Source organism: Myxine glutinosa, chromosome 1 (genome assembly GCF_964187855.1).
Source record: "Myxine glutinosa chromosome 1, kmMyxGlut1.1, whole genome shotgun sequence".
Taxonomy (NCBI): domain Eukaryota; kingdom Metazoa; phylum Chordata; class Myxini; order Myxiniformes; family Myxinidae; genus Myxine; species Myxine glutinosa.
In genome coordinates this window covers 225,006,977-225,151,155 of record NC_136261.1, presented here as the reverse complement: position 1 = coordinate 225,151,155, position 144,179 = coordinate 225,006,977, and the positions used below count along the sequence as shown (strand labels likewise).

General features: G+C 43.0%; 2 protein-coding genes across 10 annotated transcripts; both read left to right on the top strand.

Annotated features, from left to right (window-relative positions):
* Positions 1–46,544: 46,544 nt before the first annotated feature.
* On the top strand, positions 46,545–142,026 carry LOC137418392 (fatty acid CoA ligase Acsl3). Of its 9 annotated transcripts, none has more exons than XM_068104458.2 (16): positions 46,589–46,896; positions 84,481–84,565; positions 92,973–93,533; positions 104,046–104,223; positions 104,484–104,593; positions 114,658–114,790; positions 116,559–116,709; positions 116,837–116,960; positions 119,333–119,404; positions 119,594–119,733; positions 119,861–120,033; positions 123,037–123,111; positions 134,111–134,302; positions 140,182–140,296; positions 140,598–140,755; positions 140,860–142,026. In XM_068104458.2, exons 3-16 carry the CDS (start codon positions 93,180–93,182, stop codon positions 141,015–141,017), a joined length of 2,133 nt encoding a protein of 710 aa, XP_067960559.1. In that variant the 5' UTR covers positions 46,589–46,896; positions 84,481–84,565; positions 92,973–93,179; the 3' UTR covers positions 141,018–142,026. The 9 variants fall into 9 exon arrangements, with proteins under 9 accessions (XP_067960553.1, XP_067960559.1, XP_078640481.1 ...); XM_078784355.1 differs by having other exon boundaries at positions 46,589–46,939; XM_068104455.2 differs by having other exon boundaries at positions 46,662–46,926.
* LOC144893620 (uncharacterized) lies at positions 128,884–130,501 on the top strand. The gene is made up of 2 exons (XM_078784388.1): positions 128,884–129,303; positions 129,442–130,501. Exons 1-2 carry the CDS (start codon positions 128,935–128,937, stop codon positions 130,288–130,290), a joined length of 1,218 nt encoding a protein of 405 aa, XP_078640514.1. The 5' UTR covers positions 128,884–128,934; the 3' UTR covers positions 130,291–130,501.
* Positions 142,027–144,179: the final 2,153 nt, after the last annotated feature.

Genomic DNA, 144,179 nt, shown 5'->3' with positions numbered 1-144,179 from the left:
AAACAGAGATATTCTGTGAGAAGGTGAAGATTATTGTTCCAAACAGATATGTTCTGCTGGAAGGTGAAGATTATTGTTCCAAACAGAGATATTCTGCTAGAAGGTGAAGATTATTGTTCCAAACAGAGATATTCTGCGAGAAGGTGAAGATTATTGTTCCAAACAGAGATATTATGCGAGAAGGTGAAGATTATTGTTCCAAACAGAGATATTCTACCAGAAGGTGAAGATTATTGTTCCAAACAGAGATATTCTGCGAGAAGGTGAAGATTATTGTTCCAAACAGAGATATTCTGCCAGAAGGTGAAGATTATTGTTCCAAACAGAGATATTCTGCGAGAAGGTGAAGATTATTGTTCCAAACAGAGATATTCTGCTGGAAGGTGAAGATTATTGTTCCAAACAGAGATATTCTGCCAGAAGGTGAAGATTATTGTTCCAAACAGAGATTATCTGCGAGAAGGTGAAGATTATTGTTCCAAACAGAGATATTCTGCGAGAAGGTAAGAATTATTGTTCCAACCAGAGATATTCTGCTAGAAGGTGAAGATTATTGTTCCAAACAGAGATATTCTGAGAGAAGGTGAAAATTATTGTTCCAAACAGAGATATTCTGCTGGAAGGTGAAGATTATTGTTCCAAACAGAGATATTCTGCGAGAAGGGGAATATTATTGTTCCAAATAGAGATATTCTGCTAGAAGGTGAAGATTATTGTTCCAAACAGAGATATTCTGCGAGAAGGTGAAGATTATTGTTCCAAACAGAGATATTCTGCGAGAAGGTGAAGATTATTGTTCCAAACAGAGATATTCTGCGAGAAGGTGAAGATTAATGTTCCAAACAGAGATATTCTGCGAGAAGGGGAAGATTCTTCTACCGACTCCTCTCCGGCCTTGCACCCCCAGCTCTCTCTGTGCTCTGTCCCCCAAATATTCCTACAGGTCGCACAAGATCTGCCAGCAACCCTCTGATGGTTAAACTGCCGAAATCTCGGCTCTCCGCTCACCTTCACTCTTTCATTCCTCTTTTCTCCCGCCTCTGGAACAAACTACCTCACTCCCTTCAATCCCACTCCTCCCTCCAGGTCTTTAAAACAGCTGTTCACCACCATCTCTTATCTTCCCCCATCCAAAACCTTGATCTTTTCTACCCCCGCTAATTCACCCCAGATCCACCTTGTTTGAAATTCCAACTTCTTTCCTGGAAGTCCTGGCAGTGTCCATATGTTTTATACCTCTCCCACTGCCCCCTTCCCACGCCCCCCTCCCCCCCCCAAAGCCCTCGCCCTCTCTCAGATCTCTCGATGTCTCCATGTCTCTCGGTCCCTGCTCTCAAATGTTGTGTTTGTGTCCTTCCCCCTCTCTCCCCATCTTGTCTACCGCTCCCTATGTTATATGTTTTATGTGTCGGTTTGTCTTTCTGTGTGATTTATGTTCGCGCTTTCACGAGCCTCGATCTTGTATACAAAAAAAAAAAAAAAGAAAAAAAAAAAAAAAAAAAAGATTATTGTTCCAAACAGATATATTCTGCTGGAAGGTGAAGATTATTGTTCCAAACAGAGATATTCTGCTAGAAGGTGAAGATTATTGTTCCAAACAGAGATATTCTGCTAGAAGGTGAAGATTATTGTTCCAAACAGAGATATTCTGCGAGAAGGTGAAGATTATTGTTCCAAACAGAGATATTATGCGAGAAGGTGAAGATTATTGTTCCAAACAGAGATATTCTACCAGAAGGTGAAGATTATTGTTCCAAACAGAGATATTCTGCGAGAAGGTGAAGATTATTGCTCCAAACAGAGATATTCTGCCAGAAGGGGAAGATTATTGTTCCAAACAGAGATATTCTGCGAGAAGGTGAAGATTATTGTTCCAAACAGAGATATTCTGCGAGAAGGTGAAGATTATTGTTCCAAATGGAGATATTCTGCTAGAAGGTGAAGATTATTGTTCCAAACAGAGATATTCTGTGAGAAGGTGAAGATTATTGTTCCAAACAGAGATATTCTGCTGGAAGGTGAAGATTATTGTTCCAAACAGAGATATTCTGCGAGAAGGGGAAGATTATTGTTCCAAATAGAGATATTCTGCTAGAAGGTGAAGATTATTCTTCCAAACAGAGATATTCTGCGAGAAGGTGAAGATTATTGTTCCAAACAGAGATATTCTGCTAGAAGGTGAAGATTATTGTTCCAAACAGAGATATTCTGCGAGAAGGTGAAGATTATTGTTCCAAACAGAGATATTCTGCGAGAAGGTGAAGATTATTGTTCCAAACAGAGATATTCTGCTAGAAGGTGAAAATTATGGTTCCAAACAGATATTCTATGAGAAGGTGAAGATTATTGTTCCAAACAGAGATATTCTGCGAGAAGGTGAAGATTATTGTTCCAAACAGAGATATTATGCGAGAAGATGAAGATTATTGTTCCAAACAGAGATATTCTGCAGAAGGTGAAGATTATTGTTCCAAACAGAGATATTATGCGAGAAGGTGAATATTATTGTTCCAAACAGAGATATCTGCGAGAAGGTGAAGATTATTGTTCCAAACAGAGATATTCTGCGAGAAGGTAAAGATTATTGTTCCAAACAGAGATATTCTGCTGGAAGGTGAAAATTATTGTTCCAAACAGATATTCTATGAGAAGGTGAAGATTATTGTTCCAAACAGAGATATTCTGCTAGAAGGTGAAGATTATTGTTCCAAACAGAGATATTCTGCGAGAAGGTGAAGATTATTGTTCCAAACAGATGTTATGCGAGAAGATGAAGATTATTGTTCCAAACAGAGATATTCTGCCAGAAGGTGAAGATTATTGTTCCAAACAGAGATATTATGCGAGAAGGTGAATATTATTGTTCCAAACAGAGATATTCTGCCAGAAGGTGAAGATTATTGTTCAAACAGAGATATTCTGCCAGAAGGTGAAGATTATTGTTCCAAACAGAGATATTATGCGAGAAGGTGAAGATTATTGTTCCAAACAGAGATATTCTGCCAGAAGGTGAAGATTATTGTTCCAAACAGAGATATTATGCGAGAAGGTGAAGATTATTGTTCCAAACAGAGATATTCTGCCAGAAGGTGAAGATTATTGTTCCAAGCAGAGATATTCTGCGAGAAGGTGAAGATTATTGTTCCAAACAGAGATATTCTGCGAGAAGGTGAAGATTATTGTTCCAAACAGAGATATTCTGCCAGAAGGTGAAGATTATTGTTCCAAACAGAGATGTTCTGCGAGAAGGTGAAGATTATTGTTCCAAACAGAGATATTCTGCGAGAAGGGGAAGATTATTGTTCCAAATAGAGATATTATGCGAGAAGGTGAAGATTATTGTTCCAAACAGAGATATTCTGCTAGAAGGTGAGGATAATTTTTCCAACAGAGATATTCTGCGAGAAGGTGAAGATTATTGTTCCAAACAGATATATTCTGCTGGAAGGTGAAGATTATTGTTCCAAACAGAGATATTTTGCGAGAAGGTGAAGATTATTGTTCCAAACAGAGATATTCTGCCAGAAGGTGAGAATTATTGTTCCAAACAGAGATATTCTGCTAGAAGGTGAAGATTATTGTTCCAAACAGAGACATTATGCGAGAAGGTGAAGATTATTGTTCCAAACAGAGATATTCTGCGAGAAGGTGAAGATTATTGTTCCAAACGGAGATATTCTGCGAGAAGGTGAAGATTATTGTTCCAAACAGAGATATTCTGCGAGAAGGGGAAGATTATTGTTCCAAATAGAGATATTCTGCGAGAAGGTGAAGATTGTTGTTCCAAACAGAGATATTCTGCTAGAAGATGAAGATTATTGTTCTAAACAAAGATATTCTGCTAGAAGGTGAAGATTATTGTTCCAAACAGAGATATTCTGTGAGAAGGTGAAGATTATTGTTCCAAACAGAGATATTCTGCCAGAAGGTGAGAATTATTGTTCCAAACAGAGATATTCTGCGAGAAGGTGAAGATTATTGTTCCAAACAGAGATATTCTGCCAGAAGGTGAAGATTATTGTTCCAAACAGAGATATTATGCGAGAAGGTGAAGATTATTGTTCCAAACAGAGATATTCTGCCAGAAGGTGAAGATTATTGTTCCAAACAGAGATATTCTGCCAGAAGGTGAATATTATTGTTCCAAACAGAGATATTTTGCGAGAAGGTGAAGATTATTGTTCCAAACAGAGATATTCTGCCAGAAGGTGAGAATTATTGTTCCAAACAGAGATATTCTGCTAGAAGGTGAAGATTATTGTTCCAAACAGAGACATTATGCGAGAAGGTGAAGATTATTGTTCCAAACAGAGATATTCTGCGAGAAGGTGAAGATTATTGTTCCAAACAGAGATATTCTGCGAGAAGGTGAAGATTATTGTTCCAAACGAGAGATATTCTGCGAGAAGGTGAAGATTATTGTTCCAAACAGAGATATTCTGTGAGAAGGTGAAGATTATTGTTCCAAACAGAGATATTCTGCGAGAAGGGAAGATTATTGTTCCAATAGAGATATTCTGCGAGAAGGTGAAGATTGTTGTTCCAAACAGAGATATTCTGCTAGAAGATGAAGATTATTGTTCCAAACAGAGATATTCTGCTAGAAGCTGAAGATTATTGTTCCAAACAGAGATATTCTGCGAGAAGGTGAAGATTATTGTTCCAAACAGATATATTCTGCTGGAAGGTGAAGATTATTGTTCCAAACAGAGATATTCTGCTAGAAGGTGAAGATTATTGTTCCTAACAGAGATATTCTGCTAGAAGGTGAAGATTATTGTTCCAAACAGAGATATTCTGCTAGAAGGTGAAGATTATTGTTCCAAACAGAGATATTCTGCGAGAAGGTGAAGATTATTGTTCCAAACAGAGATATTATGCGAGAAGGTGAAGATTATTGTTCCAAACAGAGATATTCTACCAGAAGGTGAAGATTATTGTTCCAAACAGAGATATTCTACCAGAAGGTGAAGATTATTGTTCCAAACAGAGATATTCTGCCAGAAGGTGAAGATTATTGTTCCAAACAGAGATATTCTGCCAGAAGGTGAAGATTATTGTTCCAAACAGAGATATTCTGCGAGAAGGTGAAGATTATTGTTCCAAACAGAGATATTCTGCTAGAAGGTGAAGATTATTGTTCCAAACAGAGATATTCTGCTAGAAGGTGAAGATTATTGTTCCAAACAGAGATATTCTATGAGAAGGTGAAGATTATTGTTCCAAACAGAGATATTCTGCTGTAAGGTGAAGATTATTGTTCCAAACAGAGATATTCCGCCAGAAGGTGAAGATTATTGTTCCAAACAGAGATATTATGCGAGAAGGTGAAGATTATTGTTCCAAACAGAGATATTCTGCCAGAAGGTGAAGATTATTGTTCCAAACAGAGATATTCTGCCAGAAGGTGAAGATTATTGTTCCAAACAGAGATATTCTGCCAGAAGGTGAAGATTATTGTTCCAAACAGAGATATTCTGCGAGAAGGGGAAGATTATTGTTCCAAATAGAGATATTATGCGAGAAGGTGAAGATTATTGTTCCAAACAGAGATATTCTGCTAGAAGGTGAAGATTATTGTTCCAAACAGAGATATTCTGTGAGAAGGTGAAGATTATTGTTCCAAACAGAGATATTCTGCGAGAAGGTGAAGATTATTGTTCCAAACAGAGATATTCTGCTGGAAGGTGGAGATTATTGTTCCAAACAGAGATATTCTGCGAGAAGGTGAAGATTATTGTTCCAAACAGAGATATTCTGCGAGAAGGTGAAGATTATTGTTCCAAACAGAGATATTCTGCGAGAAGGTGAAGATTATTGTTCCAAACAGAGATATTCTGCCAGAAGGTGAGAATTATTGTTCCAAACAGAGATATTCTGCCAGAAGGTGAGAATTATTGTTCCAAACAGAGATATTCTGCGAGAAGGTGAAGATTATTGTTCCAAACAGAGATATTCTGCCAGAAGGTGAAGATTATTGTTCCAAACAGAGATATTATGCGAGAACGTGAAGATTATTGTTCCAAACAGAGATATTCTGCCAGAAGGTGAAGATTATTGTTCCAAACAGAGATATTCTGCGAGAAGGTGAAGATTATTGTTCCAAACAGAGATATTCTGCGAGAAGGTGAAGATTATTGTTCCAAACAGAGATATTCTGCTGGAAGGTGAAAATTATTGTTCCAAACAGATATTCTATGAGAAGGTGAAGATTATTGTTCCAAACAGAGATATTCTGCTAGAAGGTGAAGATTATTGTTCCAAACAGAGATATTCTGCGAGAAGGTGAAGATTATTGTTCCAAACAGAGATATTATGCGAGAAGATGAAGATTATTGTTCCAAACAGAGATATTCTGCCAGAAGGTGAAGATTATTGTTCCAAACAGAGATATTCTGCGAGAAGGTGAAGATTATTGTTCCAAACAGAGATATTCTGCCAGAAGGTGAGAATTATTGTTCCAAACAGAGATATTCTGCGAGAAGGTGAAGATTATTGTTCCAAACAGAGATATTATGCGAGAAGGTGAAGATTATTGTTCCAAACAGAGATATTCTGCCAGAAGGTGAAGATTATTGTTCCAAACATAGATATTCTGCCAGAAGGTGAAGATTATTGTTCCAAACAGAGATATTCTGCGAGAAGCGGAAGATTATTGTTCCAAATAGAGATATTATGCGAGAAGGTGAAGATTATTGTTCCAAACAGAGATATTCTGCTAGAAGGTGAAGATTATTGTTCCAAACAGAGATATTCTGTGAGAAGGTGAAGATTATTGTTCCAAACAGAGATATTCTGCGAGAAGGTGAAGATTATTGTTCCAAACAGAGATATTCTGCTGGAAGGTGGAGATTATTGTTCCAAACAGAGATATTCTGCTAGAAGGTGAAGATTATTGTTCCAAACAGAGATATTCTGCGAGAAGGTGAAGATTATTGTTCCAAACAGAGATATTCTGCGAGAAGGTGAAGATTATTGTTCCAAACAGAGATATTCTGCCAGAAGGTGAGAATTATTGTTCCAAACAGAGATATTCTGCCAGAAGGTGAGAATTATTGTTCCAAACAGAGATATTCTGCGAGAAGGTGAAGATTATTGTTCCAAACAGAGATATTCTGCCAGAAGGTGAAGATTATTGTTCCAAACAGAGATATTATGCGAGAAGGTGAAGATTATTGTTCCAAACAGAGATATTCTGCCAGAAGGTGAAGATTATTGTTCCAAACAGAGATATTCTGCCAGAAGGTGAAGATTTATTGTTCCAAACAGAGATATTCTGCGAGAAGGTGAAGATTATTGTTCCAAACAGAGATATTCTGCCAGAAGGTGAGAATTATTGTTCCAAACAGAGATATTCTGCGAGAAGGTGAAGATTATTGTTCCAAACAGAGATATTATGCGAGAAGGTGAAGATTATTGTTCCAAACAGAGATATTCTGCGAGAAGGTGAAGATTATTGTTCCAAACAGAGATATTCTGCGAAAGGTGAAGATTATTGTTCCAAACAGAGATATTCTGCAAGAAGGTGAAGATTATTGTTCCAAATAGAGATATTCTGCGAGAAGGGGAAGATTATTGTTCCAAATAGAGATATTCTGCGAGAAGGTGAAGATTGTTGTTCCAAACAGAGATATTCTGCTAGAAGATGAAGATTATTGTTCCAAACAGAGATATTCTGCTAGAAGCTGAAGAATATTGTTCCAAACAGAGATATTCTGCGAGAAGGTGAAGATTATTGTTCCAAACAGATATATTCTGCTGGAAAGTGAAGATTATTGTTCCAAACAGAGATATTCTGCTAGAAGGTGAAGATTATTGTTCCAAACAGAGATATTCTGCTAGAAGGTGAAGATTATTGTTTCAAACAGAGATATTCTGCTAGAAGGTGAAGATTATTGTTCCAAACAGAGATATTCTGCTAGAAGGTGAAGATTATTGTTCCAAACAGAGATATTCTGCGAGAAGGTGAAGATTATTGTTCCAAACAGAGATATTATGCGAGAAGGTGAAGATTATTGTTCCAAACAGAGATATTCTACCAGAAGGTGAAGATTATTGTTCCAAACAGAGATATTCTGCGAGAAGGTGAAGATTATTGTTCCAAACAGAGATATTCTGCCAGAAGGTGAAGATTATTGTTCCAAACAGAGATTTTCTGCGAGAAGGTGAAGATTATTGTTCCAAACAGAGATATTCTGCGAGAAGGTGAAGAGTATTGTTCCAAATAGAGATATTCTGCTAGAAGGTGAAGATTATTGTTCCAAATAGAGATATTCTGCGAGAAGGTGAAGATTATTGTTCCGAACAGAGATATTCTGCCAGAAGGTGAAGATTATTGTTCCAAACAGAGATATTCTGCGAGAAGGAGAAGATTATTGTTCCAAACAGAGATATTCTGCGAGAAGGTGAAGATTATTGTTCCAAATAGAGATATTATGCGAGAAGGTGAAGATTATTGTTCCAAACAGAGATATTCTGTGAGAAGGGGAAGATTATTGTTCCAAACAGAGATATTCTGCGAGAAGGTGAAGATTATTGTTCCAAACAGAGATATTATGCGAGAAGGTGAAGATTATTGTTCCAAACAGAGATATTCTTCCAGAAGGTGAAGATTATTGTTCCAAACAGAGATATTCTACCAGAAGGTGAAGATTATTGTTCCAAACAGAGATATTCTGCCAGAAAGTGAAGATTATTGTTCCAAACAGAGATATTCTGCGAGAAGGTGAAGATTATTGTTCCAAACAGAGATATTCTGCGAGAAGGTGAAGATTATTGTTCCAAATGGAGATATTCTGCTAGAAGGTGAAGATTATTGTTCCAAACAGAGATATTCTATGAGAAGGTGAAGATTATTGTTCCAAACAGAGATATTCTGCTGGAAGGTGAAGATTATTGTTCCAAACAGAGATATTCTGCGAGAAGGGGAAGATTGTTGTTCCAAATAGAGATATTCTGCTAGAAGGTGAAGATTATTCTTCCAAACAGAGATATTCTGCGAGAAGGTGAAGATTATTCTTCCAAACAGAGATATTCTGCTAGAAGGTGAAGATTATTGTTCCAAACAGAGATATTCTGCGAGAAGGTGAAGATTATTGTTCCAAACAGAGATATTCTGCGAGAAGGTGAAGATTATTGTTCCAAACAGAGATATTCTGCTAGAAGGTGAAGATTATTGTTCCAAACAGATATTCTATGAGAAGGTGAAGATTATTGTTCCAAACAGAGATATTCTGCTAGAAGGTGAAGATTGTTGTTCCAAACAGAGATATTCTGCGAGAAGGGGAAGATTGTTGTTCCAAATGGAGATATTCTGCTAGAAGGTGAAGATTATTCTTCCAAACAGAGATATTCTGCGAGAAGGTGAAGATTATTCTTCCAAACAGAGATATTCTGCTAGAAGGTGAAGATTATTGTTCCAAACAGAGATATTCTGCGAGAAGGTGAAGATTATTGTTCCAAACAGAGATATTCTGCGAGAAGGTGAAGATTATTGTTCCAAACAGAGATATTCTGCTAGAAGGTGAAGATTATTGTTCCAAACAGATATTCTATGAGAAGGTGAAGATTATTGTTCCAAACAGAGATATTCTGCTAGAAGGTGAAGATTATTGTTCCAAACAGAGATATTCTGCGAGAAGGTGAAGATTATTGTTCCAAACAGAGATATTATGCGAGAAGATGAAGATTATTGTTCCAAACAGAGATATTATGCGAGAAGATGAAGATTATTGTTCCAAACAGAGATATTATGCGAGAAGGTGAATATTATTGTTCCAAACAGAGATATTCTGCCAGAAGGTGAAGATTATTGTTCCAAACAGAGATATTCCGCCAGAAGGTGAAGATTATTGTTCCAAACAGAGATATTATGCGAGAAGGTGAAGATTATTGTTCCAAACAGAGATATTCTGCCAGAAGGTGAAGATTATTGTTCCAAACAGAGATATTCTGCCAGAAGGTGAAGATTATTGTTCCAAACAGAGATATTCTGCGAGAAGGGGAAGATTATTGTTCCAAATAGAGATATTATGCGAGAAGGTGAAGATTATTGTTCCAAACAGAGATATTCTGCTAGAAGGTGAAGATTATTGTTCCAAAGAGAGATATTCTGTGAGAAGGTGAAGATTATTGTTCCAAACAGAGATATTCTGCGAGAAGGTGAAGATTATTGTTCCAAACAGAGATATTCTGCTGGAAGGTGGAGATTATTGTTCCAAACAGAGATATTCTGCTAGAAGGTGAAGATTATTGTTCCAAACAGAGATATTCTGCGAGAAGGTGAAGATTATTGTTCCAAACAGAGATATTCTGCGAGAAGGTGAAGATTATTGTTCCAAACAGAGATATTCTGCCAGAAGGTGAGAATTATTGTTCCAAACAGAGATATTCTGCCAGAAGGTGAGAATTATTGTTCCAAACAGAGATATTCTGCGAGAAGGTGAAGATTATTGTTCCAAACAGAGATATTCTGCCATAAGGTGAAGATTATTGTTCCAAACAGAGATATTATGCGAGAACGTGAAGATTATTGTTCCAAACAGAGATATTCTGCCAGAAGGTGAAGATTATTGTTCCAAACAGAGATATTCTGCGAGAAGCTGAAGATTATTGTTCCAAACAGAGATATTCTGCGAGAAGGTGAAGATTATTGTTCCAAACAGAGATATTCTGCTGGAAGGTGAAAATTATTGTTCCAAACAGATATTCTATGAGAAGGTGAAGATTATTGTTCCAAACAGAGATATTCTGCTAGAAGGTGAAGATTATTGTTCCAAACAGAGATATTCTGCGAGAAGGTGAAGATTATTGTTCCAAACAGAGATATTATGCGAGAAGATGAAGATTATTGTTCCAAACAGAGATATTCTGCCAGAAGGTGAAGATTATTGTTCCAAACAGAGATATTCTGCGAGAAGGTGAAGATTATTGTTCCAAACAGAGATATTATGCGAGAAGGTGAAGATTATTGTTCCAAACAGAGATATTCTGCTAGAAGGTGAAGATTATTGTTCCAAACAGAGATATTCTGTGAGAAGGTGAAGATTATTGTTCCAAACAGAGATATTCTGCGAGAAGGTGAAGATTATTGTTCCAAACAGAGATATTCTGCTGGAAGGTGGAGATTATTGTTCCAAACAGAGATATTCTGCTAGAAGGTGAAGATTATTGTTCCAAACAGAGATATTCTGCGAGAAGGTGAAGATTATTGTTCCAAACAGAGATATTCTGCGAGAAGTTGAAGATTATTGTTCCAAACAGAGATATTCTGCCAGAAGGTGAGAATTATTGTTCCAAACAGAGATATTCTGCCAGAAGGTGAGAATTATTGTTCCAAACAGAGATATTCTGCGAGAAGGTGAAGATTATTGTTCCAAACAGAGATATTCTGCCATAAGGTGAAGATTATTGTTCCAAACAGAGATATTATGCGAGAACGTGAAGATTATTGTTCCAAACAGAGATATTCTGCCAGAAGGTGAAGATTATTGTTCCAAACAGAGATATTCTGCGAGAAGCTGAAGATTATTGTTCCAAACAGAGATATTCTGCGAGAAGGTGAAGATTATTGTTCCAAACAGAGATATTCTGCTGGAAGGTGAAAATTATTGTTCCAAACAGATATTCTATGAGAAGGTGAAGATTATTGTTCCAAACAGAGATATTCTGCTAGAAGGTGAAGATTATTGTTCCAAACAGAGATATTCTGCGAGAAGGTGAAGATTATTGTTCCAAACAGAGATATTATGCGAGAAGATGAAGATTATTGTTCCAAACAGAGATATTCTGCCAGAAGGTGAAGATTATTGTTCCAAACAGAGATATTCTGCGAGAAGGTGAAGATTATTGTTCCAAACAGAGATATTCTGCCAGAAGGTGAGAATTATTGTTCCAAACAGAGATATTCTGCGAGAAGGTGAAGATTATTGTTCCAAACAGAGATATTATGCGAGAAGGTGAAGATTATTGTTCCAAACAGAGATATTCTGCTAGAAGGTGAAGATTATTGTTCCAAACAGAGATATTCTGCGAGAAGGTGAAGATTATTGTTCCAAACAGAGATATTATGCGAGAAGGTGAAGATTATTGTTCCAAACAGAGATATTCTACCAGAAGGTGAAGATTATTGTTCCAAACAGAGATATTCTGCGAGAAGGTGAAGATTATTGTTCCAAACAGAGATATTCTGCCAGAAGGTGAAGATTATTGTTCCAAACAGAGATTTTCTGCGAGAAGGTGAAGATTATTGTTCCAAACAGAGATATTCTGCGAGAAGGTGAAGAGTATTGTTCCAAATAGAGATATTCTGCTAGAAGGTGAAGATTATTGTTCCAAATAGAGATATTCTGCGAGAAGGTGAAGATTATTGTTCCGAACAGAGATATTCTGCCAGAAGGTGAAGATTATTGTTCCAAACAGAGATATTCTGCGAGAAGGTGAAGATTATTGTTCCAAACAGAGATATTCTGCGAGAAGGTGAAGATTATTGTTCCAAATAGAGATATTATGCGAGAAGGTGAAGATTATTGTTCCAAACAGAGATATTCTGTGAGAAGGGGAAGATTATTGTTCCAAACAGAGATATTCTGTGAGAAGGTGAAGATTATTGTTCCAAACAGAGATATTCTGCGAGAAGGTGAAGATTATTGTTCCAAACAGAGATATTCTGCGAGAAGGTGAAGATTATTGTTCCAAACAGAGATATTCTGCTGGAAGGTGAAGATTATTGTTCCAAATAGAGATATTTTCTAGAAGGTGAAGATTATTGTTCCAAACAGAGATATTCTGCGAGAAGGTGAAGATTATTGTTCCAAACAGAGATATTCTCCTAGAAGGTGAAGATTATTGTTCCAAACAGAGATATTCTGCGAGAAGGTGAAGATTATTGTTCCAAACAGAGATATTCTGCGAGAAGGTGAAGATTATTGTTGCAAACAGAGATATTCTGCCAGAAGGTGAAGATTATTGTTCCAAACAGAGATATTCTGCGAGAAGGTGAAGATTATTGTTCCAAACAGAGATATTCTGCCAGAAGGTGAAGATTATTGTTCCAAATAGAGATATTCTGCCAGAAGGTGAAGATTATTGTTCCAAACAGAGATATTCTGCCAGAAGGTGAAGATTATTGTTCCAATCAGAGATATTCTGCGAGAAGGTGAAGATTATTGTTCCAAACAGAGATATTCTGCGAGAAGGGGAAGATTATTGTTCCAAATAGAGATATTATGCGAGAAGGTGAAGATTATTGTTCCAAACAGAGATATTCTGCGAGAAGGTGAAGATTATTGTTCCAAATAGAGATATTCTGCTAGAAGGTGAAGATTATTGTTCCAAATAGAGATATTCTGCGAGAAGGTGAAGATTATTGTTCCAAACAGAGATATTCTGCCAGAAGGTGAAGATTATTGTTCCAAACAGAGATATTCTGCCAGAAGGTGAAGATTATTGTTCCAAACAGAGATATTCTGCCAGAAGGTGAAGATTTATTGTTCCAAACAGAGATATTCTGCGAGAAGGTGAAGATTATTGTTCCAAACAGAGATATTCTGCCAGAAGGTGAGAATTATTGTTCCAAACAGAGATATTCTGCGAGAAGGTGAAGATTATTGTTCCAAACAGAGATATTATGCGAGAAGGTGAAGATTATTGTTCCAAACAGAGATATTCTGCGAGAAGGTGAAGATTATTGTTCCAAACAGAGATATTCTGCGAAAGGTGAAGATTATTGTTCCAAACAGAGATATTCTGCAAGAAGGTGAAGATTATTGTTCCAAATAGAGATATTCTGCGAGAAGGGGAAGATTATTGTTCCAAATAGAGATATTCTGCGAGAAGGTGAAGATTGTTGTTCCAAACAGAGATATTCTGCTAGAAGATGAAGATTATTGTTCCAAACAGAGATATTCTGCTAGAAGCTGAAGAATATTGTTCCAAACAGAGATATTCTGCGAGAAGGTGAAGATTATTGTTCCAAACAGATATATTCTGCTGGAAAGTGAAGATTATTGTTCCAAACAGAGATATTCTGCTAGAAGGTGAAGATTATTGTTCCAAACAGAGATATTCTGCTAGAAGGTGAAGATTATTGTTTCAAACAGAGATATTCTGCTAGAAGGTGAAGATTATTGTTCCAAACAGAGATATTCTGCTAGAAGGTGAAGATTATTGTTCCAAACAGAGATATTCTGCGAGAAGGTGAAGATTATTGTTCCAAACAGAGATATTATGCGAGAAGGTGAAGATTATTGTTCCAAACAGAGATATTCTACCAGAAGGTGAAGATTATTGTTCCAAACAGAGATATTCTGCGAGAAGGTGAAGATTATTGTTCCAAACAGAGATATTCTGCCAGAAGGTGAAGATTATTGTTCCAAACAGAGATTTTCTGCGAGAAGGTGAAGATTATTGTTCCAAACAGAGATATTCTGCGAGAAGGTGAAGAGTATTGTTCCAAATAGAGATATTCTGCTAGAAGGTGAAGATTATTGTTCCAAATAGAGATATTCTGCGAGAAGGTGAAGATTATTGTTCCGAACAGAGATATTCTGCCAGAAGGTGAAGATTATTGTTCCAAACAGAGATATTCTGCGAGAAGGAGAAGATTATTGTTCCAAACAGAGATATTCTGCGAGAAGGTGAAGATTATTGTTCCAAATAGAGATATTATGCGAGAAGGTGAAGATTATTGTTCCAAACAGAGATATTCTGTGAGAAGGGGAAGATTATTGTTCCAAACAGAGATATTCTGCGAGAAGGTGAAGATTATTGTTCCAAACAGAGATATTATGCGAGAAGGTGAAGATTATTGTTCCAAACAGAGATATTCTTCCAGAAGGTGAAGATTATTGTTCCAAACAGAGATATTCTACCAGAAGGTGAAGATTATTGTTCCAAACAGAGATATTCTGCCAGAAAGTGAAGATTATTGTTCCAAACAGAGATATTCTGCGAGAAGGTGAAGATTATTGTTCCAAACAGAGATATTCTGCGAGAAGGTGAAGATTATTGTTCCAAATGGAGATATTCTGCTAGAAGGTGAAGATTATTGTTCCAAACAGAGATATTCTATGAGAAGGTGAAGATTATTGTTCCAAACAGAGATATTCTGCTGGAAGGTGAAGATTATTGTTCCAAACAGAGATATTCTGCGAGAAGGGGAAGATTGTTGTTCCAAATAGAGATATTCTGCTAGAAGGTGAAGATTATTCTTCCAAACAGAGATATTCTGCGAGAAGGTGAAGATTATTCTTCCAAACAGAGATATTCTGCTAGAAGGTGAAGATTATTGTTCCAAACAGAGATATTCTGCGAGAAGGTGAAGATTATTGTTCCAAACAGAGATATTCTGCGAGAAGGTGAAGATTATTGTTCCAAACAGAGATATTCTGCTAGAAGGTGAAGATTATTGTTCCAAACAGATATTCTATGAGAAGGTGAAGATTATTGTTCCAAACAGAGATATTCTGCTAGAAGGTGAAGATTGTTGTTCCAAACAGAGATATTCTGCGAGAAGGGGAAGATTGTTGTTCCAAATGGAGATATTCTGCTAGAAGGTGAAGATTATTCTTCCAAACAGAGATATTCTGCGAGAAGGTGAAGATTATTCTTCCAAACAGAGATATTCTGCTAGAAGGTGAAGATTATTGTTCCAAACAGAGATATTCTGCGAGAAGGTGAAGATTATTGTTCCAAACAGAGATATTCTGCGAGAAGGTGAAGATTATTGTTCCAAACAGAGATATTCTGCTAGAAGGTGAAGATTATTGTTCCAAACAGATATTCTATGAGAAGGTGAAGATTATTGTTCCAAACAGAGATATTCTGCTAGAAGGTGAAGATTATTGTTCCAAACAGAGATATTCTGCGAGAAGGTGAAGATTATTGTTCCAAACAGAGATATTATGCGAGAAGATGAAGATTATTGTTCCAAACAGAGATATTATGCGAGAAGATGAAGATTATTGTTCCAAACAGAGATATTATGCGAGAAGGTGAATATTATTGTTCCAAACAGAGATATTCTGCCAGAAGGTGAAGATTATTGTTCCAAACAGAGATATTCCGCCAGAAGGTGAAGATTATTGTTCCAAACAGAGATATTATGCGAGAAGGTGAAGATTATTGTTCCAAACAGAGATATTCTGCCAGAAGGTGAAGATTATTGTTCCAAACAGAGATATTCTGCCAGAAGGTGAAGATTATTGTTCCAAACAGAGATATTCTGCGAGAAGGGGAAGATTATTGTTCCAAATAGAGATATTATGCGAGAAGGTGAAGATTATTGTTCCAAACAGAGATATTCTGCTAGAAGGTGAAGATTATTGTTCCAAACAGAGATATTCTGTGAGAAGGTGAAGATTATTGTTCCAAACAGAGATATTCTGCGAGAAGGTGAAGATTATTGTTCCAAACAGAGATATTCTGCTGGAAGGTGGAGATTATTGTTCCAAACAGAGATATTCTGCTAGAAGGTGAAGATTATTGTTCCAAACAGAGATATTCTGCGAGAAGGTGAAGATTATTGTTCCAAACAGAGATATTCTGCGAGAAGGTGAAGATTATTGTTCCAAACAGAGATATTCTGCCAGAAGGTGAGAATTATTGTTCCAAACAGAGATATTCTGCCAGAAGGTGAGAATTATTGTTCCAAACAGAGATATTCTGCGAGAAGGTGAAGATTATTGTTCCAAACAGAGATATTCTGCCATAAGGTGAAGATTATTGTTCCAAACAGAGATATTATGCGAGAACGTGAAGATTATTGTTCCAAACAGAGATATTCTGCCAGAAGGTGAAGATTATTGTTCCAAACAGAGATATTCTGCGAGAAGCTGAAGATTATTGTTCCAAACAGAGATATTCTGCGAGAAGGTGAAGATTATTGTTCCAAACAGAGATATTCTGCTGGAAGGTGAAAATTATTGTTCCAAACAGATATTCTATGAGAAGGTGAAGATTATTGTTCCAAACAGAGATATTCTGCTAGAAGGTGAAGATTATTGTTCCAAACAGAGATATTCTGCGAGAAGGTGAAGATTATTGTTCCAAACAGAGATATTATGCGAGAAGATGAAGATTATTGTTCCAAACAGAGATATTCTGCCAGAAGGTGAAGATTATTGTTCCAAACAGAGATATTCTGCGAGAAGGTGAAGATTATTGTTCCAAACAGAGATATTCTGCCAGAAGGTGAGAATTATTGTTCCAAACAGAGATATTCTGCGAGAAGGTGAAGATTATTGTTCCAAACAGAGATATTATGCGAGAAGGTGAAGATTATTGTTCCAAACAGAGATATTCTGCCAGAAGGTGAAGATTATTGTTCCAAACATAGATATTCTGCCAGAAGGTGAGGATTATTGTTCCAAACAGAGATATTCTGCGAGAAGGGGAAGATTATTGTTCCAAATAGAGATATTATGCGAGAAGGTGAAGATTATTGTTCCAAACAGAGATATTCTGCTAGAAGGTGAAGATTATTGTTCCAAACAGAGATATTCTGTGAGAAGGTGAAGATTATTGTTCCAAACAGAGATATTCTGCGAGAAGGTGAAGATTATTGTTCCAAACAGAGATATTCTGCTGGAAGGTGGAGATTATTGTTCCAAACAGAGATATTCTGCTAGAAGGTGAAGATTATTGTTCCAAACAGAGATATTCTGCGAGAAGGTGAAGATTATTGTTCCAAACAGAGATATTCTGCGAGAAGGTGAAGATTATTGTTCCAAACAGAGATATTCTGCCAGAAGGTGAGAATTATTGTTCCAAACAGAGATATTCTGCCAGAAGGTGAGAATTATTGTTCCAAACAGAGATATTCTGCGAGAAGGTGAAGATTATTGTTCCAAACAGAGATATTCTGCCAGAAGGTGAAGATTATTGTTCCAAACAGAGATATTCTGCGAGAAGGTGAAGATTATTGTTCCAAACAGAGATATTCTGCGAGAAGGTGAGAATTATTGTTCCAAACAGAGATATTCTGCGAGAAGGTGAAGATTATTGTTCCAAACAGAGATATTATGCGAGAAGGTGAAGATTATTGTTCCAAATAGAGATATTCTGCGAGAAGGGGAAGATTATTGTTCCAAATAGAGATATTCTGCGAGAAGGTGAAGATTGTTGTTCCAAACAGAGATATTCTGCTAGAAGATGAAGATTATTGTTCCAAACAGAGATATTCTGCTAGAAGGTGAAGATTATTGTTCCAAACAGAGATATTCTGCTAGAAGGTGAAGATTATTGTTCCAAACAGAGATATTCTGCGAGAAGGTGAAGATTATTGTTCCAAACAGAGATATTATGCGAGAAGGTGAAGATTATTGTTCCAAACAGAGATATTCTACCAGAAGGTGAAGATTATTGTTCCAAACAGAGATATTCTGCGAGAAGGTGAAGATTATTGTTCCAAACAGAGATATTCTGCCAGAAGGTGAAGATTATTGTTCCAAACAGAGATTTTCTGCGAGAAGGTGAAGATTATTGTTCCAAACAGAGATATTCTGCGAGAAGGTGAAGAGTATTGTTCCAAATAGAGATATTCTGCTAGAAGGTGAAGATTATTGTTCCAAATAGAGATATTCTGCGAGAAGGTGAAGATTATTGTTCCGAACAGAGATATTCTGCCAGAAGGTGAAGATTATTGTTCCAAACAGAGATATTCTGCGAGAAGGTGAAGATTATTGTTCCAAACAGAGATATTCTGCGAGAAGGTGAAGATTATTGTTCCAAATAGAGATATTATGCGAGAAGGTGAAGATTATTGTTCCAAACAGAGATATTCTGTGAGAAGGGGAAGATTATTGTTCCAAACAGAGATATTCTGTGAGAGGTGAAGATTATTGTTCCAAACAGAGATATTCTGCGAGAAGGTGAAGATTATTGTTCCAAACAGAGATATTCTGCGAGAAGGTGAAGATTATTGTTCCAAACAGAGATATTCTGCTGGAAGGTGAAGATTATTGTTCCAAATAGAGATATTTTCTAGAAGGTGAAGATTATTGTTCCAAACAGAGATATTCTGCGAGAAGGTGAAGATTATTGTTCCAAACAGAGATATTCTCCTAGAAGGTGAAGATTATTGTTCCAAACAGAGATATTCTGCGAGAAGGTGAAGATTATTGTTCCAAACAGAGATATTCTGCGAGAAGGTGAAGATTATTGTTGCAAACAGAGATATTCTGCCAGAAGGTGAAGATTATTGTTCCAAACAGAGATATTCTGCGAGAAGGTGAAGATTATTGTTCCAAACAGAGATATTCTGCCAGAAGGTGAAGATTATTGTTCCAAATAGAGATATTCTGCCAGAAGGTGAAGATTATTGTTCCAAACAGAGATATTCTGCCAGAAGGTGAAGATTATTGTTCCAATCAGAGATATTCTGCGAGAAGGTGAAGATTATTGTTCCAAACAGAGATATTCTGCGAGAAGGGGAAGATTATTGTTCCAAATAGAGATATTATGCGAGAAGGTGAAGATTATTGTTCCAAACAGAGATATTCTGCGAGAAGGTGAAGATTATTGTTCCAAATAGAGATATTCTGCTAGAAGGTGAAGATTATTGTTCCAAATAGAGATATTCTGCGAGAAGGTGAAGATTATTGTTCCAAACAGAGATATTCTGCCAGAAGGTGAAGATTATTGTTCCAAACAGAGATATTCTGCGAGAAGGTGAAGATTATTGTTCCAAACAGAGATATTCTGCGAGAAGGTGAAGATTATTGTTCCAAATAGAGATATTATGCGAGAAGGTGAAGATTATTGTTCCAAACAGAGATATTCTGCGAGAAGGGGAAGATTATTGTTCCAAACAGAGATATTCTGTGAGAAGGTGAAGATTATTGTTCCAAACAGAGATATTCTGCGAGAAGGTGAAGATTATTGTTCCAAACAGAGATATTCTGCGAGAAGGTGAAGATTATTGTTCCAAATAGAGATATTCTGCTAGAAGGTGAAGATTATTGTTCCAAATAGAGATATTCTGCTAGAAGGTGAAGATTATTGTTCCAAACAGAGATATTCTGCGAGAAGGGGAAGATTATTGTTCCAAACAGAGATATTCTGCCAGAAGGTGAAGATTATTGTTCCAAACAGAGATATTCTGCCAGAAGGTGAAGATTATTGTTCCAAACAGAGATATTCTACGAGAAGGTGAAGATTATTGTTCCAAACAGAGATATTCTGCGAGAAGGGGAAGATTATTGTTCCAAATAGAGATATTATGCGAGAAGGTGAAGATTATTGTTCCAAACAGAGATATTCTGCGAGAAGGTGAAGATTATTGTTCCAAACAGAGATATTCTGTGAGAAGGTGAAGATTATTGTTCCAAACAGAGATATTCTGCGAGAAGGTGAAGATTATTGTTCCAAACAGAGATATTCTGCTGGAAGGTGAAGATTATTGTTCCAAACAGAGATATTCTGCTAGAAGGTGAAGATTATTGTTCCAAACAGAGATATTCTGCGAGAAGGTGAAGATTTATTGTTCCAAACAGAGATATTCTGCTGGAAGGTGAAGATTTTTCCCAAAGTCATCTTAATTGATAGTAGTTATTTCAGGAGTGCTCATCTTAAAGTAAAAGGTTTTTTTTTTTTTTTGTTTGTTTTTGTATACTGAATCGAGGCTCGTGAAAGAGCTAACATTTACTTCACAAACAAAGTGATTGGGAGTCTGCGCTGGTGTCCCACCAATGAATCACCCTTTGTTCCACCAATGAAGACCATTGCCATGACAACTCCCAACTGGAAAACATGGCTGCGTTTGGCTGAGTTGTGCTTCACTCGCACTCTTTGCACACTCGTTTGGTTAAACCCCACCCAATGAATCTGAGTGCTGCCCTCATTCACTGTAACAATAGCTTTTATGAATCAAACATCAAAAATAAAACCAGAATACGTGCAGGTCCATTATGAACATGCATGCTGTTATCGACTTATAGTGGAGAGTTTCCCGGGTTATAAACGTTATAATTGACATGATAATAATAATTATCAGTAATAAAATGAACAACACAAACAGCTGATCATTTCTTGGGAAATTTACTTGCGCTTGGAATTCGATAAATTAATCCGACACAAACACCGCATCTGGTACACCACGACTGTCATGTGGCCCTCCCTCATACATGGTGGACATTAATGAAATACATGTAACATTATTGTAAAGTAGTCCATGTATCACTAATTCCCCCACTCCGAAGATTCGATATCGTGACATCACCACCGGTGTGTACGTCATCGCCTGGGGCGGGACTCCGCATGGACTGACTTGAGGCAGTAAGAATGTGACTCACCATTGGACCACATTGATAGCAAGACGGAGTGCTGCTATTGGCCAGAGCCACGTGGGCGTCACCCGTTATTGGTCGCATGGAGTCACGTGTTAGTGAGGGTCAATGTGGGGAGCCAGTTAACGACTCTGAGGGGATTTGTTCTTTCTTTTGCCGGAATCTGAACCTTGGCATCGTTTCTCGCTTTTGACGGAGATAATTTTGTGTGTGGATGTGAACACACTCTGCACCCGCTGGTCCAAAGAAAATTGAAGATTGGTTCGTTTCCTTGTATTACAAATGTTTTTGATTTTGTGCTCGTGGAGCGAAAATCAGGGTTAGGCATGCGGGTGCGTACGTGTCTGCATTTTAAAAATTTATTTTCTCAGCAACCGTTGGTCCGATTGACATGAAATGTTATCATAAGAGTGCCTCAGCCTGTATATTTTTTATGGCGTAGCCCATCGGACAGAGCCGTCTAGAACAGTTTGTCCGTCTGTGTGTGTGTGTGTGTGTGTGTGTGTGTGTGTGTGTGTGTGTGTGTGTGTGTGTGTGTGTGTGTATATCTATGTATGTCCCCTCAAACGTATACTAATCAGAGCTGAGAATCTGGTCACATGACAGGGTGATGTGATTACGTCTGATGTCATTACGGCGTACAATGGCTGACACTCCACACACCGCCATTTTGATTTATATGCCGAACAGATCGTTGAACCTGTCATATATTACAATCGCCATGCTCTACCTTGACGTTTTTAATTCAGTGTGAAACGTAAACAAACCGATTGTTAAAACAACCATCAAATATCGAAAGCATCGGCGTTACGTCTCTTCCAACAATCTGAATACGGTACGTATAGACCTTAGGCGTTATGCCTCATCTTCAGACAAATTAAGGCCAGGTTTCTTACTACAGTAGTGTATCGTTTCAGTAGTATCGTTTTCATAATAATAATATAGTAAATATAACCATCATACTTTTATCCCAATGTCGTGAATTTAAGGTTTATGGATTGAAGCGGTGTATGGTTCATGATCAATGATGAGCGGTATTCGGAACTTATAATAATAACCGAGGAAGTAAGGAATTTGCCTCGGTATTTTTTTATGGTAATATCATTTTCGAAATAATGACAACGTAACTTTAATATTACAGTAAATCTAATCATAAAACGAATCCCTTCGTTGTGACTGCAACCTTACTGGAAGTTAAAATATCTGTTTTGTGTCCGTTACGTCATTACGTTGATGATGTCATTACGACGGCTGACTGCACCGACCGGCAATTGAATTTCCAAGTTTACCCGCTCACTACGGGAATGGCAGGAAGGGTCATTCTTCTTTGGGGTATATAGATTACAGTCGATATATGGAGGGGTCTCAAGAACATTGGGTGTGTTCATTGGGTTCATTTACCAAGTTTCTTGTGGAGAGATCGACAAGTGGTTTAACTTTAAGCATTCGAGCAAGCACTCCATTCAAAACCGTTAAGGAACAGCTGGCTTGGCAAGCGCTAGCTAGCTGCTTGGTAAATGAGCACACCTCCAAACTTTATGGGGTATATACATTACAGTAGATCTTCGGTCAGTTCTGTAAGTAAAACTTACCTCATGGATGTCTGGATTCCTCCAAATTTCGTTGTTTAATGTTATAAACAGCATTAGTGGCGGTTTGAAAAGCGAATAATATGTGTTTGTGGTTTATAATATTTTACAAGCCCGGCTACACCGCTGTTCGACTTTTGGTCTTGTTTATTCATAATTATGACGTCAAATGTCACGCGATACGGAAGCCATCTTGGAAAAACGTTACACCTCTATATCCCAAACTGCTTAATGGAAAAAATGAAACATGGCTCATTGTCAAATACTCCCCATGGGGAATGATATGTTAATGATGTCATCGGTGCCTTCATTATGACGTCATAATTCGACACGTATAACGCTTCATTCGATCAGTATGAAAAATGTTTTTTCGCTGCAACTGTTCGTCCGATGGACACAAAATTTTGACAATAGGAGCACCTCCAATTGTAGAATTTTATTAAAATAATAATTATGACGGCATATGTCACATGGTACAGGCGCCTTCTTGGAAAAACCGAAAAACGTTTTACCTCTATATCTCCAAAACCGCTCCATGGAAAAAATTGAAACAGGGCTCATTGTAAAGAACTCCATATGGGGAATAGGTGTTGTTAACGATGACGTCATTGGTGCCTTAATTATGACGTCATAATTTGACCAGGACAGCGCTGACAAGGACAGCCTCACGTGGTCTGGCAGCCATATTGGATCAAAGAAAAAACCCTTCAAAAACAAAAGAATTGGCTCACACCAAGTCGACTGCGCAGGGAAAGTATTCCATGAACACTTTCAGCGGTTTGTTTCATTTCAGAATACCATCTAGTTAACATATCATATTCCCCATGGGGAGTAGTTGACAATGAGCCAGGTCTCAATTTTTTTCCATGGAATGGTTTCAGAGATATAGAGGTGCAAAGTTTTTCCAATATGGCGCCTGTACCACGCGACCTATGACGTCATAATAATCATTAAAATATTCTACAGGAGGAGGCCCTCCTATGCCATGGTGAAAAGTTCATGTCAATCGGACCAACGGTTGCTGAGAAAATGATTTTTTTTAAATGCAGACACGGCACATGACACACGTACGGCACACGTACGCACCTGAATGCTTAACCCTGCTTTTTGCTTCACGAGCGCAGGGTATGAACCTTCTGGAGGAGCGTTCCCCTGACATATGCAGACCTTGATGGGGTTCGCACGGTGATACTTCATGCTGCATGATGTGTCCTCTTAATTTTTTTATTTTTGGGGAAATTTCTTACTCGAACCCATGAAATTTGTTACTCAAACCCATGAAATTTGTTACTCGAACCCATGAAACAATGAAATTTTCCCCGTGTGTACCCCGGTTTAGAATAGGTACACCGTATCCCTGCGCATCGTAAGAGGCGACTAAGGGTTGGCGTCAGGAAGGGCATCCGGCCATAAAAAAATTGCCTCAAACAGGGAACCATGATTGTCATGGGGCCGGCAAGGCTAACCCCTGCTCTAGCGGGGAAAAATGGCCTTAAAACGATCATTCATTCATTCATTCAATGAAATATGTTACTCGAACCCATGAAATATGTTACTCGAACCCATGAAATATGTTACTCGAACCCATGAAATATGTTACTCGAACCCATGAAATATGTTACTCGAACCAATGAAATTTATTACTCGAACCCATGAAATTTGTTACTCGAACCCATGAAATTTGTCACTCGAACCCATGAAATTTGTCACTCGAACCCATGAAATTTGTCACTCGAACCCATGACATTTGTTACTCGAACCCATGAAATTTGTTACTGGAACCCATGAAATTTGTTACTGGAACCCATGAAATTTGTTACTGGAACCCATGAAATATGTTACTCGAACCCATGAAATATGTGACTCGAACCCATGAAATATGTTACTCGAACCCATGAAATATATTACTCGAACCCATGGAATATGTTACTCATACCCATGAAATCCACAAGTACAATCTGAAGGTAATAGCACCCAACATACAGGTTATCTTACTATAATTCACCAAATGTCTGTCCGTCCGTCTGTTCCCAGGTACCGCAAAATGGCTGAATCGATCACAACAAAATTTTGGGTGGGTAATCTTGGGACCCCCTGGAGTAAAATAGGCTATATTGTTTTTCCAATTTTTTTTTCCAATTTTCCAGTTTTTCCAAATCGTTTAAAATCGTTGTATAAATCGTTTAAAATAAAAAATAGCCTTCAATTTCTGATATTTTGCCTTTTCATTTGGGCCTCCCAATTGAAGCCCCACCCATAGGGCGGGTACCGTTGCTAGTTTTCATAATGTAAGGTTATAGTAGTCTCTTTCCCTTGTGTTGTGGGTTAGAATGTGATACAATGCGTTGGTTAGGGTTAGAGAGGGTTTTCCCCCCTTTTATCCCCATTTCCTAGGAGGTAATTGTTACGTATATGCATCGTGTTTTACTTCAATAGCTCTGTGGGACATGTTCGCGTAGTCGTGTAGCACGCCGAGTAGTCGTGTAGCGCGCCAAAAAGTGCTTGAATCGCACGCCGAATCCCGACTGTTACTCGTCTTCCCCAACTCTAATCTTCCCTTTAGATATACGATGACACAACAATTAGCTTTTAGTAAACACATTTTTAGTTACGCTTTATTTTGGTTACATTATAATTTTCACGTTAAGTTTGCATGGTCCAACATCCAAAAACACCACAACGAGCTAACCACAATGTTGCTTCAACCACACATGAACTGTCCACCTTCCTCCTACCTCATCTATGCACACCACAGATGTGCGTCGCAGCTTGTAAGCACGTGGAAGGTAGTGCAAAGAGCAGCGCAATCACCTCCGTTCTCCGTACATCATGTACCTCCGAAGAAGCAGGCACTAATTGGCCATAAGCATCCTGTGGATACATAATCGCTCCTTTCACCCCATACAAGTAATTAAGTGCTCCCAGAATTCACTCCTGCACCTGTGAGCATGACGAGATGCTGACCCGTGTTAATCGAGGAGCTCCATTGCATGCCATGGTTTGGAGGCCAACTGGACAAAATTCAATGCAGAGGTCTGTTGAGGGCAGGGCTCAGCGAGGATACACCATGCAGCAGGCATAGTTATGCCAAGAGTATTATCGATCGACTTTTAGGCCTTGCCCTCGCTAAGGAATTATAAAAGCGCTCAGCACGTTGGTGTTGGTGTTGGTTTTGGCTTTGGTTTTGTGCTTGCTTTGTGGTGCTTCAAGAGAGAACGGTCGGGACGAGTGGTGCTGCTCATATTGGCAGGTCGAATGGGAAGCCATGCCATGGCCCCACTCTTCGGAGTGACAATTACTGATAACACACCTTTGCAGTTTCTCTCGCACCATACGCATTTACATGCATGACATGCATGACATGCATGACAGACTGCACCTCTATGACTCAACGCACCCCAGACACCACAGTATTTCTTTCCCTCTTGACCCCTCCCTTTTAGGGTTTGGGTTGCGGGAGCATGACGGCGCCTGTGCAATAAGATAGAGGCTGTTAACCCTCACACTTTCTGTTCTATCCTCCTCAGCGGATGGTCTGATTGAGTAGCCATATTGTATATAGCCGGTAAGTTCGGCATAGGATTAAGACTGCATCTCATCCATTTGCTTTTATTTACTGTAAATATCGCTGCACTCTTCATTACTCACGATTGCTTGTACATTTTGCATTGCATTCCCACTTTTTGATTTCCCCTGCTGTACATTAAAGCCCTTGATTTCCCTACCCCCTTGTTTGTATGATCCCGCTGTGATAATAAATTCCCTCTGGTGAGCTTCATTTTCAATCTGCCCATGTTCATCATTTCCCGATTGCTCCAGCTCTGTTCGCACATTAGGTTAGACTGGGAGGTTATAATTCCTCAATTGATTGGCTCATTCAGTCCGGCATGTATCAGCGGGGAGTTCGGTCGCCCTAATTAACATCCATTTATGATAAGATTGGTGCATAGTCGAGGGCGCATGCTCCGATTGGAAAACCACATGGTGCAGGTAAACAGTGGTCAGATGGAGGACCCTGGGACCACGTGGTAGACCAATTGGTGCTTGCGGTTGCCTAGCAACCCACTGTGGTACGAAGTTGTTTGTAATCGTTGGCCTCAGGCACAGTAAGTTTGAGGGAAACCGAGGACCCCCATAATAGTAGACCAGAAACCCATAGCTGTAACAATATTTTGGTAAAGATCCAGATCTGGATCCGGACACTAGAATTAAAAAAATTGATTCTTCACCATTGAGAGATGGGGCCAAAACAATATATAGCACGATATCTCAAAGAGTTGTGAACGGATTCAGATGAAACTTGGTGGACATGTTGGGTGTGTGACAAGGACAAATCGATTCGATTTTCGTGAAGATTCGAATCCTTATCTGTACATGAGAATTTTTTAAATTCTTCAGTGATTCTTCATCATTGAGAGATAGGACCATAAACGAAAGCCACAAAGCTCCATTTCACGTTGTATGACACTAGAATTGTCAGTGGCGAGAAGGTTAACAATTAAGTCTCCTACTATGATAGCTGGCTTTACTGGCCGGTGTGTATCCCGGTTTAGAATAGGTACACCGTATCCCTGCATGTCGTAAGAGGCGACTCAAAGGGTTGGCGTCAGGAAGGGCATCCGGCCATAAAAACATTGCCTCAAACAGGGAACCATGACAATTTGGAGAAAATTGTCATGGGGACCGCAAGGCTAACCCCCGCTCTTGCAGGGAAAATGGCCTTAAAATGCCTGTTGTTGTTGTTGTTGTTGTTGTTGTATGATAGCTGGCTTTCCTGTGGCAAAAATTGACCGCAACACACTAAAATGATGATTGGAACAGTGTCATGGGAGAGATCGGATGTCTGTATACTGTCATCAAGTGTGGTTGATTGGAAGGTTGGATATGAACTGTACTTCGAGGCACTGTACTTCGAGGTCAGAATATTGCAGAGATAGTTCACCCAGCTGGCATTTTACTGGTGAATTGATGTAAGTACATATTTAGCATACTAGCAACGGTACCCGCCCTACGGGTGGGGTTTCAATTGGAAGGCCCAAATGAAAAGGCAAAATATCAGAAATTGAAGGTTTAAAAAATTTTTTTAAACGATTCATATAAACATCCGTTAAATCATATCACACGCAAATCATCAAAATCGAAACAGTATTTGTAGAATTTCAATAAAAGCCACATCACTGTTCATATCGGTAAATATTATTCCATCGTGTTTGGAAAAACTGGAAAATTGGAAAATTGGGAAAACAATACAGCCTATTTTACTCCAGGGGGTCCCAGGATTACCCACCCAAAATTTCGTTGCGATCGGTTCAGCCGTTTTTCCGGTACCTGGGAACAGACGGACAGACAGACAGACAGACATTTGGTGAATTGTAGTAAGATAAGGAAAAGACGTTCGAGGCCTTCAGAATCCATGCCAATCCTTTCTTCACCACACTATGAATCTCCTCTCTTCCACTCGTCACTTCTGGTTGCAACCGGTCCCGGAAACCCGAGATCCAACATACAGTCGTGGCCAAAAATATTGGCACCCTTGCACTTTTTTCAAATAACTCACAATTTTCTCTAAAAATAAGTTGAAATTGACAAAGGTATTTGATCTCCACAATTCTTTATTTCACTGTTAATATTACAGAACCTTTGTTTTTTATTCAGAACTTAATATATCCTTTTAAATCAGAAAATAAAAAGAAATGGCATTGAAAAAATTAGTGACCCCGAGACTTCATATTTGGTAGCACAGCCTTTGGACAAAATAACTGCAGTCACTTCCTATAGCCAGGAATGAGCTTCCTGCACCACTCTACTGGCAGTTTGGCCCACTCTCCCTGTGCAAACACCTCCAGTTCTCCCAGATTTGAAGGGTGCCTTCTCCCAACTGCTGTTTTCAGATCTCCCCACAGGTGTTCAATGGGATTTAGATCTGGAATCATTGCTGGACACTTCTGAACAGTCCAGCGTTTTGTCTTGAACCATTCCTGGGTGCTTTTTGAAGCGTGTTTGGGGTCGTTGTTCTGATGCAAGATCCATGACCTTCGACAGAGACCCAGCTTTCTGACACTGGGTTGAACATTGCGCTCCAAAATGCCTTGGTAATCTCCTGATTTCATGATGTCATGCACACATTGAAGGCACCCAGTGCCAGAGGCACCTCAGCAACTCCAAAACATTACTGAACCCCCTCCATGTTTGACTGTGGGGAAGGTGTTCTTTTCTTTGAAGGCTTCATTTTGTTTTCTATAAACATAGAGATGATGTTTTTCACCAAAAAGCTCTAATTTGTCATTATGTTCACAGGACATTCTCCCAGAAGGATTGTGGCTTGTTCAGGTGTGTTTTGGAAAACTTCAGTCAGGCTTTCTCAGCAGTGGGTTCCTCCTGGGTCTCCTACCATAGAACCCCCTTTCATTGAGTTGGCAACGGATGGTGCGGGTTGGAACTGTCATACCTTGTGTTTGAAGGTCAGCTTGAATCTGTTTGGCAGTTGATACAGGTGCTTTCTCCACCATTCGAACAATCCTTCGCTGCAATCTTCGATCAAGTTTTCTCTTGCGGCCACATCCAGGGAGGTTGGCTATACTGCCAGGGGCCTTAAACTTCCTGATAATATTGCATATGGTGGGCACAAGAACATCAAGGTCTCTGGAGATGGACTTGTAGCCTTGAGATTGTCCATGCTTGGCTACAATATTGTGTCTGACATCCTCAGACAATTCTCTGGTTTTCTTTCTTTTCTCAACGCTCATTGTGGTACACACAGTGACACAAAACAGCAGAATGACTCCTTTTCTCTGTTCAAACTGGTTGAATGAGTGAATTTTATATTGCAGGCACCTGCAACTCACCAGAGGTGAGTTCAATTCCAAAGTAAAGGAGAATCACCTGCTTGAAATCTAATTATTTCTGACAACTTCTAAAAGGTGCCAATAATATTGTCTGGGAAATTTTAGGATTTCTGTGTGGAATAAGCTAAGATTTAGTAATTTTTCCAACTTTTTTGCTTTGTTCCACTGCAAACCAAAGAAATACATGTGCGGATATGAAAATATATTTTTGAATTTCAACAATTTTCTGGAAGAAATGGTACATAATTTGACATAAATGCAAGGGTGCCAATATTTTTGGCCACAACTGTATTTACATATTACCACAAGAAAGGCTAAATGATGCCGCTACACATACACCGAACACCTACATTAAGACCACCAGCTTCTCTGGACCAATCCCGTAGTTCCGTACAAGCTGGTAGTTACCGATAGTATATTTATCTGACGAGTGTCGACTGCCGAGATGAGAGCCAGGTTTCTGTGAGTCATGCGGCTGCACATTGGTGAAGAACTGGCAGCAGGGGCAGGTGTTCATGATGAGCCGGCACAGACGTGATGTGCACAGCTACAAGCAGAGATGTAGTGTTATCAGCTAGTGCCGCTTGGATCCTGCTGTGGTATGTATGCAGGGGCATGTCTTTTTTTTTTCTTTTTTTTTTGTATACTAAATCGAGGCTCGTGAAAGAGCTGACATTTACTTCACAAACAAATCAACCAGACAAACAAAATATATAAAAAGAGGGAGCGGAAGACAAGAGAAGGGGGAGCACACAAACACTTGAGAGCACACAACATTTAAGAGCAGGGAGATGTGTGGGAGGGAGAGGGCTTGGGGGGAGGAGGCGTGGGAACGGGGGGGGGGGGGGGGGAGAAGTATAAAACACAAGGACACCAAGGACTTCCAGGACAGAAGTTGGTATTTCACAAAAGTGGAATTGGGGTGAAATTAGCGGGGATAGAAAAGATCAAGGTTTTGGATGGGGGAAGATAAGAGATGCTGGTGAACAGCTGTTTTAAAGACCTGGAGGGTGGAGTGGGATTGAAGAGAGTGAGGGAATTTGTTCCAGAGGTGGGAGAAAAGAGGAATGAAGGAGTGAAGGTGAGCAGAGAGTCTTGATTTTGGCAGTTTAACCATAAGAGGGTTACAGGCAGATATTGTGTGACCTGTAGGAATATTTTCTTGACAGAGCCCAGAGAGAGCTGGGGGGGCAAGGCCAGAGAGGAGTCGGTAGAAGACGGAAAGACCACCAACCTGCCTGCGGTGAGTGAGTGAGAGGCCCTTGGAGTTAGCTTCATCGCGGGAGATTCCAATGATTCTGAATGCTTTGGTTTCAACAGCGTGAAGACGAGCTAGGTGTGAGGCAGGAGCACCAGCCCAGAGGGAAGAGCAGTATTCCATTGAGCTGCGGATGAAAGCCTTGTATGTGGTGAGGAGCTCAGGTGTGCCAAGGAAGGACTTCGCACGACGGAGGATGCCCAGTCGGCGACTGGCTTTGGAGGCCAGATTTGAAATGTGGTTTTCCCAGGAAAGATCATGGCAGATAGTGAGACCCAAAAGCTTGAGTGACAGCGAGACAGTGAGGCAGCGAGATGTAGATGGAGTCATCACTGTTTGGTGGACGGTACAACACACATATGAACAAAAGGTGGGAGCGAAGGGGAAGCCGTAGCCAAAGGTATTCCTGGGGGTGAGGTGGAGAGAGTGCAGTGCAGGGTGAGTGAGGAAGAGAGTTTTTTATAAAGATAGCAACCCCCCCCCCTCCCCCCCTCCAGGACGAGGCTCAGGTCTATCATACCGGAGGAGGGAGTAACCTGGGAGAGATACCAATGAATCAGAGACATCATGAAGGAGGAAAGTTTCTGTTAAGCAGATCACGTCTGGTTTATCAGAAGCAACCTATATGGAGAGATCAGTCAAGTTTGAGCGAAGGCCCCGGATGTTTGAGGTCCATACTGTTAAAGAAGATGAAGGGGGAGCATCGGATACAGAACAGGGGGGTGGGGGGGAGCGGTAGGGTAAGATGTGGAAGAGGAGGAAGAAGTAGGGAGAGCTGTTGAAGGTGTGTCAGAGATTTCAGAATAGCTTGGAGAAAAGGAAGAATGGGGCCGACAAAAGGTTTGATGGTGATTGGGTGAGGTGCAGTGAGGTGTTATTTGAGGAGGGGGAAGAGTGAGGCAGAAGGTTGAGGGAGATGAAGGTGAAAGTTGGAAGGGGGAAGAAGCGGGGAGGACGCTTTGAGGAGGAGGGGTGAGAGGGGAGTCTAGGAGGGGAGGAGTGAGGGGGGGTCTCGGAGGGGAGGGGTGTGGGGGGAGTTTAGGAGGGGAGGGGCAAGGGGGAATATTTGAAAGAGATGGGTGATGGGGAAGATTTGGAGGGGAGGGGCAAGGGGGTGTATTTGGAGGGGAGGGGTGATGGGCAAGTTTTGAAGGGGAGGGGGTGATGGGGACGTTTTTGAGGGAAGGGGTGATGGGGAAGTTTTGGAGGGAAGGGGTGATGGGGAAGATTTGGAGGGGAGGGGTGAGATTGGATTTTAGAAAGTGTACGCTTAATGGGAAACGAACATTTATTGCAAAATGAGTTTCTTGAGACCTTCGAGTCAAAAATACGTTTGAGGACGCTGAAGGATGGGTAGAGTTCTGGAGAGTTTAGGGAATGTATGAAAGAGGCACTGTAACTGTAAGAGATGGAATTTTTTTTTGGAATGAATAGATTTGGTGAGCAAGTCGAAAGCATCCTTTTATAGAAGAAGAAGAAAAAGGTGTTATAGTATATGACAGAATACAGTTCTTGAGGGGACAGTTGAAACATTTTTTAACGACGTGAACACGTGATCACGAACAACGTGGTCGAAGAACCAACGAACAAATAAGAACGAACAACGGATAAGAACAGAGAAGGGAATATTTTTTTTTTTTTTTTTTTGAGTTAAGATGAAAACAGAGACAGAGACCGAACATGAAACGTGAAAAATAGAGACCGAAAGTAATTGCGAGCGCAATCGAATAATCGCTGAGACAGAAACAAAGCCTCAAACCAAGGTCAGACACGGTAGCCTACTAGTACTACTCTAGGCGTCAGTACTACACTGACACGATAACGTCAGTACTACACTGACACACTGTACTAGTACAACAGACACGGTAGCCTACTAGTACTACACTAGGCATCAGAATACGCGACACGAAACTAACCGACGATTCTGTACACAGGTATGAAAAACCAACACCAAGAATGCTATTAAAGACACACCAAAAGTTACACACACCTTTCTCGTCAGCAGATGAAGGCAGGTAGTCATTATCACTCTCATCAAGAGGTTCAGGGCTGTCACAGCCGACATCTCTTCCAGCAGCTGCCACAGCATCATTTTGATGGCCACATGTTACACAGTGGCCTGGCAGTGGCTCAGTCGATGTGCCAATGTGTGACACATGGCTGAGCACATCAGTTTGAGAACCTTTGTCTTTAAGAATTGTCTCTTCGCCCATGCGTTCAATCTCTGTTTTGCCTTTAGTGCTGGCTTTGGGCTTGCTTTCATTCAAATTCAACATATAAAGCCCAGATAGGGCCACATCTGTCCTATCTGGTACTCTGCTTAAAGCCCCATAACATTGACTATCAGCAAATCTATCGTGCAGAGACACCACTGTCTGACTGTAAGTGCATGAACTTTGTGAATTGTGGTTGTCCTTTCACTTTGTGAACATCAAACATATTTTTTGGTTTCGGCCCCACGTCGTCACTTGGTGGCCACAGTATTTCCCAAAATGCTTACTCTACCCGTAAACAGTTTGAAATAATGGTAACAATTCCAGCTGCACTTCTGCTATCTGCACAAATAGGAATATAAAAATATTGTTACAGACGCGGTTTTCGATGTTAGTTTACCGAGCGGTTTGGTATTACCGCGTCCGAACAGTTACTCCCCGATTAGAACCCGATCCCGCCCGACGTTGACCAAATCGCGCTATGCTAAATCAATGAAGGAAAGGACACAACGGCTGGGATAAATGAAACGACACAAGGGGGTACAGTTCTCAAGACCTCCGGAGGAGGATATAATTGGTGATGCAGAAAAGGGTAGATTACAAGGTAAGAGGTAAAGCACAGAAAAGATGGGCACTTAGACACAGTCTTATCTATCCCCGACAGACCACAGACAAACGGGACAAGACTGACTTACACAGGGATTGATGGCAAGGAAGGACAGGCAGTCGATAGCACAAGGTGCACCTTGGCTCAGGGGCAGAATCAAACGCGGTCCGGTCCAGAGATGCGGGGAGGTATTTCAGCGCTCGGAGGTGGCGTCTTCTCTCTCCAAGCTGAGGGCGCATCTGACGTCACCTCCCTCTTCCTGCGCATGCTCAGCGGGGAGTGACACGCCCTCGGCTCGTTGGCTCCGCCCCAGATGGAATCGGTCCGCCGCTTCTATTGGGTGCGGGGGGTTACCGGGCTCCGCCCTTGACGAGGAGCTGACAGCGAGCCCCTGCGTGGTAACCCCGTCGGAGCACATGTTCAATGGCGGCTAACCAAGCCGGAGTGAGGACGCACACTCCCCGCGCCGCCGCCGCTGTTGTTGCTGTTGTTGTTGTTCCATGAGGAAGAGCTGCGGGGAGGTATTGTGAGGTCCTAAACTTTCTAACGGTGCCATACAATCACATTCTGGTGCAACGAAGAGTCAGAATTAATGGAAACGAGTCCTTAACTGACATAGACTAAGAATAACTAGCAAGATGTCCTATAGTTGTCTACGTGAGATGCGGTGGACCTGGATGCGACATTTAAGGGGGGAAATAGGGGAAGGTCGGGTCTACAGAGTGTTGTTTACAGAAAATGGGACTAGGGAATGGGGGATTGGGGATAGTTGGGAAGGATGAGGAAATAGGGGAATATTTACAAGCGGATATGGATGGATGTAAATCCCATATCCGCAACATTGCACACTTCTCTACCTCGGGGCGTCCCGACCCGATAAATTTTTACTTACTTTAGTGTGGCACTCAGATGTAGTTCCCTCTACTATTAACTCAACCCTGAGTGCGACAGTTTTACAGCTGTTCACAAATGAGTAAATATGTCCCCCTGCGACGTTGCACCCTTCTCCTCACAGAAACACACCCACAGGATAACCGAATCGCGGAAAGAATCCTCAAACTAAACATACAGCCGGTAGGGAGCATCATTTATACAAGACTACACTGATATTTACACTACGATCCAGGACCTGTTCTTTGAGGAACACAAGCAGATGTTATGCATAGAGAGAGAGCACGCATGCCAGCATCGATACACCAACCCACGAGTGCCCTGTGGCCCTACGGCCTTTAATAATGTGCAGAGCACCCCATCCAAGCACCAAAAGCACCACCCCATACATACAGTCAGCACCATCCGGTGCACCAATAAAGGGTTCATAGTCACCGGTGGTGTCGCAGCCGGCCGATGTTCTGCCGCTGGTCTTGCCTTCATGTGGTGTACTTGGCCTTCTGGCTTCTTTAAAGATAAAGAAAGGCGCCAACCGCGTCCATTTCTGAATTGTGGCCGTCAGGGGGCCAACTAAAAGTGGTTCACCTGTATGGCATAGGTGCCACGTTGACCCATAGGTCCATCAACGGGTGGTGCTTGCCCGCAAGAGAACTGCGGTCCATGGTGGGCGGCCACAAAAATTGCGGTCCATATGGTGTATCGATCCAGGCAGCAAGCAGCGAAAGTACAGGCCCACAACTGCGGAGCCAGCACCTCTCTCCTCTCTCTCTGCCCCAAAGCCAGATCCTCGGAGGTGGGAGACAAAAGAAGACAAGTGAGTAAGGTGGTAAGGGCGCAAAAGTGCACGCAATACAAGGTGATGCACACTGGGGGCACATGGGAACCAGGTGAGACAGGTACGTTCCTACCGTACGCCCCCCCCCCCCCACCAGGTAACCTACATTGCCCCTCCCTTACCCCTTACTGTATCCACAAAACACAACACTACCCATAAACATCTACTTTACAAATCAACAAACGTCCCTACTGTCTTCCCCGTTCCTCCCATAAACCAAATTCGTCTTCTCTCCCTCCTAACCAATCAAATTTGCCATTTCCAACTCCCATCAAAATTTGCCATCTCCAATTCAACATCAAAATTTGCCATCACCAATTCATCATCAGTCCCTCCGAAGGAGGGAGAGATGGAATCACCCCAATGTCTCATCCACGTCGTGATGCGTCTCACAAATCCACACAGCAATTCTCATTTCCTGCAACACAGAACAAAGGAACACAGGTGTGGAGTCATCATCTTCACCTCAGGTAAGTGGCTGCGTATGGTGCGACAGGTTCATCAATCCTAACTATTTCCTAAATGACTTTAACAACTTTACATTACCCGGGGTCTTTCCCTGCCAATCCATTGGCCAACTTACACTATGGGTTCTAAAAACCAATTCCCATTGACCAAACTGTGGTGCTTCTCAATTTGGGGTCTCACTCCCCCGATTCATCTCCCGGTGCCTTCGCACAATTTCTGGGCTGTGACGTGTAGCTCTCCCAGCAGGTCTACCCACCTGCACACCTCCACCACTGTAGTTGCCACCCGAGCTTACCTGCTCCTCACCCTAACCTAACTAACTGGGGAAGGCCCTTTCGCACTCTCACCCCCTCAGTGCCCTCTCTGGCACGGGCTGCCCGATCCACACCCGGGATCCTTAGGCACCCACTGACACTAACGGCTCCCAGAGCCCACCTGCGGCCTCACCTGGCCGACATCCTCACAGTGGTGGAGTGCCCAAACCAACTACACACACTAACAGGCTACACGCCCAGCCATTTCCACAACACTAATGCACCCATCCACAATACCATTCTTCCACCCGCACCACAGATGCCAATATCCAACCACAATTTACCTATACCCTCTACCTAACACTTACACTACCCGCCCCGGGTACTCGTGAAAGGGGTCCACTCTTCCCCCATCCACACCTTCGCACCATGCACACCACTCCGTACCACTTACTCCAACTCTCTCCACACCACTCATTCTCTGCTCCATATATTCCACACACCTGTACTTGCACACCTGTGCTCATACTTGGTGCCGCCTGCACCCTTCTCTCCCCAAGCGCATTCGCGCTGATCCACAACACTCACTACTCATACACTGCTCCACACTGCTCCACACACCTGTCCAGTTCTCACACAGCATCATCTCATCTAACTACTCCCCTCTGAAACTTGCGCTTCCCAGTCGTCCCTTTAAACTATTGCGCTCCCACGTCATTATAATCCACACTAATCTACCTGCGTCCCCACTACAGGTATCAGTCACTATCTAACCTTAACGTCACCTAATGTCATCTTCTAGGTCCCTACACACAATATAACCTAACCCACCCGGGATAGTTTTCACTGCCATACACCCCATAAACTATAGCGCATTTGCCCCCACGTCATGGGAAGGGTGGCAGGGATGCCACCCTTACCCACCGTCATACGGCGCGAGTGGGACCTTGTGGGACCACCTCGTATGCGAGTCGTTGCCCGCCTGCCGGACCCCGTGCGTCGCCCCTTGCGGGGTCAGCGCGGGGCCGAACCGGCCGGGCCCCCACAGTACATTACCCCCAAGGGGCTCTCGTGCCTCCCCTGTCCCTCTAAAAACTACCCCTGTTGGTGTCGATGCATGGGTCACACTTCCGCAACCCGCTACCCATTCCATACCACCACTACCTTGCTCACCCACACCTCGCACCTCTCCCATCACCGGACCCTCTCGCTCGCACCCTCGTTCCATACCCTCCGGACCAGCCATACACCTCACTCTTGGCCTCTCACGAACATCCGGGTCTATCTCGACCCCCAAGCTTATTAAATCACCTGGCGCATCATACGCACGACCATATTGGTCACCACTTACACCGGGTCCTCTTTCTCTTCGCTTCTCCTCCATCACCTGCGAATCCCTCATCCGGTTAATGAGCACATCATCACGATCCGAACACAGACTTTGGACCAATTCTTTTACTTCCTCCTTTATCTCTTTCTTATCCTCTCTCTGTCGCTTCTTAATTTCGCTCACCCCTTCTTCCACTTCTTCTAATTTCTGCTTCACCTCCTTCATCTCCTCGTGCGCCCCTTTAAGTTCTTCCTCTAACTCCACTTTATTTTTTTCTATGTGCTCCCGCACCTCCCGCTCTTTAACCTCCATCACCTCTACCACCTTGTTCATTTTCCTCGTCAGGTCCTCATGTACCGTCTGACACTCTTTTTTAATTACCCCTACATCCTTTTTCATCTCCTTCTGTGTCGATTTTAAACCCTCTATTACCGCTGTGTTCTTCTTTACCTGTTCCCCCAACTCCTTTTGTCCCACTGTCAGTTGTTCTACTCCCAGCGTCAACTCCTCTATACCACCTTGCAATTTTACAGTCCCCTTTCTCACCTCCTTCTCCATGCGCTCCTTACAGTGCCTCACCTCCTCGCGCACTCCTCCGACCTCCTCACTCACCCCTCTTCTGATCTCTTCTCCCATCACTTGCATCTCCTGCCCAGATGCCACCCTCATCTGCTCCATTTCCTCCCTGTGAGCATCCAATTTAGTTTCTACCCCCATTCTGACCCCCTCTATCTGCTGCCCCATTTGTTTAACTTCCCTTTCCGCTTGGTCCCTCATGTCCCTCAATTTGCCTTCCATACTGTTTTCTAACCCCTCTAACCCCTTTGTCATCCCTTCCATTTGATTCTCCTGAACGGCCATTCTGTTTTCTACCCCCATTAACCCCTCCTGTATTTCCCCTAATCTATTGTCTAATCCCTCTATTCTACTCCCTAACCTTCCGATCTGGGCCCCCATCCTTTGTTCTAACCGTTGGCTATTGGCCCCCATGTCCTCCCTCAATTTCTCGCTATTGGACCCCATGTCCTCCCTCAATTTCTCGCTATTGGACCCCATTACCCCCATTTGGCCCTCCAATCGCTCACCCTGAGCATCCATCCGGTTCCCCATTACCCCCATTTGGCCCTCCAATCGCTCACCCAATCGCTCACTATCAGCCCTCATTTGCTCACTATTAGCCCTCATATCGTCCTTCTGCAGGTTGAGGGACGCCTGCATTTGCGCCATAAATTGCTCCATGAGGGCCTGCATTTGGGCCATCCCTCCCACTTGTGCAGCGGGTGCGGCCGCCGCAGCCATGTGCGAGGCGCCATTTTGCGAACCTGCCGCCCTCCTTGCTTCGCTCTCCTCTTGTCCCTCAATTTGGTCCTGGATCGACCCTGCCTCACTCTCCTCTACCGGAACCCAGCCGTCTTGATCCGCCATAGCGCGACTTTCAAAATTCGGGTTTTTATTTTTGTAAAACAAAATCAAATTTCGCCGTTAATAATTTCGAGCGCGTGAAGCGCGCTTCGGGTCCAATCCCACTTCCCGACACCAATTGTTACTTAATAACACAATTGGTGTTCCAAAATTTGGGCCTGACAAATTTAGTCCCAGGTTCGAATCCAACTCCTGACAACCAATTGTTACAGACGCGGTTTTAGATGTTAGTTTACCGAGCGGTTTGGTATTACCGCGTCCGAACAGTTACTCCCCGATTAGAACCCGATCCCGCCCGACGTTGACCAAATCGCGCTATGCTAAATCAATGAAGGAAAGGACACAACGGCTGGGATAAATGAAACGACACAAGGGGGTACAGTTCTCAAGACCTCCGGAGGAGGATATAATTGGTGATGCAGAAAAGGGTAGATTACAAGGTAAGAGGTAAAGCACAGAAAAGATGGGCACTTAGACACAGTCTTATCTATCCCCGACAGACCACAGACAAACGGGACAAGACTGACTTACACAGGGATTGATGGCAAGGAAGGACAGGCAGTCGATAGCACAAGGTGCACCTTGGCTCAGGGGCAGAATCAAACGCGGTCCGGTCCAGAGATGCGGGGAGGTATTTCAGCGCTCGGAGGTGGCGTCTTCTCTCTCCAAGCTGAGGGCGCATCTGACGTCACCTCCCTCTTCCTGCGCATGCTCAGCGGGGAGTGACACGCCCTCGGCTCGTTGGCTCCGCCCCAGATGGAATCGGTCCGCCGCTTCTATTGGGTGCGGGGGGTTACCGGGCTCCGCCCTTGACGAGGAGCTGACAGCGAGCCCCTGCGTGGTAACCCCGTCGGAGCACATGTTCAATGGCGGCTAACCAAGCCGGAGTGAGGACGCACACTCCCCGCGCCGCCGCCGCTGTTGTTGCTGTTGTTGTTGTTCCATGAGGAAGAGCTGCGGGGAGGTATTGGGAGGTCCTAAACTTTCTAACGGTGCCATACAATCACATTCTGGTGCAACGAAGAGTCAGAATTAATGGAAACGAGTCCTTAACTGACATAGACTAAGAATAACTAGCAAGATGTCCTATAGTTGTCTACGTGAGATGCGGTGGACCTGGATGCGACATTTAAGGGGGGAAATAGGGGAAGGTCGGGTCTACAGAGTGTTGTTTACAGAAAATGGGACTAGGGAATGGGGGATTGGGGATAGTTGGGAAGGATGAGGAAATAGGGGAATATTTACAAGCGGATATGGATGGATGTAAATCCCATATCCGCAACAATATTTTTTAGCACCATTGTCTTTCATCAACATCTACCCTGTCCAATATGATTTGATAAGTTAAAGCACATGACCTTGGTAGCCCATCATGAGCGATTTGTCATCAAATTTTGAACAAAGCTTTATTATGATAATATGGAGAAGACAAATTAATAATTTGGTCAAAAGGTCAAAATCACCTAAAATCATAAATTTTCATCCAATTGACCTGAAATTTCAATTTAGCATTTGAGTTTTGTCATAAAATTTTCAACTAAGCTTTATTATGATAATATGGATAAGACAAATTAATAATTTGGTCAAAAGGTCAAAGGTTAGCATCACATAAAATCGTCAATTTCTATCGTATTGACCTGAAAAGCTGCAGACGTGGTAGTTGTACAGGAAGGAGTGAGTGAAATACGGAAAGTACAGGTTGTTAGGTAGCTTTCTAGATGCAAGGGCTTGTCAGGTTATGTTTCTTGCATTCTTCCCAAAAACGGGAAAGGGAACAAAGTTCATGAATTGAGCAATAGATGTTAATCTATGGTTAGAAAAACGGTGTTTTGCATTTCAGGCGGAAAGATGTGGGAAATATTTTGAGGACAAAAAAAATAATAATTCCACAAGAATGGGCGGAACCTAAGGAGATCGAGGGCAGGAAGGAGAGGGAGTTAAGGTGTTGTTCGGTTAAATAGGGAAGGGAGGCGAGAAAGGGAGGTAAATTGCACATAATAGTACAAGTGAAGTTGGCAAACAGGAATCAAAATTATAGGGAGGGAGCAGTTAAAATATTCCAAACAATTCTAAAAAGAAATGATCGAGGAGTTCAAAACTAGCATTTAGTGTGGATTGTGAAAGATTTGCGGTAAGGGAAACCTGGTTTAATGAGGAGTAATTGCAAGATAGGATAAAGAATCTACAATATGTACAAGTGTAACAGAAAAGAGAAGATATAGGAAGAGGCACAATCTGGGAAGAGGCACAATGTTGTCTTCAATATATCGAGGCAAAGTTTATAATGTCCATCAATAGTGGCTCCAAGTGCAATATTGTCATCTTGAAACACCAACACACCTGATCATACTCATGCAAATCGAGATATTTCACAATTACTGGACATACAAAAGAGAAACCTCAGAAAATGATAGCTTCCGAATTGAGTGATTGAATGCTTTAAGTTTGCGAGTCTCTTCATCTGATGATAGTTGCCAATATCCGGATGAAGCAGCCAGCAACGAGAATATCTCTGCGTCTTCAACCTCACGTTGGACATAAATTGTTGGCAGCAGGTACACCTTTCTCATGAGTGCTTTGTTGAGAGGTTTCAATTCCACCCGTGTGAATCTTCTGGGAAGTATGCAAAACACACACCTCCACAAATGTTTTGGTTATGACTCTAAATAATGGGCTTGTGAATTTGTTTGTTTTATCATTTTCGGAATAAAAGCGTGCAAGGGTGGCAGCAAACAGAAGTGGAGGATGCTGTAGCAGTCATTGTGCACATCTCAAGGGCTTTCAGAAGAGATCCATGTCGGAGTAGATGAGGTGAAGAAGCAGCTCCAAAAATTAAGTGATGATGGGATAAGTGAGGAAGGCCCAGGGCCAGGTAATATGCATCCTAAAGTATCGAGGGAGAAGGCAGAGCAGATAAGCGTGGTGTTAGAGGATATCTTCAACAGTTCGTTGGAGTCAGGACAGGTACCAGAGGATTGGAGAGTAGGAAATGTAACACCGTTATTTAATAAAAGATCCAGAGAAGATTTGGGGAACTTATAGACTTGTTAGCTTGACTTCCATCAGTGGCACAGCCACGCTCTCAGCGATGATGCAAACCTGCAACCAGAGGCTGCACACAAAATTATGATGAGCTTGACTTCAATTGGGGGAAGGTGTTGGAGGTGTAAATTAAGGAACGGTTGATAGGGAAACATTTGGATAATTTCAAACTAATTAAAGGTAGTTAACATAGAGTTACTAAAGGGTGATCATTTTTAACAAATTTATTGGAATTCCACAAAGTAGTTTCTTATTGAGGGGATGGGGGAAATGGAGTGGATGTAGTGCATCTAGACTTTGAGAAGGCATTTGATATCCATACCCCAGTGCCGTATATTAACAGAGTCTGGCCAAACTTTGATCTGCTCAACTACTGCCGTGATTGGTCGAGCCCGCGTCACGTGGTTTACAGGCGCCATTTTGCATACCACCTCAGCCGAGCAGCTTTCCCGCTGCACCCATTCTGTGCCATTGCTTCGTAGCGTTGCATATTTCATTTGAGTAATATTTCAATAAAATCAACCAATATGGTGTGTTGTGCCGCTTGGGGATGTTCCGTTAGACCAGGACAAGGTCGTATAATGCACAGATTTCCTCGAGACAAGGAAAGAAGTGCTATTTGGGCGGTTAAAATACGCCGAGTTGGATGGAATCCATCACCTTACTCATATTTACTTATCCTTACTTCATCCTTACCCTTACTCATCACCTACGTGTTAACTGCGCGATTCACACAAGACTGCATTGAAAATTTATTTGGATCAATTCGCATGAAGAACCCTGTACCAAACTGCGTCGAGTTCAGACAGGCTCTGAAGATTATCACAGTCGCTCAATTTCTAAAATGTCCCTCGTCAGGAAGTTATCTGGAGGACGACAGAGTGTTCCTCGCAGATTTTTTAGACCAACCTGTGCTTCCTTCAAAAGAGGACGACATTGAGCAATTGATCAGCGTTGAGATGTCATCAGATGCCAGCCTCAGTCAAGCTGAAATGTCCAGTCTCTATTACCTGGCAGGATATTGCATTGCAAAAGTAGAAACGTTTTTGTGTTTGAGTTGTTTGAAGGTGATGAAAGATAAACATGTAAGTTCAGAAGAGGACTTTCATGCTTTGACCAGGTTGAAGGAGTTCCGTGAAGGTGCTCTTACGCGTTGCACTGACCACGGAATGGCACTTTTTCGACGTGCAGAACAATTCTTCAGAAAAGCCAGAGAAAGCCTCAGTGGTAAGAATTTAGTGCAGCGACTTGTCAAGCAATGCAATAACCTCGTGTCAGATATTGACGTTCCCAAATGTCATGATGCCAAAAACCGCCTGTTCGTGAGATTCTTCACTGTCTGTTTGTATATTTTTGCAAGAGGACAAGCACACAGCCGTAAAACGCAACGTAAAGTTACGACCGGAGAGCATGGCAGCAAAAGTATGGCAATGCGAGCGCTTGTCAAGAAATTGAAATAGGATATATGTATATACACGTACACATTTGATATATATATATATTTTATCTAAATATATCACCAAGGTTATAATGTTTAATGGTGGATTTCTTCAAGAATAACAAATAAACAATGTACCTCTGAGTCTGTTTACTTTTTTATTGCTGATTATGGTGCGAGTCAAGTTATAACAACATTTGTGAACCCAAGCTAATGAATAAAATAATAGACATTGTACTTTCGTAGCATTATGGGAATATTGTATGTTACGTTTCCAGATAATGGATGAAAACTAGTATACAAGCTCCATTTTATCAAATTACAATTTCATGCCAAGAGAAATAAAATGTATCAGTATGCTGTATGCAGCTGACAATAAATCGTGTGCCGCGACAGGTAAACAATTCGTGTGGATAAATGACGCCGCTTGCAGATTTTATTATTCCATTAACAAACAACACCTCACTTTAACTTGAATTAGTTGTTCCTCATTAAATCTGCGACCAAACAGTAATAACATCGATTCCCTCATCACAGAACTACAGGATTGCCACAGCTGACATACATCTCGCAGTGCCAGCGCGCGAAGTTAGGTATGCAACATGGCGCCAGTATTTCAGTTGGCCAGACTCTCAATATACACGGCACTGACGCACCCTATTTGAGGTTGTTGTTGTTGTTGTTGTTGTTGTATAGGCCTGGATAGTTCTCTCGAGCAAGCCTGCGGAACGGAGACAGCCAACTCCCAGGAGTGACCTAGATATCCCCCACAGCCAGGTTGGTGTACCCCTGCTTTCATGAAGTCAGGGCCACAACAGAGTTAAACATAAGCAAACCCAAACATATCAGTTTAAAATATTTTAATTTAATTTAAACATATTTAAACAAACACTTTTGTTAAACATAAGCCATGACGGAGTAATGGGTTTGAGGGGAGAGAAGTAGCGGCTGAAACCCGAATCCTATATCCAGGTTCCTCCTGATGACTCTATCTTTGCTCTTTACTTCTACTTCCTTCTGATGACTCCAATGCAGTATTTGGTTTTCTGTTTCATTATGATTGTACCATATCCTGATGGTGTGTGGATTTTGCTTCCCACTGATGGAGCCCTGGTAGCTTGTAGCTGTTGCTGCGTTTTTGCCTGAGGAAGAACTGCTGAAATCTATCTGTCTGGGTTCTTCCCAACATCTTTGTTCCTTTCACATTTCTCTTTATTCATTCCAATTCTTGCTTCTTCTTTATTTCTCTCTTTCTTTATCTATCTGTCTAAGGAGAAGCGAATTGTTGCAGAAAAATTTCTGGAAGGTACACTTGGCTGCGCCTGGATGGGTTTCAGGGTTGTGGAGTGGCGGCTGAAACCCGAATCCTATCCAGGTTCCTTTTGATGACTCCAATGCAGTATTTGGTTTACCGTTTCATTAGAGAAAGAAAGAGAGAAAGAAGAGGGAAAGGGCCTGCCCACGGGGACCGACCGGCTCTCTGACCGTGACCGGGGTGCCCTGACGAATCGGGGCAGCAGGGAAGAATGGGGAAGATTTGGCCCCCGACTTGCGTTGGGTGGTACAACGTACAACCACCACGAAGAGGCATCCCTGATAATAATAATAATAATGCATTTATTTTATATAGCGCTTTTCAGGAAGCCCAAAGACGCTTTGACAGAGTGCAAAACATAACGCATAGCAAAACATAAAGACAATTGCAAAAAAAGAAGAATCAATAGGGAAATATTCAAAGCACAAAGGAGGGAGAAGGAGAGGAGATAGTCAGGGGTTAGATGCTGTGGGTTAAATGTTGAATGCAGTGTTGAACAGGTGGGTCTTGAGTGATGTTTTGAATGTGGTGAGTGAGGAGGAGTCTCTGATGGTGTGAGGTAGCGAGTTCCAGAGGGTGGGAGCAGCGATGGAGAAGGCCCTGTCCCCCCAGGATCTAAATTTGGTCCGGATGGGGGGGGTCAGGAGGTTGTCCCATAGGAGGTTGTTAGCTAAGGTGATGACTTATGGAGTGGTCGAGTAGCTAACTGGATTGAAATCTGGTTTAGTGATAGGAAGCAAACAGTGGCTGCGTGTGTGTGTGTGTGTGTGTGTGTATGTATATATATATATATATATATATATATATATATATATATATATATATATATATATATATGTGTGTGTGTGTGTGTGTGTGTGTGTGTGTGTGTGTGTGTGTGTGTGTGTGTGTGGGCTGAGGCACAGATTTCAGCAGTATATGCGTACGTAATAAATAGATATAACCCCATCTTGCGTTATTAGTGAACATGCACAAAGAAGCGGTACCTTGTAAGGGTTACAATGGGGAATGTTGCCGAGCAACGGCTGCGGAAGCAGATTGGGTGTAGCTTTGGGAGACACTGGGACTGTGTTATGGAAGTACAGCTCGTACATATGCTAATGATTATACTATTATATCATATAATAACAAATGATTAAACTGTATATGTATTTAAATTTAAACATTGCACATATTATGAATGTGGTTCAGCGTGTTTGGTACCTGACGGCTTGATTTCCATAATAATCAATGTCACGTTTGTAAGTTTGTTCCCCAAGGTGAAAATACGAAATGTTAGTCGTTCGAGATTATATTAATCTGATGAAAAAATATTCATTCTGACGATGCGCGGGAAAAATAACGCTCGGCTCCACAGGGAAGTACCTCCTTCGATGTTGCTATTTGTTAATGGATCGATTTATTTATATTAACATTTATACAGCCCGACGTGACACACGTCTCTTTTTTGTGATTATTTTACAGTTTCGGCAATTAATAAACTGATTACGTTTGATGTTCACAATCAACCATGAGACTCCTGCATGACGACTGTTCGTGACGTCATGATTGAGGGCACGGCAGGTGACGTCACGTCACATCATGCTTCTCACCCAACGGGATCACCTCACGTGAGGAGTAGGCGCCATTTCGGGTCCATAAATAAATGCGTGACGTTATTATCGGCGAAGTGACGTTGCAATCGACGATACCTTTTGAAATAACTTATGACAGATGTGCATTTTAAAAACGTCTTGCAAGTATAATTTACTCTGCGCGCGCTCGTTACTGAACGGCATGAGGGGTTCCGGTTCCGCCGGAAAAGGGGCGGTGCCTACGCTCGTGCCCGTTCTGCGTGACCAATGGTCGTTGGTGACGGTAAAAAAAACGTGACTCAGGGGCCGAACAAAGCGGTCCGCAGCATTTCAGCTGGAATATTTAAAGAAAATATGGGCGTTGTTATCGTGTTTTATTAACGATGTAACCCGATGTGATCAGCTTATGAACAAAGAAGACGGTGCTTTGCTCGCAGTTCTTTTCCAGTGATGGCTTCGCCATCTATTTGACTGACAGACCGGGCGAGCCAGTGTTGCCGTTGGTGCAGGGAGCTCGTGGGCGCATCGCCGGTGAGCCCTCGTGTCCTGCGCTCTGCGTCAGTGAGTGTACGGGGTGCGTGACCCTTCTTCGACAAATTCCGTTCATCTTCTTTTAACGTAGAATGAATCGCATTAGCCGGAAACGCGCGTGACGTCACGGCTGGGATATCGCTTCGTTTGGAAAGACGCGCTTATTGAATGAGCGGTTGTCTCGGTGCCGGTTGGATGGTTCGTTACTGTAGACGTAACTGAAGGTGAACTGTATCGGTGTTGTGGTTATCCATTCCCGCAGGTAATGCTAATGGTTTTTTACGTCATACCTACTCCTAGTCCTAGTCGGAGTTGACCTCTGAATCAGGAAATCCGGCTTCGCCTGTCGATAATTCGGGTGAATTCATTGCAAAACTAGATTAACGCTGCAGGTGTGTCCTTCCAAGGTGTGGTGACCTTGGCGAACAAGTTTGATTGATAATTGAAATCCTGTACCTGTCTGTGTTTGTGCTCTCTGTACATTCGATAATAACCAACGCACAGGTAACTAGAACGCACCTTCACTAGGCTGAACAAGTTAGTTTTGGATCTGCAATCAAACCTGAAACAAAATGTCATCGACTTGTTCTTGTCACATACTCAACCTATCCACCAGGTTTTGCCATAATCCGTCCACAACTTTTTGAGACATTCAAAGACAAAGACATAGACATAGACATCGACATTGAGACAGACAAACAAACAGGGGTGAAAATATAACCTCCACCCACCATGGATGGCGGAGGTAACTAGACACAGTTCATGGAACACCTTTCCCAACGCATTCTTGAGAAAAAGGACATGAGACTTTGAGGAGCAGGAGAAGAAGAAGAATCTCAGTTCCCCGTCCTGAGGGCGCAAGTGGCAAATTTAATTGGTCGAGACGGCGGCGTACAATTGTGCCCAAGTTCAGCTAAACTGGAGGTTTTTGGACGTGCAAACGAGATTTGTGTTCTACAGTTTTGAAATTAATAATTCGATGGAAATGAAATAAGAATTTTAAAGGCTGTAGAAAGACCAGGCATTTGGCGATTTACCGCATTTCATGCACCGTCTTTTGCACCACCTTATTTAACGCGTCGCATTAGTTATTCGTGCCTGTTTGTGTCCTTTAAGACATCCTTAAAAATAGTAAGCTTCCTGTTTGGAATGATTGTACACCGCTCCTTTCCTATTCCATCTCCAGGTGCTGCATGGCGTCATCGCCGGGCGCTGAAGGGGGCCCGGCGATGACGCGTGCCAAAAAGGAGTACTCGGTGTTCCCTCCGTTTGTTTTTGTTTTCTTCCTTTCTTTCCTTTTTTATTTTTTTAAATTTTTTATCCCTTCCTCTTTTTGTATACAGGATCGAAGCTCGTGAAAGAGCTAACATTTATCGCACAAAAAATCAAGCAGACACATAACACATATAATAAGGGGAGCGGTAGACAAAATGGGGAGAGAAGGGGAAGCACACAAACACAACATTTGGGAGTACAGGGACATCGGGAGATCTGTGGGAGGGAGAGGGCTTGGGGGGTGGGGGGAGGAGGGGGGTGGGAAGGGGGTGGGGGGATTAAACGGTTTTACAAGACCGGATTTAACGGTCTTTTTGTCCCCCGTCGCACAGCGGAGCGAAAGGGGAACAATGGTTTTCCCCTCCGTCCGTCCGTCCGTGCGTGTGTGCATGCGGGCGTGCGTGCTTGCGTGCGTGCGTAAGCGAAGGACCGCATTCGAATTTGGTGTGTGGGTGCAACCCACGTCAAAATCCAAGATGGCCGCCGCCATGTATGTCTGATGCCATGTATGTCTGAACCTTGTGAGCTGAATATCTTGAAAAATAAGCGAAGTACCAACTTCTAATCCGGTGTGTGGGTGTATCTAGGCATAAGGAAGAACGCTATTGAAAATTGGGTCGCCACGTCAAAATCCAAGATGGCCGCCACCATATATATGTCTGAACCTTGTGAGCGAAATATCTTGAAAAATAAGCGAAGTACCAACTTCTAATCTGGTGTGTGGGTGTATCTAGGCACAAGGAAGAAGGCTGTTTCAAATTGGGTCACCACGTCAAAATCCAAGATTGCTGCCGCCATGTATGTCTGAACCTTGTGAGATGAATATCTTGAAAAATAAGCGAAGTACCAACTTCTTATTTTGTGTGTGGGTGTATCTCGGCATAAGGACGAAAGCTATTGTAAATTGGGTCGCCACGTCAAAATCCAAGATGGCCGCCACCATATATATGTCTGAACCTTGTGAGCGAAATATCTTGAAAAATAAGCGAAGTACCAACTTCTAATCTGGTGTGTGGGTGTATCTCGGCATAAGGAAGAACGCTATAGAAAATTGGGTCGCCACGTCAAAATCCAAGATTGCCGCCTCCATGTATGTCTGAACCTTGTGAGCGAAATATCATATCATAGCATGTTTTCTGCGTCTTCCACTTTGTCAACTCGCATCACTTCCCCGACGGGGGACCGAGGCGTAACGCTTGTTTTCTTTATTTGTCCGGTCGATATCTGGGCCATCTTTTGAACCTGGAAGGTGAAATGTGGGCACAACAGTTAATTGGTTATAAGGTATTTTTGATTTATCGATTATTCAATTTATCAATTACTTATATAATTTTGTTGTACGTCAGTGTCTGCATTTTTAAAATTCATTTTCTTGGCAACCGTTGGTCTATTTGACACAATTTTCACCATAGAAGCACCTCCTCTTTTATAAAAAAATTTTTAATGGTCATTGTGGTTGATCCATCAAAGCTTGATCATTATGACATCAAAGGAAAAACGTTGCACCTCTCTATCTCAGAAACCACTCCATGGAAAAAAAATTGGAACATGGTGCATTGTCACGTAATCCACATGGGGAATAAGATATGTTAATAATGTCATCGGTACCTTCATTATAACATCATAATTCAACAAGTATGCTTGATCCAATTGGTATCGATTCTTTTTTTTTTTGCAACTGTTGGTACGATGGACATGAAATTTTCACCATTGGAGTGCCTCCTCCTGTAGAAAAATTTTAACGATAATTATGAAGTAACAGGTCACATGGTACAGCGCCATCTTAGAAAAACCGAAAATCGTTGCACCTCTATATCTCCGAAACTGCTCCATGAAAAAAAGAAAGAAGTGAAATGTGGCTTATTGTAAAGAACTCGCACATGGGGAATAAGTGTTATTGATGTCATTGGTGCCTTAATTATGATGTCATAATTCGACAAGTACAACGATCAGTTTGAAATTTCTTCAGCGTGATCTACCAACAATTGTATCGGAGAATATAAATTTATGATGTCATTGGTCACAGTCAGGCAGCCATATTGGATCAAAGGGAAAAAAAACCCTTAGAAAATATAAGAGAACAGAAGAGTTTGCTCGCACCAAGTTGACTGCACGAGTTACGTATTCTATGACTACCATCTAGTTATAGATTTTTTTTTTTGTTTGTTTTGAAAGCCACACTTTTTGGATTGATTGTTTCAGGTCCAGTTGTCTGTGATTACTACTTTGATTGCCCCAGTTATTCCCACCATTTTGTGGGGTTGGCCAGGAAAAGATGTTGACCCAAGTCACTCACAGACCCCTTCATTGGTCCTGATGTTCGACTGGCAGGAATTTGGAATTTGTTCTGGATGCCACTGATCACTCTCTTGCTCTTCGCGAAAGACACAGATATTTAAGATCCATCAACTAATCGGTGCAAGCATGTACACCCAGCTTAATATCAGTCAGATGAACGATGGACTTTATGAACCGAAGCCAGACTCAACCGCTCGTAGTCAAGTGTGCTACCTCTTCATCATCCTGCCTGACCTTGGCAGCCACTGTCTACTTTCGGAAATGTTAAACAGATTGCCTTTTGCAAGCTCTCCAACATTACTGCTCCAGGAGCAGTAGCTCTGATATAATTGCAAGTTGGTAATCATTTTGTAAAGCAATGAGTTAACTCTGCAGAGTTCTGTCTTCTTTTAATTACCTCCGCCACCAAAGGTGGATGGAGGTTATGTTTTCACCCCTGTCTGTCAATTTTTGAACAAAATATCTCAAAGTTGTGGACGGATTCGGACGAAATTTCGCAGAGATGTAGCGTATGTCACAAGGATGAAATGATTAGATTTTGGTGAAGATCCGGATTCGGATCTGGCTACTAGAATTTTAGAAGTGATTCTTCACCATTTGGAGATTAGGCCAAAAACGATATATAGCAGGGTATCTCAAAGTTATGGACGGATTTGGACGAAACTTGATGGACCGGTTGGGTGTCTGATAAGGACGATTATATAATCTCTTTTGGTGAAGATCTGAATATGGATTCAGATATAAGAATTATTTAATTTTTTAAGTGATTCTTCACCATTGTGAGATCGGGCCAAAAACGATACATAGCAGGATATCTGAAAAAGTTATGGATGGATTTGGACGAAACTTGTTTGACAGGTTGTGTGTGTGACAAGGAAGAATCGATTTGATTTTGGTGAAGATCCGGATCCGGAGCCAGCTCATAGAATTTTTAAAATGATTCTTCACCATTGAGTGATATGGTCACCCAGGTGGAGGTATGCTCTTTACTGAGTGCCATTCTAGTTTCTATTTGAATCAACCTATCCCTACTTTTTTTCCCACTCTCCACCCCATTACATCCCACAAACATCCCTCTCTTTTCAATGTGTACTTTTTATGAGTATAGTTTTGATGGGCTAACATCTATTTTATGGCAGTTTGAATCAGTATTTTGGGTTCCTCCAAGCACTTAACTCGTGGGGATGTGACCCCTGGTTCAAATCCCATTTACTCTGCTGATTTGTCTCTTCAATAATCCTCGCTCTTCCAAATGTTGGGAAAATTGTGATTATTAAATTTTGTATCCCCAATCCTAGCCCAAAGGATGTTTTCGGCAAGACCTTTGATTTTCTTCTCTTTTTTTTGTACCATTCTTTCACCGTATTGTAAACAGCCTACAGAATGAATATTATGATCTAATTTGAACTTATTAAAACTTGAGATACTTGTTCCTTTCTTTCCTCTATTTCAAGACATTAATGTCACAAAGTAGTAGCCTGGTGTTGGTGTAGCGGCTCGGGTGCCAGCTTAGGATCCTAGGATCCTGGGTTCGAATCCTGGTCTGATCGCTGAATTAACGCCAGGGGGGTTGACTCAGCCTGTCATCCTTCCGAGGTCGGCTAATTGAGTACCAGTTCACTGGTAATTCCCTGTGTGTCGTAAAAAGGTGACAAACAGGGTTGGCGGCAGGAAGGGCATCCGGCCGTAAAACATTGCTTCAAAAAGGGGACCAACAAAAACAACAACAACCACGGTGCCCGAAAAAGGCCAACCCCCGCTTTGCGGGGGGGAAATGGCCTCTAAATGTGTTGTTTTTTTTTTAATGTCACAAAGCAAGTCCAAATTGACTACAAATCATTGATGCCCTTCCGCTGAATGTTGGTGCAACATTTGTTGTTTACAGGAATTTTTAAGCAATTGAAATCGACAAGTCTACCTTGAAATACTTGCATAATGAGCAATAAAACCACCTTTAGAGGCCATTTTTCCCCGCAAAGCGGGGGTTGGCCTTTTTCGGGAACCGTGGTTGTTGTTGTTTTTCGGTCCCCTATTTGAAGCAATGTTTTACGGCCGGATGCCCTTCCTGACGCCAACCCTTTTTGCCGCCTTTAACGACAAACAGGGAATTACCAGTGAACTGGTACTCAATTAGCCGACCTCGGAAGGATGACAGGCTGAGTCAACCCCCCTGGCGTTAATTCAGCGATCGACCGGGATTCGAACCCAGGATCCTTGGATCCTAAGCCGGCACCCTAGCCGCTAGCCCAACACCAGGGATAATGAGCAATGGACTACTCTAATTGCTCCATCCTATCATGTCCATTTTGCAGGCAAAAAATCTGAGCACATTTCCACTTATGACTTTATATTGTATTCAACAAAGTTTTTGTTGTGAACACCTATAAAGTCTCCTGTTGCCCCTTCTGGTCCAATGCAAATGGTACTTTTGGTGCTTTCCTTGGTCTGTGTATCTGAAAACACCCTGCAATGAGGCCGAAGCACAAGGCCTGTTGGTCTTGCATCGCAGGCAGGTTGGTGGCCTCTTTATATATTTATTTTGTTTCACCGCCTCTCCTCTGGACTATCGCCCGCTGCTTTCACAGTCCTCTGACTCTCCCCAGCCCTTCCAGGACACGTGTTCATACAGTAACCCTCTCCTGGTTAAACTAAAAAAATCCAGGCTTTCCACCAACCTCCACTTTTGTTCCTCTTCTCACATTTGTGGAACTGCCCTCCTGAAGCTGTTCATTCCCACGCTCCTCTCCAATGCTTTAAGCAGGGTTTGCAGTGCTATCTCATCTAATATCCTATCCTAAAGCCCCTGTCACACCTTGACGATTTAGCCAGCGTATGCCGACTATCAAAATTGAGTGCTGGTGTGAGTCATACGCTGGCATACGTCGACAAATTTTGTGCATGCACGAAATTTGTCGACGAGCTCGGCGTACTACGACGTATGCCAGCGTGCTTCACCGTGCTCTTAACGTAGCCAAATTTTTCATACGTCGGCATACGCTGGCTAAAACGTCAAGGTGTGACAGCGGCTTTACCCACGATCTTTTCTATCATCCCCATCTGTTTATTCCCAGGTTCGTGTTTCCTCCTCTCCCCTCCTCTTTTCCTGTTCATTAATTCCCTTGCTCGTAGTGTCGAAGTGTTGTCCCATTGCAGGTTCATTGCTTTTTTTTGTTTTGTCAAGTTCTCTTTTATCCCTGTCTTCTATGAGCCTCGATCTAGTTTTGGGAGAAAAGGCGTTATAAAACCTGTTTTCCTCTTAAAAGGTTATTAATGTGTTGCATTTTATTAGTCACCTACCGTTTTCATTGGAGGGGACTATAGGTTTGCTCTCCATCTGTCTATCTGTCCCACCTGTGGTTTTCCAGACATTTTTCCCATACCCTTTAACATATTCAACTGAAACTTGGTACATGGCTTCATTATGGTATTTTACAGAACAAGTTTGAGTTTCGGGGCATTTTGTCAATTTTCCACAGAGTTGTACTCTTTTTGGACAAATAAAATATCACATCGGTTGGGGACATGTATTGTGAAGCCATTCTCGCTCTCGTTTTATTGATTTTTTGCTTTCTCAGGCTCATGCGGGAGCTCTTTGCACAAATCATTGCGGAGAAGTATATTGGGAGATGATGCTATACTTTCGTATTCCTCTGCAAAGATATTACCAGACTATGGACAACACAACATATGATGAAGTATCAAAAGTGTAAGGTCACTAAACAATTTCAAACTTGCTTCATTCAAAAAAAAAATCTTTGAGCCATGCTAAAGGGTAGGTGAGGCAAAGGCAAGTACATCTGCACCTTGCGGAAACAGTTCATTTGACAGGTGGATGGATTATCTCGGATCCATATTGTGGATGTAACATTGGACTTGAATGAGAATTGATCTGTAAGATTCTAATACATGAAGTTCTGTTTTGGTCACGGAATGAAATTCTATTTGATGAATATCCAAGACTGGTCAAATGAAGGTCAATCTCACAGGTCATACAGCCATTGTATGAAATCATTTAACAAATAATTGCTACCCATTATTGATGTAACATTGGCTGCAATGTTTCAAGCAGGAATGATTATCTGAGCTGGTTTTTGAGGCATTGCATGCAACGTTTCCATGATTGCACGTGACGTATTTTCTGGTTTAGATGAGGATTAACTAATTGGCACACCTGAGCTCCTCACCACATACAAGGCTTTCATCCGCAGCTCAATGGAATACTGCTCTCCCCTCTGGGCTGGTGCTCCTGCCTCACACCTAGCTTGTCTTCACGCTGTTGAAACCAAAGCTTTCAGAATCATTGGAAACTCCTGTGATGAAGCTGACTCCGAGGGCCTCTCTCACTCACCGCAGGCAGGTTGGTGGTCTTTCCGTCTTCTACCGACTCCTCTCTGGCCTTGCCCCCCCAGCTCTCTCTGGGCTCTGTCCCGCAAATATTCCTACAGGTCGCACAAGATCTGCCTGCAACCCTCTTATGGTTAAACTGCCAAAATCAAGACTCTCTGCTCACCTTCACTCCTTCATTCCTCTTTTCTCCCGCCTCTGGAACAAACTCCCTCACTCTCTTCAATCCCACTCCTCCCTCCAGGTCTTTAAAACAGCTGTTCACCACCATCCCTTATCTTCCCCCATCCAAAACCTTGATCTTTTCTACCCCCACTAATTTCACCCCAAATCCACTTTTTTGAAATACCAACTTCTGTCCTGGAAGTCCTTGATGTCCTTGCGTTTTATACTTCTCCCACCCCCCCTTCCCACGCCTCCTCCCTCCAAGCCCTCTCCCTCCCACACATCTCCCTGCTCTCAAATGTTGTTTGTGTGCTTCCCCTTCTCTCCCCATCTTGTCTTCTGCTCCCTTTTTAATATATTTTGTTTGTCTGGTTGATTTGCTTGTGCAGTAAATGTTAGTTCTTTCACGAGCCTCGATTCAGTATACACAAAAAAAAAAAAATTGCACGCTCTCTATCAGTTTGTGCTACACCATCTGGGTTCGCAGCGTCGTGAGCTACGTGGCTACGTGCTCGCATGCAAATGCCAAACAGGTTAATTCGTCTTTGTGTAATTGACGTTGATAATAATTGTTTGTCTTGGTGTTGTATTTGTAAGCTTTATTGAACTTTAGTCTGCATAAGAGTGTGTGAGGGTTGTTCGAGGTGAAGATGGTGAAAATCGGTGGCATTGCCATGGAACAAAAGGCACCTGGGATCTATATTTGATGTTTGAATCTGCTCAAATCGCTCATTCGTTTTGCTTTGTAATGCGTTTTAATGCTTTATTTTGGACCGTTAAACTTTGAAACTGAGCTTCCCATCCTGCATCACCAGTCATGTAATTTTTCGTTTTGGTCCCCCCAGCTGGAGGCTTGACACACATTCCCAGATTATTACAGGAACAACGGGTGCATTTTGGCCCATTTACCATAATATTATCTTTTGTGTGATTATGATATGCAACTTTGCATTGTGACAAAGGGAAGTTTAGTCAGTGTGCCAATTAAGTTGACAACCATGGTGAACAAAAGTTGATTTTGCAAAGTACTAATGGAAACCATGGCCGAATTGGATCCATGCAATTGCTGGAATAGTAACTGATGGGAAAATATTTGGACAAAGCCTAGGTTGTGTGTGCACGTACATACGTTGTACGACATGACCTGGTATGGCATTTGATACATTGCGTGCTATCTCAGGATAACATTGTCCTCGTGTACCATGTTTTGGAAATAGAATGATAAGGGCTTGGGAGGGGTTGGGGGGTCTTTCAGCTCCTTTAGCAAAATGCCCAACTATATTCTGGGATACTACATGATGACGAATTGCAATGTTGGAACGTGAGACGCAAGTAAAGGTCACCTTTGTGAAACCATCACATGTCATAGGCATAGTGCGAACAACACCATACTAATGAGATGATTTACTGGCTGGATGGATCTCACTTTTGTGTTTGTTGTGTATTCTTAAAAAGGTATTATCCATCAAAAGTGCTGATTTATGATGTTAACTGTTAAATAACACTTGTATGTGCGCAGGATGCTTCATTGTAATCATAGCCATACAAGGACGAGGCTTTTCTTATAGTGATGGCAAATTTGGGGTTTTGTAAACCAGGAAAACCTGCAGCTAATAACTTTACCATTGTAGCCACTATATACCATACATGTCCAATAGAGAAAATAAAACATTTGATGCAGGATACGTCCTTAGATATTGTTGTATTGATTGCTATAAACCCAGGAGCACAAGTTGCACCTCCACATACTGCCTTTTGGCTCTTTTGTAATTGTAAATTTGGCTACGGTGTTTCATATGTTACTGGACAGTGCAGTCTATGTTTATTCGGGGCACATTGTTTCAAAATAAGGAACCCGCTTGCAAGGTAGCAGTCACACGTAATGACCATTTGAGACATCTCCCCCCCTCCCCTACCCCCATATTTATCAGCGGGGTTGCTGTCATTAATGAGCAAGTAAACTTGATTTTTTTTTTCTTCATATGTAAATGTAGTGATTCAATGACATTATGGAACTTAACTAACTTACTGCTGGATTAAAATGGTGTTCTGTCCTGTTGTGTTGTTTACTTTATTTTTGACATTTATGACTCGACTCTGGGCAGAGATGCTATAAGAGTAGTGCAGGCATGGCACAAATCGACCAATGTAGATTGATGTACTATTTAAAAACGAGATCAAAGTTGATGGCCGCCATTGCAAATCCCCACCTTTCCCATCTAAAGCAAAGTTTAAAGATGGCCAAAGTTCCACCAGGATTGACCCAATATAAAATTTTGAGTTAAATTGTATTCTGTTTTGACCTCTTGTGAGCCCAAGTCTGCACCCCTTGAGGCATGAACCGGGGCTCAATTCCCCAAAAAATCATTACATTTCATGCGTCCCCCAATTTTGATTGCATATACAAAGTTTCATTGAAAAATGTCGGTAATTGCATTTTTGGTATTTGACCTTTTGACCCCGCTCCATGGGTGTAGCCAAAATGATACTGCTCTTGCATCTTTGTGCCATGTAGCCTGGTGTTGGCGTAGCGGTTAGGGTGCCAGCTTGGGATCCTAGGATCCTGGGTTCGAATCCCGGGGATCGCTGAATAAACATCAGGGGAGTTGACTCAGCCTGTCATCCTTCCGAGGTCGGCAAATTGAGTGCCAGCTCACTGGTAATTCCCTGTGTGTCGCGAGAGGCGACTAACAGGGTTGGCGGCAGGAAGGGCGTCCGGCCATAAAACATTGCTTCAAAAAGGGGACCACGGTGCCCGAAAAAGGCCAACCCCTGCTCTGCGGGGGAAAAATGGCCTCGAAAGGTGGTTCTTCAGCCTCACCCTCTCTAACAGTTGTTAAATGGGGGGGGGGGGGTGCAATTGGTACCAAGGAGAAGAAATTGATGGGTTGGTTGTTTCTCTTTGAAGCCAATAATGTTTTTTTTTTTTTTAATGGGATATTGCCCACTCCAAAGCCTACAGGGCCACTCGAGGTGGGGGCAACACAAATAAAACAAAAGCAAAACAACCAGCCCGTTGGATTGAAACAAGACAAATATAGAAAGTGGTCTTGTCAGAACAAAAAGGGCTGGGAGGGATGAGCTAGTCTGCTTCGAGACGACAGTGCCTGCACCCCCATTTTTGGGAGACTGCCAATCAATCCAATCAAGATATTCTCGTTTTGTATGTTTAATTAATTTTCTGAAATTTGTAGAATTTGTTTTACACTTGGAAGTTGTTGATTACGATGTGTAAATAAAGGTGGAAAAAGCCTGTTTTAGTGAATTTTAATTCCAGGCTATAAGGGAACAAAAGGTGACAATTTTGAAAAGGGTGTGTGTGTGTGTGTGTGTGTGTGTGTGTGTGTGTGTGTGTGTGTGTGTGTGTGTGTGTGTGTGTGTGTGTGTGTGTGTGTGTGTGTGTGTGTGTGTGTGTGTGTGTGTGTGTGTGTGTGTGTGTGTCCATGTACCACGTTTCAGTTGAATATTGTTGAGCGGTATGGGGGGGAAAAAAAAGTGCAGAAGACCACAGGTGTGACTGACTGTTGGACAGCCAGAGAACAAATATATAGTCCTCTTGGGTAGGGGACGAATACAAACCATTGCCCTTAAAGATACGACATATTGAAATGGAAAGGTATAAATCATTCCCCACAATTGCTGTTTTAATAACGATGCATTTCCAATCATAGGCAGTTAATATTAAAAGTAACTAGAATGGCACTCAGTAGAGAGCATACCTCTGCCTGGTTGGCCACATCACTCAATGGTGAAGAATCGCTTAAAAAAAATTCTACGAGCTGGATCCCTATCCGGATCTTCACCAAAATTGAATCGATTCTTCCTTGTCACACACACACACAACCTGTCAAACAAGTTTCGTCCAAATCCATCCATAACTTGTTGAGATATCCTGCTATGTATCGTTTTTGGCCTGATTTCCCAATGGTGAAGAATTACTTAAAAATTTAAGTAATTCTCAAATACAAACATCAACAGGCATTTTAAGGCCACTTTCCCGACTAGAGCATGGGTTAGCCTTGTGGTCCACATGACAATCTTCTTCATTTTGCCCTATTTTCTGCATCTCCCCTTGTCAACCCCCTTGCCCGCATTTCTTCTTCCACCACCTTTTCTTCCACCAATGAAGAAGAACATTTTCAAAAGGTCATTTGTACCATGTGCAATTCAAATACAACAACAACAACAACATGCATTTTAAAGGCCATTTTCCCTGCGAGAGTGGGGGTTAGCCTTGCGGTCCCCATGACAATCTTCTCCATTTTGCCCTATTTTCTGCATCTCTCCTTGTTAACCCCGTTGTGCCCGCATTTCTTTTTCCACCATCTTTAGCCAAGTCTTTCTCGGTCTTCCCCGTCTTCTACTTCCTTCTACATTCATTTCCATCACTCTTCTCAACCAGTCACTTTCAACCTTCCTCAACACATGACCAAACCATCTCAACCTGTTCCTCTTCACAGCATCAATCACAGGCTCTATTCCCATCATCTTTCGCAATTCATCATTTGTCTTCCTCTCTCTCAACGATACTCCGGACATCCGTCGAACCATTCGCATTTCCACCCTTTCCAACCTTCGTTGCTGCTCTACGTTCATTACCCATGTCTCGCTCCCATGAATCATAACACTTCTCACACATGCAGCATACACCTTTCCCTTCAGCTTCAACGACACTCCCCTCATCATCAGCACGCCACTCAATTCCCGAAACTTCTTCCATGCACATCTCACTCGAGCAACCGTTGCCGAGTCTGATCCACCTTCTCCATTCAGCATGTCTCCGAGGTAGCAAAATGTTTTCACACCTTCCAGCTTCACGCCGTCTCCAAGATCCAACTCAACATTTCCTCCATCTGCAGCTCCCTCTGTGCACACCTTACATTTGAATGTAGCTGCCACACTGGTTAATGACCCTCTCAGACCACTACATTTTTGATGAACCCACTCAGCGCACATTGTACACTGAATGGAGTTCACTCCGACACCCTTCCTACACACAGCACAGGGCCACTTCCCAGTTCTTTCCACCTCACCACATGCTTTACCACTTGCCATCACCTTCGTCTTTCCGATATTCACCTTCAGACCTTTTGTCTCCATACATTCCTTCCACGTGTTCATCTTTTCCTTCAGTCCATCCATACTTTCCGCAATCAACACCAGATCATCTGCATACAACAACTCCCACGGTAAACCCTCCTTTACGTTCTGAGCCAGCACCTCCATCACAGCTACAAATAGTAGTGGACTTAGTACCGACCCCTGATGCACTCCCACCTTCACCTCAAACTCACCACTGTTCCCGTCCTTCGTCCTTACAGCTGTGCACGCTCTTTTGTACATTGCCATCACTACTCTGATCAACCATTTCTCCACTCCTAACTTCCTCAATGCCCATGTCAATACTTTGCGTGGAACCCGAATTCAAATGCTAAATTCAAATTCCAAGACATTTTGCTGTTTAGTCAATCTTCCATATTTTATATTTATTTTATAATTTATATCTTTTTATATTGTTTTCTTATTCCCTTTGTGTTTTATGTTTTAATGATAGTCAACTTACGGTGTCACCAAAGAATAATTACCCTGAAAATGGGACAATACTACTGTGTTCAAAAAGTATCCGACCTTTATTTTTCGTGCGTAAAAAAAAAGAAGCTAGGGAGGCGTTGATTGGTGCACGTATGTAGGCGATCCTAATGCGCACGCGTGAATTTTTTCCCACCTGCAGAAGCTGTCATTCGACGGCAGACCGCCGATGAGTGAGGACGTGTAAGTGAGCGCAGTCGGATTTTCGTTTTTGACATAATGACGGAAAAACTTGAACAACGCTACTGCATCAAATTTTGTGTAAAGCTTGGCGATTCCCAAGTGGAAACGATCCGCAAGATTCAACACCGTTCATTCCATTATGAAGGAGGATTTGGGCTTCAGGAGAATCTCAGCGAAGTTCGTACCAAAGCTGCTAACGATTGAGCAGAAGCAACTCCGTTTGGAGATCGCACAGGACATGCTGGAGACTGTGAACAGCGATCCCAGCTTCCTCAACACAGTGATCACTGGCGATGAGTCCTGGGTTTATGGGTACGACCCAGACACCAAGTTGCAGTTTTGATGCAAGTTTGATGAAACACAAAATTTGATGCAGTCGCGTTGTTCAAGTTTTTTCGTCATTTTGTCAAAAACGAAAATCCGACGGCGCTCACTTACATGTCCTCACTCATCGGCGGTCTGCCGTCGAATGACAGCTTCTGCAGGTGGGAAAAAATTCACGCGTGCACATTAGGATCGCCTACATACGTGCACCAATCAACGCCTCCCTAGCTTCTTTTTTTTTACGCACGAAAAATAAAGGTCGGATACTTTTTGAACACACTACGTAAAAATTTATTTATTTATTTAGCCAAGTCTTTCTCGGTCTTCCCCGTCCTCTACTTCCTTCTACATAAATTTCCATCACTCTTCTCAACCAGTCACTTTCATCCTTCCTCAACACAGGACCAAACCATCTGAACCTGTTTCTCTTCACAGCATCCATCACAGGCTCTATTCACATCATCTTTCGCAATTCATCATTTGTCTTCCTCTCTCTCAACGATACTCCACACATCCACTGAACCATTCACATTTCCACCCTTTCCAGCCTTCGTTGCTGCTCTACGGTCATTACCCATGTCTCGCTCCCATAAATCATAACACTTCTCACACATGCAGCATACACCTTTCCTTTCAGCTTCAACGACACTCCCCTCATCATCAGTACGCCACTCAGTTCCCGAAACTTCTTCCATGCACATCTCACTCGAGCAACCGTTGCCGGGTCTGATCCACCTTCTCCATTCAGCATGTCTCCTAGGTAGCAAAATGTTTTCACACCTTCCAGCTTCACACGGTCTACAAGATCCAACTCAACATTTCCTCCATCTGCAGCTCCCTCTGTGCACACCTTACACTTGAATGTAGCTGCCACACTGGTTAATGACCTTCTCAAACCACTACATTTTTGATGAACCCACTCAGCGCACATTGTACATTGAATGGAATTCACGCCGACACCCTTCCTGCACACAGCACACGGCCACTTCCCAGTTCTTTCCACCTCACCACATGCTTTACCACTTGCCATCACCTTCGTCTTTCCGATATTCACCTTCAGACCTTTTGTATCCAGACATTCCTTCCACTTGTTCATCTTCTCCTTCAGTCCATCCACACTTTCTGCAATCAACACCAGATCATCTGCATACAACAACTTCCACGGTAAACCCTCCTATACGTTCCGAGCCAGCACCCCCATCACAGCTACAAATAGTCGTGGACTTAGTACCGACCCCTGATGCACTCCCACCTTCACCTCAAACTCACCACTGTTCCCGTCCTTCGTCCTTACAGTTGTGCACGCTCTTTTGTACATTGCCATCACTACTCTGATCAACCATTCCTCCACTTCTAACTTCCTCAATGCCCATGTCACTACTTTGGTTTGAACCCTATCGAATGCTTTCTCCAGATCAACAAACCCAAGAAACAACTTCTTCCTCTTGTCAATGTACTTCTCCTGCAACTGCCTTACAATAAAAAGCGCATCTGTCGTTCCTCTTCCTGGCATAAATCCAAACTGCATTTTGTCGATCTTCACTTTCTTCCTTATCCTCCTCTCCAACACCCTTTCCAATACCTTCATTCCATGCTCCATTAACTTTATCGCTCGATACGAGCCACAGTCCAGAGGGTCACCTTTCCCCTTGTATAGAGGGACGAGGGTACTCAGTTCCCAATCCTCTGGAATGCGGCCCTCTTTCACCACCAGATTACAGACCTCTGTCATTCTCTCCACACCCCAACTTCCCGCTGCCTTCAACATATCTCCCACAACTCCCGTCGGCCTTCCCGCTTTTCTACTCTTTATTGCTTTTATCGCTTCCTCAACTTCCTTCTCAGTTATTTTCTCTGCCGGTTCTAAAACTGGTTTACTCTCTATGTTGCCACCCCATTCATTCTCTGCATTAACAGCGTTTCCATATATCTCTTCCATCTTCCTTTAATTCCATCTGGGTCCACAATGATTTGTCCCACTTCATCCTTAAAGCAACTCACCCCCATCACATCGCACCTCTCTTTTGCTATCTGCTTTGCAATCCTGAATACCGCTCTCTGACCCTCTTCCGAATCCAAGCGTTCTCCGAACATTTTCCTACATGCCTCCTGTGCCTTTGCTACCTCTTTCTTTGCAGCCTTCTTTGCTGTCTTGTAATTTTCATGCTCTGCCTTTTCTGCCCCCGTACCCTTCGCCTTCTGCCACTCCTTGAACTTCTTCCTCTTCTCGTCAATCCTCTTTCCAACATCATCATCCCACCACCATGTTTCCGAGTGCTTCGGTCGTCCTTTTGTCCATCCACATACCTCACCAACGGCTCCCAACAGACTATCTTTCATTGACATCCAACCACTTTCAAGCTCAACCACATCAACCTCGACCATACTCGGCCTCTCTTTTAATGCCTCCCTCACTGTCACCTTTCAACATCCACATCTTCCTTCATTCTCAGTTGGTACTTCACCCGCTGAGCTCTCCTCGCATCTTTCACCCTTATGTCGCAGACAACCAAGTGGTGCTGTGAAACAGCCTCCTCCCCCGGGATCACCTTTGTGTCCCAGAGGTGCCCCCTATCTCGCCTACGCACCATCAGGTAGTCGACGGTTGTCATCGACTCACCTCACGTGTATGTAACAAGCTTATTATCCTCTTTCTGGAACTGAGTATTACAAATCAACAAACCAGCTCCATCAGCAAACTCCAAAATCCTTTCACCTTCTCCATTTCTCACACCATATCCGTAACCCCCATGAACTCCCTCAAAACCGTCCATACTCCTTCCCACATGTCCATTTAGGTCTCCTCCTACCACAACAACTTCCTCATCTTTCACGTTTTCCATCAGCTTCTCTATTGCACACCAGAACTTGTCCTTCTCCATCGCTCCGACCAACCTGCGGAGCATATCCCGAGATGACGTTCACCAAGAGCTTTCCAATCATTTTCACCATCATCAACCTTTCACTCACTCTAGTCACACTCACCACACTGTCTACAAACTCCTCAGAAAACAGGACACCAACACCATGCATGCCTTTCGGGCACCCTTGCCACACAAACTTGTATTTCTGTCCCTGCCTACCCTTCACCATTCTCACACCACTTCCCTTCCATCTCGTCTCCTGCACACAACATATGTCCACTCTTTTTCTGACCAATACTTCCACCACTTCTCCTGATCTCCCTGTCATTGTCCCTACATTCCATGTCCCAAACCTCAGAAACCGATCTCCACGTCGGGCATCAGACGTTTCTTCGTCATAAATGGAGTGATTTCCACCCTTGCTTTGATCCGGTTCCCCACCTTGTAGTCAGGTTCACTATGTTTTTTCGTTCAAAATCATGGTAGATTAGCAAACCTATACATTTTTGGAAACGTTATTACATGGAAAATCTGAAAATCAATGTTTACATTTGCCAATTCCGACCAATTCGATTCGACCAATTCGACCAATCGACCAATTCCATTCGACCAATTCGACCATTCGACGAATCGTTTCGATCGACCAATTCGATCGATTCGATTCGATTTGATTCATCGAATTCGATTCGATCGACCATTCGACCAATTCGATTTGCCAATCAATTTGACCGACCTTTGCTTGTGTGGAACGGACTGTGAAAACGATGCGGACTATATTGTCGGATACGACACACAGGACAGTGATGACGAACTCTAAATGGCATATTCTGTAATCGTGTATGTTTGATGCCATTGACTGCCTGTGTATATTTTGTCATTGACTGCCTGTGTAGATGTGAAGTTATACTGACTGCATGTGTATATATGATTTTGCTGACTGCCTGTGTATGTTTGGTGATATGAATTATTGTGACACATTTTGATGTTATTAACTGCCTGTACAAAATGATAACATGTATTTGATTATGCAACTTATCGCGAATATAAAGACAGTATTTTGCAATTCAAAACCTTTGATTCGTGTCTTACCATTCCCCATAGCACTAATTTGATATTCATTGGATTCCTTGTCCCTGAAAATATAGGTTTAGTATATTTTTAAAAGGTTTTAGGGTAATTAGAGGCAGAAATAGAACAAAATATGTATTTTACAGTGGCCATTTTGAAAATCCAAAATGGCCGCCATACAGGTATCTCTCCAAATGTAAACATTGATTTTTAGTTTCCTTATGCTATAACCTTTCCAAAAATGTATAGGTTTGCTAATCTACCATGATTTTGAACAAAATATAATTTATTGACATAGTGAACCTGACTATTGAGTTTGGACGAGAGGGAGTGGGGTCCCCCACGGGGTACTTCGGCTTGTACCCTGCCCATATGTAATTGTAATTGTCATGGTTCCCTTTTTGAGGCCATGTTTTATGGCCGTATGCCCTTCCTGACGTCAACCCTTTTAGTCGCCTTTTACGACACGCAGGTATACGGTGTACCTATTCTAAACCGGGGTACACACCGGGGTAAATAAATAATTCTCATATCCGAATCCATATTCGGATCTTCACCAAAATCGAATCGAATCGTCCTTGTCAGACACCCAACCTCTCCACCAAGTTTCGTCCAAATCAGTCCATCACTTTTTGAGATATCCTGCTATATATCGTTTTTGGCCCTATCTCCCAATGGTGAAGAATCACTTTTAAAATTCTAGTAGCCGGATCCGAATCCGGATCTTCACCAAAATCTAATCATTTCGTCCTTTTCACGTATGCCACATCTGTGCCAAATTTGGTCTGAATCCATCCACAACTTTTTCAGATATTTTGTTCACAAACAAACAAACGGACCAACAGACAAACAGACAGGGGTGAAAACATAACCTCCATTTAGGAGGGAAAACATAACCTCCATTTAGGAGGGAAAACATAACCAAAAAGGAAAGCATAGCCAGTAACCTTATTTTGTACAGTGCATTGTGTGCAGGACAAGGACATTGGGAGATTTCTGCAGTGTATATATTTAAATATATTACAAGGACACCAAAAAACAACGAACAAATATCAGCACAGTACGGTGCTGTATATTGGATCCCAGCATCACAAGATGTGCTCAGATGGGAATGATACCAGGGGCAACCAAAATGTATTTTATTTGTAAATTGATGGGTATTCATTGGAGAGAAGATTAAAATAGAAAAGCTGTAATTCACAAGTGAGCTTTTGTTGCAGCAATTACAGCAATTACTTTAAATCGTCTTCAATCTCAAGCACTGCTTATCCTGGCAATTTCCATTTGATGCTGAAGGAGGTGACAATTAAACACGTTGTGCTTGATGTGGGGCCATGTAATCGTCTATTTATAAAGGATGGGAGAAATCCCCTCACTTCAACATATGTTACACGTGTGTAGCGCCCCTTCACTCTGTTCTTGACTTTTTATTTTAAGCTGTCCTCTCCCTTTTGCTGTTATTTTTTTCTTCTTCAAAAATTATTTTTTCTCAATCATGCTCTCCCTCTCCCTTCCTCCCCCTCCCCTCACGTTTTTTTTCATTGAGTGCAATGTAATATGTATATATTGTTACGGATACGGAGTATGGCTCTTCCCCCTTAGCAAGAGGTGGTTAGTCCCTTGTCTTGTTAAGCTGACCGTCTCCGCTCCTGGCACTTGTAACGCTCTCCCACAGGATGGAACGGATCAGGGTTATGGGTCCAGGGTTTATCCCGAATACCTTTATCCGTACCGCCGCAGAACAGGGAGGCAAGTACCGCTCGAACCCCGGTTTTAGATGTTATAATTGCCGAGCAGTTTTAGCAACCCGAAGTTCGAGTCGTTTAGCAAAGACTAACCCGATCCATATGCGTTGGCCAAATCGTGCCACAGGTGTGCAATGATGGAAACCTCTAAAGCGACCGAACGAGCATGAAGAAGAAGAAGAAGACAAAGTAGGGAATAACAGGATTTATTACTATTTACACATAACTAAGCAGAAAGGAAAGGAAATGCGATTTACAAGGCAATGGAAGGAGCAGGAGACATAGTGCAATTATTAACTTAACTATACAGTCTTACTTATAAACCCCACGACAACATGAAAGACAGACGAACAATCAGACTTACACGAATGGGGAATTGCAGAGTGGATTGGCTGGAGGGAGAGGAAGGTTCAGCTCGGACCGAAGCACAGTCGGGCCGGGAGGGAGCAGCCGCCGCCCTCTTGATCGGTCTCGCCCGGCGCGTTCCTTCGCGGCCACGGTTGATACTGCCGTTGAAACCCGAAGCTGCCGTGGCTGAAGCTGCTGCATGCTGCTGCGTCGCATGCTCTTTCAGGGATTCCTCCGCCTCATGCGCCGCGTGCTCTCCACCGGTCCATCCGCCTTCTCTCTCTCTGTGTCGGGGGCATCGGCTGCGGGTTATATAGGCCACACCCTCAAGCCTACGCGAACGTTCTCTCCACGCCCTCGCAAAGCCAAACCCCTCATCCTTGGTTGGTTGATCGGGGGCTGGCTCACTCCTCCTTCTCATGACGAGGTCGGAGACACGCCTTTCTTCTCCGAAACAGAGCACGTGGTAATGGCGGCAAATGCAGACAACCGCCCAATGCAGTTGGCAATGGAAGCTTTGGGATATGAAAGGGGATCTATCTTATTTAATTGATGCAACGCAATGAATTAGTGGACCACAGAGCCTTATACTGACATTTACTAAGGACATAACGACTGAGGGAATCTTATGATTGGCTACGTGTGTGCGATGGCTTAACTAAGGACGACCTTTGATCTTTACAATTGGAGGGTGATATTTACAAGAAGATTTACAGCATACAAAAGGGGAAAATTTACATCGAATTACACAGTTCCCAAATCCTAAACAATATATGTATATATATATATACATATATATATATATATATACAACAACAACACAACAACATGCATTTTAAGGCCATTTTCCCTGCTAGAGCGGGGGTTAGCCTTGCGGTCCCCATGACAATCTTCTCCATTTTGCCCTATTTTCTGCATCTCTCCTTGTTAACCCCCTTGCCCGCATTTCTTCTTCCACCATCTTTAGCCAAGTCTTTCTCGGTCTTCCCCGTCCTCTACTTCCTTCTACATTAACTTCCATCACTCTTCTCAACCAGTCACTTTCATCCTTCCTCAATACATGACCAAACCATCTCAACCTGTTCCTCTTCACAGCATCAATCACAGGCAATATTCCCATCATCTTTCGCAATTCATCATTTGTCTTCCTCTCTCTCAACGATACTCCGCACATCTGTCGAACCATTCGCATTTGCACCCTTTCCAGCCTTCGTTGCTGCTCTACGTTCATTACCCATGTCTCGCTCCCATAAATCATAACACTTCTCACACATGCAGCATACACCTTTCCCTTCAGCTTCAGCGACACTCTCCTCCTCATCAGCACGCCACTCAGTTCCCGAAACTTCTTCCATGCACATCTCACTCGAGCAACCGTTGCCGAGTCTGATCCACCTTCTCCATTCAGCATGTCTCCGAGGTAGCAAAATGTTTTCACACCTTCCAGCTTCACGCCGTCTCCAAGATCCAACTCAACATTTCCTCCATCTGCAGCTCCCTCTGTGCACACCTTACATTTGAATGTAGCTGCCACACTGGTAAATGACCCTCTCAGACCACTACATTTTTGATGAACCCACTCAGCACACATTGTACATTGAATGGAGTTCACTCCGACACCCTTCCTGCACACAGCACACGGCCACTTCCCAGTTCTTTCCACCTCACCACATGCTTTACCACTTGCCATCACCTTTGTCTTTCCGATATTCACCTTCAGACCTTTTGTCTCCATACATTCCTTCCACTTGTTCATCTTTTCCTTCAGTCCATCCATACTTTCCGCAATCAACACCAGATCATCTGCATACAACAACTCCCATGGTAAACCCTCCTTTACGTTCTGAGCCAGCACCTCCATCACAGCTACAAATAGTAGTGGACTTAGTACCGACCCCTGATGCACTCCCACCTTCACCTCAAACTCACCACTGTTCCCGTCCTTCGTCCTTACAGCTGTGCGCGCTCTTTTGTACATTGCCATCACTACTCTGATCAACCATTCCTCCACTCCTAACTTCCTCAATGCCCATGTCAATACTTTGCGTGGAACCCTATCGAATGCTTTCTCCAGATCAACAAACCCAAAAAACAACTTCTTCCTCTTATCCATGTACTTCTCCTGCAACTGCCTCACAATGAAAAGCGCATCTGTCGTTCCTCTTCCTGGCATAAATCCAAACTGCATTTCGTCGATCTTCACTTTCTTCCTTATCCTCCTCTCCAACACCCTTTCCAATACCTTCATTCCATGCTCCAATAACTTTATCGCTCGGTACGAGCCACACTCCAGAGGGTCACCTTTCCCCTTGTATAGAGGGACGAGGGTACTCAGTTCCCAATCCACTGGAATGCGGCCTTCTTTCACCACCAGATTACAGATCTCTGTCATTCTCTTCACACCCCAACTTCCCGCTGCCTTCAACATATCTCCCACAACTCCTGTCGGCCCTCCCGCTTTTCCACTCTTCATTGCTTTTATCGCTTCCTCAACTTCCTTCTCAGTTATCTTCTCTGCCGGTCCTAAAACTGGGTTACTCTCTATGTTGCCATCCCATTCATTCTCTGTATTCAACAGCATTTCCATATATCCTTTCCATCTTCCTTTAATTCCATCTGGGTCGACAACGATTTGTCCCACTTCATCCTTCAAGCAACTCACCCCCATCACATCACACCTCTCTTTCGCTATGTGCTTTGCAATCCTGATTACTGCTTTCTGACCCTCTTCCGAATCCAAGCGTTCTCCGAACATTTTCCTACATGCCTCCTGTGCCTTTGCTACCTCTTTCTTTGCAGCCTTCCTGGCTGCCTTATAACTTTCATGCTCTGCTGTTTCTGCTCCCGTACCCTTCGCCTTCTGCCACTCTTTGAACTTCTTCCTCTTCTCGTCAATCCTCTTTCCAACTTCAACATCCCACCACCATGTTTCCGAGTGCCTCGGTGGTCCTTTTGTCCATCCGCATACCTCACCAACGGCTCCCAACAGACTAGCTTTCATTGACATCCAACCACTTTCAAGCTCAACCACATCATCCTCTACCCTACTCAGCCTCTCTTTTAATGCCTCCCTTACTGTCACCTCTTTCAACCTCCACACCTTCATTCTCGGTTGGTACTTCACCCGCCGAGCTCTCCTCGCACCTTTCACCCTTACGTCGCAGACAACCAAGTGGTGCTGTGAAACAGCCTCCTCCCCCGGGATCACCTTTGTGTCCCGGAGGTGCCCCCTATCTCGCCTACGCACCATCAGGTAGTCAACGGTTGGCGTCGACCCACCTGACGTGTATGTAACAAGCTTATTGTCCTCTTTCTGGAACTGAGTATTACAAATCAACAAATCAGCTCCATCAGCAAACTCCAAAATCCTTTCACCTTCTCCATTTCTCTCACCATATCCGTAACCCCCATGAACTCCCTCAAAACCGTCCATACTCCTTCCCACATGTCCATTTAGGTCTCCTCCTACCACAACAACTTCCTCATCTTTCACGTTTTCCATCAGCTTCTCTATTGCACACCAGAACTTGTCCTTATCTTCATCGCTTCGACCAACCTGCGGAGCATATCCCGAGATGACGTTCACCAAGAGCTTTCCAATCATCATTTTCACCATCATCAACCTATCACTCACTCTAGTCACACTCACCACACTGTCTACAAACTCCTCAGAAAACAGGACACCAACACCATTCACGCCCTCCAGGCACCCTTGCCACACAAACTTGTATTTCTGTCCCTGCCTACCCTTCACCATTCTCACACCACTTCCCTTCCATCTCGTCTCTTGCACACAACATATGTCCACTCTTCTTCTGACCAATACTTCCACCACTTCTCCTGATCTCCCTGTCATTGTCCCTACATTCCATGTCCCAAACCTCAGAAACCGATCTCCACTTCGGGCTGCACCCTGCCCATATGTACTTGTGATTGTCATGGTTCTCTTTTTGAGGCAATGTTTTTATGGCCGGATGCCCTTCCTGACGCCAACCCTCTTAGTCGTCTCTTATGACACGCAGGGATACGGTGTACCTATTCTGACCAGGGTACACACTGGGAAACGTTTGAAACATGGAAATTCTGGGGGGGGGGGCGGTTCAGCATCACGGCTGCGGTTTAAACATATTCCAACAATATCCAAACAGAACCATGAAAACCATGAAAAACAATCCGGGAAAAGTCTCCAGGCGAGAACGTGGATTTGAGAAAGAAGGAGCAGAGGCGTCAGAAAACGAGATACAGGGGGCGGGGCACAAGCCGAGACGAGGAGGAGAGCGAACAAGCACGTGTCCGGGAGGAGAGAAAGAATCAATATAGAATTCTTTGTCTCGGGAGGTGATGTGAGGGGGAGAAAACAAAATAAAAGAAACAAGCAATACAGCGAAGGAAATAACCCAAACCGACAAAACACCGAAGGGGGGAGGGAAGCCCCAAATTACCAGGCCGCGCACGAGGTACGACCCAGAAAACGATTAACTACACACAAGTTTGCACGAACCACAAACCAACACCAACTAGAAACACACAATAACATGTACACAGCAAAATAACCAGTGGAAATTTGACAAAGACAAGAATGGGAAAACACTCAAACTTTGATGCAGTGGAGAGCTCGAAGCACGCCTCACTCGCCCGAGGAACCGGAAGTCAATACCTTTATATATATATACTGTCACCTCTTTCAACCTCCACACCTTCATTCTCGGTTGGTACTTCACCCGCCGAGCTCTCCTCGCACCTTTCACCCTTACGTCGCAGACAACCAAGTGGTGCTGTGAAACAGCCTCCTCCCCCGGGATCACCTTTGTGTCCCGGAGGTGCCCCCTATCTCGCCTACGCACCATCAGGTAGTCAACGGTTGTCGTCGACCCACCTGACGTGTATGTAACAAGCGTATTGTCCTCTTTCTGGAACTGAGTATTACAAATCAACAAATCAGCTCCATCAGCAAACTCCCACCTGATATATATATATGTGTATGTATGTGTGTATGTATGTATGTATATAAGTATGTATGTATGTATATATGTATGTATATATATATATGTATATATGTATATATGTATATATGTATGTATATATATATATGTATATATGTATATATGTATGTATATATGTATGTATATATGTATATATGTATATATGTATATATATATGTATGTATGTATATATGTATGTATCTATGTATATATATATATATGTATATATGTATGTATATATGCATGTATATATGTATGTATATATGCATGTATATATGTATGTATATATGCATGTATATATATATATGTATATATGTATATATATATATGTATATATATATATATATATATATATATATATATATATATATATATATATATATATATATATATATATATATATTGTTACGGACGCGGCTAGGATGTTAATTGGCCGAGCGGATGGCCGCCGCACCCGAACAGTTACCCCGACTAACCCGATTCCTGAACGTTGGCCAAAATCGCGCCACAGATATTCAATATGGAAACCTCTAAAGCGACCGAATGTGAAGAGGAAGAAGAAGACGTACAGAGGAATAACAGGATTTATTATTTACACACACTAAAGCAAAAGGAGCAGTCAAGGTGATATACAGGGAAATGGAAAAAGCAGGTGACACAGTGAAATCGTTAGCTTACCTATTAACAGTCTTAATTAACCCAGGGACAAGACACACAGAACAAACTCACGTACATGAATGGGGAAATTGCATGTTGGTTTTTGCTGGAGGGAGAAGGTCGAAACACAAGCTGGAAGGCTTGGCAGGGCGCACAGCAAGCACAACAGCACAGCAACCTTGTCAGGCTGGGAGCGAGCAGGGCGACGTCGGCACACGTATTTCGTTGCACGCCTCTGGCTCTTTTGGTCCTCCCCTTCTTTCCAAATCGTCTGACGCGTCCTTCTCTCCGATCTCCTGCCAGCACGATCGTCGCACGTATTTCTCTCTCCTTGCGCGTCTCTCTTTGGGGCGTCGTCGTGCGGGTTATATATGCCACGCCCTTGAACCTTCACGAACCTACTCGATGTTTCTCTCCACACCCTCTCCAAGTCCAACCCCTTATTCTTGGTTGGTTGAGTGGGGCTGACTCACTCCTCCCCTCTATGACGAGGTGGGGACACGCCTTTCTTCTCCGAGGTTACCTCGTGCGTAATGGAGTCGCGGTGAAAACAGCAACCCACAGCTGCAGCAAATTCGGTTGGCAGGAAAGGACGAATGGGAATGGGAATAAAAGGGGATCTATTTATTTGAATTCGGTGCAATGGAGTGTCAATTAATGGAAGACAAATCCTTAGCCTAATACACAGAATAAGGAAATAACTGTCAACAAAGGGGGAAATCTATGATTCGCTAACGTGATTGTTTATGAAATAACTACGGAACGACCTTTGACCTTTATACACAACTGGAGGCAGGAGGGTCCAGAATAAAACAATCAAAAAAAACACAATCCTCATATCCACAACAATATATATATATATATGTATATATATATATGTATATATATATATTGTTGCGCGAATCCCTCGGTTAATACCAGGGCTCGCGGATGGCCAAACGGGCTTTCACTCCGATGTGACAATTAATGCGGAATCGACTCTAAAAGCAAGGGAGGAAGAATGAAGAGGAAGAAGCGGCAAGTGCGTACCTGTAGAGGGAATGAACTCAAACGGGAATCCGGGGTAAAATGTACAAAAATAAACACGTTTATTGAACGGAACCCAAGAACAAGGAAACGCGACGATAAAACCTGATTGTAAATTGGGACGTCCCCACACAGACTTCAAATACGGCACAAAGGAAATGAATTAATAAAATAAAACGTTTGTCATGTATTTGTGTGAGATGTGGTGCGTCCGTCGTCCAACGTGGCCCTGTCCGGCCCCGACGCCGGCGCGAAGAAGCCTCAGTCCGCCTCGCTCGTGCGCTCGGCCAGGCCCTGAGCGACCCGCTCAGCGGCACGCCCCGCTCCAAGCTCCTCGTCGGTCGCACACGAGGTCCATTCGCTCACAGCACCAAAAGCACAGAGCACCAAGAAGGACCAAAAGCACCATGAAGACTCAGGGAAGATGCCAACGACCATGCAGGGAAGAAGAACCAACAGATCTCCAAGAGTCCAGCGCAGAGAGAGCTTCAAGCATGAAGGGTCCAGTGCAGAGCCACACAAGCATGTAGGGGCGATCTCCAACACGAAGCACGAAGGTTTCAGCGCGAAGGGGCGAAATGCCCGCGAACCAGACGTTTTGTCACGCACGGTGTGACGTCAGTTCTGGCGCGCCACCAATCAGAGCCTCGATTCTTCGTGATATTTTTGCGCCTTCCGACGTCACCCCCGCTCTTCCTCCAACTAGCGACCCCCTTCTAAGTCGTGTGTTCGCGCCTTCCTCCCTGATTGGCCGAAGGTTCGCGCCTGCCGCACCAACCAATCACACATTCCCTGGGCATGGTGATAGCTTGCCTCACTCGGTGTTTGACGCCCACGCCGGCGTTGTACGCGGCCGCTTCCTGCTCGTCTTCCAAAGTCGTTATTGTAAGGGACGGGAATTATTTAATGTGTGCACTAAGGGACCTATCTCGTGTCTATGTGAGTGTGTTGTCATAATGGACACTGGATTGGTGACAGAGGGAACGTCAAACGAGGGAATTTTTATCCATAATCCCTGTACTATTTAGCACGCCCCTCCCCCCCATGGCGGGGACACAAATACACACTTATACCAACATCCGGGCTACACACAGAACTTATTACATGTAGATTCCCTATCACGACAGTCGAGTTACCTACCTATACAGATCTACCTGGCTCTAGATATTCCTCTACCTAAATTCATAACACATCCAAATTCAATATACATATCTATCTATATATATAAAAGAGAGTTTTTGTTTGTTTGTCTTAAGGTTATAGGCTCGGTGGCGAGGCCGGTCGAGGCCCACCTCGGGTGGGCTGGGCCCATTTCGCAATTAAAAGCCGACCTGAATTATAGTAGTCGATCTTCTACGGCCGCGAGTAAAAGCTGAATTTTTGTAGTAAATTCATTTAAAAAGAACCAATAATGTCGGGACGGGGCCCGGGAAGGTTATAGGCTAGGTGGTGAGGCCGGTCGAGCCCGCCTCGGCCTGGCTGGGCCCATTTCGCAAATAAAAGCTGAGCTGAATTATAGTAGTCAATCTTCTACCGCCGCGAGTAAAAGCTGAATTATAGTCGTAAATTCATTCAAAAAGAATCCGGGCCGTTCCCTTACCAAGGGGAGATTAAGCCCCTTGTTCTCCTTGGGTCTTCGCAACAGCGAGACTTGAGTCACCACTTCAGACGTGGAACAGGGTTTCGGGACAATGTAGCTAGGCGCTACCCCGGTCGGTGTCGATGCTTGAGCCGCGTTCTCCCCACTCGCGACCCACTCTGCACTCGCACACCCAGGCGCCCCCGCGCCTCCCATACACTCCGTTACTGCACACTCCTTCCACATTCTCTGGTGTGCATTCTCCCTTACACTCCGTACTTGTACCTGCACACCTAGGTGCACTCACTCCTTTCACACACCCCATCATCGCACACCCTCGTGCACACCCTGGCACACACTCTTCCGTTACACACTCTGTAACACCCTCGGGTGTGCACTCTCCTGTTACACACCCAATCATCGCACACTCTGGCGCACACTTTTCTCGCTCACGCTTTGGCGCACACTCTCGTACCGCGCACCAGTCGCCCTCGTACACCGCACAATGGACCTTCCACGACCGCCCGGGTTTCGTCTCTCCCAAGCGCGCCAAAAACCCGTTCGCGCCAAACACATTCGCGCCATTATTTCTCACCTCAGGGTCCTCCTTCCCCGGCTTCTTCGCCAGCACCTGTAAACCTTTATTGGGGTTAGCAAGCACGGCATCACGGTGTGAATACGAACTTTGTACTGGTTCCATGTCTACCTCCCGCGATTTATTCTCTGTTTCTTCTGTCTCTTCGACCCCAATTTCCATCATTTCTTTTTCTACCACGACAATCGTCGGCGCCCATAAAATTTCTTTTTCCAATTTGACGATCCCCGGTTTTTCTACAATTTCCTCTCGCGTCGCGACTTCCATATCCCCGGTCAACTTAGCCGCCCCTCACTCAAGCTCGCTCTCCACGCGTTCCTCACACCGCGTCACCTCGTCGCGCGCCACCGCGACCTCCTCGCTCAACCGGCGCCCAATGTCCTTCCCCGCTTTTTTCATGTCCCTCTTTGACGCTGCCATAATTTTTTCCAATTCCCGGGTGGTTTTGTCCCCCATTTCTTTCAATTGGCCAACCATTTTGCTTTCCAACCTCTCCATGTTACACCTTGCTTCGCCTCTCTGGGTGTCCATTTTCCCATTTATTTTATTCATGTCATTCTTTGGTCCCCGCAATTCGTCCTTCATATCGTCCTTTTGGGCATCCACTGTTTCCTTCATTTCTTTCATTTCTGCCATGAATTGCGTCATGAATAATTGCATGTACCCTGGCATCGCGGGCTCGGCTCTCGCCGCCACGTGCGAGGCACCACCATTTCCTTTACCAGCTACCGCACCTTCGGCTTCCTCCACTACCAACTGTCTCTCCTGGTCCTGAGTCATCAATTTTTCCTTATCATCTACCCCCACCGGCATTCGACCGCCTTGGCCAGTCATGGTACGAATACAATTTAGATTTGACGACTGAATTTCGTCCGCTCGTAATTTTGAGTGCGTGAAGCGCATTCCAGGTCCAATCCCACTTCTGACACCAAATGTTACAGTTTTGCGCGACCCCGTTCCCTTACCAAGGCGAGATTAAGCCCCTTGTTCTCCTTGGGTCTTCGCAACCGCGAGATTTGAGTCGCCACTTCCGGTCAGACGTGGAACAGGGTTTCGGGACAATGTTCACACGTACCTAAGTACCCACGCCGCCGCGGAAGCGGGGATCAAGTCTCGCACGAACCACGCGTAATTTGAGTACACCCGAGCGGATGGCGTACAACGTGGTCCGTGCTATTACCTTGGTATTGGAACCCGATCAGAGCGATATAATTCGTACCATGCTTAGTCAATGATGGAAAACACGAGACGGTCGAATCAAAGAAATAACAGGTTTAATTATTATTTACAATGATTGGTAGAAGAAGCAGAGACACAGGGCAGTCTTAAACAGTTTTCCTTTTTTCTCGAGACCACTATTCATGTTGGTGAAACCGATGTCAACTTTGTTTTGTCGGCCAAGAACCTTGGTGTGGTTTTCGACTGTAACATGACATTTTCCAAGCAAGTACTTCAAACTTGCAAATCAGCATACTTTCAGCTGCGAAAGATCGCATCCATTCGCCACTTTCTTACTCCTCAAGTTGCTCCAACTCTGGTCTGTGCCCTTGTCCTCTCAAGGCTAGACTATTGTAATTCTTTGTATGCTGGCTGCCCTCAGTGTCTCTTGGATAATAATAATAATAATAATACATTTATTTTATATAGCGCTTTTCAAGAAGCCCAAAGACGCTTTGACAGAGTACAAAAAAAACAAGTGCAAAAAGACAAAAATGAACAGGTAAATTTTTTTTTTTTTAGAGGCCATTTTTCCCCGCAAAGCGGGGGTTGGCCTTTTTCGGGGACCGTGGTTGTTGTTTTTTTTTGGTCCCCTTTTTGAAACGATGTTTTACGGCCGGATGCCCTTCCTGCCGCCAACCCTGTTTGTCGCCTTTTTACGACACACAGGGAATTACCAGTGAACTGGTACTCAATTAGCCGACCTCGGAAGGATGACAGGCTGAGTCAACCCCACTGGCGTTAATTCAGCGATCGACCGGGATTCGAACCCAGGATCCTTGGATCCTAAGCTGGCACCCTAGCCGCCAGCCCAACACCAATAATCAAAGCAAAAGGAAGGAGAAGGAGAAGGAGAAGAGATAGTCAGGGGTTAAATGCTGGTGTTTGTTAAATGATTATGGTGATAGTTAAATGCTGGTTAAGGATAAGTTGCAAAAGGTTCAAAACTCTGTCGCTCGTCTTGTCTGTAAGGCGAAGAAGTCTGACCATGTTACTCCGCTTCTTGAATCTTTACACTGGCTACCTGTCTCTGCTCGTGTGCAATACAAAGTTTGCACACTATGTTATAAATCATTGTGTGGAACCGGACCTCACTATCTCTCCGATTTGCTCACTCTCTATGAACCTCGGCGACGGCTACGTTCAAGCGACAACTCTCAAGAGAGAGCCGCTGCGCAGCAGCACCAAGTCATTTGGCGAGAAATCCTTTTCCTTTGCTGCACCTCTGCTCTGGAATGACTTGCCTTCCTCTGTTCGACATGTTGACTCTTCCTGCGTTTAAAACCTCCCTCAAAACCTATCTGTTTCACAAGTCTTTCAAAGTCTAAGTCCTGTTTTCCCTTTGGTTTGAGGTGGGACAGAGATCGAGAGTATGTCTGTGTACAAGTGCGGGGGAGGGAGGGGAGGAGGAGGGGGAGTACACATCTGTGGGTTTTGAATGGGGAGGGAGAGGAATAGGCCCAAGAGTGAAGGTGTGTCTGTGTGTGTGTATGTTTGTGTATGTATGTGTGTGCGGTGTGTGTGCGTTCGCATGATAATGTAAAGTGCCATGAGGGTCGTTTACTCTGCTTGATGGGGCTATATAAGACTCCTTTATTATTATTATTATTATTATTATTATAGTATTTTTCTCGGGTCGTGCAGTATACCTGAGACGAAGGGCTTGACTCTCAGGCCAAGGTAGCCTTGGTCACATGTTGAGTACATGGTGTAGCTGACATGTTCTGCAAGGCCTATCGGCTCAGAGTGCCTGGGCAGCTTTGGCCACATTTTGAGCTCGAGTCTGCACTGGATCTCATCGACTGTAATAGTGTCTTCAGAAAGTATGCACACCCCTTGGTTTCTTTTTTTTTCTTTTTTTTTCTCCTCCCACATTTTGTTGTATGCTTGGGGTCATTGTCCTGTTGGAACGTAAATCTTTACAGCAGTCTAAGGTCTTTTGCACTGAAGCAACTTCTCAAAGATTTGCCTGTATTTGGCTCCATTCATTGTTCCCTCTGTCCTTACAAATCTCCCAGTCCCTGCTGCTGAAAAGCATCCCCATAGGATGATGATGCTGCCACCACCATGCGTCACGGTAGGGATGGTGTTAGATGGGTGATTAGCTGTGTTCGGTGTCCACCAGACGTAGCGTTTTGCATTCAGGCCAAAGGGTTCAATTGTCATCAGACAACAGAATCTTCAAAATCATCAAAATCCTCATGCTCTGTCTGTCACGTGCCTTTTTGCAACCTCCAGGCGTGCTGTCATGTGCCTTTTTCTCAGGAGTGGCTTCCGTCTGGCCACTCTCCCATAAAGCCTCAATTTGTGAAGGGCTGCAGAGACTGTTGTTCTTCCGGCAGGTTCTCCCATCTCAGCCAAGGAACTCTGTAGTTCTGTCAGTGGTCATTGGGTTCTTGGTCACTTCCCTGACCAATTTCCTTCTTGCCCGGTTGCTCAGTTTGGTCGGACGGCCGGCTCAAGGAAGAGTCTGGGTAGTTGCATATTCTTTCCATTTCCTAATGATGGAGCTCACTGTGCTCTTGGAAACTTTCAACACTCGATAAATTGTTTTATACTCTTCCTGTTGTGTAAGTCGGATCAATCATTGTACTTTTCGATTTATGATGTCAAAATGAAGGCACATATGACGACATCATTAACATATGCTGTTCCCCATGGGGAGTACTTAAATGAGCCACCTTTCAATTTTCTTCCATGGAACGCTTTTCGGAGAGATAGAGGTGCAATTTTTTTTCGGTTTTTCCAAGATTGTGCTCGTACCACATGATTATCATAATTATCATTAAAAATTATACAGGAGGAGTTGCTCCTCTAGCTCTAATTATAGAATGCAAACGCTTCACAGGAGGATGATGAAAATTTTGTGTCCTTCGGACCAACCTGCAAAGAAATCCTTGTTTGCAAAGAAAATTGCAAAGAAAATGAATTTTAAAGGTAATAAACCTGCAAAATGCCGGCAGAGGGTACGGCACTGTCCTACAGGCTACGCCATAAAAATGGACAAAAGCTCTTTTGGCACAAGCACAGTTCCATGCCAAACAAGGATGTATTAAGAATAGTTGGAGTGTAATGTTAATGATGTTAATTGTGAATATGTTAACGACTTGCTCTTCCCAAAAGAAGCCTGTTGTTGGCTTCGCGGTTAGGGTGCTGGCTTGGGATCCTAGGATCCTGGATTTTAATCCCGGTTGATCACTGAATTAACGCCAGGGGGGTTGACTCAGCCTGTCAATCTTCCGAGGTCGGCAAATTGAGTACCAGTTCACTGGTAATTCCCTGTGTGTCGCAAGAGGCGACTAACAGGGTTGGCAGCAGGAAGGGCATCCGGCCGTAAAACATTGCTTCAAAAAGGGGACCAAGGTGCCAGAAAAAGGCCAACCCCTGCTCTGCGGGGGAAAACTGCCTCTAAAGGTGGTTCGTCTTCTTCTTGCTCTTACCAAAAGAATAATGTGCATTGAAGCTGCTGTGCTTTGGCTGTTGGCTGTTTGTTTGGAAGAAGAAAATCCCCAAAATTGTGAATGGCACAAAATTAGCTTGGCAGTACAGAGTTGTCACCTTTGTGTTGACTTCACGAAGCCTCCTGTAATGATTGGATTGGTGGTTTTTTTTTCTTTTCGCGGCTGTGTTCCGTGAATTTTAGCTGGACTATAATCGAGAGCTTTTTGGGTATCCCACCAGATGTGTAAACAAGTCAACGCCGTGAATTATAGAATGCAAACGCTTCATTAAATCGATTACAATTTGCAATTTATCGCAAGGAAGAAACCTATTGATTTTCTTATTTTATTTATTTATTTATTTATTTTTATTTTGTTTTGCTTTATCCTTATATTTTTCTAACTTTCTCTTCGCCCCTTACCTAGAGTGGCTGTGTGCCTTGTCTGGGGCGATACCCATAAAAATAAAAATCAGATGTTACACAATGAAAATGCTTTGGGGGATGTTCCATCAGCAAATAAAACATGTCATCCTCAGTGAATTATAGAATGCAAATGATTCATTAAATCTATTACGTATTGAAATTAGCAGATAGGCTCAATACCCACAATGCTCTCAATCCTTCATATAGAGATTGTTTTCGTCCCGTTGCTTTGACCTGTGTTTTTGACATGCTTTGCTTATCGTTCAATAATGGCTCCCAAGTGCAAGAGCAGTGCTGGAGATGTGTCGACTACCAAGAGGCAGAAGCAAGTCATGAGCCTTAGCCAGAAAGTGGAGCTGCTCGGCTGGCTTTCGAGAAGGAGTGCGGCTTCTGTGGGCAGGCATTACGGCGTCACCGAATACACCGTTCGCTACATACGGAAGAACGAGAAGGCGATTCGTGACAATATTTCAGCGAGCGCTGTATCGAGTACGAAGGTGGTCACCCATGTCCGGGATGTCCACATAGAAAGGATGGAGAAGGCTTTCAGCATATGGATCGATGACGGCGTGGAGAAAAGTATGCCTTTGAGTGGACCTCTCATTCGCGAAAAGGCCAAACAAATCTACGATCATCTGTCTGGCACTGGTGGTGCCAGCACGAGTGATGCGCTGAGCGATGATGGTACAAGCAGGGCGACTTCATTCACTGCAAGCAGGGTATGGTTCCTTTGTTTCAAGGAGCGGTACACTCTCAAAAATGTGAAGCTCTCAGGGTAGCGTGCCTCTGTGGACCACGAGGTGGCAAAAGCATTCCCTGCTTAACTCGCTGGGCTGATCGAAGAGAAGTGATGTTCAACGCTGACGAGCCTGGCCTCTTCTGGAAAAAGATACCCATGAGAACTTTAATCTCGAAGCACGAGGAGACAGCATTGGGATTCAAGGCTGCCATGAACTGGGTATCTCTTCTCCTCTGTGCAAATACAAAAGGGGACCTCATGCTGAAACCTATGATGTTGTACCGTTTCCTGAACCCACATGCTCTCAAGGGCAAGAACAAGCAAACTCTGCCTGTGTTTTGGAGGGCCAACAGGAAAACCTGGGTGACGGCAGCAACCTTCCTGGACTGGTTCCATAATGGTTTCATCCCTCAGGTGGAGAGGTACATGGTGGGCAAAAACCTTGCGTTCAAGGTTATTTTGCTCCTGGACAACGCTCCTGGCCACCCCGCAAACCTAGATGTGGTTCACCCGAATGTGGAGGTGATCTTCCTGCCGCCCAACACCACCTCGACCAAGGTGTGATTTCAACGTTTAAAACGTATTACACCCATCGCACCTTTCGCCGCATTTTGGATGCAATGTAAACCCAGGGCTCACCGTCGGGCAGTGTTGGAAGGATTTCAACATTGCCCACTGCATCGGTGCCATCAAGGAGTCGTTGGATGAGGTGAGAGCCTCCACCATCAATGCGTGCTGGCACATCCTGTGGCCACAGGCAGTCAAACTTTTCTGGCTTTCCCGATAACACTGAGGAGAGGCATGTGATTGTCGGTTTGTCACGGCAGTTGGGAAGGGAAGGAATTGATGACATGCAGCTTGAGGAGTTTGAGGATCTCATTGCCTCACATGGCGACAATCTCCCCGAGGAGGAGTTTGAGGCCATTATAACGGTTTCCGAGGAGGAGGAGGCGGGCAGTGAGGAAGAGGTGCCGAGGCCTAACCTCAGTCCAGTTCCTGGGTGAGTTGCTGCATGGCATGTGGGCGCTTGTCGACAGGTTGGAAGATGTCGACAGGTTTAAAAAATTTCCTCTAGGAATCAGGAACCGCCGAGAACCGATAACGTATCCTCCTTTCCCCCATTGAAACAATGCCGCGGCATACATTCATGGGATTTTCATCGACCTTTGCGGGATTTTCATCGACCGTCGTGGATTATCTTCGACATTCTCGGGATTTGCTTCACCATTCGCGGATTTTGCCTCGCCGATCGTGGTTTGTTCCTCTCTAACATCCCCCCTTTTTCCATTGAAACCATTCCCCGCTGTTCGCGGGTTTTGTTATTCGCGGAGCTTCCAGGAACGTATCCCCCGCGAATAGTGGGGTCCGACTGTCCATATGTTTTTAAACCAATGAGCTCATATGGGCTAATTGGTATCATTTCCCCATCAGTTCATTTGTCAGTCTTAATTTTCTGGTTTTGAAGCCAAATCTTGGTAAGTAGTACTTTGACTTTTGTAGATGTGATTTTTCACAGTTTTATGTGTCAGGTGTGTGTCTTTGTTTATCAACCTTTTCCTGTCCAGGTCATATTTTGTTAAGTATGTAAGTGAGACATTTTGAAAGATGTGGTGTGTTGTCTTGTGTAGACGTTATTGTCTTTCTTGTGTAGAAGTGACTTTCAGCTTAGTCTGGAATTGATATTTTGGACACTGCTATTCCCACATCTTTGGATGAGGGGGATCATGGATGGTGTTGTACTTTTAGTGTCTGTTTTTTGAATACTTCCTCAATTTTGGTTTAATTAGAAATTGGTTGATTGTTTGTTTTTGTAAAAAATTTCAACAAAACGAACTACTTATGATTGATTTTCCTATATTTTTGCTCTGAAGGTTAAGGTCTGAAATCTCAGTGCTTGGTGATGTTTTATGGTGGATAACTGTTTAACCATATTATTCTCAAGTTTTCATCAACTTGAAACTGCCACTTGTTGCATTCTGCATCTTGCAACGATGTTTTGTTTTCCCCTTCAGCCTTTTTCCAAGCATAATTGTTGGAACACGTTTTTGCATTGATCTTTGTGTTTTTGTTTTTATTTTATTTTATATTTTCCTTCATGATCATGTTGAGTAAAATGTACACCTTCCAGAATTTGGGCCATTTTAAGGTTTTATTTACTGATTTATAATAAAATTGGTAGACAATTTGCGAGGTCTGCTGAGCTTGTCACCTTGTCCTACTTCCATGTGTGTCTCCAGATTGTCACCTTGTTCTACTTGGCTTGTGTGGTTGGGTTTTTTCCAGGCCACAATAATCTGCATCACCACGTGCTCATTCCTTCCATTCTCACCTTCATAGGTCAGAGAGTGAGAGAGTATTTAAACTTGTTCTCTCTGCATTCAGACTGTATTCAAAAATACTGTTGGTCACAAATGGACATGGACATTCAGACACGCTCGGGAATGTTTGTGACGTTGTAGCCATATATAAATGGGTATGGCACAAAGGGAGGTCATAGCTCAGTTGGCTTTGGGAATATAAAATGGAATGTTAATGGTGCAAATTATTTTCAAGCCTGCTTTTACATTTTCTTTCTGGCTGTACTATTTTGCCCCCTCGAATATAACTTGACTAACCTCTGTCTGTCTCTCTAACCACTTGTTTGTTATCTCCGCCACCCAAAGGTGGATGGAGGTTATGTTTTCACCCATTTGTTTGTCTCTCTGTTTGACTGTGAGCAGGATATCTCAAAAAGTTGCGGTCAGATTCGGATGAAACTTTGTGGACAGGTTTGGTGTATGACGAGGAAGAATTGATACCATTTTGGTGAGGATTCAAATCGGGATCTGCATCAGAGAACTTTTAATGTGATTCTTCACCATTGAAAGATAGGGCTAAAACCAATATATAGCATGATCCCTCAAAAAGTTATGGACGGATTAGGATGAAACTTGGTGGACCGGTTGGGTGTGTGACAAGGACGAATCATTTCGATTTTGGTGAAGATCTGAATATTGATTCGGATGCAGGATTTATTAAAATTTTGAAGTGATTCTTCACAATTGAGTGAAAAAACAAAAAATAAATAAAACGATATATAGCATGATATTTCAAAAAGATGTGGATGACTTGTGACAAAACTTGGGGGATGAGTTGGTTAGGTGACAAGAAAAAGCCGATTGGATTTTGGTTCAGGTCCGAATCCAGATCCAACCGATCGGTGCGATACAAAACGTAAACTGTTCAACCTGGTGGAGGTATTCATTCAATATTCAGCAGCCAGGCGCCCTACCGAGTGCCGTTCTCGTATTTTTTTTAAATTTTATTATTTCCTCCTCCTTGCCTCTCCCATGAGCCATGACCACAAAATGCCGTGTGAGCAATAACAGGGCAGCGTTAGCCTTTTAAAACGTGTTGGGAATGACGGGTGTAACTGTCTATGTGCTCTTGTCTTTGAACAGCAACACGCAAGGTTTGTGTAAGGAATTTTATCCCCTCCCTCCCCTCAAAATGATTTTATCTCACCTGGAATGTAGTTCCGGGGAGCTTAGGTGATGGCACGTCGTTGGTCCGTCAGTCCGTAAACGCTTGAAACTTCTTCTCCGAAACCACTGTTGGGATTGTGACCAAACTTGGCTCAAATGATATTTACTATGCTACAACTCAAGTTTGTTCACGGCATTAAAAAAAACATTGGGTCTAAGAGGGTCTACCGGGGGTCAAAGTGGATCCAGGTTTGACCCCCCCCCCCGACCCCCCCCAAAATAGGAATTTGCTTTTTCCTCTGAAGCTTCACACACTATTTCGATGAAGCTTGACCACAACCTTCATCACCCGTGATCTACTAAAGTTTGTTCACGGCTTAGAAATCAGGGTCTGAGGTGGTCTCCGTTACTTATTTTGTGGGTCATCCACACCTACCAATGGTTCCCTGGTTCTACAGGTGAGCCCAGGCCCCTTTTATTTTTCTAAATATTTGAATGTTCACACTAACTTTGCATTTTCTTAACTTTAAGTTACCTGTAACAGTAAGGGGTGTTGCAAAATAAATGATACTTTTTTCCCCAAAGATGAAATGAAGTTTCAGTCGGATGAAAATCCAACCAAAGGCTTTTTCATTCAAAAATTAAAAACTCACGTTTAATACGTGTCAATATGTCCACCATTAGCTTCAGAAACCATTTGAAGTCGACTTTTAAAAGATTTCAGCAAAGACACGAACATTAGTCACAAATATGACGGAGACAACATGCAGGCAACGCGCGACACGTCATGATGACGCACGTGAAATTTGAATTCAAAAATCGCGGACATGTGGTCAATACAATCTGGGGGGAAAAAGTATCATTTATTTTGCAACATGTGGTCAATACAATCTGGGGGGGGAAAAGTATCTGTTTTGCAACACCCTATATGGCTTTGTTCAGAAATAAATTGTCGCCTGTATGAGCTAGGGGCTGGCAGGATGGCCGAGGTATGCACGCACCTCTAAAGCCATGGTCCCATAGAGCCTGCGTTGGTATACGATGGTCTACGGTGGTAGGATCGTGGAGCCCATCCTGCATCGACGTACGATTTTGTGGCCATCGTAGGTTGGAAAATCATCTTTTGAAATGTTCAAAAGATTGGCTACGATGGTCCACGATCCTACAATCGTAGACCATCGTACGACCGTCATATGACACGTACGATATCGTACGACGTCGTATGACACGTGCGTCCTCGTAGCTACTTTGGGGTATATAAACCCCAGCCATCACTTCATCATCATCAGTTCATGCCGACTTGTTCAGAGTGATCGTGGGCCATCGTAGCCCATCGTATACCAACGCAGGCTCTATGGGGCCGTGGCTTAAGCGATCTGGCCTGTGTATGAATCCTGTCACAGCTACAAGCTGTCATCCCGGTGTTTCACAGGCAGGGTGATTCGTCAATGTGTGTGCCATCACTCAGATGGACGTCAAACTGGGCATCTTTTCTGCCGTCATTAGTTAGTGAATGTTAAAGAACCAACGGTGTCCTTCCTGAAGAGTGGGTGAGCTATCGCCGGCACCCTGGCAAAATTCCTGCCCTAACTACTGCTGGGAATGCAATGACAAACCGCCCACTATATCCCTTGCCAATAAGCTGCTTTGGCAGCACCAACACTCTGACAGATTATGGCATATTAGAATCAGAATTTTTTTTTCCAGCTCAGCTGGTACAATCTCCCCTCGCTCTTTCAAGCAATAAGTTGGAGACACGAGGATTTTTGCGAGTTAATCCCAGTATGCATGCTTATTTGAGTATACATATATGAGAATGTTCAGTAAATGCTAACGTGTTTTAGTTCATGCCACAACCTGCTCGTGATGTCACAGCTCGGGAGGTTTGATGTAGAGATGACCCAGAAAAATTTCCCTGCTAACTGCCTCATATGTATCATACAAACGAACAAAAAAAAAAATCAACCTAAAACGTCTACTAAGATAATGATACAAGTGTGGTGACAGCATTTAATGTGACTGTGTTGTAACTCGTGAAAAATAGCAATGAACGTCACAGCATGAGCAGATGCTCCTGACCAACAAGAAGTAACATGTCCAACATTGAATGTCCTGAGAAAAAGGTCAGATCAAAAAGTTGGGGAAAAGATTAATTTTGAGATCTGCCATAATTATCAATTCTATTTCTTTGATAATGATGGGCAGAAACCCCCTCCATCCCTTCCCTCGCTTCAAATGACACCACAGCTGACTCTGCTTGTTAGAAGGCCGAATGCCTCAATTCTGTGTTTGTCTCCAAATCCTGGATCCCCAACTCATCGCTCCTTGTACCCACATTCCCAGTCATATCCAACTTCTCCCGACTGTCTTTTTAACCTGAGAAGGTGAAGTTTCTGGCAACTGGCTTCAACTTAAAAAGAAAAAAGAAAAAAGAAAAAAATAGCCTGGGCTTGTGGAAGAGCTCGGACACAGAACAGATCAGGACACAACATAACAATGGGAACAGCAGAAGAAAGGGGAACCACCAAAAGCATGGAGAAGGGGGATGGACAAACAAGGGATGTGGGTAACGATGATTCTATGGGGAGAACGTAAGAAGTGGACAGGATGGATGGATGCATAACCAAAATATTGGGAGGGGTGGGAGTGGTTTAACATGTGTAGCAAAGGTCATGGCTTTGGATGGGGGTGACATGAGATGGTGGTGAACAGTTTTCTTGAAGACAGGAGGGGAAAAATGAGAGTGAAGAGTGTGTGGAAGGTGGTTCCACAGGTGGGTAAAAAGGAATACATGAGTTTTATTTTATCTTTATTTTTTTGGATACAGAATCGAGGCTCGTGTGAGAGCTAACACATTGAACATGAAATAATGCACGGACACATAAAAAATACAATGAAGGGAGCGGGAGACAAGAGGGGGAGGGAGGGAAGCACACAAGCACAACAACAGTGTAAAGAACAATTGTTGAGGTGAGCAGTGGTTCTGGATTTAAGCAGTTTCACCAGGACGGAGTTGCCGGTGGACCGTGTGCGTCCTGCAGGTAGTTGGAAGGCTCATAGTATGGAGAGGGCAGTGGGTGCAAGATCATAAATGAGTCGGAAGAAGACAGAGTTCACCGACCTGTTGGCGATGGCGAAGCAATAGGCTCATAAACTCGGCTTCATCGCTAGAGTTGCCAATTATCTTGAAAGCCTTTGTTTCCACGGCGTTAAGCTGAGCAAGATGAGGCAGGGGAGCCAGCCCAGAGTGGAGAGCAGTACTCCATAATGCTGCAGATGAAAGCCTTGTAAGTGGATAGAAGATCAGGAGTGCCTAGGAAGGACTTTACACGACAGAGGATGCCAAGTCAGCATCTGGCTTTGGAGGCCAGCTTGGAAATGTGGCTTGCCCAAGAGAGATCATGGCTGAGAGTGAGACCCAAGAGTTTGAGTGACTGAACCTCTTCGGTTGTTGGGAAAGTAGGTGGGAGGATTTGTGGAACGGTCCTTTCAAAGCGAGAGAAAGTGAGTGTGTGGGATTTCTCAGGATTGAAAAACATTCTAGGTGTTTGATCAGATTGTGATTTTTGTCAATGTCTGAAGAGAAGGAAGAGGCTGCTGCCTTTTTCAGATGGATGAGGGATGTCACGGCAGAGAGTGGGGTCATCAGCCAAGAGATAAAGAGGATGTTCCAGAGAGTTGGAGCAATCATTGATGAAGATTAGAAAAAGCAAAGGGCCCAGAACACTGCCTAGAGGACCTCCAACTGGGACTGGAAGAGATAAGATCTTTGCTTTCCAGGATGAAAATGTGCACTACTTTTTTGGGGATTACCTCACTGCATGAATCGTGCTTATGGTGAGTTGTTGGGATGGATCGCTGGAGGTGTGTAGGTACTGATAGAGGATAGTAGTTTGTGGAGAAGTGTCTGATGCCGTCTCCAGGCGAAGATTTGGAGGATCAATCGGTGGAAGAAATGGTGAACTTTAGGCCAGACCAAACTGCCTGGAAACTTAAATACTAGTGATTTGTTGGATCCATGAATTCCTCCAGTGAGATACACTTACAAGAGGACATAATTTGAGCAGCCAAGTAGAGTAGAGGAAGAACAGGAAAGGTTGGAGGGAAAGTTGGAATTGTTCAAGTCAAGCAGAATGTGGCAGTGATTTGGGGGAATATGGATTGGGAACTTGACAGATTGGGTGAGTCCATCAGTGTTGTAACAGGCCTTCGCTGCAATATTATGGATTGTACAAATTCTAAGCCAATTGGAATGGTGGCTGTTGACATCCCTGCAGATAAGAATGTAAAGAATAGAAAGGAGTTGAAGTTGTCATCTTGGTTGGGAGGTTTATAAACTGTGCACATGAACAAGATGTTGCTATTGAAAGGGCGGCTGATCTGGCGATATTCCACAATTATTGGGGGGGAAAGGGAACGAGCAAATTCAGGGACTATGAAAAAGGTAACTCCTGATATAACCCACATCACTACCACTGGCATGAGTCATGGGTGCATCAGAATTGTGCAAGAAAATAAAATCGTAGTGGGAGATGAGTAGGCCGAGGATATACAGTGAAATAAATGTTTCTGTTAGACATGTAATACCTGTAGGGAGAGATCCATGAGGTTAGGGAGCAAGCCTCCGATTTTAGACCATGTGAAAAGGGTTTGGTGGTTCTTGGCTGAACATGCTGCAACGGGGAGGAGGGGGATGGATAATTGTGTGAGGGATTTGTAGCATCGTCATGGGGTTTGTGGAACAGATTATGGCCTTCCTCAGATCAATTTATGAATGGATCAGGAAGGGAGAAAAGGAAACGTGAGGGAGGGAGCGGGATTCACCATATATCATTTGAGGGGACAGCATGGCCGAAAAATACTTTTTTTTTAAATTTATTCAGCAGAGCGGGAGAATGAATGCAAGGTGGAGATTGTGTGGTGGGGTTGTAGTGAAGACAGTTGAAAAAAATAATTGATAGAGGTAAAGAAATTGCAGAGTCAAACAGAAAAATAAGCTGGAGGTGGGAAAGAAAGCAACCACGTGCAATACGAATGATTGGAGATCAACACCACGGAGATGAAAAGGGCTATGACGCAAAGGTGGACACCATTAACATTTACAAAGCTTTATGGGTAAATAATGGGGAAGGTGAAGAGGAGGAAACTAAAGAAAGAATGAATCTGGTCTGCTTTAGCCTAGTAAGAAAAACAAACCAAAAAACAACATCCAAAGATCTACTGTGCCACATTTAACTCTCAAGGACAGGAGAGGCCACTAATGTTTGACGATGTTGTAAAATGATGAACTGCAATAGGTGGATGCCAAATAATCCAACTGGTAAAACTTCTCTTTTGAGGAGCAAATTAGTTTTTCATTGTGGTATTAAAAACTAATCTTTCGCGTTGCCATCTTATCCTATGTTCCGTTTTCATCATAATGTTATCGAATACCTGCCATGCACACACCAGTGCTTGAAAATCTCAGTTTCTTTATAACCCATTTCATATATTTTTCTTCCCAAAGTACATCAGAACCGATCAAAGTTACCAAATCCTCAATTATTTTTTTTCGTACCTTGTTTCAAAAGTCAGATAATCCGTGTAATCTGGCTTGTCAAAACTAGAGTCCCTGTATATAGAGAGTTGTGTCAACTCAAATTTGGACGCCATTTTGTGTCTAAGTGTGTCGGATTAGATATACATGTACATTCGCGATATGGGGTGATATATTCTAAACCTGCTAAAAAAAAATTTACTACACATATTTAGTCTTATTATTACATACAGGTGATATTTGTTTTGTCAAAAACTCAGCTATTGCCATGAAAAAGAGCTGTGTGGTGATATTAAAAGTGGTATGGCAATGCATATTACAAGCCAACACTGCATATAAGAGCTAACATTATAAGTAAGACAAACCAATGCTGTCGTTCTCTGAATTTTAATAACTTTTAGAAAGGAGTGTGGGCATATCCAATATTTTTTAAAGGGTGCCGAGAGCAATTCCGGTGTAGGACTTCCAGCCGACATATAGTCTAACACACTTAAAACAAATTCTGTACGTGGTATTGCCATATTTCTATAGTGTACAACTTTAGTTTTATCGACATTTATATTCAATTTCCATTGTAATGATTTAACAAGCTGCAAGTCAGCTTCTGTCTCTGACATAAGGAAAACGTCATCGGCATCTTGTAAGATTGAAACGTTCATTTATTACTACACACTTGCCCAGAACTCTGATGGATATTGCCTGATTGATTAATATGTTTCATAGCTGGCGACTTAATTAACACTTAATTTTCGACTGCGCCAAGCCGTAATTAAAAGGAGAAAAAACTTTAAAAAATACCTGCAGTGTTCACGGTTCGTCGAGTCGAACAGATATGGAAAAGCACAGATAAGACGTCGTATTCACCATAACTTGTTTAATTTCACCAGGAACACGATGAGGCCAACACAATAAACATTCAGTACAAAACTTGGTTCATACATTCAGTACAGAACATGATTCTTACATTCAGACCGTAAGAAAACTCTGCCCGTAATACAACACTCTGACCAGACCAACACTTCATCCCACTACGTTCACTCCTCACAAGTGAAACTCATCACTACTCCGTTCACTCCTCACAAGTGAGACTCATCACTACTCCGTTCACTCCTCACAAGTGAGCATCCCCCTCAAGACGCATGAGCACTGTACAAAGCAAACAATAACTCGTCAAATTTTGGACGTATGGATGGCTGCACTACCCGCAAAAAAATTGAGCAGGTCCCCCCCTAAAATTGCTTTTATGATTGCCGATTAGGCTAAAGATTTTAAACCAAAAAAATAACTTGCCTCGGAATAAGTTTTGAATGGACGGACAGACAACTGAAAACAAAACGGACCATGGATTTCCCACCCCTATAAAATCAAAATTAATTCCCTCTGAAAAAGTACAGTGACATTGCCCGCAGACTACCCAACCGCAGACCAGGCAATGTCACTGTACCGGGACATTTCATCAATCAATGACAATATGCGGTCCGCTAGGACTACCCGAAAAAAATTGAGCAGGGTTCTTCCCACGGAAATGCATTTTTGGTCAGCTCCTTGAAGATTATAAACAAACACAAATCACTTCCCTTTAAAAGGGTTTTCAACGGACAGACAACCAAAAAAAAACCGAGCAGATAGAATTGCTTTTGAACATCGATCATCAAGCGGCGTGGGCCTACCTGGCAGAGTCTCGAGGAGTCGATCGCTTTCCAGCTCTTTCGTCTGACTTTCGCTTCCCAAATTTGTCTTCTGACTTTATCACTTGGAAATCTATACATCTTATATTTCCCAGATTGGTTTGAACAACCAAAAGCAGAACAACCAGTCATTTTGTTTGGCAATAAACAACATTCCCGTACCAAGCTGACGTTCACGCACGGTGAAGTTAGACACAAAATGGCGCCACGAAATCACGTGACCAGAAATCTCGGGTCAGCGCATGGCGCAACTCTCTTTATACAGGGACTCTAGTCAAAACAATTCTGGGTTGAAGTGATCATAACGGTGACGCTGCATTGAGTGGGACATGTACATGCCCCTCCTTTTGAGGCTGGACTCACTTGTGGAACTTGCTACTTTTTGGGGGTCTAATTTTTTGGGGGGCAACACACTCTAATTGTTTGTATTTGAACAGAATCTGTACCCACATTTCTTCCCCAGCTTGGTTAAACCTGCAACCTTCTAATTGTAATCCTTTTTTTCTCCCCTCCCTGTCCAACAGCTTCCTCATCGGATTCACACAATTTTCAACAATCGGCTTGATGTCTATTCGCTTTCTTCATCGATGAGCAACACCAGACTCATTAAATCTGCACCCTTTTCTCAACAAGTAGCTGGAAACTGATATCTGTTCGACTTGGTGATCGATTGGAAGCTCCCATATCAATATTGCCATCGAAGGGGAGGCGTTGCTTCACTGCAGTCCAGCATGGATCTGCAAGTCAACGTGCCATCCTGGTTGCTGCTTCCTGCCCAAGCAGCCATGTGGTTGTACTCTGCCTTTACATACTTGCCGGCATACATTTTTGGTTCAGCACGAAAACGGCGAGCACTCTCACGTCGCGCAAAGGCCGTCATCGCACCTGGTGGTGGACGTTCTGGCCCCTATCGTTGTGCAGAACATGCTGAAGGTCTGGTTACCACATTGGCACCAGGTATAAATACTCTTGATGCACTTTTTGCACAGGCTGCTGGTAGATTTGCAGCACGACCTTGCCTTGGACATCGTGAACTTCTGAAAGAGGAGGAGGAGCTACAGCCCAATGGCAAGGTTTTCCGCAAGGTACTAGCAGCGGATGTACCTATCTTTTGTGATGCTAATTATCTCTGCCATTGCAGGTGGATGGAGGTTACGTTTTCACGTCTGTCTATGAGCAGGATACCTCAAAAAGTTATGGACAAATTTGGACGAAACTTGGTGGACAAGATGGGTGTGTGACAACGACAAATTGATTAGGTTTTGGGGAATATCCGGAAGCGAGAATCTTTTTTGCATTCCTTAAGTGATTCTTCACCATTGAGAGATGGGGCCAAAAATGAAACGTAACATGATATTTGAAAATGTTGTGGTCGAGTTGTGACAAAACTTGGTGGACGAATTGGTTAGGCAACAAGAACAAGCCGATTACATTTTGGTTTTGGTCTAGATACAGATCCGGCTCAAGCCGCTGTCACACCTTGACATTTTAGCCAGCGTATGCCGACGTATGAAAAATTTGGCGACGTTAGAGCACGCTGAAGCACGCTGGCATACGTCGTAGTACGCCGAGCTCGTCGACAAATTTCGTGCATGCACAAAATTTGTCGACGTATGCCAGCGTATGACTCACACCAGCACTCAATTTTGATACGTCGGCATACGCTGGCTAAATCGTCAAGGTGTGACAGGGGCTTTATCGGTGGAATACAAAACATAAACTGTTGAGCCTGATAGAAGTATGCGCTCTCCTAACGAGTGCTGTTCTCGTTTTATCTGATTTGTATTTGGTCAAAATGTATGTTTGCAGTTCCAATTGTGCTCTTTTATTGAAGTTATCTGTTGCAACACGAATTATTTTGCAAGTTTTTGTGCCTACACCACCCCCACCACCCGTGTTTTGCTGCGAGTTCACTCAGGTTGATAATTAAGTATATTTTTTGTGGAAAAATTAATTTTCAGATTTGACCGAGAAGGCACCACACAGTTGTAAGGGTTGAGAGGTGGCCTGGTGTTGACCTGACGGTTAACCTGAAGGAAGTGGAGTGGACAGCAGATGTTTTTAATTTTTATTTTAGGAGGGCAGGGGTGGGAGCATGATAACTGGTGTTTAGATTTATACTTTCACTTTGAATTTATTTATTTTTTAAACCAAGGTAAAATAACAAATTTCACAACAAATAAAAAAAACACTATGTGAGGGATTTTCCAATTACCAGTGCATTACTTGTTGAGGTAGATTTTTATGAGATGGATGGTGGAGCAATAAAGAGGAGCTTGTGACATAGGTTTAGTCAGTAAAAGGAAGCATAAAAGGCCTCCAGCTATGTTCATTAATGACCTTTGTGTACCTGGTTTCTAGGGTCAACAGTGAATGACTTTTTGTTTCCAATCTCATTAGGTTTACAACCACCATAGTGTTTGTTTCTCTACGCCTCCACATATTGGACATCAGATGTACAATACTAACACCACCCACTACAATCTTATAATCTTGTACTTGTGAGCTTTAACACATCTACATGAGACCCTATTTTACCTTTTACATCTATCTCTTGTGCGACATGATAGAGCTGTGCAATTTGGTCCTGTTTACCCCTCGCCACACTTTCTACTGAAGCTTTGCCCTCTGTTGTTAAAAAATATTCCTATAGTGAAATAACAAGAATGACCGCTCTGTGGTCACAACCTGCAACAAAATCTGGTAATGGGCCGATTGGGAAACGCATTTAATGCACGATTGAAAGATGAACTCCACACCTCTCATCCATGTCAGCCTCCGCCACGGTTATGTCAGAACGGGCTGATTCGGCACAGTCATGGGTTGCTAAACCCCAATATAGGGCAGTTCAAAAATTACGTGTAACTATTATTTTTATTTTTTTTGCATAACGTAATGCTAGATTACTCTGCATTCTGACGGGCTTGATTAAATCTTACTCTTATTCGACATATGATTAGATTTTTAGGGGCTCCTCATTGTGATTAACACTTGATCCAAACAAAGCCAATGATTTTATTAATTTGCATGACGTAACACTTGATTCATTAATGTAACGCTTTATTACCATGTGTTCTGATGGGCTTCATTCAACCTTGCTGTTTTACACCACTAGCAAAAGTACCTGGCATTGCCGGGTAACAATAAGTCGATTCCTGACGGGAATATGAAGAGGGTGAAGGGGGGGGGGGGGAGTGGGGGGGAGGCGGGGGAGGAGAGAGAAGATTGAGAAGAGAGAGGAGGGAGGGAGGGGGTGGGATGGGAGGATTGGTATATCGCACAAAAATGTTAGTCTAAAAAAAAAAAAAGGGTCCGTAAAAACAAAAAAAGGGAGCTCTGTCTACTGTAAAACGCCATGGCTTGCAAAAGCAGCCTGAATAGCGTTCACCAAGTGGTGCTTACTCTTATTCAAAAAGGGTGTTGTAACACACCTGTACTTCCCTGGTCTTGTGACTAATTAATTAAGTACACAGGTATTTCTGACTTCATTTGTGGTGCCCTCACCAAGCGGCTTAAGCACTCCAGCAAGCACTCAAACTAATTGGTGATAAGGAACGGTTGGCTTGGCAAGTGATAGCCAGCTGATTGCTTCTGGTTGAAATGGCCGAGGAATTTCAAAAACAGATTGCAGTTACAGTGGAGTGACACCCTATCCCATGGAAGTATTAGTTAAGTTAAAAATTATTATGTGGAATAAATAAAAACTAACCCCAGAAGGAGAATGACAGCCTCGCTTAAATAAATGAATATGTACACTGTCGTAAAAATCGCTAGATATGGTAAATTTTGTCAGATTTCACTCCAGATTTGGATATTTATTTAGTCTACAGGATTAGTCTACACCCGGGTGTGTACCCCGGTTTAGAATAGGTACACCATATCCCTGCGCATCGTAAGAGCGTGACCAAGGGTTGGCGTCAGGAAGGGCAACCGGCCATAAAAACATTGCCTCAAACAGGGAACCATGATTGTCATGGGGCCCGCAAGGCTAACCCCCGCTCTTGCGGGGAAAATGGCCTTAAAACGATCATTCATATTATTCATTCATTCATTCATTCATTCATTCTACAGGATCCAATACTCATATCCAAATCCCGATTTTGATTGTGCTTAAATTATGTAATTATAATTAATCAATCGTGTTTCCAAGGCACGGCACGTTTGAATAAGCCGAAACAAAATGGCATCTTAAGAACCCAGCGAGTGGCAGTTAGTCAGGGCCCTTAGGGATATTTTGGGGCCGTTTGGTTCAAATTCTTCCAAAAGCACCAAATTTGGCCCAGATGTTGCCCATGCCATACTTTCGATTTTTGACGGGCGCCAAGGCCCCCCCCCCCCCCCCGGGGGCCCCATATTGGCGAAATACTAAATGGCCGCCACCCGGATTAGAGGAAAATCAGTGAAATAACCAAAAGGGTTGGAATCATGTATGATGCCACTTTTTAGTGGTTTTCGAGGTCGAGGAATCCAATTATGATATTTTGATGATTCAAGGTCAAGGTCAACCCTCAAGGTCATCTTAAAGGTCATTTTTGAGTCAAACATGTCGGTTTTTGAGTTTTCTGTCAAGATTTACGCGAGGTTCACCATTTTATGTTTCTGGGTTGGGTAATCGAACTCTGACCTTATTTTTGACAATTAGAGGAAATATTTACATGTCTATTTCCTAATTTTCAGGCATATGCAGTTCATCAGTCTAATTACAAAGGTATGGATTTTGATGTTTTATGAACTGTATGCCATATCCTTGTGCTTAATTTTTGTGCGATCATGATCCGGGTTCATGTATACATGATTGTATACATGTCATAAATATGACGTCATAGGTCATGTGACCTGACGGCCATATTGGATTTTATGAAAACCTTAAAAATGGATCCCTGCCTTCATTTTTCGATCGATTCATTTTGAACTTTGACCACTTATAGTACGCCATGTGATTGGATGCATATCCTAATTATGACGTCATAGGTGACATGGCGGGATGGACCGGTTTGGTCCCCGGATCATACCGCCCTTGGCGCCCGTCAAAAATCGAAAGAGTATGGCATGGGCAACATCTGTGCCAAATTTGATGCTTTTGGAAGAATTTGAACCAAAATATCCCTAAGGGCCCTGACTAAGTGGGCTGAACAAGATGGCAGGCCGCCATATTGGTAAGGCTTTTTCGTTTTTTTTTTCTTCTTGTGAGCACCTCGTTAATCATCTTCAAAAAGGGTGTTATAACACACCCAAACACCCAGTTTTTGTCGCACCGCGGAGCGAAAGGGGGACTATGGTTTTCCCCTCAGTCCGTGTGTCCGTCCGTCCGTGCGTGCGTGCGTAAGCGAAGGACCGCATTCGAATTTGTTGTGTGGGTGCAACCCACGTCAAAGTCCAAGAAGGCCGCCTCCATGTATGTCTGAACCTTGTGAGCGAAATATCATATCATAGCATGTTTGCTGCGTCTTCCACTTTGTCAACTCACATCACTTCCCTGTCGGGGGACCTAGGCGTAACGCTTGTCACCATTGCAATCTTTTGCAGGTCCAGGTGTACGCATGCAAAGTTTGGGGCCGCTAGGTTTCATGGTTTTGGAGTTGTGGAGGAGACAGACAGACAGACGGATGGACGGAAGGACACTGCCTTTTATTATTATAGATTGATTAGATTTTTCAGAGTCCCTTATCGTCAATAGCACTCGACCCAAACAAAGCCAATGGATATCTGATGCAAAAAACCTGAGCATTGTATAATCAGCAGACACCTACAGGCCTAATGTGTTAGGCTCACCAGGAAACCAAGATGGCGGCCATATAATTTTGTCTCGGTGCTATGGTGGGTGGAGTTAAGTCCAACCAATGGGTGCACATTTCAAATCGACCCCCAACATGAACCCAAGAAAAATGGCAACGTGAAGCTCTTGTAGACCTGCGATATGTTACAGGTGAACAAATATGCATTTGAAATTGCCAAAAGATGCTTAACAATCGACTTGTTTCATCACATTCTTCCTGAATGTAGCATTCACCTCGCCCCAAAAAGACTTCCCAACCCAACTGGCGATTATTTTTCTGCTGATAAATTGGAAACGCTGTTTTCTTCTGGGGCAAAAAACATGAGCCAAGTCAATTTTTTAAACTTTTGTTTGTCATAACTATTTTGCCATACATCATGTTATCACCAAAACACCAGAACATGTCGAAAAAATACCTGTACAAATCGGTATTGAAATACTTGTCCTTTCCCTTTCTTTAAATAGTCCAGTCTTTTGGTTAAATTTTCACAAATCCTCTTGCACCAAGAAATATCAATATTGTACCATTCATGTTTGACAGTTTTCCAATGTTAATCAGCATTTGCAAATTTCCTTCCAATAATACGTTTGTGCTGAATATAGGCCAGAAGATTCTATGTGGTTCAAATCGGGACTGACCAGTCCAGAACACAAGTTACAGGGACTTTTTTCTCCAACCGCTTTTTGGGGTCTTTTGCAGTATGGGCAGGGGCATTATCTTGTTGAAAAATAACTTCTTTGCTTTTCTCTCCCAGGAAATAACTTTTGGAGACTGGGAAGTAATCCTTGCTCTAATATTTTCTGGTGTTCCTTGGCAGTAATTGACTGTTCACACCTTATCAGCTCACCAACACCAGCAGATGAAAATGCACCCCAGACCAAGATTCCACCTCAATGTTTCACAGTTGTTGAAATGCACTCAGGGTTGAATCTCTCACCAGATATGCGAAGGCAACGTTCTGGGTCATCACAGCAAAGCTGAAATCTTGATCCATCACTCCACAGAACTTTCTGAAATCGGTCTAAATCACAGTCCTCATATTTGGCCAAAACGTGCAATTTGTCCTCAATGTTTTTCTTAGATAATAGAGGCTTCTTAGCACGTCTTCTTGAGGCAAAACTAGCATCAGTCAACCTTCTTGTGATGGTCCTTCTGGAAACGGTCTTGTTTTCAGCAGTTCTTAATTCCTCTTTTTTTTTCTTTTTTTTTGGTATACAGGATCGAGGCTCGTGAAAGAGCTAACATTTATCACACAAAAAATCAAACAGGCACACAAAACATATAATGGTAGCGGTAGACAAGATGGAGAGAAAAGGGGAAGCACAAACAACATTTGAGAGCAGGGACATCGGGAGATCTGTGAGAAGGAGAGGGATTGGGGGGGGGGAGAAGCATGGAAAGGGGGTAGGGGGGGGAGGGGGAAACTCTGACAGTTTCCGTCGGCTTTGCTTTCTTTCCTGGAGAATTAAGAATTTCATTTGCCTGTCATCTTTACTTGTAGTGGTTCTTGGCCTGCCAGATCCCTTCTTCCTTACAGTAAAACCAGTTTTCTGTAATTGCAGACCAATTCTCTTTATGGTAGGCAGAGAAATAGGGACTTTCCACTTCTTCAGGAGCTTGTGGATTTCAGCATATGTCTTGCCCGCTTGACGAAGACAAGCAATTCGATTTTTAATATCCTCACCAGCATGTTGCTTCTCTTTCTTTGGAGGCATTTCGAAATTGAAACGCCAAAAGCATGATCGACACTAACTGTACAAGTCATAAATGAGAGCAATTTAGGCACTGCACAAGGACTAAACAGTCAAAAAACATGACAACACCCGAAAATGCATTGCAGATCTTTAAAAGTATGCTTCTTACAGTAAAAATATTTTTTGAATTTTTCTGACACAACTCAAAACGGTCTCATCTTAATTTTTATGTGTAAATTTTTTATTTTTTTTGCATTACCTGAGATGAAAGATTTGTTTTCTAGCTTGAACATGAATGAATATGAATGATCGTTTTAAGGCCATTTTCCCTGCTAGAGCGGGGGTTAGCCTTGCGGGCCCCATGACAATCATGGTTCCCTGTTTGAGGCAATGTTTTTATGGCCGGATGCCCTTCCTGACACCAACCCTTGGTCACGCTCTTACGATGCGCAGGGATACGGTGTACCTATTCTAAACCGGGGTACACACCGGGATCATTCATCCCAGCAAGCTGGTACTCAATTTGCCGACCTCGGAAGGATGACAGGCTGAGTCAACCCCACTGGCGTTAATTCAGCGATCGACCGGGATTCGAACCCAGGATCCTAGGATCCCAAGCCGGCACCCTAACCGCTAAGCCAACACATGGAGCATTGATGAACTGAACTGAACATGAACATGCAGCAACTGAACATGCAGCAACATGCATCAACTGAACATGCAGCATTAATGAACATTCATTAACATGCAGCATTAATGAACTGAACTGAACATGAACATGCAGCAACTGAACATGCAGCATTAATGAACATTCATTAACATGCAGCATTAATGCAGCATTAATGAACTGAACTGAACTGAACATGAACATGCAGCAACTGAACATGCAGCAACATGCATCAACTGAACATGCAGCATTAATGAACATTCATTAACATGCAGCATTAATGAACTGAACTGAACATGAACATGCAGCAACTGAACATGCAGCATTAATGAACATTCATTAACATGCAGCATTAATGAACTGAACTGAACTGAACATGAACATGCAGCAACTGAACATGCAGCAACATGCATCAACTGAACATGCAGCATTAATGAACATTCATTAGCATGCAGCATTAATGCAGCATTAATGAACTGAACTGAACATGAACATGAACATGCAGCAACTGAACATGCAGCATTAATATCGTCTGCCGTTATCTTTCTACCACACAAATATTTAATTATTTTAAAATCTCTCATTGAGATTGTCAAGGACAGCTTGAAAATATTTCTTCTTTATACAGTCAGAGGCAAATATTTTGGTGGCTCTGCCATTGTTTTAATAAATTGGATTCTTGTTGTGAAGAATAAAAGCAGAAAAACGGGGACAAGACGAAAGGAAATGGAAGAATTGTTTTTCTGAAAGGACATGCGAACGGAAGAATATTTACAAACGTCAATCAATCGATTTGTTACCGTTTGTCATTTGGAAGCAAGATCTCAGTGCTTTACAAAGAAGGAAGAGGAAAGAAGTAAGAATTGAGATCAATCGATGATATGAAAATAGTATTTGGGGGATTTCAAAACCATGATAGTTGAGGCTCTGCAAATTAAGAGGGAGCAAGTTCCACACTCGAGAAGCAAATTGGAAGAATGCTCGACCGTCAAAAAACCCCAATTCTTCCTCTTCCGGGGATTGACAGGGAGATTCCCGGTGTTGGTTTTTAGCTTTCTTGCAGGTGGACAAGTTGTAATTCGGAACCAACTTGTTTTGTTTTTCAAGTTGCATCTGCAAACATTTTAAAAATTGATCCATTGGTGTAATGGCTGCCAGTGAAGTGTTTTTAGCAAGGGAGTGAGGTGACCAAATATTTGAGACTTGCAGTCGTATTGTTGTTAGTTGGGCGTATGCCCTGGTCGTATGCCCTGGTGTTGGGCTAGCGGCTAGGGTGCTGGCTTAGGATCCTAGGATCCTGGGTTCGAATCCCGGTCGATCGCTGAATTAACGCCAGGGGGGTTGACTCAGCCTGTCATCCTTCCGAGGTCGGCTAATTGAGTACCAGTTCACTGGTAATTCCCTGTTTGTCGTTAAAGGCGGCAAAAAGGGTTGGCGTCAGGAAGGGCATCCGGCCGTAAAACATTGCTTCAAAAAGGGGACCAAAAAAACAACAACAACCACGGTTCCCGAAAAAGGCCAACTCCCGCTTTGCGGGGAAAAATGGCCTCTAAATGTGGTTATTTTTTTTTTTTTTTTAGTCGTATTGTTGTTGGCAGGGCTTGAGAGAAAGAAGCAGGCAAATCTGCTAAGTGTGTTGCAGTCATCCAAGCACACCATTGAGGAGGTCACGCAAGTTGTCCCATGTATGTGAGGAGGGGAATGGCGGTGGGGCTGTAACTAAACTATACAGCAGGGCAAGCTGCAGATATACCAGATGTGCCAATTAGATTTTTTTTTTTGCCTTCTTTTGCCTCCAAATTGCTGAATATTTTAAATGAAAAAAAAAAAAATCGCTGCTGACACCTTGACTATATGAACCGTATATGGCTATTTAAAAATTATGAATATTTAGTATGAAGAAATACCACCTGTCACTTCGCTTTTTTTTTCTTAAAAAAAATAAAATACTTGGACTAAAGTTCGTAATAGAGCTGACACACACACACACACACACACACACACACACACACACACCGACATACTGACGAGACAAACACTTAACACAGCCACTGATCTTGGGGGAAGTGCCATCACTACCGTCACTTTCCTGGGTACCAGCGACGTTGTGACAATGGTGCAGCTTTTCTCACCGTACTCAGTGGGATATTTCCTCGAGGAATTTCCTCCTCCCCATGGATGCCATCCAATGGGGATTGTCTGTGCTCTATCCTTTTCAAGCAAGGAAGCAGCAAGTACCATTTAAAAAGTCTTTGGCATGACTTGAACAGGTCCTCCAAACCGGATGGGTGTTTTTTTTTAGGAGACGCCATCTCCTTACTGGATGGCCGTTGTTCTGAGAGGGTTGTGCCATCTGTGAGGAGATCTAAAGGAGTGGAGAGGAGCTCTCAGAGGCTGAGAAGGAGAGATTTAAGGATTAAGGAGGTCGTCCTGCCTGCGTGCCTTGGCCCTGTGTCTGTTTGTCTGCCTGCTGCCTGATCATCATTCTGCTGGTCTCCTCAGTCTTTGTCCTCCAGCTGTCACCTCACCTTGCCCATCGCCCTGCCCATCTCAACACCAGCTCTGTGCCCCATCTTCCTGCTCCCCTGTGCCACACCAGAGCTAAGTCTCCTGGTTTTGTGTCCCTTTTTCCTGTCTGTGACTGAGACTGAGAGTGAGGGTGAGGTGCCTTAGTTTTAATAGGATTCATTTTACCTCATTATTTTATCTCATTATTCTACCTCATTGTATATAGTGATTATTGATTTTTATTTTTTCTTGTTTGTTCGGGAATAAACCCATTTGGTTTTATAAAAGCCTTACGGTCGTTGTGATTCTCCTCAGCCGCACGCGCGAGCTTTTACCGCCTTGATTTGGAACGCCTCGGAGATAAAGCTCGTTTCAGCCCATCCGTTCACGGGGCTTGGTGTTAACCGGCTGTGTACAGGACAGTACTTATTTATTTTCTTTCTCATCTGGGCAATATCCTAAGCACCTTTTGAGCGGAAGCTGATATTTGGACACTACAGTGACCAAGTGATGTGGCTATAAGGGATATTTTTGATTTATTGATTAACCAATTAATCGATTAATTATTCATTGATTAATCGATGAAATATTTGATTTAAAAAAAAAATTAATCATTTAATTTTCAAAAGGTTGTAGCTTTAAATGAAACACTGGTGGTTAAGGTATGCTATTAGCCAAATGATTAAGAAATTAATTATTTTACAATCATTATTTATTTATTTTAATTACACAATTAATCAATCAATTATTGTACGCCTCTCCCTCCCAATATTGTCACTATGTGCTGCACAGCAGCATCGCTGGGCAGCGAAGGCGCCCCGGCAATGCTGCGTGCTGGAGGATGTTTATTTATTTACTTATTTGGCATAGGGGTGGTGTACTTTGAATGTATCTGTACTTGTTTGTTTATATTTTTAATATTATTTGTAATAGCAGACTGCCTTTCCTTAGGCTTTGTTTGGTGAGTACCACTGGCTGAGCTATGAAGAGGTGGACCAGCAGGCAGCAATGTTCGCTAAAGGGCTGACAGAAGTTGGCCTGGGTGCCCAGGGCAACATTGCCATCTTTTGTGAAACACGGCCAGAATGGGTCATCTCTGTCATCGGCTGCTTCAAAGGAAACTTTCCTGGTACCACTCATTGACTGTTTTTTCTTTCGGCCTTCTAACTTGAAAAAATTACTCCATCCTCCAATCCCCTCCATTTTAGTCATCGTCATTCATCTTGTCTCTCGCTCCTCTTTCCCCCCTTATTTTCACCGGCAGTTTTTGTAACTTTATGCTCTGCATTCAACTACGAGGTGATGAAGGTATCATACTTAGGCTTGTGGCTTGTATTTTAAAGCTCTGAAGTAGTTAGGTTGAAATGCTTTTTGACATCCCTCTTGCAGCGGTCACATTGTATGCTACACTGGGTGAGGACGCCATCGCGTACGGCCTGAATGAATCCGGTGTATCCCATGTGGTTACAAGTACCGATCTTCTCAAACATAAACTGCTTGTGAGTATTGAGGCTCCAGGACAGCAAACAAGGGGAATAATGTAGAATTAAAATGTATTTACCCCGTACACACGAAGTTAAGAAATTGCTTAATTTTATCTCTGTCTCTGTTTACGAAGGTCAGTCGATAATCGAGGAATAACTTAATTTGTGAAGGGAAGACATTAATAATATTATTCTTGGAGGGAAGAATGAGATTAATAGGACGTTGGTAGGCCATGTTATATTTCGAATACGAATTGGAAAACGAACCTGTAGTTGAGCGATACTTTGTCTCTGAATTTGTCTTGATTGTGCATGTGCAGAGGGGAGCGAGATTTTAAAAATTTGTCTGTCTGGCAGTCAAACAAAATTGAAAATGATTCCAAACAGGAAACTTACTATTTTTAAGGACGTCATAAAGGACAAACAACAGGCATGAACATCTAATGTAACATGATGAATAACCTCGTGCAAAAGACTATGCATCAACGGATTTAAACTTTCTAAAGCAAATTATATAACCTTTAAAATCCTTTATTTTATTTTAATAAAATTGTATACTTGAACACTCTAGAACACAAATCGCCTTTTTTGCACTTTCAAAACCCTTCCGTTTAGCAATACCTGGACAGAATATTACGGCATTTTATGTCATTTGCCGCTCATAGACTGTGCCCATGTTCTTGTTTCTCAAGACCGCGTGGGGTGAAGGTGCTCTATGAACTGTCTTTTTAATCGTGATCAAATACTGAGCACAGTGATGGACAATTTGATGCATTTATAGTCACTGTGAGCAGCAGGATGTTGGGAGTGAGTTACTTTGTTCTTTGAGAGATAGTCACCTGAATTGTTCAACAGGATCCACAAGCTTTATGCGGGGGAGCTTTGCAATACAAAAGATGGCACTACCCATTCCAAATAAACTGAAGGGGAGCATAAGTTGCTCAAATTACGAGAATTTTTATGGCGTAGCCCATCGGGCAGAGCCGCCTCGAACAGTGTTTGTCTGTATGTATGTATGTATGTATGTATGTATGTATGTCCCCTCAAACGTATACCAATCAGACCTGAGAATCTGGTCACATGACAGGATGATGTGATTACTTCTGATGTCATTACGGCGGTGTTGCGGCTGACTCTCCACGCCCTGCCATTTTGATTTATATGCCGTTCATGCCAAACATATCGGCAAACCTGTCGTATATCACAATCGCCATGCTCTACCTTTACGTTTTTCATTCAGTGTGAAACACAAACAAACATTGTTAAAATGACCATCAAATATCAAAAGCATCGGCGTTACGTCTCTTCCAATAATACAGTACATATGGGCCTTAGGCATTATGACTCGTCTTCCACTTCGGACAAATTAAGCCCAGGTTTCTTAATACAGGGGTATCGTTTCATTCGTATCGTTTTCGTAATAGTAATAATAAATATTATAGCAAATATAACCATAACACTTTAATCCCAATGTCGTGAATGGAAACTTGATGCATTGAAGCGGTGTAACCGTGGAAGTAAGGAATTCACCTCGGTTTTTAAAAAATAATATAGTTTTCGGCTTTTATGTAACGTAACGTTATTGTTATAGTAAATCTAATCGTAACACTAATCCCTTTGTAGTGACTGCAACGTTACTGGAGGTTAAATATATATCTTATATATATATATATATTTATATAGATATATATTAAAGTAGAGGCAGTTTTGTGTCCGACCGTCATGCTACGTCATTACGTCTATGATGTCATTACGGCGTAAACACCCGCTCACTTTGAGAGCTGCAGGAAAGGTCATTCCTCTTTGGGGTATATAGATTACAGTCTCTCTATGATCAAGTCTCAAGAACATTAGGTGTGTGTGAATTTACCAAGTTTCTTGTGGAAAGATCGCCAAGTGGTTTAAGCATTCAAGCAAGCTCTCAATTGAAAACCCTTAAAGAATGGCTGACTTGGCAAGTGCTAGCTAGAGTCCCTGTATATAGAGAGTTGTGTCAACTCAAATTTGGACGCCATTTTGTGTCTAAGTGTGTCGGATTAGATATACATGTACATTCGCGATATGGGGTGATATATTCTAAACCTGCTAAAAAAAAATTTACTACACATATTTAGTCTTATTATTACATACAGGTGATATTTGTTTTGTCAAAAACTCAGCTATTGCCGTGAAAAAGAGCTGTGTGGTGATATTAAAAGTGGTATGGCAATGCATATTACAAGCCAACACTGCATATAAGAGCTAACATTATAAGTAAGACAAACCAATGCTGTCGTTCTCTGAATTTTAATAACTTTTAGAAAGGAGTGTGGGCATATCCAAACAGGGATAACAGCTTTTGAAAGTTGAGCCAGTTTTAAATGTGGGTACACAAATACACCTGTTTTACTGCATTAATCACCTAGAAATATTGTATGTTTTGGGAACGATAGCTGTCACCAGGTTAAATATATAGGGATTGTTCAATGTGCAAAATCTTCCATCACTACAATTTGGCCATAAATCCCGGGGTGGGAAATATTTGAGCAAATATGCCACAAGACGCATGAGCACTGTACAAAGCAAACAATAACTCGTCAAATTTTGGACGTATGGATGGCTGCACAACCCGCAAAAAAATTGAGCAGGTCCCCCCCTAAAATTGCTTTTATGATTGCCGATTAGGCTAAAGATTTTAAACCAAAAAAATAACTTGCCTCGGAATAAGTTTTGAATGGACGGACAGACAACTGAAAACAAAACGGACCATGGGTTTCCCACCCCTATAAAATCAAAATTAATTCCCTCTGAAAAAGTACAGTGACATTGCCCACAGACTACCCAACCGCAGACCAGGCAATGTCACTGTACCGGGACATTTCATCAATCAATGACAATATGCGGTCCGCTAGGACTACCCGAAAAAAATTGAGCAGGGTTCTTCCCACGGAAATGCATTTTTGGTCAGCTCCTTGAAGATTATAAACAAACCCAAATCACTTCCCTTTAAAAGGGTTTTCAACGGACAGACAACCAAAAAAAAACCGAGCAGATAGAATTGCTTTTGAACATCGATCATCAAGCGGCGTGGGCCTACCTGGCAGAGTCTCGAGGAGTCGATCGCTTTCCAGCTCTTTCGTCTGACTTTCGCTTCCCAAATTTGTCTTCTGACTTTATCACTTGGAAATCTATACATCTTATATTTCCCAGATTGGTTTGAACAACCAAAAGCAGAACAACCAGTCATTTTGTTTGGCAATAAACAACATTCCCGTACCAAGCTGACGTTCACGCACGGTGAAGTTAGACACAAAATGGCGCCACGAAATCACGTGACCAGAAATCTCGGGTCAGCGCATGGCGCAACTCTCTTTATACAGGGACTCTAGTGCTAGCCAGCTGCTTGGTAAATGAGCACACCTCCATCCTTGTGGGGTATATAGATTACAGTAGATCTTTGCTCAGTTCTGTAAGTAAAACTTATCTCATGGATGTCGAGATTCCTCCAAATTTCTTTGTTTAATGTTATAAGCAGCATTAGCGACTGTTTAAAAAAGCTAATCATATGTGTTTGTGGTTTATAATATTTTACAAGCCCAGCTACGCCACTGTTAGACTTTTGGTCTTGTGTTTTTTTTTTTCATCCCCAGTTGAGAAGCCCCTCTGATCTTTCGCCAGACATTTTTTTATTGTTGTTATCTTACACAAACACGTATGATTAGCTTTTTAAACAGTCACTAATGCTGTTTATCATACTAAAATGTGCCATTTGGTGTCTGTCTGTCTAATTTTTGACCAATACATTCCGTCGTTATCAAATCTCAACCAAACTTTACAGGATGACTAAGGGTTACACAATGAAGGTTGTAGCGCATTCATTCCCACCCACCCCCCCCCCTCCCCCACCAAGGGGTTTTTCTCCCCCGAGCGGGTTTCCCCGCCATTTCCGTCAATGGGGTTGCGTGTTGAGGTGTATATCAATGTTAAATTAGCTTTATTGTGGCGTTTTTCCAAAGATGAAGATTTATAGTGCCGTTTTTCCAAAGACGCTTTTCATAACAAAATTAATGATAATCGCATATTGTTAATGTTATTACAAAACAATATTAATACTAATAATGTCCTACTTCCCCAAGGCGTTTTTTCTGCAGTGATAACGTGTACAAATAGCTTATAGTTATAATGGCGTTTCCTTGGGAGCAACGGCTTCTGCAACAACATGCATTTTAAGGCCATGTTCCCTGCTAGAGCGGGGGTTAGCCTTGCGGTCCCCATGACAATCTTCTCCATTTTGCCCTATTTTCTGCATCTCTCCTTGTTAACCCCCTTGCCCGCATTTCTTCTTCCACCATCTTTAGCCAAGTCTTTCTCGGTCTTCCCCGTCTTCTACTTCCTTCTACATTAACTTCCATCACTCTTCTCAACCAGTCACTTTCATCCTTCCTCAATACATGACCAAACCATCTCAACCTGTTCCTCTTCACAGCATCAATCACAGGCAATATTCCCATCATCTTTCGCAATTCATCATTTGTCTTCCTCTCTCTCAACGATACTCCGCACATCCATCGAACCATTCGCATTTCCACCCTTTCCAGCCTTTGTTGCTGCTCTACGTTCATTACCCATGTCTCGCTCCCATAAATCATAACACTTCTCACACATGCAGCATACACCTTTCCCTTCAGCTTCAGCGACACTCTCCTCCTCATCAGCACGCCACTCAGTTCCCGAAACTTCTTCCATGCACATCTCACTCGAGCAACCGTTGCCGAGTCTGATCCACCTTCTCCATTCAGCATGTCTCCGAGGTAGCAAAATGTTTTCAGACCTTCCAGCTTCACGCCGTCTCCAAGATCCAACTCAACATTTCCTCCATCTGCAGCTCCCTCTGTGCACACCTTACATTTGAATGTAGCTGCCACACTGGTTAATGACCCTCTCAGACCACTACATTTTTGATGAACCCACTCAGCACACATTGTACATTGAATGGAGTTCTCTCCGACACCCTTCCTGCACACAGCACACGGCCACTTCCCAGTTCTTTCCACCTCACCACATGCTTTACCACTTGCCATCACCTTTGTCTTTCCGATATTCACCTTCAGACCTTTTGTCTCCATACATTCCTTCCACTTGTTCATCTTTTCCTTCAGTCCATCCATACTTTCCGCAATCAACACCAGATCATCTGCATACAACAACTCCCACGGTAAACCCTCCTTTACGGTCTGAGCCAGCACCTCCATCACAGCTACAAATAGTAGTGGACTTAGTACCGACCCCTGATGCACTCCCACCTTCACCTCAAACTCGCCACTGTTCCCGTCCTTCGTCCTTACAGCTGTGCGTGCTCTTTTGTACATTGCCATCACTACTCTGATCAACCATTCCTCCACTCCTAACTTCCTCAATGCCCATGTCAATACTTTGCGTGGAACCCTATCGAATGCTTTCTCCAGATCAACAAACCCAAAAAACAACTTCTTCCTCTTATCCATGTACTTCTCCTGCAACTGCCTCACAATGAAAAGCGCATCTGTCGTTCCTCTTCCTGGCATAAATCCAAACTGCATTTCGGAACTGCTTCTGCAGCTTCTGCAGCAGAACAAACGGCTTCTGCAGAAAGTAAATATATTATAAACCACAAGCACGTATGATTAGCTTTTTAAACAGTCGCTAATGCTCTTTATAACACTAAATGAAGAAATTTGGAGGAATCCCAATATCCGTGAAGTAAGGTTTATTTACAGAACTGAGTGAAAATCTATGGTACTCTATATACCCCACAAATGTTGGGTTAATAACATGGCCCTTTCTGCAGCTACCGTGGCATTTTTCGTAGCAAACTTTTCAAACTCGATCCTGCTGTTTAACACAAAACTGAAAGGGGGGAAGCCCGGTTGTGCTCATTTACCAAGCACCTAGCTAGCGCTTGCCAAGCCAGCCGTTCCTTAATGGTTTTGAATGGAGTGCTTGCTCAAATGCTTCAACCACTTGGCGATCTCTCCACAAGAAACTTGGTAAATGAACACACACCCAATGTTCTTGAGACCCGACCATAGATAGACTGTAATCTATATACCCCAAAGAGGAATGACCCTTCTTGCCGCTCCCGTAGTGAGCGGGTGTACTAGTTGGTTGAAATATGACAGGTGGCTGATGGTGCATCTATAATCACAGCGAACTGACAGCAAGAGCTAGATGCAACAGCATAGCTCATAGAGGTTCCATTGTGGGGCTGATATATTGGAAGCAGACTTACGAATTGTGCAATTAAGATGATTAACTTGTCATCCTGCACCGGGTAAATTCCCAACTAAAAGGCTCTTGAAGGAGTTTCAACGTGAATCGCATGTAGGATAAGCCCATTAGGAGACATCGGTTTTATTACCCTGTGCTCGCGGACCCTCGTGGTCCCCCTGTGCTGTCTTTCCATCGTGGGCCCCCTGAGCTGTCTTTCCCGCGTGGTCCCCCTGTACTGTCTTTCCCTCGCGGTCCCCCTGTACTGTCTTTCCCTCGCGGTCCCCCTGTGCTGTCTTTCCCTCGTGGTCCCCCTGTGCTGTCTTTCCCTCGTGGTCCCCCTGTGCTGTCTTTCCCTCGTGGTCCCCCTGTACTGTCTTTCCGTCGTGGGCCCCCTGAGCTGTCTTTCCCGCGTGGTCCCCCTGTACTGTCTTTCCCTCGTGGTCCCCCTGTGCTGTCTTTCCCTCGTGGTCCCCCTGTACTGTCTTTCCGTCGTGGTCCCCCTGTGCTGTCTTTCCCTCGTGGTCCCCCTGTACTGTCTTTCCGTCGCGGTCCCCCTGTGCTGTCTTTCCCTCGCGGTCCCCCTGTACTGTCTTTCCCTCGCGGTCCCCCTGTACTGTCTTTCCCTCACGGTCCCCCTGTACTGTCTTTCCCTCGCGGTCCCCCTGTGCTGTCTTTCCCTCGCGGTCCCCCTGTGCTGTCTTTCCCTCGCGGTCCCCCTGTGCTGTCTTTCCCTCACGGTCCCCCTGTACTGTCTTTCCCTCGTGGTCCCCCTGTACTGTCTTTCCCTCGTGGTCCCCCTGTGCTGTCTTTCCCTCGCGGTCCCCCTGTGCTGTCTTTCCCTCGCGGTCCCCCTGTACTGTCTTTCCCTCGCGGTCCCCCTGTGCTGTCTTTCCCTCGTGGTCCCCCTGTGCTGTCTTTCCCTCGCGGTTGTCAGCTCTTTCACGAGCCTCGATTCAGTATACAAAAAAAACCAAAACTTGTCATCCTGCACCGGGTAAATTCCCAACTAAAAGGCTCTTGAAGGAGCTTCAACGTGAATCGCATGTAGGATAAGCCCATTAGGAGACATCGGTTTTATTACCCTGTGCTCGCGAAGCGAAAACAGGGTTAAGCATTCATGTGCGTATGCGTGCCGAGTGCCGTACGTGTATGCATTTTAAAAATTCATTTTCTCGGCAACCGTTGGTCCGATTGACATGAAATTTTACCATAGAATCTCCTCCGCCTGTATATTTTTTTTATTCATAATTATGACGTCGTAGGTCACGTGGTACAGACGCCATCTTGGAAAAACATTACACCTCTATATCTCCCAAACCGCTCAATGGAAAAAATTGATACATGGCTCATTGTCAAGTATTCACCATGGGAAATAAGATATGTTGATGGTGATGTCATCGGTGCCTTAATTATGACGTCATAATTCGACAAGTACAACGCTTTATCTGATCAGTATGAATAAAACAAAAATTCCTCTGCAACTGTTAGTCCGATGGACACGAAATTTTCAGAATATGTGCAGCTCCTCCTGTAGAATTTTTTTAATGACAATTATAACGTCATAGGTCACGTGGTACAGGCACCATCTTGGAAAAACTGAAAAATGTTGCACCTCTATCTCGAAAACCGCTTGTTACGTGCTCCTCCCCAAACCCCGGTCACGGTGTACCTCCGAGCCCCGAGAGGAGTCACGGCAGAAAGATGTGTTATTCTGTATGTCAAAGATCAATGGTGAAACCACACCAATTGTTACCAACAAACAAGTATTGTATTAAGATCACACAAGAATAACAGTACAACCACAATAGTAATCAATTGTACAACCAATATATATTTCCTATGATGGTACCTGGTACCTGGTTAGCCCTGGTGTTGGGCAAGCGGCTAGGGTGAGGGCTTAGGATCCTAGGATCCTGGGTTCGAATCCCGGTCAATCGCTGAATTAACGCCAGGGGGTTGACTCAGCCTGTCATCCTTCCGAGGTCGGCAAATTGAGTACCAGTTCACTGGTAATTCCCTGTTTGTCGTAAAAAGGCGACAAACAGGGTTGGCGTCAGGAAGGGCATCCGGCCGTAAAACATTGCTTCAAAAAGGGGACCAAAAAACAACAACAACCATGGTCCCCGAAAAAGGCCAACCCCCGCTTGCGGGGAAAAATGGCCTCTAAAGGTGGTTATTTTTTTTATATGGTACCATCAGGTTCGTACAATAAAACTCACTGTGCTCCAAGTGAGCGAAAAGAAGAACATTCCCAATGTCTCTTTCCCGGCTTCAAGCCAAAGTTGATTCCGGCTTCAAGCCAGTCGATCCACTCCAGTGATCGTCCGTACGATGTCGTATCGAGACCAGAATCCCGTTTGGATGACAGTCACAGTCCCGCTGCCAAAGCTGCGCAAAGGTGCCCTCAAGGCGACTGGGAAATCACACCTTCGGGTATGGACGTTCCACGGCTCCAAATCGGCGAACCGCAGATTTCCCACTCAAAAGCCACGTTACACACGCGCCCCAGATTAACGTCTGAATGCGGTGAAAATGGTTGAAGCGAAATGAAAAACCTTGAGTGATGCGCAAATCCTGCGCGAGGTAAAAATGGCCGACGGCCCGTTCTCGTGGCGTAACGGCACTCTGATTATTATCTCCGGAATCAACCGCAAAACCTGTCACTCAGATTTATCAGTCACAGCGATAACAACTCTGTCGCAGGAATCCCTTTCCCGGGAAACCCGAAGTTCACACATGACCCTCGTTCGTCAACGTTCGCTCAGGACCTTGAAGCAGCTCGGCTTCTTGTCCGACTCACTCACTCCGCCTTCTTTTTCTCCTCTTCCTCTTCGTCGTCGTCCGGTTCCGGTTTCATTTAAAACATTAACTTTTTTACCTTTTGAAAATAGTAATCCTTATTTCCCTTAAACGACAACAATAATAGTACATGGAATCAAAAATGTTTACAGTGGATGAAAACCACAACAACGGAAGTGACAAATCCGTAACACCGCTACATGGAAAAAATTGAAACATGGCTCATTGTAAAGAACTCAATATGGGGAATAGGTGTTAATGATGACGTCATTGATGCTATAATTATGACTTCATAATTCGACAGGGACAACGCTTAGTCTGATCAGTTTGAAATGTATTGAGCGTGTTCTATGCAGCAATTATATTAGAGAATATAAATTTATGATGTCATCGCTCACGTGGTCTGGCAGCCATATTGGATGGATCAAAGAAAAAAAAAATGTTCAAAAACAGAACTGTTGGCTCGCAACAAGTTGACTGCGCAGGGTAAGTATTCTTTGAACACCATCTAGTTTTACAGGAAGTAATAGGATGTTGGTAGACATTGTATAAATTCAACAAAATGTAGGATTTGAACTTGGGATGCTAGAATCATGTGCAATGCGCTCAAAGGAAACTGTCAAAACAGGCCAACCTTGCGGTGTAATTTTGACAACTGACACTTGTCAAATTAACTCTTGAGAGATCATCCTTTCCCCACATTTCCTCTCTTGTTTCAATGCTGCTATTTATAAATGTAGTCATTGGTGTTTGTAGCCCACAGGATTTTGGAATTGAGAAGGGTCTAAGCTTATTGAATGACACCAATATATCTTTAACATCCACAAGAAAATGCTAATGGTTGTGCAAGCCAGCTTGGCGCTCCAAATGGTGTCCTCTTTGTTGCAATGTCTTGCCTGCAAAGTAACACGAGAACAGTTTAAAATGGTCCTGCCCTGTTCTGTTGGGCATGTAACCCAAGCTAGACAATTTGGAGGTTATGTATGCTTCCATGCCATTGTTCGTTATGCTTGTCTCAATTGATGTTCATTGAAAACCTTTTCTTCTCCCAGCCCATTTTGAAGCATACACCAAAGTTGGAATGTGTGGTGTTGGTCGATGGGCCGAGGCAACCCTCTTTTTCCTGCCCTGTAAAACTCTGCACACTTGAGGAGGTACAACGCCAAGGGAAGCAAAGTCTACAGGGTGAGGACATGTTAACTTGCATACCAGCAGCTGTAGGTGTGCAGCGTTCCCCATAAAAATATCTGTTTGCAGGTCAGATTTTAATTTATTTATTTATATTTTTATATTTGCACACAAAATTCTGGCTCATGGAAGAGTAGGGCAACAGACTGACAGCATACTGGAGGGCAAAAGCAATATACTGACAGTGGGGCAGTGGTGCAGCAGGTGGACGCAGGAAGTAAGAAAAGAAGAAACCTGGAAGTAAGAGGGTTTGGTTAGGTTGGGTTGAGGTAAAAAGATCACAGGTAGGGATGGGAATAACATGAGATTGTATTACTAACTTGAAGAGTGGCATTGAACAGTCTTTACGAAGGCAGTTTATTTACAGGAGAAAAATAACGAATGGGTTGAAGGGTGCAGCAAGCCTGCAATGAGTTTAACCAGGAGGGACTTGCTAGAAAAAGGTGTGTGTGTGTGTGTGTGTGTGTGTGTGTGTGTGTGTGTGTGTGTGTGTGTGTGTGTGTGTGTGTGTGTGTGTGTGTACGTGTGTGTACGTGTGTGTGTGTGTGTACGTGTGTGTGTGTGTGTTGATATATCCATCTACCTATGTGTCTGTGCATCTGTCTGTCTATCTGTGTGTCTGTCTTTGTGTGTATCTGTATGTGTCGTAAGAATGCCTTTGTGTAATGCAATTTTGTATTGTCTGTCTGTCTATCTCTTTTATGTAAGAATTTGATTGATGTAAGAATGCACTTTTGCTTTTATGAGGTAAAGGGAGGACAGGAGGTTAGGGTTCGGAAGGAGTAGGGAGAGTAAAGATGGTCAGAGTTGGGAGGGGGACGTTTACATTTTGGGGGTGAAGGGTTGAGGACTTTTTGTGGTGGGGAGGTTGTGTTGTTGTTGCCCCAGTCAGTTCTGGTTGAACAGACCAGTGGCACGGCGATAGCCGATCAATTTCACAGGAGCGACCCAGAGATCCCTCACATCGAAGATGTTGTGCTCTTGCCTCCATGAAGCCAGGACAACGCAGTCTTTCATGATATGTTTTATTGTGTGTGGAATGGCTTGGCAGTGGTTGCAGGTGTCGTCAGTGGTGTTGTCAAGTCTGTTTTCAGTGTAAGAGTTGTGGGTGGTGTACACAGCGGAGGCGTGAAAGGTGAACATGATCAGACCCAGGGAGTAGTTTCTGTCATTGATGGGTTGGGGAGTTGAGGAGTTGTGTTGGGTAGGTTTGAAGCCTTGGAGTGTGTATGGCAGGAGCGCGACTGAAGCCTTCGGGTTGGGAGGGGAAGGTCGAGGACTTGTAGTTTGGGAGTGGGTCCCTGCCATTATGCTGTCAAAGGACATTCCCGTCAAACTCTAAATATTCCACACTGTAATGGGAGCTGATTCCTTATATATGCAAAAGCCATTTTTGACATCAAGGAGAATCACTTTACATTGGTCCTTTTCATAATATTGTGACGGTTCTGCAAATTCTGTGAATTTTTTTAAGAGTCATAACTATGCTGTGGCTTTTACTTGGTTAGCATTTTTTATAGAATTGTAAGTTAGCTCATCCAGTGACATAGGCTTCTCATTAGCCGAGAGATGGAGCTCTCGTGGAAAACCTTGGGTTTGTGACCTCGGATTAAGGCATGGTCTTGTCTCTATCATTTTACGTGTTGAAGAATAACTGTTTTGTTGACATTTGCATGACTGATTGCATTTTGGAGAATTGTTTTTGAGGAAAAGTTTTTTGTATAAATTGTCATGAGTTCTTATGCAATTGTCTGTGTATACACAGGAAGTCAAACAGCCAAGTCTCCTGCACCATCTGACCTGGCTGTGATAATGTACACAAGTGGTTCTACTGGGGTCCCGAAGGGAGTACGAATCACACATGGCAATCTCGTGGCAGCAATATCTGGCATGCACTTTAGAATCTCAGATGTTGGGTAAGCAATGCTATTCTTTTCTTGTTGTTTGCATGCAATGATCTTGTGAGTGCTACATGTGAAGTTTATTTTTAAATAAATAAAACAGCTGAGATTTATTATTTAATGGTCACCATGTGTGTGTTAGACCTGAGGACACTTACATTGGGTATCTGCCCTTGGCGCATGTCCTTGAGTTGTGTGCCGAGATGTTCGTGCTCAGCCGTGGTTGCCGCATTGGTTACTCCTCGGCACAAACACTTACGGACCAGGTACGTTGTGAGTGTGTGCGTGTGCGCGTGCGTGATTGTACGAACAGGAAATGGTGCAAACGCGACATCTGTCATCCGTGGAAATTTCTCATTATTCCTATATTTTCGTGAGTCCAATTTGTATTTAAGAACACAAACATGATGCTTAACCATCTTGAAATTGCCACTCTTTCATCTAACTGCTGAAAATTATGTTTATAAGAAGATTTGAATCGTGGATTTCACGCGAGCAACGGCACGTTAAAAGTTCCTGTCCAGAAGAACCGAATCACTGTAAAAATACAGGGCATTGGCAAAAGGCCTCTGGAATTTTGGACAGGGCATTGGAATTTATTTAGAATTAATTTAAAATTAATTATTAATGCGTCATTTGGAGTGTCATGTATTGTTGAAAGATTTCTGATTTAAGGGAGTTGGACAAGTACTTGGAGGAAAAATTGGAGAGAGAGCTTAATGACGAGGCAGAGTAGGCAGGTGGAACATGTACTTGTATGTATGGTGTTGTGCTTGTGCTTTATTTCCTACACCCCTCCCACTCCCCTCCTACTCTAGCATCACCCCTTTTTCTTATTCTTGCTTTGTTTTTCTTTGATTCCTTAGTATGTCTTTCCTTTCCCACATCATTCCCATAGGTGGAGTGGATGGGGGAGGGAGGGAAGGAATTTAAATAAATCCTCGTTTGACTGATTCTCCCTTGTGGATTTATTCCCTTTAAAATTCGCTTTCTCTGCAACCATTGGTCTAATTGGCACGAAGTTTCGACACAATTGAAACCTGGCGGTTGTTCTGAAACTTGACACATGAATACAAGACAGTAAGTAGCCCACACAATCGGTCGGGCTTCGATTTTTAGATTTCGGATCCTGGGGGCTCATGAGGGATTTGCTCCCAAACTTAAGATGCCTACTCACTCTTTTGATTTCGAATTACTAGGGCATGCCCGTACTATATATATATCTAAAAGTATATCCCCCCCCTCTATTTACATGCAATGGTTTGGTCCAAAGCGAACTGCTTGCGAGTACGGTGACAATCCCCCCCCTCTATTTACATGAAATGGTTTGGTCCAAAGCGAACGGCTTGCGAGTACGGTGACAATCCCCCCCCTCTATTTACATGAAATGGTTTGGTCCAAAGCGAACGGCTTGCGAGTACGGTGACAATCCCCCCCCTCTATTTACATGAAATGGTTTGGTCCAAAGCTAACGGCTTGGCGCTTGCGGAGTTTGGTAAAGAAATCGCCATCGCGTGCACAAATGCGCAGGAAAGCGAATGAATCGCAAATTAGTTTTAATTAGTTTTAAAACATAGTTTAACGCCCGAGCGAGTTTAACGCAATCGCAAATCGCATCGCAAAGCGAAAGAATCGCAAATTAGTTTTAATTAGTTTTAAAACATAGTTTAACGCCAACATAGCGCCAACATAGTTTGCCGACGGGAAATAAATGAATACGCTCTCAAATGTGCCATCCGAGGCAGAGTCTGTTCGCCACGTTCGGCACACGTGATAGCTCGCTGCTCTCTGATTGGTTGAATCGTTTTTTGGACATAGCTCGGTAACTACTTCTGCGATTAATTTAAAACCTTGAAAAGGCACATCCTCGGGTCCCCAGCAATATACCTGGCAAGTTTCAAGTATATCGGACCGGTAGTTGTCGAGAAACAGCGGTCACAGACAAACATACATACAAACATACAAACATACAAACATACAAACATACACACAGAGATTGCTGGAATTATAGATAGATGGGGGATCCCATTGGGGGGAGGTGGGGTGCGGTAACCCCCTGAATCTTTGGATCCTTACTTGTCCATTATTTATCAACCGATTGCTCTGAAACCTGATACAGCCCTTCTACTCTGGCCTGCACAATCACTCAGGTTTCGATTTTTTTTTTTTCAGATCATGGGGGCTCTGATTGCTCTGAAACCTGATACAGCCATTTTACGTGATGCTCCTCAGCATCGCTCCATCTTAGATATTGCTCTGAAACCTGATACAGCCATTTTACGTGATGCTCCTCAGCATCGCTCCATCTTAGATATTTAGATTTTGTATCAGGGGTGCTCCCAGGGTGTATGCCCCCAAATGAGCAGAGGTCTGAACTACAACCTCAAGAGATTACCATGAGCCCACTCAGGGCTATTTATTTTATACACGTTTGAGACTACATGACTTCATTCCCCCTCTGTAGGAAAACATACCGAAGACTGAAACTCTTACATGACACAAGAATGGAATTTATGTTATCTTGAATATAATTATTGAATAACAAAAATTGACTTTGTAAGTGGAGTGGAAAAAAAAAAAGGGGGGATACCGGTAATTGCTTTGCCCAATTCCTCATGAAATTTGTTTTGTTTCGCAGTCCACTCGGATCAAGAGGGGTAGCCAAGGTGATGTGACTGTCTTGAAGCCAACATTGATGGCGGCTGTACCTGTAAGTCATACAATCCCGATGAATTGCAATTAATTTGTACCTAAGGTTATTAGCCTTGTCTTTCATTCTCGAACGGTTCATTATTTTTTCGATCGTTTATTTCATTATTTCGATCATTTCGATCACCGATCATTATTTCGAGTAAGCAAGGTCACGTGCAAACATTAAAATGCTTATGGATGTGTGTAGGAAATAATGGAGCGAATCTACAAAGGTGTCATGGCGAAGGTTCGAGATTTGAACCTGTTCCGTCGTGCATTATTTCTGCTTGCATATCAGTACAAGCTGGGCCAATTTGAACGTGGATTTGGCACACCACTTTGTGATAGGTGATTTGCATTTCTTTATTTACCCTTCCTCTTCCTTTCTGTATGATGATGTGCTTGTTTATTTGCATGTACCCTGCCTCATACTTTTCCTCCTGCCTAATTTATTTCTCTCTGTATCCTGACCTAGGCTGGTGTTTCGGCACTTACGCTCCTTGTTAGGTGGTCGGGTACGTTTGATGTTTTCTGGAGCAGCTCCTCTTTCTGCAACCACGCAGCGTTTCATGAACATCTGCTTCTGCTGTCCTGTTGGACAGGGCTATGGGCTGACTGAAACCTGTGCTGCAGCAACCATTGCTCACGGTAAACATCGCCGCATGTTAGCCTGCACCGACAACGACGTTGGCACAACGCCTGGACTCTCGATTCAATGTAATGTTCGGGCAGTGTGACTCAATGTAATGTAGATCATTATTTCCAATTGGAATACCATCAATTTGAAGAGGTCCACGTTTTGCTGTTCTTTTTTTATTTATTTATTTATTTTTGAACTCGTCTCTCTACTCTAGATTATGGCAATTAAAGGAATGCCTATTTTCATTTATTTGCTTTATACTTTGTTGTATGACCAAATTTGGCTTGAGTTGACTCTGCTTTCAGGAACCCTGAAACTTATGATTATGGATGTAGAAACAAGGAATTGAACACAATTAAATGAAATAAAGTAAGATTTGTTTACCTGATTAGAAATACGATACTTTTGGGCTTGTAGTTCAATACTGATGGAGTCTGACATCAATCCTTTATGGAGGATGGTGATTGTAGACATATCTGAGAAGCTCAGCAAAGATTGAGGCTGGTCTGAAGCACATTTGCGTTCTCGTCCATTGGCTGTGATTTGCCAAATCATTTTCTGCACTTTCAAAAGAGCCGTTTGTGTAGACTGCAGCCACATGGAATATTCTCTAATAAATAGATGAATATGGATCAATATCTAAATAAGAAACAGAAAGGATCTCTCTCACTCTTTCACATTAACCTACCTTCCGATCAACCTTCAAGTCAAGAACATCATCCATTGTAAGGAGCTTCAAGCTTTTACAGAATGATCCTCAAAATACCCTATCCGCCCCATACTCTCACAATCTCTTCATAATTTTCAAGCAAGACAGAAATTTGCAGAATATTCTGGTTATAGCACCATCAACTACCCTCTGACCCTTTGATTAACCTTCTTTCCTTTCTAAAGAATAACGCATCTACCTTTATAAATAAGATATAAGCACACCTGACACTAGGCCCAGGCTTCATACTTTGGCATGCTCACGTGGCTGCACCGTCATATAAACTGTTCCAACCCACCAGTTTTTATGAACTGGTGTATAGCGAGGAATGTTTGTGTTCCATTTGTCGCTGTAACACCTGCCCCTTCATCAAGACAAACACTTTGATTTCATGTCCCAAAAGGAGTATTCAAGTCACGGAGCGTTTTTTGTTTCCCCCCCCCCCCCCCCCCCCTTCCCTTCCCTATTTTTCTATACTGAATCGAGGCTCGTGAAAGAGCTGACAACCGCGACGGAAAGACAGTACAGGGGGACCATGAGGGAAAGACAAAGACAGCACATGGGGACCGCGAGGGAAAGACAGCACAGGGGGACCATGAGGGAAAGACAAAGACAGCACATGGGGACCGCGAGGGAAAGACAAAGACAGCACATGGGGACCGCGAGGGAAAGACAAAGACAGCACATGGGGACCTCGAGGGAAAGACAAAGACAGTACAGGGGGACCCCGAGGGAAAGACAAAGACCAAAGTTTCGACTGCACCTTTGCGAATATGATCGATGAAACGACGTACACTCGACAAGAATATCTACATATGTGAAACTGGGTGGTCACCTTCCTGAACTCTTGCGTGATGTACGAACCAACAGCAAAGACCTCTCCAAGCCCCTTGCTCCACACACACACTTCAATCCAGCCAGACGGCAGACACTCATTCAGCCACATGGCAGTTTCTGGTATCTGTCTCCAGTTTAACACCACGGACACTTGCAAGCATAATGAGCAAAGCCTTCGGATGAGCATGTGGGATTAACAAACACTTTTTATTCACCAGACCTCCTGTCTTACAACTTTTAAATCTATTTCCTCTCTCGGGTGTTTACTTCCCCCTTTTGTTTCATTTTATCCATCTTCTCTCCTTCTTTTCCTCTCCCATTTTTCCCCTTTTTCTCTTTTTTTCCCCCTCCCATTTTTCTTCCTCCTTTTCATCTTTCCTTTCTTATTATAACTGGTTTTTATTGTTATCATTATTTTGATTTGTATCACTTTTAAAGTTGCTTTCGTTTATTTATCTAAAACCCTCCTTTTGTTGTTTGTTTCCCTATTGTTTGCACCTTTTCCCATTCCCTTGACTTTTAACCCCTGAACCCTGACTCTTCCCCTCAAAATGAGTTATTCCCACCCCACACACTTCCTGACCCCTCACCCTCCCTCTGGCACCTCCATGGCCGATTCATTCCCACCCTATATAAATGCTTGCTCCTATCCTGCCTCCCTTGTGAAGCACGCACCCTTGTGGAGCACCAGTTTTCAAGACAATAGTCTTGGACAACTTATTGTTTCATTTTACTGTTTGTGATCGGTTAAGGAGAAAATCCAAAAGCAAATTGAGGGAGGAAAGTCAAGGAACTGGATTTTATGAAATAGTTTGAGGGACAATGGTATTAAAAGCAGAACTAAAATAAATAAAAAGAATATGAGCATAACAATTTGAAATTTCAAGATGCTGAAGAACAAAATGAAGAACTGAGGCAACAGCATCATCAACTGAATGATTTTCCCGATAGGCAAACTGAAGAGGATCAAGCCTACAGGTGGTGATAGACTTAAGGTGCCTGAGAAGCAAACGCTTAAATACCTTCATAACCACTGAAGTGAGAGCCACAGGTCTATAATCGTGCAACGTTGTCACCTTCGATTTCTTTGAGACAGGAATAATAGAAGATTTAAAACAAAGAGGCACTGTGGACCGTTACAGAGAGCTGTAGAAATACTGAACAGAGGAAACGGAGGAAAGCTGTCGCGAACAATGCTCAAGTGTTGCAGTGGAAATTGTCATGTCGGTTTGCACTCAGTTATTCATCCTTGTGTCCGCATGTACATTTCGAAAAATAAACGAAAGACCGCTTCTGCTCTTGTGCAGACATTTCCTAAAGCCTTTTCTATTGTTTCTGGTAATCCCTTAACTTTTATAACTTACTTGTAATATGGGTTTTGACAAAACCCAGTCTTGTTTACCTTTAGTTAATTAACATGTAAAGACCTGTTGGTGACCACCTTTCCCCCCACCCTCCCTTCCAGCTCTGGATTTTTCCACGGGACATGTCGGAGCACCACTGCCGTGCAGCGAGATATCACTGCGTAACTGGATGGATGGTTTGTATTTGTTCGTACTGCTTTCTGTACAGTTAACCAGACTAACAGTGAACTGGTGTATAGGCACGGTCCACTTTTATCCAGGCTATGCCTATTGCACCATGATGAAGTTTGTAGCCACTCCAGACCGTGAGAAACATTTGTAATAAGTGGCTTAAAAACGAATTTCATTCTGAGAAAGGGGTGCCACTTGAACCTTTTAGAGGTGATAGACACCTACATCTACCATATAACACACGATGTGTTTGTGCGTCTGCGTATGTGTGTGTGTCTGTCCCCCTTTATAAGGGTAGGTTTTGAAGGCTTTGAGTTGCACTTTAGGAGGGATTTGAGTGAGGTTTTAATGGGCAATCTTTGAACATGACTACGTGTCCACTGGATAAAAGACAGAAAGACCCAAAATACCCCAAGGATCCAAAAGACCCAAATAACCCCGAGGACCTGAAGGACTCTGAAGACGCAAAATATCCCAAAGACCTGAGGACCCCAAAGATCCAGATGAACCAAAAGACTCAAATGACCCAGAGGACACAAAAGACCCCGAGGACTCCGAAGACCCAAAAGAAGAGTAATTATGTCTCTTACATTGGAATTGTCGATGGTGGCTTGCAAACCGAGCCCCAAGGTGTGTGTCCAGAAGCGGTTTTTTTTTTAATCGCAATAAATACCCGGTGCAGGAAGGTGAAATTTGCTGCACGTGATGTGCAATGCACGCAGAGTAAATCAAGTGTTCATTTACGTCTGTAGGATGTCGAATAAAGATGTAAGCATAAGCTGACACTCAGCCCAGGCTTCAGACCTCGGCATCCTAACGCGGCTGTACCGTCAAAAACTGTTTCAACCCGTCATTTTTGGCAGGTTTTATACTACTAAATAATACCCATTCTTTCACGCAGTGGGGCGTATGGGGCTGCCGAGTTGATTCTATTGGCTGAGGAGTACAATTCTGGGCAGGTCACCGCACCAACGTAGGAAGACTTGGTTATGGTGAACTCTTGCGTCAAAAAAAAAAGAAGTTCTCCAGGAGATGACCACCCAATGATCCTCTATGGGCCCTCAAAGGTCCATATGGCTGTGAGGCTTCGATTGGCATCGTGTGTACCTGTGTACTTCCACTCCGCACTCCCACTCCTGGAGGCTCCAGGAGATGACCACTCAATGATCCTCTATGGGGGCCCTCAAAGGTGGCTGCCGATGTCAAAAAAATGGCACCTTTTTGCCATGTCCATGAACTCTCATCTCCTCGACTAGTAGACGACCCATTTAAAGGCTATGAAACCAGGGGAACTCCAAGATAACAAAACCTAGTTTCCAAATCAGAATACTTTGGTTGCTCATGCTTTATTGAAAGAATTCTAATTGAAACGGCAATTTATCCAAAGAAATTGGGATATTTTTTTATTTATCCGATCGTTTTTGAGAGATCATTGTTTTGTCAATAATAAAGGTGCACAAATCCAAACACACACGTCCGTAGAATAAACTATGAACTTTGAGAGGATGAAGTATCGATGTCGTACAAACTGTAATGAAAATGGTTTAATTAGTGTAATTAGTGTAATTAGGTACATGAAAATTACAATCATGTTTCAGCAACAGAAAGGTTGTCAATTGAGGTGTTTTACCAGCAGTGCCAACTCGTAACGTTTTTCCTTTATTCTCAATGGCCTCGCAAACAAAGGTCCTCAAGGTGAGTACTTGTGGTTCTCTTTTGAATCGGACCAATCAATGATGTACTCAAGTCGGTCAACGAATGGGCTTGCTGGTTGATGTCACGTGAGGGTCTGTTTTGAACCAAGGCTCTGAGGAGAAAGATTATTTGAGAGCCAGGACCTTCTAAGGTGGATATCCGTCAAGTCCGAGCTGAGGAACAGGAGAGTGAGGAGCCGTCATCCCCCACTAGAATTCCTTACCTGAGCCGCCATGTTCTTTGGAGCACCCGCCTCCTCCCCACTCCCACTCCTGGGTAGAGGGAGGAGCTAGTCCCGGGAGTCTGGGGACCCACCAACACAGAATATGTCCGGGCTAGCCAGAGACCCGCCACGTTGTGTGTGGGAGAAGACAGCCTGCTTCTCCCATACTCATTCTCAATCTGGCCGAGGACTTGTCATTTGGCTCACCCAGGCCTGAACCAAGATTATTTATTTTATCCTCCCTGCATCATATAATCCTCTTTACCCTTTGAGAGATTCTGTGTTTTAAGGATAGCTTACGGGTGTAGTACTGGTGAACAGGTGATTTTTTTTTTTTGATTTTTTTTTTTTAGCTGAACAGTTTCCTTATAGTCTTATAAACAAGAATCATTCTATTAGAGGTCATAGCACTCATGGCGCTCACCCCTAATTATTGAAAAATTCAAATTTTAATTCAATTCAATATAATATTTTGCATGAAATTTGTTATAACTTTAATTTGCATCATTCTTTTGGGCTGAAATTTGGACAGGATATTCAGAATATCACTTCCTTTAAAATGATGAAGGGTTTTGTTTATAGGAGTAGCCATTGTGGATTTATTGAATGACAACCAAGTTGTATCTGGTAATTGGCATAATTAGCTAATTAGTGAACATTTGACATAATTTCACAAAATCCTCTCATCAGGTAGTAGAGTAACACATGTATAATACATGTACCAAGTTTTGTGTGAAAAGAATGATAGGTGACATAGAAGATAGAAGTAGAAATGTGTTCTTTGTTTTTCCTTGTTTTTCATTGACGGTCTAATTTATGCAAATTATATGCATGTAATATGACAAAGAAGCGTTGAAACTGGTCTGAGTTAAAGCCAAGATTATATCTTTCAAGAAAAACTGAAAATTAGATATTAACTTGACTTTGTTTTTGTGTAAAGGCCTCTCAAAGGTACCTATGTAGTTTTCTCAATTTTTCACCAGTACTACACCCTTAAGTAAATTCACCTGACAATTTTTATCATTGTAACATGTTGGGGAGGCCAAGATCATTATTGTATAATATTGTCGTGTTCCTAGCGATTAAAATCTTTACCAGGAAACAGATTAGCCGAGCATAGTCTAGTAGGAAGACTAGGTCCCCCTGCACCCCCGGAGATATACTTCTAATCAGTGTTTCTAGATTGGAAAAAATGTGTAGAAAATGACTAGCTATGGCCCCAAGCTGAAAAAATGTCCCACATACCATTTTTATGCAAATTACTGCTGCCATTATCAAAAAAACGATTTTTGACATATCTCAGCCAATATTGCAGATAATTGAAAAATGAAGGTGTCTAGACCCATGTTTTGAAGGGCATAGATCATGATAGAACTATTCATAACATGATTACATGTGTCTATGGTATACTAGTATGCATATTAATGCTGTAATTACAAAATAATCAGTTTTACAAATGATAAGGATACGTTAATACTGCAGATAACTTAACATGGTACATAAGGGGTCTAAACCCAGGTATTTTCAAGGTTAAATGTCAACAAGATGCTCCTGAGTCTTGCATAGGGGCGGGACATTGGCAGTAACATTGGTACCACTCAACTTTTCTTCCCACCATTGACTTTGTATTGCGAGAGATTTTCACTTGCTTATTTAAAGGTTTCTCACCCAGCCCACGTAAAATCTACCAACTCCTGCTGTTAACTCCCAAACATATTTTTTTATGTTATCCAATCACAGTGCAGAAATGACAGACTAGAGATCCAAATTAGTGCTGCTATAGCTGCCATTTTACATTTCCATCCATGTAACATGCGCGCTCGCGCGCTCGTATCAATTGGTAATGTCGCGCGCTCGTATCAATTGGTAACGTTGATGTTATTGAATACCTCAGTTGAAAGTTCAGTCTTCCATTCCATCTGTGTGTTGTTCTTGGTATTCATCCTCCAATCTAGCCAGGTAAGATGCTAACTATAATGTTACTCACACTCTTGACTTCAGTTTCTGCATGAAATCATAAACAGGCAGAATAACAGCTGAGCCAGCTAGCACCATGTTAGCTAACGTTAAAGCTAGCCTCATCTATGTACAGTATGTTCCTAATGTCGGTGTAACTTAAACTTTTGTTAATGCCAAACATGAGACATATCTGTTGACTTCTGTATATGAATTGAACCAGAAAGAGGCACGACAGCTGAGCTAGCTACAGTAACTTAGCACAATGTTTCATTGGCCTAGATAGCTAACGTTAGTGTGGAAGAATTTAGATGTTTTAGCTATTAGCACTTTTGATGCCACTAAACATGGTTTAGTCAGCTAAAAAGTACCCTAGTGTAGAACATGACTCAGAACCTCTGTTACCTCACTGAAAACTCAGAGCCTCCTTTCACAGGCACTTTTAACATCATTCGTGATTTCTTATTTGTCATTTAACAGTGATGGTAGACATCGACAGCAAGCATGCCCAAAAGAAAACGGAGTGTAGAACCTGCAGCCCAAAGCTCTCCTCCTACATGCATCCTTCATGTACCATCCATGTCTGATCATGGGGATTTCACGCCCCTCCGTAAAATTAAAGGATCTGCTTCAGAAAAACTGCAACTGCTTCAAAAGATCCGGGATAGACGTCTCAACCAACCGCATGACTCCCCATGTCGTATGCAATCAGTATGTGATCAGATCCCGGCAACTCTTCCTGATGACCTAGAAAGAGTAGGATATCACAGCAAGTGTTATAAGCACTTTGTCCGCCACTTTCATCGTCTGGGAGATGATACAGAACCAGGGCCATCAACCTCATCATGGCATCACTCTCCTCGTAAACCAGGAGGTTCTGCTGAACCCATCTTCCCGCCAGAGTGTATATTTTGTGAGAAAGTTGAGACCAAAGATGCTCATCGCAATACTGAGAGGCCTACAACCTTCCCATCCTTTAAAAACAAAGAAAATGCATGGGAGCAAATCGAAACACGGGCTGAGAAAATGGGTCTCTATCGACTCCATCGAAAGGTGAAAAACAAAGACCTCTTTGCATGTGAGGCCAAACACCATCCGTCATGTTTTAAAGCTTTCCGCACAGCATTCTACAACTATGAGCGTGCGATTCACAGAGCCGAAGCACCAAAGGAGCAGGCTTGCATGTCAGCCGCCCATGAAAAGGCATTCAACTCAGTACTGGAACACATTCAAACCCAGGTCATCCAGCAGAATAAAGTTCTACAGCTTTCTTCCTTGCGCTTGCTCTATGTCGAGGAACTGAAACTGAATGGATATGAGAACTCAAATTATCGGTCAGAGAAACTACTGAAACGCCTACAGAATGACCCAATCAAGGAGCATATCCACTTCACGAAGGTTGATCATGACAAATGTGATGTCATTTCTTTCTGGCTTGTGCACAGCTCAAACATAACAGTTTCCAATGCTCTCGCACGAGCATTCACACTCGGAAGCACAAACAAGAACCAAAATGTTGCCCTCCAACTTCGCCAGGGTATTCTACAGGCTTTCAGAGAGTGTAAAGACCAACCATGGCCACCAACAGCTGAAGACATGGAGCTCAATCCTGAAGACATCCTACCACCAGACCTTGTCCGCTTTCTCAGCGTGCTAATGACTGGCAAGGAGGGCATCGAGACAGAAAAGGTGAAGCGTCTGGTCTTCTCCATTGGACAAGATCTGTGCCGTGCAGTGTCAGATGGAAAATGGAAGTTACCAAAGCACATTCTCCTCTGTGTGACTGTAAGGCACCTGTTCCGAAGCAAACAGATGGGTTCTTGATTACATACATGGGACACCAGATGGGTTCTTCTGCAAAACCAACAAAGCCTCCATTCTGCACTACCTTTTAGAGGACACCACACCACAAGATCTGCAATACCCCAAGGATGCCCTGTTCATCCAGGATGGAATGGCGCTGCTGCATACCCTTGCCAACCTTCCCCCAACATGTGGTGAGATATGCTTGCAGGTGCTTGATCAGATGGTGGCCAAGCAGCACTTTCTGTTCTCCACTGACAGTTACCATCCTGAGTCAATCAAAGCGCAGGAAAGGCTGAGGCGGGGCAGCTCAGAGAAGATCATTCTGGCTGGACCAGCAACCAGGAAGCCATATGACTTCAAAATGTTCCTTGCAAATGACGACAACAAAAAGCAGATGTGCCAGCTTCTTCTGAAAGTGTGGAGTGGACAAGAGGCAGCTACCAGGCTGGAGAGAACAGAGATGGCTGTGCTGATCGTGGAGGGGAAGGCCCACCAACTTGCCTCAACGAATGGCAAGGTAAAATTGAAAGCCCTTCGTGAATGGCGATTCAATTTGTAATTTTTCCTGAAAAAAAGGTGATTACCTGTGATGTTTGTCTAGATCTGAAACTGGCAGTGACTGGTGATTGAAATGCGGTGCCTTTTTGTGTTTCAGGTCGAGGTACGTGAACTCCCCACGATCTACAGCAACCAGGAAGAGACTGATACCAGGGTGGTTCTGTACCTCCATCATGCTGCTACCATCGGATACAAGAACGCTGTAGTCAGAACACCGGACACAGACATCCTCCTGATCCTGCTCCACCATGCCCACAACATCAAGCTGACGGTGTACCTGGATACAGGGTCAGGGAAGCATCGCCAACTTGTCAACGTCTCTGAGCTGGCAGAATCCCTGGGAGAGGACTACTGTGCCACTCTCCTGGGGTACTATGTGTTCAGCGGAGAAGACTGCACCAGTGCCTTCAAAGGGAAGGGAAAAGTCGGGCCCTTGAAAAAGCTGGAGAAGAATCCCAGGTTTCACAGGGCATTCGGTGAACTGGGTGACAACTGGGATGCCAACCCTGAGGTGGAGAGGCAGTTAGAAAAATTCACCTGTGTGATGTACGGCCAGAGTCGCGAGTCATCAGTGGACATTGTCCGTGCCAAGCTGCTACGAAAAATGGTGGGAGAGGACAAGACCCTCACATCCAAGTCCAAGGTTGATCTGGCTCGCCTTCCTCCATGCCAGTCTGCCCTGAAGCCGCACATCCAGCGTGTGAACCACCGCGTAGCATTGTACAAAAGAGCCGATCAACCTATCATCGAAAAGCCAAAACCTTATGAGGAGCAAGGATGGATAAGGACTGATGAAGGACTGTTGAAACCAATGTGGTCCAGTGGTCCCATCCTACCAACCTCACTGGTGGATCTTCTGAACACAGGAGAGCACGAAGAGGAGGAGGAAGAGGAAGGAGAAGAAGAGTTTGACTCTGACGATTTCGATGAAAATGATGATGACTGACTCAGTGTAGAATCACTAATGCTAATGATGTTTATCTAAAACAAGCAAGAGAAGAGTGGTCACATTGAGTGCTAGGACTATTTTGACAGTTGTAATATTTAGAAAAATAAAACTTTGTGTTAACGTCTGTGTAGACGGACCTTAATATGAGTCTATTATTTCGTAAAACTGTGATTATTTTGTAAATAAAGCACTAATTAGCATACTAGTATACCACAGACACATGTAATCATGTTATGAATAGTTCTATCATGATCTATGCCCTTCAAAACATGGGTCTAGACACCTTCATTTTTCAATTATCTGCAATATTGGCTGAGATATGTCAAAAATCGTTTTTTTGATAATGGCAGCAGTAATTTGCATAAAAATGGTATGTGGGACATTTTTTCAGCTTGGGGCCATAGCTAGTCATTTTCTACACATTTTTTCCAATCTAGAAACACTGATTAGAAGTATATCTCCGGGGGGTGCAGGGGGACCTAGTCTTCCTACTAGACTAGCAAGCTTTAACTCCGAAGGCGTTTAGTTCAAATATGGCAGAGTTCATGCACGCAGGGAGGGGGGGGGGCGTAAGGTGGAGGAGGGTGAGGATGCTGAAATTCACTTACCTCACGGATCCCGACGGCAGCCTTCAATCCTGGGGAAATTAACTCAAGCGGGAACGGAATTAAAATGTACAAAAATAACAGGTTTATTAAACGGAACCCGAGAACAATGAAACGCGCCGGTTAAATAAATGTTCTAAAATGGAGGAGCGCTCCCACACCAGACATATAAAAACACACAAGGGAGAATATTAAAAATAACGGGCCGTGCGTGTGTGTGTGTGGGGGCTTATCTCAACCAGCGAAGGTGTGTCAGGGATCGTCAGGCCCCAAGCGCGCAGTCCCGACGCGGCTCTTGTTGTTGGGAAAACCGCCCGACCTTGGTGCAAAAACAGGCCTCGCTGTACGGTCCGTCTCACGCTACAGCACTCGTACGCAGGCACTAGGAGCAAGAGGTCAAGGGCAGAGATGGGCGAGAGGAGTAAGAGGTCGAGGGCAGAGGTGGGCGAGAGGAGTAAGAGGTCGAGGGCAAAGGTGGCGAGAGGAGCAAGAGGTCGAGGGAGAGGAATCACGAGGCAGCAGAGGGAAGATGTCCGGGCACGAAGTGATCCTAAACGAGAAGGAGGTCCAAACGAGAAGGTAAAATTCCGGCCAGCTAGTTCTTTTATTGGCCGTCTCGTGACGTCAGCTGTCCTCTCCACCAATCCGCGCGTCGCTTCTTGCTCGCCTCTGACGTCATCGGTAGTACCTGGCCAATTGGCGCTCTGCTTCCTCCTCGGCCTTCCTTTCACCAATCGGTGGCCAGCTTCTTGCCCCTGCCTTGACCAATCATGAGCTTCATCCTGCCTGAGCAATGCGTGGGCGCTTCCTGCCTGTTCTACAGCTGTGGGGGGATTCCCCAAATCAGCATGGGTCTGAACTACAACCCCCAGATGACCACAGTCAGCCCACTTGGGAAGGGGGGGGTGGGGGGGGGGATGGAGGGGTAGAGGGGGGAGGGGAGAGGGTTTAATTAGTGTGTGTGCTATTGGGCCTTTCCTGCTCTACGTGTCTAGTACGTTGCCATACGGGACAAAGGATAGATCACCAGGTCTCACACACACGGGAATTAACATAATCCCTACTCTATTTAACACAAGGCCATCCTTGTATGACCACAAATATACACTTATGCGAACAAACCGCCTAAACAAACTTATTACATGTGGGGTTCCCTATCAGGATAATTGGAGCATGATACCTACACAGATCTACCTGATCTATATATCCCTCTACCCCAAAATTCATAACAGTATCTTAGTGTGTTGATGCAATCTGATAAGACAGCACACTAATTAGACCTACGAATTTGATCGGGTAATTACGCCTGTCTTATAATTATTGGGCCAACGCCTTTCAGAATGATTCCTTAATTCTCTTTAAGAGAACTAGATGAGTACTTGGAAAAAAAAAAAAACTATGAAACTGGATTTGGTCGATTGCAGTGCATATATTAAATTTCAGCATGCAAATCAAAATTGCTTAATGGATTATCACGTTTCCTTCATGCTTGGTAAGTCAACCCTGTTTTGTTTTTTGACCAATTTGGTGAACATCTCGACAAGCAAACTCAGCCGCCGGAACACTTCCTGGTTAGTGATCCTCATTTGAATTCCGTTTTGGCAGGATACGCTCCAAGCTGCTTCATATAATGTAGTGACAAAAAATCATAATAATTAGTCATCAAACGTACATATTTCTTAAATGGACCCAGTCTCCAGCCACGTTAATAAAAATTTCTGCCCGATTTTTTTTTCTTCTTTTTTTTTTTTCATTCAACAAAGAAGGAAGACTGTGCATATCAACCCATAAAGTGCATCGGGCCATGATTGTGGCCACTGACGTCCACACACAGAACAAATCATGACCTTTCTTACAATTCATAATACCCGGGTAACTTAAGAAAGTTTGCTCCTAATTGGTGGAGAAAAGCCAATGGAAATAAATAAATAAGCCCTGTTTTGGCCTGACAAGTAAATCCAGCACTTTATGTGTGAAAAGGTATTTTTAAAATCTGATTTTTAAGGAGCCAAATGCGAGCTGATTGACACACTGGATTGCCCTCTATACAGATTAACAAATTTTGAGAGTGTAAACCAATACAACCTGCACTGGGTGGGATCCTTTGTTATTCAAGCTTTTCTTACCTTTAATATATATATGCAGCTCAAAGACTGAATATGTCTTTGGTTTCTTCATCAGAAACCTTGTGTATTGAAGGAAACACATTTTATGATTTCTTGATCATTGCCCTATCATGTCTCATATATGAATATTAACAATCATATGCTGCTAATGGGAAGCCAAAAGTATTGTCATGTATTTACTAGTTTTTGGATTTTTCATGTTGAAACAATGGATGATGTAGATTTGGACACCAAAGTATTTCGTTCTTCCCATCTAAAACGTCACTAAAAGAGAACAGCACTCGGTAGAGCACATAACTTCGCCAGGCTGAACAGTTTGTTTTGTATCTACTGATAGGCCAGATCTGGATCCGAACCTGAATCAAAATCTAATCGGCTTGTTCTTGTCACCGAACAAACTCGCTCACAAAGTTTTGTCCTAATCCATCCAAACTTTTTGAGATATCCTGCTCACAGACAGACAGACAAACAAACGGGAGTGAAAACGTAACCTACGTCCATCTTCGGTGGCAGAAGATATAAATGAGGACATGGCTTGACACCTTGGAAAAGCCCAATTCATCACTTTCAAAAACTTCAAAGTGATGCTTTCAAACTTTCAACTGACGTTTCAAAAAGATGTAGATAGCCAAAAGAAGCAAACTTTTTTCCCCCCCCCCCAAGTCATGTGATAGTGGGAAATTGTGAAATTGATAAGGGCAACCATTTTTGACAGATGGGTGAGGCTTGATCCCCATTTGAAGTTTGGGTTCCATTCAAGAGTAGTATGCAATACATTTTAATTGTTTGAGATATTGCGGACATTTGCAACTTCTTAGGAGTGAAATGGGGTTTCATTGGCTTTATTGTTCCACATTCTAGTTTGCAACATGTCACTCCACGAAGGTTGAGAGTAATGGATATTTGAACTTGCATTAAGATATAACGATTCACCAAGCAATGTATGATTTATTTGTTCACAAAATAGTGCAGCAATTGAAAAAAAAAAAAATTTAAAATGAAGAAGTTAAGTAGACTTTTCATGCACTGCAGGGGTTGTTCTTTGCTGTTTTATTATATGACTGTGTTTTTCGTCTCTCCATGCAGGTGGCTACACTGTGAACGATAAGCCCAACCCTCGCGGAGAAGTACTTATTGGTGGTCCCAACGTTGCTCTCGGATACTTCAATAATGACGCTCTTACGGATGCCAGCTTCTTTCTAGATGCTCATGGTCAGCGCTGGTTCTGCACAGGAGATATCGGAGAGATGCTTCCAACTGGCTGCCTCAAACTCATTGGTATGCTTCCGTATTCGATTCTGATGTGCTTCTTTCTTTCTTTTTTTTGTACATATTGTTGCATTCGTGCAACTTCTGAGCTGTGATTGGCATGGTGCAACAGGTGGCATAGCTTGGCTCTGAGTTTGCATTCCACAAAGTCTAGCAAGAGGTAAAAATCCTCTCCCCTCCCCCCTCTACCCCTCCACACCCCCCCCCCCCCCTTTCCCAAGTGGGCTGACTGTGGTCATCTGGGGGTTGTAGTTCAGACCCATGCTGATTTGGGGAATCCCCCTACAGCATCCAAGACCGAGTGATCCTGTGGACCGTATACATGATTGAGGCTCGTGGAATAACTAGGCAAATTGGAAAGGAGAAAACACCAAAAGCAGAGTAGGCTTGAGAGTGAGATCAAGGGGAGTGGAAGGTGGGTAAACACATGGGGTAAACTAGCTGAAATGTAGCAAGAAGAGGAAGAGGAAGAGGAAGAGGAAGGGGTTAACAGGGATAAGACAGAAAAGGAACAAACTAACCATTAACCCTTTGAGTACGGATGACGTCCAGTGCCGCAACCCACGAAAAAGTTTCGTGTAGGATGACGTTATTACACGTCATCGACTATACCTATAAATAGATCGTCAGTACGTGGTTGCATTCCCGTACCAAAATGCCAAATGAATCCCGTACCGGGGTATTTTTATCCCAAAAAAAATCCCGTACTCAAAGGGTTAACTAACAAATGAAAAGAGGCGAGGGAGAGAGGGGCGAAAATCACAATAACCTGGAAAAAGGGAGTGCTTGGGAATGGTGTATTTTGTGGTAGAATAAATCATTAGAATGGATGGCGATGCCCTGAGGTTGGGATGAACAGCTGTCTCGAAACCCCAAGGTGAAGGATAAACACGAGTCAATTATACAATTAAAACTGGAGGGCGGTGCACAAATGGACTCGAAGGAAAGGGCAATCCCAGTCATTGGTTCGGGCATTGTGCAGCACTGCGCACTGTGGAACCTGTCATCATTTACCACGTCCTTTCTACTCCCCCACCTTTTTCCTCTAGTGCTGAGATGTGGACAAATAATGAGGACAAACAGAAACAGACGCCTACTTTATCGACTCGTGTTGCTGTTAGTGTTGAAGCTGTTGGGCTGACATGACACAGGTAGCATATTCATTTGACCTCGGTGCTTTTAGGTGTAGGTACTGTCCGTTTGATCACAAAGATCACATGGCACTGTATTTCGGTGTAGATTTCTGTGTGCAAATACCCAGGTCAAATTTTAACCCCCTGTCCTAACCTACAGAGGAATCTGCATCAATAGCGTAACTGTTTCAGTAGAAATGGAACCAGCTGACTACATTCCAAATTTAATCTTGGTCAAATATGCTTTGCTTGATCGATTAAAGCTATGATAGCTTGGTGTTTGTTCAAAACACCTACTTACTATCGTGGAACCGTAATTTTGCGATTTATTCATGAATGTTGGAGTCAAAACCAACCAGTGTGGTTAATACATGAGTGCGGCTTGTACTTCGCCTGGTCATGTTAACGTGTTCCGGTTCTCTTCTACCATTATGCTATAATGGAGTCGTTGCTAACAAAACATTTCCATGACAATCCAATGAGTATATCCGATTGTAATTTGATATGGTTCTCTTTATTTGTGTGCTACAAGCGCTCAAGTTTGTTTTTTATGCCTCCGCCGACAAAGTCGACGGAGGCGTTATCTTTCCGTCCATCCTTCCATGATAGTTTTTCGTTACCGCGATAACTTGAGAACGGCTAAAGGGATCTAATTCAAACTTGGTACAGATATGTATAATGATGTAAAGATTAACTGATTCGATTTTGGGGTTCCGAGGTCAAAGGTCAAAGGTCATGTCAGGTAAAAATGTGATAACTTGAGAACAGCTGAATGGATTTAAATCAAACTTCGTACAAGTATTATAATGATGTAATAATGTGGGCGGAGGCATATCAGTCGACGTCGTGATGTCGAAGAGTGTTCTAGTTTGACAATGCCTCACTGATAAAATGGTCCTATCAGGTCACGTGCCGGTGTGAGAGGACTGAAGTCCTGAATTTTTATATTATAACCTTTCATTTGATTCGGTGTGGATGGTTTTGTCCGAAACAGAACTTTGGGAAATGTTTTATTGGGACCAAAACCAAGTTCAAAATTTTAAAAACATCCGCTCCCACAGCTTATGGATGTTCCATACGGATGTCTGAGATGGATGTTCCAAACACGCAGAACCCTCAGAAAACGCAATGCACGTTTGCAGTCGGTTTCAAGCTGAAGGTAATAGGAGTTGCAAAATGAAAAGGAAATCGAGCAGCTTGTCGAGAATTCAATGTGGATGTAAGCATAATTTTTCAATTGTGGGTTCAGCAAGCATGTCTCCAGTCATTGGCTCGCCGGAAGAAATTGCCGACATCCATCCATCAGACAAGACCTTGTGTGGCTTAAATCTCTCCGACGTGACGTGTCCACCATACAGATAAGAATGAAGGCCATGGATCTTGCTAAAGATCATAAAATGGAGAACGTCTTTGCTTCACTGTGGTGTTACCCTTTCATGTGATGTCATAAGCTCACCATTCAAACGAGAACAACTGTGTCAGAAACTGCCTCAAGATCGGAAAGATAAAATGACAATCTTTCGTGATTACGTGAATAAAATCCTCACAGATTAGGCGTTTCCCCCATTCAACGATTGGCTACATGGATGATGTGCCACTAACGTATTTATGCCCCACCAAATCTAATTTTGCAGCTGCGGTTTATATCCGAGTGTGGTTTATACATGTTTATTTTATATAAATATAAATCCTGTTACAGACGTGGGGGTCAGGCTTTACCACGAGGGGACTTCTCGGGCTTTTCCCGACTACCGGTCCTGAGGCCACTGGCCACTTGTCCCGGATAACTCCGCAGTCAGGTGGATTGCTAATAGGTCACGAACGCCAATCGCACGACCAAATCTCTCAGGGTCCTCCATCTGACAATGTTTACCTGGGGGTGATGTCAACCTAGCTGGAGATGTTCCCTCACGATGTACTGATCTTAACCTATTTCATCAGGCGCAGCCTAGCAAACTGCCCAGTTTGTCCAAATCCATCCATAACTTTTTCAGATATCTTCCTATATATAGTCTCAATGGTGCAGAATCACTTTAAAAAATTTTTTTAGATCCACATCCGGATGCTCACCAAAATCGAATCATTTCGTCCTTGTCACATTCCCAACATCTCCACCGAATTTCATCTGAATCTGTCCACAACTTTGAGATATCCTGTTCACAGACAGAAACAGTCAAACAAACGATCAGACGGTCGGTCAGACGGTCGGTCAGACGGTTGGTCAGACAGACTGTCAGACAGACTGTCAGACAGAAAGAGGCGGCCGGGCGGAAAGAGGCGGCCGGGCACAGACAGACAAACACAGAAACGGACGCAGACAGACAGAAACACAGAAACGGACGCAGACAGAGAGAAACACAGAAACGGACGCAGACAGAGAGAAACACAGAAACGGACGCAGACAGAGAGAAACACAGAAACGGACGCAGACAGACAAACACAGAAACGGATGCAACCTCCATCGGCGGAGGTAACAATAACTATCATAAAGTTATTTATTCTATCTCTACCTTCCTTTCCATTTCCTCCCATACCCCTCCCTTTGCTTCCCCCTTCATTTTTTTTACGGCGTAGCCCATCGGACAGTGCCGTCTATCTAGAACAGTGTTTGTCCATCTGTATGTATGTATGTATGTATGTATGTCCCCTCAAACGTATACCAATCGGAGCTGAGAATCTGGTCACATGACAGGGTGATGTGATTACGTCTGATGTCATGACGGCGGTGTTGCGGCTGACTTTCTCCACGCACCGCCATTTTGATTTATATGCCGTTAATGCCGAACATATCACAATCGCCATGCTCTACCGTTACGTTTTTCATTTAGTGTGAAACACAAACAAACCAATTGTTAAAATGACCATGAAATATTGAAAGCTTCGGCGTTACGTCTCTTCCAACATTCCAACTATACGGTACGTATAGGCCTTAGGCGTTATGACTCACCTTCCACTTCGGACAAATTGAGCCCAGGTTTCTTCATACAATGGTATCGTTTCATTTGTATCGTTTTCGTAGTAATAATAATATTACACTAAATATAACCACAACACTTTAATCCCAATGTCGTGAATGGAAAGTTATTGGATTGAAGCGGTGTAACTGCGGAAGTAAGGAATTCACCTCGGTTGTTCACTCAACTGGACTATGTTGAGCTGAGTTTTTGTCGACACCCAGTGTCCGTCGTCCGCCGTCTGTCTGTCTGTCTGTTGTCTGTAAACAATTCGACGTCTACGCTCTAAAAGTCACAAATATTGATTAAATTTGATGAAACTTGTTATGCAGCATCTTTAAGACATAAACTAGTTTGGGATTGCATTTGGGCATTGCACGCTCAAAAATGGGTGCGGCAGGGCGGCCATATTGAAAAATCAATTTTTGTCATATCTTTTTAGCACATATAAACTATATAGTTTGCGGTTCTATTATGCATATTCTAACAATATTGATATAGACCAGTTGAGTTCAGGTTCCCTGGAACCTCTAGTTTTTTAATAATATAATTTTCGTAATAATAACGTAACATTATCATAGTAAATCTAATCGTAACACTAATCCCTTTGTAGTGACTGCAACGTTACTGGAGGTTAAATATATATCTATACATATAAAAGAAAGTTTTTGTTTGTTTGTTTGTTTGTTTGTCTCCACGCGCTAATCTCCTGAACGGTGAAAGATAGGAGGAAACCTCTGCAACAAAAAATGTCAGGACGGGCCCCGGGAAGGTTTTAGGCTGGGTGGCGAGGCCGGTCGAGGCCGCCTTGGCCGGGCTGGGCCCATTTCGCAATTAAAAGCTGAGCTGAATTATAGTAGTCAATCTTCTACGGCCATGAGTAAAAGCTGAATTATAGTAGTCAATCTTCTACGGCCGTGAATAAAAGCTGAATTATAGTCGTAAATTTATTCAAAAAGAACCAAAAATGTCGGGATGGGCCCTGGGAAGGTTATAGGCTAGTTGGTGAGGCTGCCTCGGCCGGGCTGGGCCCATTTCGCAATTAAAAGCTGAGTTGAATTATAGTAATCCATCTTCTACAGCCGCGAGTAAAAGCTGAATTATAGTAGTAAATTAATTTAAAAAGAACCGGGGCAACACCGGGTGCATTCGGCTAGTCTTATATATATTAAAGTAGCGGAAGTTTTGTGTCTGGCCAACATGCTACGTCATTGCGTATATGATGTCATTACGGCGTAAACACTCGCTCACTTCGAGAGCGGCAGGAAAGGTCATTCCTCTTTGGGGTATATAGATTAGTCTCTCTATGATCGGGTCTCAAGAACATTAGGTGTGTGCTCATTTACCAAGTTTCTTGTGGAGAGATCGCCAAGTGGTTTACGCATTCGAGCGAGTGCTCCATTCAAAACCCTTAACGAACGGCTGGCTTGGCAAGCGCTAGCTAGCTGTTTGGTAAATGAGCACACCTCCAACCCTTGTGGGGTATATAGATTACAGTAGATCTTTGCTCAGTTCTGTAAGTAAAACTTACCTCATGGATGTCTGGATTCCTCAAAATTTCTTTGTTTAATGTTATAAGCAGCATTAGCGATGGTTTAAAAAGCCAAACGTGTGTTTGTGGTTTCTAATATTTTACAAGCAACCTGCACTGGGTGGGATCTACGCCGCTGTTGGACTGTTGGTCTTGTTTTTCAATTGTCTTTCATACATTCAATATGTTTGTAGTAATATCCAACCAGATGACAATTTGATAAAATTTCTGGTCTAACTGTGAAACGGGTGTTCCAAACGGGTGTTCCAGATCGCAAGAAGGATCTGGTGAAGCTTCAGGCTGGCGAGTACGTTTCTTTGGGTAAAGTAGAGTCTGCACTGAAGAATTGCCCCCTGATTGACAACATCTGTGCCTATGCCAGCAGGTACTACTTGTGTCTACCAAGAATGGTCCAGATTGGAACACTAATACTGTTCACTGTTGTTTATATGGTCATTGATCTTGTGAACAGTTTGCATTCATTGAAAATATTGATTGAGGATGCAATTTCAAATCGTAAACATTATTTCATTCAAGTTGAACCTTTGGGTCTTGATTGATTGTAGATTGGACATGTTTTGGACATAAAAATGCGGTATGTCACTTTGCAGGAAGAACCATGTATGTCAAATACAATAACCTCAATCAGTGTATCGTGTTGTGCCACTTTTTTCATTTTCTGGCAGTGATCAGTCGTACGTCATATGCTTCGTCGTTCCCAACCAGAAGCTCCTTAAGGAGGTAGCCATACAATTGGGTGTCAATGGTTCCTGGGAACAGATTTGCTGTCACCCAGCACTGGAAATGAAGGTCCTGAGGGAGATTGAAAATTCTTCTAGCAAAGGTACATTTCAGGCTTTTGTGTTCTTTCCTCTTGCATTGTTTGCCGTTTAGTTTGTTTGCTTTAATTTTCATTGTATCCTCTCCCACCCGATTTTGTATCCCAAGCCAAACTTGAACGTTTTGAAACGCCTCTCAAGGTGAGACTCAGCCCAAGTGACTGGACGCCGGAGACTGGCCTTGTCACCGATGCCTTTAAGCTCAAGCGCAAAGAGCTCCAGCGGTTCTATTACTCTGACATAGAGCGCATGTATGGCTGCAAGTAGTGCATTTGAAGGGGGCATTGAGGCCAAACAGCTGAAGAGCAGTTGGACCTTGATTTGGGATGGAATAATCCTTTAGGTTTAGTCCATTTGGCTTGTTGGTGCTTCAAACACTCCATGAAAAGCCAGTTGTGTGTTTAATGGATATTTTGGACTTGCAGATGGTTTTTTTTTTTTAACATGGTCTGTGGTCAATAATAATTGGATAGGGAGTGTGAGTAATAATTCAGCCTTGAATTAGTGGATAATTGTTTTGGGTTTGGCACAGCTGGACAGAACACCATTGGTCTATTGGCACATTTAGGTGAGAATGTAATGACTGAAAATTGTGGTTGAGGAAGCCAGAGATGGTCTGTTTGTGAGGACCGTTACTTGTTAAAACATTTTGATAATGTTTGCACGTTCGGCCTATGTAGCTTCCCTTGACGGTTTGTGTGGCCCAGAATCCTGATTCCTTAATGTTACAAAATATGCTCTCCTCCCTACCCGCCCTCCTTCCCCGCCCCACCATTTGCAGGTGAGATGTGGATGGGGTTGAGCCTTGAATTTAGCAATGCATTGAAATCTTGTACAGTAATGTTGTGTAGGCTACTTTGCTGTCTTCGCGTCTATCGTACATGCAAACGAGCCTTGTGCATTGAATTGAGTGGGGGATCCTCATTTCAAATGTGTTCACAGCTACTTAACTTTATTCGAGTAGTTCGGTCTACATCCAATAATTGATCGAGCATCACTTGGATTGCATATTGAATTAGTTGTGGACATTTGTTTTGAAGGTGATATCTCAAGCCAGCATATTTGGACTTTTAGCATATATTTTCTGCATCGGTTGAGTCGAGCTTGTGGAGTTGTGAAGCCACCTCTCCCAAGGAGGTACCTGTGGAAAAATCGCGATGATGGTTTCCCATGACTGTCATGCTGTAGCTACCTTTGTGTGTTCTTGTGCTCAGAAGCATGAACTGTGTGACTGCCTGTGAACTTTATTTCACAATAAATAATTCATCTATGTTGATTGACCTCTTCATATTCATGCTAACTTATCCGATATTCTGCATGTACAGTCTCCATAATATTCATCTACATACTTCCTTATGATTAATTAAAGCGTGACCGGAGTTTTTGGAGAGTGACGTTAAATTGAAGTTGGTAGTACTCATGGTCTCATTACAACAACCATATCGTTTGTGCACTGCTTGTTGTGGTGAAAATGTGCTTTACTGGACCCACTCAATCAACCGAAATAATACTTCCTTGTGTTCAGGGTAAGTGAGCACGATGTACAGACACTGCAGTACCAAGGGGACTTCACATTGTATGGTTTGACCTGTAGTTCTCATTTGACCTTGAATACTTGATGAACCTTTAACACAACATTGTTTACTTTATTTCTCTACAATTAATTTTGACATTTCTTTTTTATTATTTAAGAACAAAAAATAAACTTTCACTGCTAATTGTGTAGAATCGAAATTTGTTCCTTTTTTATTATTATTTTTTTGTATACAAGATCGAGGCTCGTGTAAGAGCAAACAACAATTCCCCCCCAAAAAAAACGGACACACAAAACGTACAATGAAGGGAGCGGGAGACAAGATGGGGAGAGGGAAGCACACAAGTGCAACAACAGAGAACAGGTACATCGGAAGATCTGTGGGAGGGAGAGGGTTTGGAGGGAGGTGGCGTCGGGGGTGGGGGAGGGGGTGGGAGAGGTATAAAACACGGACACTGCTCGAACTTCCAGGAAAGAAGTCGGTATTTCAAAAATGTGGAATTGGGGTGAGTCAACGGGGGTAGAAAACATCAAGATTTTGGATGGGGGAAGATAAGAGATGGTGGTGAACAGCTGTTTTAAAGACTTGGAGGGAGGAGTGAGATTGAAGAGAGTGAGGGAGTTTGTTCCAGAGGTGGGAGAAAAGAGGAATTAAAGACATCCACATCTTCATCTCGTATTTTAATCCACGTTTAAAATGAAACTTACATCTCTATTTTTCAAGATTTTGTACACCAGATTTTCCTTGTCGAGCGGGATGCTCTCATGTCTCTGATCAGGGAAGCAAAATCCATAGTACGTGCACACCCTTGTCTTGTAAAGAAAGCAAAAGCTAAGCAAGCCCTTGCTTAACAAGTTCTTGATATCCCTTTCAACTGATTTATGACATTAAAAAACATGTAAATTTGAACAAAGGGTATTTCAATAAAACGGTCCTGTTTTGCTCTGCCAGGAGACTATGTATGTATGTATGTATGTATGTATGTATGTATGTATACAATGATGAGAAATAATGAAACCTAACCCACATTAGGTGCCACAGATCACACTTGTACAAACATTAAGTTTTGTAGGTGGGGACTTTCTTTATCTATGATGTGGAGATGCAGAACTCAATGCATCCTGCTTTTGAAAGCCAGGAGTGAGACTCCAAGAGCCAGTGACAGTCAGTTCAAAGATGGAGTAAGCCAGAGATGAATAGCCCCTCAAGCAGCCCTCATGACCCTCTCTGTCCTATCCACACAAGTCCGCCTGTTCTGCCTTCTATCCTCTCTCTCCAGGCCCTTCTTCACCCTCAGTGCTTCTTTGCACTCATGCATGTGGAGTTCTCCTGTCTCTCCGAGGTCACTTCTTCCCCTCCAAAAACAGGGTGATACAACCTTGGGTCAATTCCAAACGTCTTCTGAGAGGACCACAATAATTTCTGCCTCAAACTCCTCCATGATCAGCTGCTCCTCCTCCTCCTCCTCCCCCTCCTCATCCTCCTCATCCTCCTCATGGATGGAGTCCACTCCCGTGTCGTCCCACCCATGGGGCGGCACGAATAAAGATCTTTGCTACTTCCAGCTCCACAGCATACTGTGCTTCCATGGCTGGCACACACTCGCTAGGGAGATTGTAATGGCCTTTCACACACGTGTAACATGCTTTTCGTGATGGGAATTCCTCACTTGTCCCCGCACACAAACAGGTGTTTATGCTTACAATATTACTCTGACTATCCTGTCCATCATTTACATAGGCTGCCTCCTCAGCATCACATTTTACAAGATTACTTACTTTGACAGTTCCCTGTTGCATGGCAATCTACCCTACTCAAAACACATGGGCAATACTACACTTACCATAGTCTAGCTGTGGACTCCCCTCTTGCACTTCCACGCAACAATATGTTC

Excerpts from the sequence above, each read along its gene's own strand:
- LOC137418392 (XM_068104452.2), top strand. The coding sequence starts at position 93,180 with ATGGATCTGCAAGTCAACGTGCCATCCTGGTTGCTGCTTCCTGCCCAA. Across the intron at positions 114,791-116,558 it reads AGGGAAGCAAAGTCTACAGG|GAAGTCAAACAGCCAAGTCT; the intron begins GTGAGGACATGT and ends GTGTATACACAG. Across the intron at positions 120,034-123,036 it reads TGCAGCAACCATTGCTCACG|CTCTGGATTTTTCCACGGGA; the intron begins GTAAACATCGCC and ends CCTCCCTTCCAG.
- LOC144893620 (XM_078784388.1), top strand. The coding sequence starts at position 128,935 with ATGGCGCTGCTGCATACCCTTGCCAACCTTCCCCCAACATGTGGTGAG. Across the intron at positions 129,304-129,441 it reads TTGCCTCAACGAATGGCAAG|GTCGAGGTACGTGAACTCCC; the intron begins GTAAAATTGAAA and ends TTTGTGTTTCAG.